General features: G+C 33.1%; 12 protein-coding genes, 7 long non-coding RNA genes and 2 pseudogenes across 24 annotated transcripts; 13 read left to right on the top strand and 8 right to left on the bottom strand.

Moving 5' to 3' along the window:
* Positions 1–8,873: 8,873 nt before the first annotated feature.
* LOC146920482 (pectin acetylesterase 8-like) lies at positions 8,874–13,014 on the top strand. 4 transcript variants are annotated; one of them, XM_085713892.1, is made up of 14 exons: positions 8,874–9,203; positions 9,784–9,911; positions 10,287–10,369; positions 10,480–10,609; positions 10,688–10,767; positions 10,861–10,947; positions 11,027–11,151; positions 11,250–11,310; positions 11,461–11,514; positions 11,608–11,685; positions 11,819–11,924; positions 12,023–12,168; positions 12,384–12,506; positions 12,828–13,014. In XM_085713892.1, exons 2-14 carry the CDS (start codon positions 9,785–9,787, stop codon positions 12,936–12,938), a joined length of 1,311 nt encoding a protein of 436 aa, XP_085570018.1. In that variant the 5' UTR covers positions 8,874–9,203; position 9,784; the 3' UTR covers positions 12,939–13,014. The 4 variants fall into 4 exon arrangements, with proteins under 4 accessions (XP_085570018.1, XP_085570020.1, XP_085570019.1 ...); XM_085713894.1 differs by lacking the exon at positions 12,384–12,506; XM_085713893.1 differs by lacking the exon at positions 12,828–13,014 and having other exon boundaries at positions 12,384–12,771.
* A 10,321-nt stretch (positions 13,015–23,335) lies between these two features.
* On the top strand, positions 23,336–27,831 carry LOC146920481 (RING/U-box superfamily protein). Its single transcript, XM_085713891.1, has 6 exons — positions 23,336–23,692; positions 24,814–25,857; positions 26,111–26,311; positions 26,398–26,549; positions 26,904–27,014; positions 27,637–27,831. The coding sequence occupies exons 1-6, from the start codon at positions 23,540–23,542 to the stop codon at positions 27,695–27,697; spliced, it is 1,722 nt and encodes a 573-aa protein (XP_085570017.1). The 5' UTR covers positions 23,336–23,539; the 3' UTR covers positions 27,698–27,831.
* Positions 27,832–31,106: 3,275 nt separating this feature from the next.
* Positions 31,107–37,238, top strand: BMY2 (beta-amylase 2). The gene is made up of 10 exons (XM_085713890.1): positions 31,107–31,588; positions 32,252–32,476; positions 32,866–32,946; positions 33,123–33,326; positions 33,881–34,075; positions 34,354–34,518; positions 34,645–34,905; positions 36,349–36,561; positions 36,730–36,946; positions 37,050–37,238. Exons 1-10 carry the CDS (start codon positions 31,220–31,222, stop codon positions 37,070–37,072), a joined length of 1,953 nt encoding a protein of 650 aa, XP_085570016.1. The 5' UTR covers positions 31,107–31,219; the 3' UTR covers positions 37,073–37,238.
* Positions 37,239–39,608: 2,370 nt separating this feature from the next.
* On the top strand, positions 39,609–41,657 carry LOC146920479 (uncharacterized; annotated as a pseudogene).
* Positions 39,609–43,396, top strand: LOC146920478 (putative LRR receptor-like serine/threonine-protein kinase At3g47570). Its single transcript, XM_085713887.1, has 3 exons — positions 39,609–42,288; positions 42,686–43,054; positions 43,138–43,396. Exons 1-3 carry the CDS (start codon positions 41,976–41,978, stop codon positions 43,158–43,160), a joined length of 705 nt encoding a protein of 234 aa, XP_085570013.1. The 5' UTR covers positions 39,609–41,975; the 3' UTR covers positions 43,161–43,396.
* Positions 43,397–47,963: 4,567 nt separating this feature from the next.
* Positions 47,964–48,650, bottom strand: LOC146920477 (uncharacterized). The gene is made up of 3 exons (XR_015010722.1): positions 48,561–48,650; positions 48,404–48,462; positions 47,964–48,269 (listed from the first exon to the last, which is right to left on the bottom strand). It is a non-coding gene; the product is annotated as an uncharacterized LOC146920477 (long non-coding RNA).
* A 3,864-nt stretch (positions 48,651–52,514) lies between these two features.
* On the top strand, positions 52,515–56,340 carry LOC146920476 (uncharacterized). Of its 2 annotated transcripts, XM_085713886.1 has the most exons (3): positions 52,515–55,245; positions 55,648–55,995; positions 56,078–56,340. In XM_085713886.1, the coding sequence occupies exons 1-3, from the start codon at positions 52,560–52,562 to the stop codon at positions 56,095–56,097; spliced, it is 3,054 nt and encodes a 1,017-aa protein (XP_085570012.1). In that variant the 5' UTR covers positions 52,515–52,559; the 3' UTR covers positions 56,098–56,340. The 2 variants fall into 2 exon arrangements, with proteins under 2 accessions (XP_085570012.1, XP_085570011.1); XM_085713885.1 differs by lacking the exon at positions 56,078–56,340 and having other exon boundaries at positions 55,648–56,054.
* A 2,421-nt stretch (positions 56,341–58,761) lies between these two features.
* LOC146920475 (uncharacterized) lies at positions 58,762–61,100 on the bottom strand. Its single transcript, XR_015011799.1, has 3 exons — positions 61,027–61,100; positions 60,571–60,600; positions 58,762–59,185 (listed from the first exon to the last, which is right to left on the bottom strand). It is a non-coding gene; the product is annotated as an uncharacterized LOC146920475 (long non-coding RNA).
* A 3,682-nt stretch (positions 61,101–64,782) lies between these two features.
* Positions 64,783–65,862, bottom strand: LOC146920474 (uncharacterized). The gene is made up of 2 exons (XM_085711146.1): positions 65,859–65,862; positions 64,783–65,243 (listed from the first exon to the last, which is right to left on the bottom strand). The coding sequence occupies exons 1-2, from the start codon at positions 65,860–65,862 to the stop codon at positions 64,783–64,785; spliced, it is 465 nt and encodes a 154-aa protein (XP_085567272.1).
* A 4,161-nt stretch (positions 65,863–70,023) lies between these two features.
* Positions 70,024–70,872, top strand: LOC146920473 (uncharacterized; annotated as a pseudogene).
* Positions 70,866–73,300, top strand: LOC146920472 (receptor kinase-like protein Xa21). Its single transcript, XM_085713882.1, has 2 exons — positions 70,866–72,852; positions 72,930–73,300. Exons 1-2 carry the CDS (start codon positions 70,965–70,967, stop codon positions 73,298–73,300), a joined length of 2,259 nt encoding a protein of 752 aa, XP_085570008.1. The 5' UTR covers positions 70,866–70,964.
* Positions 73,301–75,752: 2,452 nt separating this feature from the next.
* On the top strand, positions 75,753–82,807 carry LOC146920471 (uncharacterized). The gene is made up of 13 exons (XM_085713880.1): positions 75,753–75,919; positions 76,039–76,094; positions 76,707–76,772; positions 76,878–76,959; positions 77,054–77,124; positions 77,358–77,459; positions 78,305–78,394; positions 79,256–79,330; positions 79,793–79,825; positions 79,998–80,069; positions 80,559–80,654; positions 80,836–80,924; positions 82,543–82,807. Exons 1-13 carry the CDS (start codon positions 75,859–75,861, stop codon positions 82,592–82,594), a joined length of 945 nt encoding a protein of 314 aa, XP_085570006.1. The 5' UTR covers positions 75,753–75,858; the 3' UTR covers positions 82,595–82,807.
* A 6,423-nt stretch (positions 82,808–89,230) lies between these two features.
* On the top strand, positions 89,231–90,286 carry LOC146920470 (uncharacterized). The gene has a single exon (XM_085710725.1). The coding sequence runs from the start codon at positions 89,231–89,233 to the stop codon at positions 90,233–90,235; it is 1,005 nt and encodes a 334-aa protein (XP_085566851.1). The 3' UTR covers positions 90,236–90,286.
* A 2,894-nt stretch (positions 90,287–93,180) lies between these two features.
* Positions 93,181–94,236, top strand: LOC146920469 (uncharacterized). Its single transcript, XM_085710724.1, has one exon. It carries the CDS (start codon positions 93,181–93,183, stop codon positions 94,183–94,185), a length of 1,005 nt encoding a protein of 334 aa, XP_085566850.1. The 3' UTR covers positions 94,186–94,236.
* A 2,733-nt stretch (positions 94,237–96,969) lies between these two features.
* LOC146920468 (putative mitochondrial protein AtMg00310) lies at positions 96,970–106,763 on the bottom strand. The gene is made up of 2 exons (XM_085711145.1): positions 106,529–106,763; positions 96,970–97,688 (listed from the first exon to the last, which is right to left on the bottom strand). Exon 2 carries the CDS (start codon positions 97,636–97,638, stop codon positions 96,970–96,972), a length of 669 nt encoding a protein of 222 aa, XP_085567271.1. The 5' UTR covers positions 97,639–97,688; positions 106,529–106,763.
* A 1,329-nt stretch (positions 106,764–108,092) lies between these two features.
* LOC146920467 (zinc ion binding protein) lies at positions 108,093–118,551 on the top strand. Of its 2 annotated transcripts, none has more exons than XM_085713883.1 (24): positions 108,093–108,147; positions 108,246–108,408; positions 109,217–109,429; positions 109,544–109,683; positions 109,840–109,935; positions 111,175–111,242; positions 111,350–111,451; positions 111,683–111,818; positions 111,918–112,061; positions 112,156–112,275; positions 112,395–112,451; positions 112,622–112,681; positions 113,010–113,117; positions 113,541–113,683; positions 114,113–114,191; positions 114,330–114,392; positions 114,556–114,686; positions 114,790–114,895; positions 115,201–115,389; positions 116,105–116,332; positions 116,524–116,679; positions 116,859–117,020; positions 117,823–117,942; positions 118,129–118,551. In XM_085713883.1, exons 2-24 carry the CDS (start codon positions 108,246–108,248, stop codon positions 118,297–118,299), a joined length of 2,955 nt encoding a protein of 984 aa, XP_085570009.1. In that variant the 5' UTR covers positions 108,093–108,147; the 3' UTR covers positions 118,300–118,551. The 2 variants fall into 2 exon arrangements, with proteins under 2 accessions (XP_085570009.1, XP_085570010.1); XM_085713884.1 differs by having other exon boundaries at positions 109,787–109,935.
* Positions 118,552–122,601: 4,050 nt separating this feature from the next.
* LOC146920466 (uncharacterized) lies at positions 122,602–123,218 on the bottom strand. Its single transcript, XR_015011797.1, has 2 exons — positions 123,079–123,218; positions 122,602–122,973 (listed from the first exon to the last, which is right to left on the bottom strand). It is a non-coding gene; the product is annotated as an uncharacterized LOC146920466 (long non-coding RNA).
* Positions 123,219–123,614: 396 nt separating this feature from the next.
* LOC146920465 (uncharacterized) lies at positions 123,615–124,538 on the top strand. The gene is made up of 2 exons (XR_015011798.1): positions 123,615–124,277; positions 124,316–124,538. It is a non-coding gene; the product is annotated as an uncharacterized LOC146920465 (long non-coding RNA).
* Positions 124,539–131,012: 6,474 nt separating this feature from the next.
* LOC146920464 (uncharacterized) lies at positions 131,013–132,083 on the bottom strand. The gene is made up of 2 exons (XR_015011796.1): positions 131,444–132,083; positions 131,013–131,339 (listed from the first exon to the last, which is right to left on the bottom strand). It is a non-coding gene; the product is annotated as an uncharacterized LOC146920464 (long non-coding RNA).
* Positions 132,084–134,877: 2,794 nt separating this feature from the next.
* On the bottom strand, positions 134,878–135,366 carry LOC146920463 (uncharacterized). The gene is made up of 2 exons (XR_015011795.1): positions 135,188–135,366; positions 134,878–135,080 (listed from the first exon to the last, which is right to left on the bottom strand). It is a non-coding gene; the product is annotated as an uncharacterized LOC146920463 (long non-coding RNA).
* Positions 135,367–137,365: 1,999 nt separating this feature from the next.
* LOC146920462 (uncharacterized) lies at positions 137,366–139,437 on the bottom strand. Its single transcript, XR_015011794.1, has 4 exons — positions 139,316–139,437; positions 139,012–139,201; positions 138,333–138,399; positions 137,366–137,953 (listed from the first exon to the last, which is right to left on the bottom strand). It is a non-coding gene; the product is annotated as an uncharacterized LOC146920462 (long non-coding RNA).
* Positions 139,438–144,179: the final 4,742 nt, after the last annotated feature.

The raw sequence follows: 144,179 nt of genomic DNA, 5'->3' as shown, positions 1-144,179 counted from the left end.
ACTAAAAATTTCATATTTCTTTTATCGAATTATTGATAGGATTACCGAATCTATTTTCTAATTATAAAACTTAATGTCTACCAAAAATACAATCTTACCCCTTTTTAATTTATTGACACGTCATCAAAATTATATCATTTTGTGTCTTTTGCTTCAACCTCCCTCTATTTTTTCTCTTTTAAAAACAAATTAAAACAAACTCATTCGATAAAAAACACTAATTTAATCTTTTTTTTAAATAACAAACAAACTTAATCTTTTATTTTTTAATTATCTATTCTCTAATTATGAAACTTAACGTGTACCAAAAATACAATCTTACCCCTTCTTAATTTTTTTAGTCGTCATCAAAATTATATCCTTTTGAGTCATTTGCTTCAACCTCCTCCTATATTTTCTCTCTTAAAAACAAATTAAAACAAACACACTTGATAAAATACTCTAACTTAATCTTTTTTAAAAGAACAAACAAACTTAATTTTAATCTCAATCAAAATAAATTTTTCTATAATTCAACTTCTAAATATCTAAAGAGTTAAAAACAATTTACAATCTATTATCTTTACAATTTACAATCTATTATCTTTCTCTAATTATTAAAGATGTAATTTTGTAACAAAAAAACTATTTTTTATAGTTGTATCCAAACAAATTAAATTATTTAAAACATGTGATTTTAATTACAATAACCAAACAAAATAAATCATGATTTGTTTTTATAAATTCTCTTACTTAATAGATATCAAAATCACTTTTATTTATTAGTAACAAAACGGGTCCCGACTCTCATGGGACCTTGGGTATTGATTTATCATCATAGAATCTGACTCTCGGACAGCTTTGGATCTTATTGCGAATACTGATCAGAATGACTTTCATCCTCATGCAAACTTGCTTTCTCTCATTAGGAAGCTTTCTTCTCTTCCTTGGTCGGTCTCCTTTAATCATACTTTGAGAGAAGGCAATGAATGTGCTGACTGGTTGGCCAAGTTTGGTGCTAAAAATATTGATTCCTTGAAGATATGGATGTCTCCTCCACCTCAGCTAAATATCTCTTCGCTTGCGAATGCCTCTGGTATATTTAGACAGCGATTTGCTTAGTTTTTTTTTTAAAATTTTGCCCTTGATAAAAAAAAACGGGTCCTGAATTGTTTTTTACAAAGAGGTGGTTTTTATCTTGATAAAAAAATTCATAAATTATTGAATATCGTTTTTTTAATTCGTAACAAATTTGTCAAAATAGATTAACATCATTTGTCATAAACTTTAATCTATTAGAAACTACACTTTAATTCATATTTTTATGATATATAATAATTTTGAACCATCATTTTAAAAAAAATTAATTCATTTTTTTATAATTTAAATGTCAATGATAATTAAATTTAAATATTTTGCTATTGATTTGATAATTTAGAGTATAAAATTAACTTTTAAATAATCATGCTTTATTGTCTTTAGTAATTTTCCACATATTTTAATTTTATTTTTGGTTGTTTCATATTTTATAATAGGGTTTAAAACTACATGTTAATGAAATTGTGAATAAAAAATAGCGAAAAATATGTATTTAATTTTTTATTCTATTAAAATAGACCCGTAATACTATTTTTTTGAAGTGTGTTAGATTATTATTATTTTTCTAGATTATTTGAAATAAAAATTAAATATCGAGGGAGTAAAGTGTAGATTTTAACATAAGGGGGAGGGGAATGTAATTCAAGCTTCTCTTAGGGGAGGGGAGTGAAAAAATTTCTAATATGTTTTGAATAAGAGGGGAGGGGAGTGTATATTTTAACATAAGAGGGGAGGAGAGTGTAATTCAAGCATCTTTTAGGGGAGGGGAGTGTAATTTACTCTATATTTAATTTACATTTACTAAAAATAAAATTTATGACGTACATGTGATTTTATCTCATCGTGTGTTTCTAATAAAAAAAATTAATAAATACATTTTATACTGATACTTACAAAAACAAGTGAAGAAAAAGAGTAAATAAAAAAGAAAAAAGCATAGGACTATTTCTCACTCATTTTTACATATAAATTTATTCAATTATATCCAATTGAATGATCACAAATAACATAATTTGGGAGAGTTACAAAATCTTTCTCATTTATAAATTATACACGTTTTTTCTTTTTTAGGAAAAATTATACACGGGGTTAGTGTTTATTATGAGAAATACAACTACTTTACATAAAATTACACATCTTCAAGATTAATTCTTTTGTATAAATGATTTCGTATATTTTTTTTTGTTTATCTTAATGTCATATTATAAAATTATTATTTTTAATCGTTATTCATTATTAATCATTATATCCTTTTAAAGAACGACTATAAAAAATAACAAGATAAACATTACTCTCTAATTAATTAGACACTAACTAATATTGTTGTACAAATCATACATGAGACAACAATCTGTCAAATATTAATTAGTTAAATTGATTTTTTTTTTTATGTATTGTATTTAGGCATGACAACAAAACCCATACCCATGAGTATCCATCCGAACCAGAATCAATTTGACGGGTTTTTCCCCGCTTTGACTCGGTTTGAGTTTTCTCCGATTTCAAAATACCGGTACGGGATGAGTAAAGGGGATATAGGTATACCCACCCCAAACTCATACCCAAACTCGTCCCGAATGTAGAAAATCATTTTATTGCCCCTTTTATATAAAAAGAAACTCAAACCATAAATCATTTCAGTCACATAATCAGAGTCTCAGTCTATCAGATGACACCCACTTCTCAGAGTTCTCTTTATTCTCCATCACAATAGCCATGATCTATCGTCGTCATTTCTTTGCAGGATAATGCATTGCAACATTGCACATGAGAAAGAAAAATACTTCTATTTTATAAAAAAAATATCCATTGCAGGGATGAGGCGAGGATACCCGAACGCGTCAGAGACGGGGATGAGATTCGATTTCTTATCTTCGTGAGATATGGGTAGGGTAGCGGATATGTATATGGTAGTAGGGTATGAGGACGGGGAAGGTAAAATCTGTCCCCATCCGCCCCATTACCATGCCTAATTGTATCTTCTAAATAATAGTGGGAGTAATTATAATATACTAATTATAATTTGATATAAGAATCTTGCACGATACACATATTTATTGTTTATAAATTCATATAAAAATAAAAAAATGCTAAAAAAATTATAAATATTTTTCAATGATATATAAAAATCACGGGGCTTATTAACGCTCCCGTTATCATTCTTGTGATTTTATTATTTATAATATTTTCACATATTTTTGGTCTACCACTTTATAATATTTAATAACAACTATTTCAATATTTTTATTATTATCTTCATTTTTATAATTAATTTTTTTCTTATTATTCAATGTAAATAATATTGTAAATGTGTTTTGACGCCTAAATAACAATTTAAGGATCAACCCGTGCGGAGCACAGGCCCCATGCTTAGCACGGGTCTGTTGCTAGTTTTCTTTTATAATATTTTCAGATTTCATACATTTTATCACGTGTTATTTTTTTCACCATTACCAATTATATATTGCATTTTATTATTCGTATGTTAATTTCTTTACAATAAACCCGAGCGGAGCACGGGTCAAAAATCTAGTTTGACATTATGTCAGATCTACAAGATTGACTCTCGGACTCTACTTATTGGGCTACTTCAATTGGACCGGCCCAAACTATACCCAACTTTAACATCAATTTATTTAGCTTGGAAATTACTCTTAAGACACCTAGTGATTCCTCACATACACCTTAAACTGACAAAAATACCTCTAATGAAAATTAATTATCATTCGCTTTGAAACGATAGTTAATAGTAGTTTTCAAGAATGGAAATTAATTGTTGTTGGCAGAAACGGTAGTTAGCAATGAGATATAGAGAAAAGACACACAACTGAAACTCAAGTTTATGTGTAAATTTTGGGCACTACTTACACACCGCATAGGATACTCTGATAGACTGATACTCCAACTGTATGAGTGAAAATTTGAGATGGTTTATAGTTTGAGTTTCTATTTATCTAAAAGGATAATACATTAATTTTTTACATTTGGGACGAGTTTGGGTATGAGTTTGTGGTGAGTAATATATCATTATAACCGTCCCGTACCCATGTTTTGAAACCCATACCCAAACACAGTTAAATCGGGAAAAATCCGTCAAATCATGTTTTGTTTAGGCGGATACCCGCATGTATGAGTTTTGCTGTCATGCCTAGCCTGAAAAACAAACACAAACATAAACACTAAATGCAAACACATGGACACTGGTCAGTAACCGGAAAATTTCAAACCAAAAACAAAATTACATATGATGTCAATGATGGAACGGTGATGCCAATTTTTTTATCGAAACGATGATTATATATTTAAGGGTCATGGTAAGTAATGTTTCAGAGTCAGAGACACTACTTACGAAAACAAAAAAGAAAAATTTTATATTGAGAAAACAACATTTTTTATACTTATAATTTATCAAAGTTTCAAAAAATACTTGCTACTCCATGCTTGTTTCCTTAACTAGTGCCCCTACACACATGGACACTAGTTAGTATATTTCCAACATTTAAATCATGAATTCCCGCAATTTAGATTGATGTGAGGGGCAGATGCAATTACACCACATTCTCTGTTAACCAATAGCTCTTGCGGGGCCAATGAGGCCGTAATATGTTATTAGGCCATTTTCAACCAACGACTTAAAACCAATAAAGCACCTCAATTCTTAAAATTTATTGGTTCCAATCAACTTGCGTATCAAACAAGAGACGAAAAATAAGTTTATTTTTTTTTTTTTTTTTTTTATGAGTGGAAATTTGCTACAACAACTAATCATTGTGGTATGATCATTTTCAAACATCAAAGTTCATGCAATTAAGGAGTCTTATTTCTATACGATATGTTGATTGGTTGACGTATATCTGCCATTATTTTTTTGCATTAAAATAAATGGGTCAATTCCAGAATCATTTGATGTTTCTAGACGGCTTCTAAATGTAATCAAGTTGTAACCACCATGTATATATCCATATTCCATACCCACTTACTAGCACATCAATATTATCCATTCAGATAAGATTGCGTTAATTAATTTAACAATGACTAGTGTTTTTTTAGGTACCGATCAATATTGATCCTTATAATTTTATAGATCAATAAAGTTAAAATAAGATTGTTTTAAAATTATTTGGTATGATTAGATAAATGAAAGGAAATAAAGTTCAAAAAATTTCTCAAGGAAAAATGTATCAAGGAAAAAATAATTGTCATTTACCAATTTTTTCCTAGAAGAGAAAGAATATTTGTGAATTCCACCAAATATTTTTCATTACCTTGAACTAGAGGACACAATATTTTTTTTGGGTGGCATGCTTCCCTTATTTTCTTGGCTTTCTTCATTGATATATTTAGTTCCTAAGTAAGATATTATGGGAACTAAAACGAAACTATATACTAGTAGATTGGTATCATCTAATACATGAGAAAAATTAGTTAGAAGTGTGATATGGGCACCACACCAATTAATTTCCCTAATTAGCTAGCTCTTTTGATGTTAACATATGTTAAGATAGTTAGATGCAAAAGCAAGCAATTAAGTGTGCAACAACATGACAGGTGCAGTTGTTGGCTTAATTTCTTCTTCAGTTAGTTAAACCAAACTGATCCTAACAAATGAAGTTGTGACATTTTAACTCCTCAAACACAGCTAGCTATAGGTTCTTATTGGTCAATATGGTACTGCGAATTTGGTTTCTAGCTAACTTTATTTCTGTAAGTTAGAGGCCTAACATTTTATCCAAATAATACTAACGTCCTTTTCACATTATGAAATTCCAGTTGTTCTTTATATTAATTTCACTTCCACATCACATGCTTCGTGCAATGCATTTAATTTTTTCAGCTGCTACTGTATATGAGGTCATTTGCTGCCTTATGTTTAATTTATCATTTTTCTGTTAGGTATAGGCAAATAATCATCATTAAAATTTAAAATTATTGTAAATGGTCTCTTAAATATATTTTAGATGGTATAAAGTTGCATATAAAGTTGCAGGGAAATACTTCCATGACATAGTTTTGGTGCCATTGGTGTCATTGGGGAAATTCTGACCATTGATGTGTGTGGATGTGTGTGGGGATATGTGTGTGATGTGTATGTGTGTGGTGGAGATGCAAGCTATGACACCAATGGCACCAAAGCTATAGCACCAAAGTGCTACTATAGACATTTGATGCTAAGAGTTACATATTTGATAGGGAAATGATAAATCTCGCGATGCTATATTCGTCAAAAACTAACAAATAATATTTTAACCTAGAAAAAGGAACTTTGTTAATCTCTTCTCCTCAACTAACAAATCATATTTTATGTGGTAATAGCTAGTAGAATTATATTGTTTTTTTTTTTGAAGGAAGGTAGATTTTTTTTTTGAAGGAGAAGGAAGGTAGAATTATATTGTTGCTTCATGCTTATACTACTAGATTAATCTTGGGTTAAATTATATTTTTGGTCCTTTAAATTATATTTGAGTTTCGCTTTAGTTCTTTAAATTACAAACATTAGATGCTTTGACCCTTTATTTTTTTTTCTTACGTTCAATTTTGATCCCTTAAATTTTATTACGTTCATATGTTGATCAATTAAGTTTCAAGCATATAAGATATTTCAATCCCTTAAGTTACAAGTGATAAATAAGTTAATTTTCTCTATCAATCTCTTGGCATTTGAAACTTAATTGATCAAAAGTGTTTAAAGTTTATAATTTAATGGACCAAGACATATAACTTAACGACCAAAATGAATAAAAGAAGTACAAAGAGAAAAAATGCGTAACATTTGTAACTTAATAGACCAAAATAAAACAAAAATAAAAAATAAAAAACAAAGGATCAAAAAATTTGCTGCTCAATTTTCAATCGGAACAAAATAGAGGTAGTATTTTATTTTTTATTTTTTATGAGAACATATATAACATGCTATGATATATTTTTTTTTTATTATAACATGCTCGTGATATACTCACTATATATAGAAAATGTTGTAATGACGTCCCCTTCCTTCCCCATTATGTTGAAGCAAGGAAAAATGTATACTTTGAACGACATATTAATATATCTGTTCATAGGAATAACATGTTACTAACATAGTATAATGTAACATGATTTGCAAAACATTCAATATCTTGTTGGTGCGGATTACAAGTTCATTTTGTTTAAAGCAAACCCAAACACATGCCTTGTGTTATCTGTCTTGTTTGGTGACTTCACCAATTGTTCACATTTGTCATAAAAGGAGAATTCTTGGCTTATTTTCAAGTCAATAATTTAGATTCATCCACTAATAGTGTACTATTAATTTTTTTGAAGGGTAGTGTACTATTAAATTCATGATCTTCAAATATTTATTGGACTATTAGGGACGTGTTAGCATATGGGGTTTAAGTTTAAAAAAGTACTTTTGAGTTTGGCAGTTGGCACAAAGGATGTAAGGGGAAAACAACAAAAGGAAATTGAATGACAGCTTAATTTTCATTTTGACATACATATGAATAGGATATATGATGTGCATAACTAACCAACTATATATAGGTAAAGAGTATAGTGAAATAGTGACATAAAAATGTGACATTTTAAAAAAGCACCGCACACCGTCAATTGCGTATGCCAGTTGTATATAGATTCACTATATATAAACAACTTTCAAAACATTACTATTATTAAACATTTCTCAAAAGAAATACACAATTCTCCAGCCACCACAACTTTCCAACCCAATCATGAGATTCACATTCCATAAACCAAGTCTTGTTCATACATGGTTGAAAAGCTAACTAGCTAATGTACTCCTAGTATGTAGCATGTTTGTTTAATATCATGAGCTGTGTCTACTGCTCTTTTTACAATGTCATTTTTATGCTTAGAGAAAGCTGAGATAAACGTGAAGACTGAGTATTCACACATACAAATTTTAGCATTGCAACTAGGCGATCAATTAGGGTCCATGACCTAGTATAAGGAGATCAAATTTTTTTGTTAACTCTAGTTGTCGGTAAACGAAATCATAGTAATCTGAAAGTTTGGTTGTGAAGTATATTTAGGGTCATATTAAGGGTACAAGTTAAAAATTGTTTCACATAGTAATCGAATTTGAATTATCTCAAACAATTCGTCGTTTGTGAAACTCATTAAGTCCAATCGCTTGGTCAGATCAGATTTATATTTAGGGTCATACGGCACAAGTTAAAAAAATAAAAATGAAATTAATAAATAAATTTGTATTGAAAAGATAATTTCCAACGTTTCTGTTTTTTTATTCATAATAACTTTTGTTTGACACAAGTTAACATTTCCCTTATTTGACCCAAAAATTTCATTGTAAGAGATTACAAATTTAGAAAGTGAGTCTTATAATTAATGACATTTTATTTCTTTAACAAATTGTATGTTTGGTTCTATGATATGATTTTCAGTGAATTGAATTATGAGCAAAAACGAATTAAAGATAAATTGATTTGTGTTTGCACACATTTCTCCCGCCGCCCGCCCTTCGATTGAAGGGGCTATTCTACCCGTTGCAAATACAATCATTTTTTTTGTCAAATATCTTAGTGGCTAAAATTCATCTTTTTCAAAGTAAATAAATAAGATGTCTGGAGTTCGAACTTCAATCTCTGCATGTAACAATGTATGTCCCTGTCAACTAACTGAGCTATGCTCACGGGAACAATCAATTTTAAAAGTAAAATCTATTATACTCAAAAACAATTTTGTCCCATAAAAATGGAATCAAGCATACAAAAAAAAAAAAAAACAATGGTCCAACCTTACTTTATAAAGAGTAGTAAAAAAACTCAAAGAAAGCTGCGTAGTGTATTCTCTCTGTCACTAACTATTGTGTGCTCTAAAAAAAACATATTTATATATATTTCGTATGGTTTCTGTGACTGTCGGTTCTTGGGTTCTCTGCACAAACTGAACAACAATACCAATTCTTTAACATATAGTATTGGAATATCAACAGCCACTTCTCATTCCACCACTCACTTTCTTCATCAACCATTCTTTATTCATTTACTCCATTTGTTAGTTACATACATATATACACATACATTCTGTTTCTTATAGTAGTTTCTTTCTCCATTTTACAAGTTATCACATCACAACCACACTCACCTCAACAAACTTCATTTCAGGTACACTTTCTTTGTGGGGTTTCAATAAAGTTTCGATTTTTAGCTTTAAAATCTTCACATTGTTATTGGGTCTTAATTAGATCAATGGTTCATTTTGGTGATTTTTGTGTTGTATTCTGATATTCATAATATGAAAATGCAAGCTTTTTGATTTGATTAATCACTGGGAATTGGAAATCAATGATGCATTTGGGTTAGCTTGATTGGTTTAAACCATTAGAGTTTTTTTTTTTAGAGAGAATAGTTGTTTGTGTATTTATTGAATTTGGATTGAATTTTGAGTTACCCTTTTGATGAAGCAATTCATTGGTCCTAAGATCATGATATAAGGTTTAAATATTCCATATTACTTTTGAAAAAAAAAAGTTTTCATGAATATTGGTTGATTGATAAGGACATTTAATTCTATATATATTTTTTCATATTCTCTTTTCACTTTTTATCTGCTTATCTTTCAATGCAAGAATTCAGAATGGATAGTTTTTTTCCCTCCCTATTAAGGCTATTCACTAGCCTTATTCCTTGAATTACAAAGGGAAACTCATAGGTTTATTGTTTCATATTTGTTTGATTTGTGCAGAATGAAGAACACAAGATTAAGCCAATGGTTAAAGTTAAATATTCTGGTGTTTGTACTGGTATTGCTGAAGGTAGAAGCTGGTTATGTACCAATCACTTTACTCAAGAGTGCGGTATCAAAAGGAGCCGGTTAGGAGTTTTTTTTCCCTTACTTTTCTGTTTGTCTGTTCATAGTTAGCTTTAGTAGATTCTGTTTGGCTAAACAATTTAATTAAGAGTGCATATGTATAAGTTATTTCTATAACAAAAGATCAAATAAAGTTAAACTGTTTTTTGCATAACCTGTTTTCATAAGCTTTCCCGAAGGGCTAATGGAAATACTCTGAAAACAGCCTATGAACTTGTCATAAACTGTTTCCATAAACTTTCACAAGTGCTTATACTAGTAGATATGCTAAAATAAATCAATCCAAACATGACTTTGATTGTGCTATTCAACTCATGTCTACTATTTTTATTGATGTTTATGATAGTTGAGAAATTGAAAATTTAAATTTTGTGCAGTTTGTTTGGATGGTAGTCCACCAGCTTACCATTTAGATAGGGGATTTGGAACAGGAATTAACAGTTGGTTAGTTCAATTTGAGGTTTGTCCTTTTCAACAGATTGCCATCAATAAATTAGTGTTTTGATTTTTATGACAATTCTTGGAAGATTCTATATTTTTGGTGATGAATTTCAATTTCAATTTTGTTAGGGAGGGGGATGGTGCAATAATGTCACTACTTGCCTTTCTCGCAAGACGTATCGGTTAGGTTCATCTAAGCATATGGCTAATCAAATTGCCTTTTCAGGAATTTTAAATAACAGGAGACAGTTTAATCCAGGTATTTTGTGCTAGTAAATGGATCTTGTTTCTCTTCATGAATCCCAATTTTTGTTCTAATAATTGTTGTGAATTGTAGATTTCTACAATTGGAACAGAATCAAGGTTAGATATTGTGACGGTTCGTCTTTTACCGGTGATGTGGAAGCAGTCAATCCAGTAAGTTTTAACAAAATTCAAAGGAATTTACTTCTTTTTTTCCCCCTCTTCTTTTCAGATGAAATTTTAATAATAATATGACGTGTAAATCAGGTAACTAAGTTGCACTTCAGAGGAGCAAGAATTTTTAATGCAGTTATGGAAGATTTGCTGGCAAAGGGAATGAAAAATGCTAAAAATGTATGACAACATTAATGATTTGAAACTTTTTTTCTTCATTATTTTGTTATTCACTCACCAGAACTTGTAACTACAACAGGCTATTATCTCAGGATGTTCAGCTGGTGGGTTAGCTTCAATACTGCACTGTGATCGCTTCCGAGCTCTTTTTCCAAGAGGAGCTAAAGTGAAATGCCTCTCAGATGCCGGTTACTTTATCAACGCGTAAGCAGTGCATATAATATGCTTCTGAATTTACATTTTCCTAATCTTTTGAAGTTCCTTAAATAATTGTATTTGATTCAATATGTTTCTGTTAACAGAAGGGATGTATCTGGAGCACATCACGTTGAACAGTACTTCACTCAAGTTGTTACAACACATGTAATCTTCCTAACTCTGATCATTTCCCAAATTAATGAAACCTGGATATGTTTTCGACCTTTTCATTTGAATGATACTTTCTGAAGCTTTATTTCGAGTGCGAACCAAAATATTCTAGTCTGATTTTTTTCCGTCTTTTCTTTCTAATAGGGCTCTGCAAAGAATTTGCCTAGATCATGCACTTCAAGACTCAGTCCAAAGCTGGTAAGTTTGTGAGCTATAGTTCTATCTTCCTACATTTGCAATTCCTTTTTTGGTGCTGTTATTTATACTTGTGTATTCTGAACTATTTTGCAGTGCTTTTTCCCTCAATATGTTATATCACAAATCGCTACACCAATCTTCCTTGTGAATGCGGCATACGACTCATGGCAGGTTAAATCTGTTGCTCAATATAAATGAGTTTATTTGACTAGTTATTGATGTTTTTGCTATAACCTTTAAATAACATGAGATATCCAACAAGGCTTTTCCCTGATCCTCAAGAAATTGCACTGCTTTGATTCAGATTAAGAACATTTTAGCACCGGGAGCTGCTGATCCTCGTGGACACTGGCACAGCTGCAAGTTAGACATAAACAACTGCTCTTCTAATCAACTAGATCTAATGCAAGGTCAATATTCTACTCTTAATTTTTTTTTTCTTCATAACTGCAAGATATTACATTACAGAATTTATCTAACTTCACTTTTACCATGACTTGATTTTCAGGCTTTAGAACACAATTTTTAAGGGCATTGACTGCTGTAGGAAACTCTACATCCAAAGGAATGTTCATAGACTCTTGCTATGCTCACTGCCAAACTGAAATGCAAGGAACATGGTTTAGTAGTGACTCTCCATCATTGGCCAAGACGGTAAGAAGCCACACTATTCTTTTTTCCGTAATCTTTTTCCACGGCTGCAGAGTCGTTAGATTCAAGGCCAAATTATCCAAATGTACCTAGATCCGACGGCTCTGCAGCCGCGGCAAAGAATCCAAGCATATAACTATTTTGTGTTGCTTTTGATTTCCTTCATATATCTCATGTAGCCGAATAACTGACTTTATGCATTGCATAACATCTTGCAGAGCATTGCAAAAGCTGTAGCAGACTGGTTTTATGAAAGAAAGCTATTCCATAAGATAGATTGTCCTTACCCTTGCAATCCGAGTTGTAAAAACCGCGTTTTTGAACCACAAGAAAACCCAGGAGTATAGATTCATTTCATCAAAATCAATCCATATATACATAGCATTTATATATTTCATTATTCTTATAAAACCACAATTATTGGTTTTAACTAGTGATTGAATAAGAAAAAGTATATGATTTTTTTTACAAATTTATCAAGCTATGAATATAAGGAAAATTTCGCCACTGCACTAAACTTGTGTGCTGGGCGCTTCCATCATTCATTGTTTAATGCCAGAGCTACTATATTCTTAATAAAAGTATATAGTATATTTTTTTACCCTATGTTTTTGCTACTTGATTTGTAATTGTAAGAGATTTACATGTTGTGTGAATGATAGAAAAATGACACCACCAAAGGAACTTCATCAGCTGCATCAACTATAAAGCCCAGTTTTCCAAAACTATCAAACAAGGTGAGTTTAACTGCAGTATTATTCTTCATAGAATAATAAAACCATTCATTTCCAATATACAAATGTAACACAGCAAATCAATGCTTTTAAGTTGAAGTAAAATTTCATGCTATTTTCTATGTTTGACATTATACAACAATAGTAAAACAGAAACCAGTTTGATTCCAAATATGGCCAAATAGCATTATATCCAATCCAAGTTCTTCCCGGAATTTATGAATTGATAGTATAAATCATTGAGCAAAGAGAACCAGCAAGTAGATATGAACAAATAAATTATAAAGAGATGATGCTATGATATTATATTTCTTTTTTATCTCCATTTTTAGTTGAGAGACGAACATTAACGTGTCTGCCTATCCATTTTAGTTTTGACTTAAACACTTGAGTTGAGCTGAAGTTAATAGTCAATCTAAAGGATTGAAACGAGATGGGATACAGAGAGTCGGTGGCGGTACCAAAAGCCCTATAAATAAAAATAAATGATCCATATAAATATTCATAATTTTGTTTCAAAAAAAAATAATTCATAATTTCATTTTTAATCCACACATTTTGTTTCAAAAAAAAATAATTCATAATTTCATTTTTAATCCACACAAAAAAAAAACGAACTTTTTAGTCATTATAAAATTTTTGTTCAGCATTTTTTAATTTCTATAAAAAATTTCATCAGCATTTTTAATCGATATAAAATTTTCATCAACATTTTTTATCCCTCAAAATGGCCAAGGAAAAGTTTTTTATTAGTGGTTAAAAAGGAAATTCCAGATATTTATAAGGATAATTTATTAAACTTAAAAATTCACCATTAAAACAAATTAGAGTTTTATTTAAACTTTGAGCGGGAACATTTCTTCTACTTCTTTCTGACTAGCGATTTTCCGATCTCCTCCGTCACTCGCCGCCGCCGCCGCCGCCGCGGCATTCAATGTAAACCGAAGTCACCTTCATCAGAATGTCGCCGCTTACCTCCATCACCAAACTCGGTTTCTGTGCAAAGCAAGATAGCTATTGGCAGAAAACCAGAGCAAAATGGCTTCATGAAGAAGAAGCTAACCCTAACCACTTCCACGAGTACATTAACAAAACCAGAAAAGAATATGAAACATTATTCCCAGAGATTCACAGAAACAGAGTAGCAGGAGTAGATGCAATATTCAAAAACCTCAAAACCCAATTTCTCGCTAGAGGAGAAGATAGACCTGTAGCTGTACCTGAGCACTTCAATTTCAAAAGAATTGAAGCAGAAGATAATGAGTTGTTGATACGTTGTTTCTCCGAAGAGGAGGTAAGAAAGGCGGTCTGGGATTGTGATAGTTCAGACGCAGAAAATCCGGGTCCTGATGGAGTTAATTTCGCGTTTGTTAAGGAGTTTTGGGAGCTTATTAAAGTGGATTTCTTGAGGGTAGTGATGGAATTTCATACTAATGGAAAACTTGTTAAAGGTAATGATTGTTCGTTTGTAATGCTTGTTCCGAAGAAATATAATCCAATCAATGTGTCTGATTTTAGACGTGTTTCGTTAAATGGGTGTATTTATAGGGTGATATCAAAAGTTTTGGCGAATAGGTTGAAGCATGTTATTAGCAAAGTTATATCGGAACCTCAGTCTGTCATTGTAGGTGGGAGACGGGTTTTGGATGGGGTTTGTATTGCAAATGAGATAGTGAATGAGGCGAAAAGGATGAAAAAAGAGTTGATGATGTTTAAAGTGAATTTCGGAGGAAAGGCTTATGAATCTATTGATTGAAGTTATCTGGATTATGTCATGGAGAAAATGAGATTTCATGCTAGATGGAGGCAATGGATCTTAGAATGTTTGAAGGCTGCCTCGGTCTCAGCCCTAAGGAACGGTAGTCCTATAGAGGAATTTGAGATCGGTTGTGGGTTAAGACGAAAGGATCCGTTGTCACCATTTCTTTTCCTCATAGCAATAGAATCTTTTAATTTGATGACGAGGAAGATGGTGGAGTTGGAATCGTTCTCAGGTTTCAGATTCGAAGGGAGTGATGAGCAAATTTCTCACTTACAATATGAAGATAACATTTTGATTATTGGTGATAACAACTGTGAGAATATTATTGGCATAAAAGCAATCCTTTATGGAATGACATTCTTGATGGGTCTGAGATGCCATTTTTACAAAAGTCCGCTGGTTGGGATAAATATATCTCCTACCTGGCTTGAAGATGCAGCTTCGAGGCTGCATTGTGAAATTGGTAGTCTTCCTTTTACATATCTTGGATTGCCAATAGGGGAAAATCCAAGAAAAAGTTCAACGTGGCAAACCGTGTTAGATGCCTTGAGAAATAGGTTGTCACATTGGAAGAATAAACTCCTTTCCGTTGGAGGCAGTGTTGTAATCATCAAATCACTCTTGTCAGCGCTGCTAGTCTACTTCGTCTCATCAAGGCTCCGTCAGGTATCATCTCTAATCTTAAATATGTCTTTAAACAGTTTTTATGGGGGGAGTGAGGAAGTTAGGAAAATATATTGGGTCAAATGAGATAAGGTTTGTCTGACAAAATAAGAGGGAGGACTTGGAGTTAAAACTTGAGGGCGTTCAATCTAGCACTACTAGGAAAATGTAAATGGAGAAAAATATCAGGGACCAAGGGGCTTTGGTACAGTGTTAGATAATAAATATGGTGTAAGTGAAGGTATAATCAATGAAGACATTAGAGGAAGTTCATCATGGGGGAAAGATGTCAGTCGGGTGGACAAAGGGGTGCGGGATTTCCAAAATCAATGGTTTTCATCTAAATTTAGAAAGAAGATTGGAAATGGTTTGGAGACTAGTGTTTGGAACAATTATTGGAGTGATGGGGGATTCTGAATTTAGTCAACATTTTAGTGTCACTTGATAAATCGAGCTAGTTGGGGGAAGTAAATATAGTGGTGGAGGGTGTGAGGTGTTGGGAATGGAGGTGGAGTAGAGAGTTGACTCAACAGAAATTAGTTTCATTGAATGAGTTGATGGAGATAACAGAAAAGGTGGAGTTAAAGGTGAATGGAGAAGGTAAGTGGTCTTGGGTGGATGGAATGTCAAAAACTTATTGAGTATGAAATGCTTGTAAGGTGCTTATGTCAGGAATAACATATGACCAAACTATGCATGAGCTTTGCATAAGTACATACCTTCCAAAGTTTCATTGCTTGCTTGGAGGATACTTCAAAACAAAGTTGCTACAGAGGACAATTTAAGTAAGAGAGGAGTACTTAGTCAAAACATTGTATTCTGCTGGTGTGCACTATTTGATGGAATAGTGGAGGAATGAGGAAGAACATTAATTGTGGGGATAGTAGAGGAACTAGTGAAACATTTTTTTCTGTCAAATGTAATGCTGAATTTTTCTTTAAGTGTTAGGCAATGGTGGAGGCTAGGGGGATTAAGGCGCTGTTTTAATTGTCTCTGAGAAAACTATTGTTTTACTGTCATTATTTGTTTGCGTTGGAAGTGGGAAAATTGTTAAGGGGAGATGCATTGTTCTTGCTCTTATTTTGGGTGTTATATTTGTTCACTTAACATGTCCTGTGCTAGTGGGTATTAACCTTAGTACAAACGCGTATGATGCGTCTGAAATTTAAAGTTAAAGCCATGCAACAAGTCTTCATGAACTTTGAATCAGAAGTATCAGATATATATGATGTGGCTTTCAATTGTGATTCATAATGAAACAAAATTTTCATAATTAAACCACACCTAAAAAGATCTTGGTGACTGAATTTATTTATTTTTCAACTACATTATATTACTCAACAGCATCATGAATTATGATCTTGATCTATCTTGAACCATTTCTCATTTTTAATTCCTTATCAGGCACAATGGATTGAGCTTTTGTGCATTAGAACCGGTTGGCTTCTACAAACATTGGTTATTCTGGTGAGCATATCAATGTTAAAGCTGTTAACTTTTATGTTTAATTTGTAAATGCTGCAAATGATTGACTTTCATATGGTTCTTGCTTCTTGTAGGTCATCCTATAAAAGCTATATTTGCTGATTTTGACCCAACCGGACCATTTCGCCATACAAGTATGATTTGTGAGTTATGATTAATATGAACTTTGTTTTTATTGTTTGTTATCGTTGAACAATTTTTTCCTCACTTTTCAAGGCTAATAGTATCTCACTTAGGGTCTGTTTGAATTGACTTATTTGAGTTTATCTATTGACACAAGTACTTGTGAGACTGTTTAGGAGAGCCTAGCAAGTTTGTTATAAGTATGTTTTCATTTGAAGTAAATTGGGTTATAAAAGTTTTGCGATTCTAGCGAACATGGTTGCTCATACTTTAGCTAGGGCGGCCTGTTCTTGGGCTAGTCACCGTATTTTTAATTCTTATCCTTCTTGTATTGAACATTGGTTGATTAATGATAATAGTTAACTTTGTTTTGTCAAAAAAAAAAAAGTTTTGCGATTCTGTGATATCTTTGAAAACTTGTTTCTTAATGATAGAAGAAGTTGACTTATTTCTTCTTGAAACTTTTCAAATGCTGTCTGCTAAACCTTAGGTTGACTTATTTGATGAACTAATATTGTTCTTTTGGTTTTTTCTCTTATTTTAGAAATGATGGATTTCTCAAATGAATGCTGAGCAGAAAGAAAGAAAGAAAGAAAAAGTCAATCCCATTAAATTGAATCACTTTATACTTCATATAGACTTGCATAGTTGCATGTGCTCCAGAAAGAGAGCTTCATTGTTAGGTCCAATCAGTGTAAGCTTCTTAGCTGCAATTTCTTAATTCACATGTCAAAACCTGAAACGGTGTATAACTTGAAACGGATGGTGGTGACTGGCTTAGAGCAAAGTGCGCAAAGCCTACTGGTATAGGTGCAATATAATGCTAACAGCACAATGGCATACATCATGTTGCTATGTAACAACATTATTCAAAATTTATAAATTGAGCTTTTTGAAGTTTTCTTCCTTTGTTGTAATTTTAAACAGGTTTTTAGTGCAAAGAAAAAGTATTAGCAAGGATACTAGAACTTAAAGACTGCTTATGTAACTCTACTCTTTCCTTTTCAATATTCATCTCTCAGTTCAACATTATAAATTTCCATTGGTCCGCCGGTATCTAGTGTTATTGTCGCTGCTGATCAGTTCATTTGGCAGTTACCAATGTCAGCAGAAAAATCTTTAGAATGCTGCATCTGAAGATCTTTCTTTAGTTATATTGGTGGCTACTTCCATTTACTCTTTCTGTCTTTATCTTTTAAGACAGATCAATTTAAAAGTTACACTTAAAATTGTACCAATATACCTATTGTTTTGACCCTTAGGAGTACTGAAAGGCATAAATAAATTTGAATAAAGAAAATACAGCAATAAAATCATGTATATTTTGTGTCTCTTTCTGCATAGTTTTGGAATTTGATTTCGAGTTATTTCTTCAAATTTAAATTCTGTATATAGGAAAAAATCATGCAATTTATACTATGGTGGTGTATACCAGAAAGGGAGTTGGCGTGTTTAGAAATATAAGACTCAGGTCCAGTGCCTACTGCTAATGAATTATACAACACAACTATATGGCTTAGGTCCATTGCCTACTGCTAATGAATTACTACTACCCAACGTATTCAAATCTAGTTTCACTTTAATCATTCATTTGTTGACTGTGATGTAAGACTATATTATCAAATTCTTTGACCAAAGAAGATTTAGGTAGCTGAAGCCGGAAAATGTTAGACTCTTATAAGTTACAACATGGTGAATCAATGTCCGACTACCGAATGGAAGAGGTACTTATGATAACCACGTTCAATATGATTACCTTTCAAATTTTGTATCCGACACGCATCAAATATGATTAACCAAAATAAAATAAAATCGAATTGATAAAAAAGAATAGTAACATTATCAAACACTGATTTAGCTTCTTACAATAGTATTACTACCTCCGTCCCGCAATAGATGACCCATTTGAAAATGTGTAATTTTGACATAACTTACTTTGACCATATTTTTCTACTAATATACAAAGATAAATGATATCATATAAGATGTCGTTAGATTTGTCTCGATGAGTATTTTAAAAATATCAAATTTTTATAATTTTTTTAATATATTATTCAAGATATTTAAGCTCAAAATTATACATTGGCATGCGTAATAAGGTCAATTGTGTCAAGTATTATGGGACGGAGGGAGTATTGTTTAGACAAACTTGGGTTAAGTGGCTCTAGTCAATTACTCCCTCCGGTCACTATTATAAGCAAAAATTTACTTTTGAAGTTCATTCAATAAATGATGGAGTATATGGTCTATATATAGGTCACATACATCATTTATTGAATGAACTTAAAAAGTCAATTTTTGCTTATAATAGTGACCAGAGAGAGTACTATGTTACTTAAACCTCGTTACACGAGCAATTAAACAAGATCCAACAAAATATTCAAATTTTATAATATCTGCACATTTTGAGTTCCTAGAGTGATTTCCTTCACAACTACTCCCATCCCCATACAAGAAGTCTAATAATCTAGTCTATCTAGACGTTACCAATGTTTCACAGTACTCAATAAAGCATAGTACTAACTCATATAGACACATCATGAATTTTGACGCAATGCTGGGGGTGGCAAATGGTTTGAAAACCAAAGAAAATTCATGCTGTCTATAAGCGTGCAATGACTATGCCAAATATGTATCCTAGCTTTGGTGCCCTTTTATTCTTTTTTGCACTAGTATTGTTTAACTGTTCTTGTTAGGTCTTTTTGCAACAACATAAAATATTGGTATCATTTCAAATTGGGTTTATAATAATTTTATAAATGTTTCCTTTCATGTACTCCCTCCGTCCCAATTTATTTGACCCCTTGGCTCATTTCACACAGATTAAGAAAAATGTATAAATAAAAGGGAAAGTGGAATATATTGTATTGGAAATGATAAAAGTAGTATTATTTAGTGTTATATTGTATTGGAAATGATGAAAGTTGTATTGAAAATTGAAATGACTCAGTTATTTTGGGACACTTTTTTTTAGAAAATGGGTCAGATATTCCGGGACGGAGGGAGTATTATCATCATAACTATACATCTTTTACATATCTTTTTAAGTATTTAAAATATCATGTACATATTTTCAATACTAATTACTCTAAACATATTGAGAGCAGGTAGGAGGGAAATTAACTTTTGAGAGATTATCCGGGGCCTACGGATCACGGATTAGTTGGCATCTCAAAAGATTCTGTAACCCTTCCTTGTGATAATCTTCTAATAAACCTTTTGGTGTAAAGCTTCTTGTTGAACTCATAAGTAATTTGGACTAATGTGTACAATCGTTGTCCAACTAACCAACAACTTAAAATCTGTTATAATAGCCATACACAAATTTCATATTTTAAATCAAATGATGTAAAAACATGTAGACTTGATACGGATGGTGCCTTAAAGGAGGTGCAAATGCGAGTCCGGAGTAGTGATTAGAGCTGTCAAAATGGGCCGGGCCGTACGGGCCGGCCCGAAAGCCCGAATAAAATGTAGGGCCTGGGCCGAATAATTGCAGCCCGAATTTTTTCAGGGCTTTTTAGCCCGGCCCGAAAAAGCCCGTGGCCCGTTAGGGCTGGCCCGTTCTAGCTACGGGCGGCCCGCCAGCCCGCCAAAAAATTCAAGTTTTTTTTTTTTTTGGTATCAAAGTAGTTCTTTTACTAACAATGAAAATGTTTGTACAATATTTATATCCATCATTTTGGTATCTTAAAGGATACTAACAAGTCTTTTTAAATCAATATCAATACCTCAACATTCTCAATGTGAAACTTAGGAGTGGACATATATTGATGATTATGTGTTCTTAACAGGCATGGCAACTTCATGAAGACGAGAAATATGATTATGTGTTCTTATATATTTAGTCTCCATTGACGCTGGTGTAAAAATATGATTATGTGTTCTTATCACACTAGTTCTACTCAGCCTAGTATTACCGAGGGTTACAGCTAGGTGATAATACTTATATTATTCTTTGTGTGAATTGCAGAGTTGTAACTTTTGGGTATCAAAGTAGTTCATTTTAGGTATCAAAGTAGTCACTTTTCCTCCAATTAAAAAAAAGAAGTCAATTTAAAAACCTTAAAAAATGAAGAAAGAAAAAAAAAAGATACGTGCGGGCCGGGCTGGCCCGTTAGCCCGGGAGCCCGTATAGGGCCGGGCTCGGGCTCAAATATTCCAGCCCATATTTAAATCGGGCTTTTTAGCCCGGCCCTAAAAAGCCCGTTGCCCGATCGGGCCGGGCCTAAATGGGTCGGGCCGCCCGTTTTGACAGCTCTGGTAGTGATGGCAATGAGTACCCAATGGTTAGGGTACTATAGTACCCTTCCTCATACCCGCGTATGTAAAAAATGCCCGTATTCGAACCCGTACCTTGGTGGGTAACAACTATAGTGTCCTTTCCCATACACTGTGGGCACCTAAGTGCTCATACTCGTACCAATGACTAGCACTTTAATTATAAAAAGGCAATAAAAAACATCACAATTGAAATAAAACTATGATTCAATTTTTTTTAAGGCAACTCATAAAATAGTAGAAATTGTAGTATTTAACCAAATAAAAAAACATCCAAAATATTCCTCGAAAATTAAAATAAAAACATTCAAAATACATATAAAAAAGTGCATGCTAAAATAAACATCAAATTGATTTAAATCATAAATTTGCAGCTCGTGAGCTTATGAAGGTAAGGATGAAACAATTACCGTATTAGTTTTTAGGTTTAGGCTAAGTTTGGAATGGAACATTCTGTTCCATTCCTCTTCACTTCGTTATGTTCCATCAATCCAAACAGAGCCTTAAGTTTATCCTTATATAGCTAAATAAATTGTACACTAAAAACTATTTATAAAAATTATTTATTATATTATATAAATATGTATATGCGGGTTGCGGGGTTGAGTGGTATAGTGCCCTTACCCGCACTCATATCCATCTAAAATTGCGAGTAATTACTCGGACCCAAGTCTATATCCATAAAAGCGGGGTTTTACCTACCCATTGTAGATATTTTTTTGCAGGTGTCCATCGGCCCTGAGTTCAATTGTCATCCCTAGTTCGGAGGAGTGTTTAGAGGTGAAGATGGTGAGTGGATTTGTGGATATCCCAAAGGTTTGGGAGTGTGTAGTCGTATGTGGCATAACCTTGGGGAGTGTTTGAAGGTTTGATATTGGTGTGTGTCCATGGTTTCATGTTGACTCATCAGGAGTGGTCTCAAACCTCATATCTAAACAAGGAGGTTCAACAACTAGATAGAATTTACTGCAAAACATTTGCGACTTACTTATTTTGAAATTGAAGATTCAAATTGGTCATTCATATTGAGAGGTCAACTATTGTGCATATGTATTGGCGAATAATTTGGGAATGAGGTTTTACTTTGATACTGGCGATTTTATATGCAGATTAGTTCGTTATATTTAACTGATATTATTGGTATTATCAACTATACGAGTTGTGATGCTATAGTTTTTTTTTTTTTTAGAAATCTCTTAAGTAAAGTCTCAAATTCGAGTCTTGTGGATGAAAGAAAACGTGGTTGAGAAGAGAGACTTTATTAAGAGTAATTATCTATATATTTCAACAAATTGATCATTAACAGAAAGAAAAAAAATTAATCGATACTTCACACTAATAACATTTTTAAAAATAAGACCCCAAAGAATTGATACTATGACTCTTCTTTAGGAAAAAAAGTTAAAATGACTAATTTGAGATGTCAAAACTCTAGTTGTAGAAAATTTGCATGTTCTTAGGATTAATCGAATAGAATGTCCAAAAAAATCTAAATTTGTAGAGATTTCTTCAAACGTCTAAAAATTCTAATTATAGTCAAAAAAAATTAAAAGGACGTTTAGAGGTGGCAATGACACCAGCAGGTCAACTCAACCCCACCACCTCTTGAAATAAAATCCAAGAAACCTAAGAGGCAAATATATATTTTTAGATACATAATTGAAAATTTTCTAAAAAAAGAAGAAGATATATAATTGAAATTGAAAGTCAAAAGATATATAATTGAAATACCAATTATTATATTACAATTTTAAAAACTAAAGTAACTAGCACTCCTATTTGATTCCAATTCAAGTTATCCAACTACAATTTTCTTTTTAAACCAAAAAAATCTAATTTTCTTGATATTATCTTCACCAATAAACACTAGTATTCTTTAACTTTAATTTTCATAAACATTTTCAAACTCTTTTACCCCTCTTTTTCCTATTTTTCTCTCTTCCTTCCATATTCTCCACCACATCTTTAATTTTCTTTCCTTTTTTCTTTTTCATTCCTCATCCTCACACATCTTTTTTTATTGTCCCATTTACCTAAGACTTGCTTTGTCTTTACCCTCTCACACGCTCCTATAATCTTTTACTACAATCTCTTTATATTCTTTTACTTACACTCTTCATTTAACACAAACAACACACACTTCACTTTAAAGTCTTCAAAAAATGCACCAAAACACCACACAAAAATGCTACTTTACTTTACCACCATTACAGATCTGAAACTCCATGAATCTTCAAAACAACAGATTTTGATTTCTGGGTTTTGTTCTTTGGCCTATTGGGTCATAGAAAAACCATTATTTTTTTAAAATTTCCAAAAAAAAAAAATGGGGTCTAGTAGCAGCAAAACCAGCTCCTCTTGTAGCTCTTCATCTTCTTCTTGTAGTTTAAGAAAAGGTCGATCCAAACGGTATAAAGGTTTTCCTTCTTATTGTCTTGGAACAACTTCTGGATCTCGTGACAGTGATAATGATGACCAGGTAAATTTTGTTTTCTTGTTTTAAAATCCAATGTATCTTCTTTTTGTTCTTTTCCTTGTTTTTGGAAAAAATAATGTTTTTTTTTAGTTCATCTTTGAAAAGTATTATGTTTGTGATTGGATTTTGGATTATAAGATGAAGATTGTTACTACTAGGTTCATATTGATAAGGATTGAAACATATTGTTTTATTGTTTCTTTTTGCTGTTAGTTGAATTAGATTTTTAAGAACAGGCATTGTCAAGAATTTTATGCTATTTATCTTGTATTGTAAAAAAATTATATGATTTTATTTAATTTTTTATTCCATGATTGAATTTTTAGTTGTTCATGAATGTATTTGATTTGATTTAAAACGTAATAATGAATGTCACTACTTCCACTACATTAGAGCTGCTTATTATGAGCATAGCTCAAATGGCAATGCCGATATTGTTAGGTTGGACACCACCCGAGTTTGAATCTAAGAGCTCGCTGTTGTGTGTGAGTTTCAGGTGGTACTTGCCACTTCGACCACAAACCAAAAAAGTTATTTATTATGAATTTATTGCATTAACTACTGTTTTGTTCTAACAAAAAACTACTGTTTTGTGCGTCTATTCATTCATGATAAAAAACTATGATGTGGAAATGAAATTTGTTGGTTGGTTTTGTTTGGTTATCCTTTTACATCTTCCATTTTTGTGGTTGTTTCTTTCCTTGCAATTTACGTCTGAAAGATTACCAATAAATCATTTCTTAATAGAGTAAATAAGTAATTTTATAAGCATCTAGAAAAATGGAATATTTGCATTAAAAGTAAAATAAAATAAACCTATGTTAACTATAGTATGTTGATTTCTTCTTATGATTCACAAGTTTTTGATATTTTGTTGTATCATGACATTTTTAGCACCATGTCTCTTATCAGTCTTTCCAATTGTCAGCCTCATTGTCCCATCTAGTTTTTTTTTTTTTTTTTTTTTAAATTATTTTTATTCTTATTATTTGTTTGATATACTTTTTCAAGTTATGAAATGTCTTTCTCTTTTTGTTTTGTTCATAATGTATTAGTAGCATATTTGGTTATTGGTCAAAGTTTTGTGGTAATTGCCTAACTCTAGTTTGCAACACATGCTTTAGGTTTGTAATCAGAATAAAGTAAATGGAAGTGATGTTACATACACCAGCAGCAATGAAATTGACTCGGATGAAGTGAAATCAGAGTCTTTTAGAAAAGTTAAACCTGAAGAAATACCTTGTATGCCTTCTAACATTGATCTTGATGAGTGGAGTCGGACCGAATCCAGAACCGCTAGCAGCTCTGCACATGGTTCTTCAACTCAGTCCACAAACCCTGCAAGTCGGTTCCTTTCTCGTTTTAGCATCATTCCAGGAAATATAAGCTTCAGACTTAGCAGAACCACCAGTTTAGGGTCATCTCGACCTTGTCCTGTTTCATCGGCAAGTCTTTCGATATTTAACAATGAAGACGAGCTTAGTCTGCATCCACGGCCTCATGGAAGTTTGACTAATAGAAATGAAACTCAACAATGTAATGGCTTGCTTAATGCATCTTTTGTTAATCGAGTCCCTATAGAGAATCGTGAAAATGCTTCTAATAATTTAAGTTCAAATGTCCCGACATTCGGTTTGGATCGCAACTTGTCGAGTCCAATGCTGTCTCCTATCCAAGATATGGTTAGAGATGGATATGCTACGCGAGACATGCCCGGTGTGAACATGTTTTCTACAAGAATTCATACTGAGACAGGAAATGCTGAGACTAGACAAATAGATAGACGAAATGGTGCCCGAGAACCTGTTGATCGCAATGTTCGTTTCAGCCGAACTTTAAGTGTCGGAAGGCTTCGTGATAGAGTTCACCGCCGATCAGGATTGGCTGACTTCAACTTTTGCCCTCTGCAACAAGAGAGAGAACTGAGAGATGCTAGTGAGGATAATGGAAGACAAATAGGGGAGAGGGGTACAAGAGTATCACCATCTGATCGTAATGCTTTAAATTCTCATACTACATCTGGATATCCTCTACCAAACATGTCTAGCTCTCCATTTACCACCCAAGACTATGAGGTCGAGGCTTCAAGGTCAAGAGAAACTAGATATCAGGATCTACTGGAACATAGGTCCAATTTCCTCGAACGGAGAAGAAGAATACGATCTCAGGTTTGTGTATTTTCTGAACTTTTGGTAACAGCTAACGATTAAATAATTTGTCTAGTATAACCTTATAATTGAAAAACAAAAGTTTTGGCCAAGATAGGTTTGATAATGGCATAAATAATTGAATTATGAGATTTTGATTATAAAAAATGAACCACTACGATCTGGAGTAACTTTGATGGAAACATCTGTAATGACTCTTTCTCAATGTCCTGGATTTATTCAAAGTTAATGATCGTCATTTCGAATGGCTTAGGTTCGTGCTCTTCAGCGGTTGGGTAGCCGGTTCGAAAATCTTTCTGGACATGACAGATCGTGTATCTTGTCTGGTCAACATAGAAACGGTCGTTGTACATGCAGATTAACTAGTCGCGATAACAATTCAAATTCAAATGATGATACAAATGCTAGAGCTAGCATATCAAGAATTGTTATGCTAGCTGAAGCCTTATTTGAGGTAAATTTAATACACTCTTATTAGCTATTTTTGAGGCTATTCATTATATTTATATAACTTGAATATTTGGTGCATACTTTTATTAGGTTCTGGATGAAATTCACCAGCAATCAGTGGTTTTATCTTCCCGCCCTTCTGTATCTTCTATCGGATCTGTTCCTGCACCTGCCGAAGTTGTCGAATCCTTACCTGTCAAATTATACACTAAGTTGCAAAAACATCAAGAAGAGCCTGTACAGTAAGTGTTCTGGCTTACCCATCACCTGCTGTCATTCTTTCAAACGACTTCTTAGGATTTTTTTTCCCGCTTTCTTGCACACTTCCAATTTCTTTTATTTAGTACAAATTGTTTCTCTTTCATTTGATGTGATTTGAGTTACATGTAAGATAAAATTTAAACCGCGCACAACGGTTCCAAAGCAATATTAAAAGGGAGAATGCAAACAATGAAAAATAGTTTCTAGTCTTGTCTTAGGAGACCACTACCGTGATCATAATGTGCATTTTTGTGTGTCATCACATTCTAATAGTTTGTGCATTTTACTAATATTGGTTTATGCTAATTGGTTTTGGTAATTCTTTAATTTCACAGATGCTATATATGCCTTGTGGAGTATGAAGATGGAGACAGCATGCGAGTACTGCCTTGCCATCATGAATTTCATACAACATGTATAGACAAGTGGCTGAAAGAGGTTCACAGGTATGTCATATTAGGAATTATGGATCTTCTTCTGGTTAACATTAACAATACAAACTTCAAATGCATATTAAAAAGTTGTTGCTGCTTGTTGCATATAGCCCTGCCAAGTTAGTGTAGTATATGCATGTGATGGAGATAAATAAACAAATGATACCAAACCAACAAAAAATTGTATTTAACAGTCCATAGACCACTATAAAATGACCAATATTGTTACTTCAATAAATAACAATTTCCCTTAGCTCCAACTTTCTTTCAAAAAATTACAGAATTTTACAGAAACTATAGCAAGCATGCTGTTCAGGCTCCATCATAAATCTTATATAGGAGCTTTTTAGCAATAACTCATGCCAATTCATTTCATATGAACACCTTTATGTGGTCCCTCCTATAATAAATGTTGAAATTCTTCTCCATCTTCAAATTCATCTTTACATGCTTTCTTTAAAAAAAAAATCATCTAAACATGCTCTGATTTTTTCATGCCACTATCCTTTAATTTGTGCAATAAAAATAATTATGTTAGTAACTTTACCTTATATGGGACTGACTCCACATGTGATAGAGATTTGTATTGGAAATGTGCATCTTTAACTTTTTGTATATTATTATTATTCCACAGGGTATGTCCACTATGTCGAGGGGACATTTGTATATCAGATTCACTACCAACAGAGAACTAAAGTTGCAAATTGTTAATCACAATATACGCTTTATGTAACTATGTGTATCAGAATCAGCTCAACCTTGTATTCTCATTGTTGTCAATGATTATTTGTTCCAATTTCTCAATAATAAACATCATACATTGATAGCATACAGTGAAGAAAAATCTTCCTCTAATTGACACAGTGAAGATGGCTCTTGATTCACTGATGTAACTGCGTGATACTGATACAGTTACATGTAGTTAATAATATCAACTATTAATTTGATATCAGACGGCTCAAATTTCACGTCAACCAAATCAATTTTCAATAATCTTTGTGCATGTTTGGCATGAATATCACAGTAGGTTTGTAAGAATCGCAGCGAGTCACTTTGATTTTACAAAAGCTACTCAGTGCATGTTTGGTATCGGGTGAGTCTGTCGAAATCATGGTGAGCCACCATGATTTGGCAAAAGTTGCAAAGAGCCCACCATTATACTAAACAACACAATGTAGTTTTTACAAGATCACAATGGCTTACTTTGATCATGACAATGTGATATCAAACATACACTTTGCACGCAACTGTTGAGGAATTCGGTTCTCGAAAAAGATGGGATGGATTGCAGGCTATTGTCCGTTCCTTATTGAGTAATTCTGCCTACATGTTGCACTAAAAAAAGGTCCTTATTGAGTACATCCTCCGGTCACTATTATAAGCAAAAATCTACATTTTAGATTCATTCATTTAATGATGCACATGGTCTTTATTATAGACCACATACATCATTAAATAAATGAACCTAAAATGTAGTTTTTTTGCTTATATTAGTGACCGGAGGGTGTATACGACATACTTTTGTTTTCTCCACATCTGTGAAACTTACATGATTACACAAAAGGAGGGAGAAAAGCCAGTCAAATCATTTCTCTTTTTCTCTTCATCATAAAAACTAAGGAAATTATTGATTTTAACAAAGCATCTTTGACCAAGTGCTTGAAATTGTTGATTTTAACCAAGTGCACGCGTGTAACATACTTTAACTTTTCAGAGGAAAAAAGGGAAAAAGGTAAAGAAACATTTGAAGTGTAGTGTGAGAGCCTGAGAGGAGATAAGGAAGTTGTCTAGTAGATTGTGGGAGTGGTAATTTCCTATTGTCTCCAAACTAAAAAAAGAACAAATAACTGTGGTTTGTACAACCTGGTCTGCCTAGTTTTGTTTTTTGTTGTCTGGTTAAAGTTGATCTCATGTAGAATCTCCATTCAGTGCTGCTGCCACACCTTTGTAGTATATGTTTGGTGGTACACCAAAAAAATGTGATTTGAAAAATAAAACTAGAAGTAGTTAAACAACACTCATAGGTGTATGTTACAAAGAGCAAAATTTGGAGAGCTCACATAAGGTTCAAAGTAGACATCACCTAGAAAACATTAGAAGTTATCGGTTTTTTTTGTTGTAATGTCTAAGATGGTCCTTGTCAATTTGGACAAAACAAGAGAAAATAAATGGGTTTACTCGTTTGTCAAATAGTCATCACTCATCAATTAAGTTATAACCTCAATCATGAGGATTAACAATGACTTCTACTTCTAAAAGGCAGTCGTTGGTGTATTGGTTAAAATTTATATTGGCCTATATGGTCCATGGAACCTACATAATTTGGTGGAATCTATATGAATTTAAATAGAAGTGTCAAATTATGTGTGGTATTTTGAGGGAAGATTGAGTGTGTTAGAGAGTGTGTTTCTACTTTGAGTAGTGATATTTGAACAACCATTTCCAACAACTTTTGTAACAACTCCTTTTCTCTCTATTTTCATTGGTCAAAAACAATGGAGAGAAAAAGGAAGAGAGAGAATAAAAGCATAATGTGAGTATGAGAGAGAAAGTTGTCAAAAAGTTGTCACAAATTGGTTGTACAAATATCATTTCTCTTCTATTCCCTCCGTTTTTTAATATAAGCAAAAGTCACTTTTTAGATTCATTCATTTAATGATGTATGTGGTCCATATTATGAATCACATACATCATTAAATGAATGAACTTAAAAAGTGACTTTTGCTTATATTTAAAAACGGATGGAGTACTTTCTAGCATTATTTTGACTCTTAAAGACACATTTTGCGCATGTCCAAAATTTGATAACCTCATGTAGCGCATTAAATCGTGGATAGACTAATTGTTAAAATCAATCAGATATGTGAAAGATATATATATATACATACATACATACATACATACATAAATAAAAATGGTTAATTGCACTTTTTTCTTTTAATATCGAATGCTTGGTCTTCTATTTTCATACTTGTTTTTTGAACCAAACTATTTTCATACTTGTTGTAATTTTGGTTCTAACCATACTTTTTTCTTTCTTCACTGAATTGATGATTTTTGACATAAAATAATAATAATTTTAAGCTAAAATGGTTAATGAGCTACGTCAAAGGATGGATCCTTTGAAAGAACCTAAATTTGACTGTTGAATGAACAATTCTTGATCGCTAAACTTGCTTTGCTTGTGTTTGGTTATGCGGTGAGAATTGATTTTTGTTAGATTCTCACTAAAAGTGATTTGTGATTTTGTAAAAAGAAAAAAAGAGATTTGTGTTTGTATACATTTATATAAAAGTGAGTTGAACTATAAATTTGTGCGTGAAACAAATCTAAAATCAAAAGCTACATACCTTAACTTCAAATAGAATTAATTTTGGAGGCAATCAATTATACTAGACAATAACCAAACATATCAAAATCAATTCTACATGTCTAGAATCAATTTTGATTAGTGGAATCAAACATACATCCAGTGGAATTCCGGCTTCCAAGGCTCTTTTCCTCTGCCCAAAGGTAAACACCAAACAAAAAAAAAACTAAATTTTGATTTTAGGGTTAATTAAGTTTTTAGTCCCTATAAATATTCACAGTTTTCTTTGTTAGTCCATACAAAATAAAATCACACTTTTTAGTCCCTGTGACATTTTCCTTAAGCATTTTAGGGACCAAAAATGTTGATGAAATTTTTTTACAGGGACTAAAAATGTTGATGGAAAATTTTAGAGGGACTAAAAAGTGTGATTTTATTTTGTAGGGACTAAAAACAAAACTGTGAATATTTATAGGGACTAAAAACTTAATTAACTTGTGCCCTAAGGGCACAAGTTAAGAAACTAAAAATGAAATTAAAAAGTAACTTTTCTATTGAAAAGACAAAATTTTAAATTTTTAATATATTGAATGGACATTTTCCAAGAAAAAATTTCTATGTTTAGTTTCTAAACTTGTTCTTTTGAGCACAAGTTAACATTTCCCTTTTTTTTATATGCTAAAAATCACAACTTTGAAATCAAAATTACAACAAATAAAAAAATTCAATTAAAAAAGAAAACGACCATTTTCATGAGTTTGACAAAATAGGGGACAAAAATTCAGTTACCTCAGAATAAACTAAGACAGAGAGAACAACACTGAGTTAAATTGAGTTGAGTTGCTGAACGAGTTTGAATGAGTTTGAGTAAAAAGGTGGTAGAACGGTAACAAAATTGTGAACGAAAATGAAGAACACAACCGAAGATGCTACTTCCACACAAGATCTCGACCCACAAAGCGACCACAGCTCCGATTACTTACCCCAACCACAACCCCGCCGTTTACGTGGCTTCGCCGCCACGGCAGCGGGGACAAATTCCACCGGAAAAGGAAAAAAAGAGCGAGAGAAAGAAAAGGAACGAACGAAGCTCCGGGAACGACACCGTCGAGCTATCACGAGTAGAATGTTAGCTGGACTCCGTCAGTATGGTAATTTCCCTCTCCCGGCGCGTGCTGATATGAATGATGTACTTGCTGCTCTCGCGCGTGAAGCTGGTTGGATTGTTGATGCTGATGGAACTACCTATCGCCAGTGTCTCCCTCCTTCCAACATGGTTGCTTTCCTTCTTTTTATATTTCAATTTTGATGATTACTTCTGATTGAAGGCGTGTCCGGTGTCTGTGTTCGTGCTTTCAATTTAGAACCTACCTAGCACCGCATTTTTAACAACTTAATTTGCAGATTATAGCATAATCGCTTATTGTAATAAGCGTTTATGTATAAGTTATTTCCATAACAAAAGATATAAAGTGAAATTGTTGTCATATAAGTTGCTTTCATAAGCCATTCGAGAGTTTATGAAAATAAGCTGAACACGGCTTATCAACATGTTTGAAGCTGTTTTTATAAGTCCTCTCAAACAGTCTCACAAGTGCTCATGCTTGTACATAAGCTCAAATAAGCCAATCCAAATAGGCCCTTAGTTAGTTATTGCTTAGAGTTTTTTATTTTGGTCTTAATCGGGGAAATCCAGTGATTGATTCGGAAGTAAGTAAACTCTGATAGAGTATTATTTCAGCAAGAAGTACTAGCCAAGCTATCCGACCTTAACTAAAATGCTTTAATCACTTGAGCTGAACTACATGATTTAGTTGGTGCTTAGATTGATCATAAGAAAATAAATAAATCAATATGTTGAAATGTTGGGTTGGGAAATATTTTGTTAACAATTTTTTATTCTTTAGTGTTTATGTTTGATTAAGGTTTTATTATCCAGGGATCATTTGCCGCAAGGTCAGTTGAAAGTCAACCATCTGGTGGTACTTTGAGAACTTGTTCGGTTAAGGAAACACTAGAGAATCAGTCACCGGGACTTAGAGTTGATGAATGTGTGTCACCTGCATCTATTGATTCTGTTTTAATTGCAGAAAGGGACTCAAAGAATGGAAACTATGCAAGTGTAAGCCCAATCAATTCAACTGACTGCTTGGAGGCTGATCAGGTGATTTTGGTGACTAATTCAATCATTTTGTTGCTTTTGTATCATTTTGATTTGATGCATATTTATTCGTAAAAATTTGCATGTTTGACTGTTATCCTCACTGTTTTTCTAGTTTCTGTTGATATGATATCGGAAATCTGATCAATTAATTCACTCAGCATAATCAAATTCTCTGGTCTGGTGTTTATTGATATACTATTGGTTGAAGATTGTAAATTAGACATTCTTAAACTATACTTTTCTAACGAGCCAAAGTTGCGAACCAATTGCATAAAGCTTATTTCATTGTATGTTAGTGTTTTTAACCCAAGTGGTGTGTTTAAATTTATAATGTGGATGTCGAGAAGTGATTGAACAGGACCATCTAAATTTGTAATTTATTGATGCAGCTTATGCAAGATATTCATTCAGGGGTGCATGAAAATGACTTCAATTGCACACCGTATGTTCCTGTTTACATAAAACTCCCAGTAAGTGTCTCGTATTTGTTGTTTGCTTAATGTTTAGCTAGCTTCCAACCTATGTAATAAGTTCTAGACAAAAAAATGTGTACTTACAGGTTTCACTTAGCGTGACCTTTTGAGGCTTTAACTCTGTTTGCCTTGTATTTGATCACAGGGTTTCTAAAATTAGCTTTTTATTGCAGGCTGGTATTATTAACAAATTTTGCCAGTTGATGGATCCTGAAGGCATTAGGCAGGAGCTAATCCATATTAAGTCCTTAAATATTGATGGTGTTGTTGTGGATTGTTGGTGGGGCATTGTTGAAGGCTGGAACTCCCAGAAATATGTGTGGTCTGGGTATAGGGAGCTTTTTAGTATAATTAGAGAATTCAAGCTGAATATACAGGTATATATTTTAATTGTTCATATCCTATCATGTTATACACGCATCCATCCTTCAAAATGGAAAATTTATCTAAAATGATTATGACTTTGACTTGTCAATATATATATATATATATATATATATATATATATATATGTGTGTATATCATGATGATTAATAGGGCCAACCAAATCATTTATTTTCTATTACAAGCGTGTCATTTCTGGTTAGGAATTTTGTTAAAATTAGAGTCCTCCCTATAAAGTTCTTATACTATTACACTACATGAAGGACTGAATAGGGAACACAGAGAATGTGGCGAAGTACAGAGGGCAAATGTAGTGGTTGGATGATGTCAATTGTATTATTTCTTAATTCTTAAATATTTGTTTTCTTTCAGCGTGATAAATAAGATTGTTTCCCTAGCTTGGATAGTATGTGAAAATCAAACATTACATTGTTTTAAAACATGTCAGAAGTTCCTCTAATTGGAAAGCATCTTTAAAATATGTTTTGAAGAGGCATCTTTAACGTTGTTTGATAACCTATCTTGACTCTTACTTCAAATTCTGAAGGTTGTTATGGCATTTCATGAATGTGGAGGGAATGATTCTAGTGATGCATTGATTTCCCTCCCACAATGGGTTTTGGATATTGGAAAAGACAACCAGGACATATTTTTCACAGATCGTGAAGGACGACGAAATACTGAATGCCTATCTTGGGGAATTGACAAAGAGCGAGTTCTCAAAGGAAGAACTGGAATTGAGGTATAAAATATCCAATAGATTTATTTCTCTCATTGATTCAACTATTAAGTGCTAACTACAGTCAAATGCCTGTTATTTATGTTTACATACCAATTTCCAGTGTATCTGCATTTCACCCGAAAGGGAAAAAACATTTGTTTCTTGTTTGTATATGGTTATAGAAGATTTCTGTATTTCATAGATTATATACTCTGTAAGTTAACGTCAATCATCAGTTACATGTTATGTTTTCTTTAATTTTTTTTTTCTTTCTGATTAGCCTTCTGCATTATATACAGGTCTATTTTGATATGATGAGAAGCTTTCGGACAGAGTTTGATGACCTGTTTGCAGAAGGTATGATTGATGCTGTAGAAATTGGTCTGGGAGCATCTGGGGAGCTGAAATACCCTTCCTTTTCAGAAAGGATGGGGTGGAGGTATCCTGGTATTGGTGAGTTTCAGGTACCTCGTTCTTTTGGCCTCATTTCAAAACCGTTGCATTATTCTGAATCATAAATAACAGATGTGCTATTATATTCTATACGTTTGTAAGGAAGTCTGATTTTCTATATAATCATATATGAGCAGTGCTATGATAAATACTTGCAACATAGTCTGCGCAGAGCTGCCAAACTACGCGGTCACTCTTTTTGGGCTAGAGGACCTGATAATGCTGGGCATTACAACTCTATGCCACATGAGACTGGATTCTTTTGTGAGCGAGGTGATTATGACAACTATTATGGACGCTTCTTCTTACATTGGTACTCCCAGACTTTAGTAGACCATGCAGATAATGTTTTGTCTCTTGCAAACCTTGCTTTTGAGGGAACAAAAATTATTGTCAAGGTAGTTTTTCTGGTATATCAGTTTTTCATGTTGTGGTTTTATCTTATAATTGTGGCTAAATTTGGATGATGTTAGTTGCTGCTGGTATTGATTGCATTCATAATTGATAGATGGTACCTAGTGTCAGTTTGGTATGCCCTTTAATATGAGGCATTTACTATACTGTTAAAATTTAAGAGAGACCATTCATAGAATAAATGCTAATGGTGTATAATTTCCTATCCCTTGAATATTAGAGATGTGTAGGACATAAATAAAAATTTGATTTCAAAAAAAGGATAGTAAACAGAAAAAGAGGTCTGGAGTTATCTTGTGAGCTGTGAGAATGTCAGCAAGGAAGTCAGATTCTATCACATCTCAAAGAAAACACTCTCAGAATCAATCGCAGTTTCAAAAATCAATAACAGCTATGGAATAAATGTCCAAGTTGTATGATGGCATTTTCATGCAACAAAAGCCAAAAGAGTCGTAATTATAGTTGAGAGATGCAAGATATTCAAATCTTGTTGGTGAAGGGTTGCAAGAGACTGGAAACCAGGAAGAAAACAAAGGAGGTGAACAAACAATAAGAATGAATAATAAACTTGAAAAGGGAATTACAACCTTAGTTTCACATATGGGGTAAAATTCAATCTCCGGAAGAAGAGGAACGCTACTCTGTAAAACTTAATATCTTATTTACTTTTGTGGCTAGCATTCTAATTTTAGAATTTCAATCTCCCATAAAAGTTTCTCTTTAAGTTTTTACCCCTAAATCAAACATAGACTTGGCGTGCAAGTTTTAACGATACAATTTGGTATTAAGTTTATCCTTGATTTTTCATCCCATTTTAAGGGGATATTGAACTAATAATTGCCTAATAATACAAAATAATTCTTGCTTGTGGTGTTTGCAAAAGCATGACTAATTCAGTCTGTCAAAGTTATTCTATTCTGCAGTGTGGTTTAGTTGAGAAAAGGGTAAATTTGGGCTACAAAGCTCCTACCATATTGGATCCATTTAGGTTTATCGTAGATAGTCTTACCTTTGATTCACGACTCAAACTTGTGACTGAGGTTCCCCTTGGTTGTTACATTAAACTAAGTTTTGTTAATTCCTTTTAATATATTAACGTGGTAATCCTTTATCTGGAATCATAGTTAGTAATAATTTATTTCGGGTACTTGTCTTTATGCACTGCAAATTTTCTGTTAGAATTTCTTTTTGGGGTTGTGTACAGGTAGGAGATCAGAAATCAGGATTTAACTATTCAATGCAAAAAGGACAAATTAAGTTTAATCATAAACTCTTTTATGTTTAGCTGTTTAGTATTAACATTTTAACGTTAGGAAGCATGGTTCTCGCACCACTTAAAAAATACATATCCTGCTATTGAAAGTAAAAGCATGCCAAATGAAGTTGTATCCGACCTTCTCGCTAAACTTAATGAATAAACACTGCAGGTTCCTGCCGTATACTGGTGGTACAAGACTCCTAGTCATGCAGCAGAATTGACAGCAGGATATCACAATCCCACAAATCAGGATGGATACTCTCCTGTGTTTGAGATTCTGAAAAAACACGCTGTCACCATGAAATTTGTCTGCTTAGGATTTAATCCTTCCAACCAGGAAGCTAATGAGTCATTGGTTGATCCAGATGGCCTGAGTTGGCAGGTAATTTTCGTTTTACCACCTTAATCCAGCTTTGAAATAACTTGTATGATGGGTGAAGTGGTATCTTTTTAGATAGTTTGCAACTTTACATTGATTTGCATTACTTATTTTGATCAACTTGGTGCCATGCATGTTTTCATCCATTTGTTACGAATGGTGATTGTACAGGTATTAAACTCAGCTTGGGAACGAGGGTTGATCACTTCTGGAGAGAATGCAATCTTTTGCTATGATAGAGAAAGGTACGAGAGATTGATTGAGATGGCAAAGCCCAGAAATGATCCTGATCACCGGCACTTTTCATTCTTTGTTTATCAGCAACCATCTTTGCTTCAGGGAAATGTTTGCCTGTCAGAATTGGATTTCTTCATCAAATGCATGCATGGTAAGAATCCTTAGAATTCACTTTGATCTATTCAAGTTTTGTATTGTTTCTCTCTAGCAAATATTTTCCATTTTATTTTTATTAAAGCTTTTTATCCTTGCAGGTGAGATGACAGGGAATCTTTAATGGCTGCAAATCTTACTTTTTAACAAGGTCATTTTGTGGGGTGTAATTTACCCTGTTGTTGTGGCTACATAGGGACATGCTTGAAAATTAATAGTTGTCTTCTCTTATTGTAGTGCAATGTCTTCTGTAACAACGGTAGCTATTTATATATAAAATATTTTAAAGATCTGCAGAAGAGCCATAACAACCTCGACATAATTTTACAACTTTTTTTGTTTTTTTTCTTCGATCCTTTTTTTGATAATAAGGTTCAATCCTTTAATTATTAAGATAGAGGAAATATGTATCGAAGATTTTCTGCATAATTTTATTTTTTGATGAACTTCTGCACAAGTCTATTGAGTTGGATTTAGACCGTCATCATCATTCATCACTGGTGTGTTTCTATTCATATATTTGTACCGTAAACGTCAGGCTATATGAGCACATTCCAATAAAATTGAAATTATTAACTTAGGTGAGAATAACAGATTGTAGAAGGTCATTTGCATAGGTCCACCAATAGACCCTTGTTTTTTTGGTTCCATATTTAGACCATCTCCAATGGCCCTATTGAAAGCATATTGAGACTTGTTGAACCATTGGAAGCAAGCCTATTGAAAATGACATGGAGGAGAGAGTAGATGAATACATTCAACATGTTGAATGTTTGTCCCGCATGCCACGTGTTGCAACATGATTGGTTGCTTAGATTTTTCATTTTCTTAATGTTTTGGGATCAATTATTTCATTGCAAATAATTATTTTATTATTTTATTTTTTTTACCAAAATTCGTGATTTTTTTTTCTCTACAGATAGAGACTTGGATCATTTCATTTGGACACAGAAAAAAACCAAATTTTTCACTCTCTTAATCTTATTATTAGCTTTTCTTTTGAAGTTTTAGTCTTTACTTAGTGAAATGGATCCCAATAATAATCAATTCAACAATCAAAATTTTGTTTTTCAAAAAAAACTAAAAAATAAATTGTTAACTGTATTATTTAAATTTAATTATAATCGAATTATGTAATTATAGAAACAAAAATTAAATAAGAATAAAAATAAGAAATAAAAAGTGGTGGGGTAGGGTGTTGAATGAAAACCATTGGAGAGGTAAAAATTGAATTAGTGTTGAATTAAGAGAGAAAAAATGATGTGGAGTGTTGGGGAATTGAAAAAGTGGGTGTTGAAAGTTGTTGAAAGTGTTTTACCATTGTAGATACCATGTATAATGGGCAAAATACATTCAACAACCTTCAACATCCACTTTTTCAATTCCCAACACTCCACATCATTTTCTACTTAATTCAACACCCATTCAATTTTTACCACTCCAATGGTTTTCATTTAACACCCTACCCCACCACTTTTTATTTCTTATTCTTATTTAATTTTTGTTTTTATAATTACATAAAATTATAATTATCGATTATAATTAAATTAAAATAATACAATTAACAATTTATTTTTTAGTTTTTTATGGAAAAACAAAATTTTGTAAAATAATTTATTTTTATTTTCTTAACTTAAAATGTAAAACCAAAATTTGACATGTTTTGAGGATGTTGGTTGGGAAATTGATTTGGATTTTGAGGATGTTGGTTGGAAAATTGATTTGGGTGTTGATAATTGTTCGGATTTTGGTAGTTAAATGGGTAATCAGAAGAATTTTGGGTGTTGAATTGATTATTATTGTGATTCATTTCAAGAGAGTGAAAAACTAATATAAGATTAAGAGAGTGGAAAACTTGGTTTTTGTTTCTGTGTCCAAATCAAATGATCCAAGTCTCTATTTGTAGAGAATTTTTTTTTTACGAATTTTAGTAAAAAAATAAAAAAAATTATTTGCAACGAAATAATTGAGTCCAAAGCATTAAGAAAATATAAATCGAAACTGCCAATTACGTTGCAACACGTGTCCCTCCTATCCCCACAACTTTTTCTCTCTCCGCGTCCTCTGACGCATCACGCGCCCTGTCGGCGCGTGTAATGCACGCGCTAATTTTCAAACAATCAAAACGCGACGCGTGGCTCGGCGTGGCAGGATTCAACATGTTGAAGTCATTCATGTACTCTCTCCTCCACCTCATCTTCAATACTCTCTCCTCCAATGGTTCAACAAGCTTAAACACCCTTTCAATAGGGTCATTGGAGATGGTCTTAGGGGGCTCCCATTGTTAATATGAAACTATGGATTTATGTTTCTCTATATAGTATTTCAATGCATGCATGCTTCTTCTCAATTTCCAGTTTGGTCCACATAGTTTGTTGACGGCATTATCTTCCAGTTTAAATAATATTATCTTCCTCAAGTTGCCTCCTTTGAGAGGTCCATATGTAGTATTACATGAGATAGCAGCCAAAAAGAAAATGGAGAATCGTGTAGTTAAAATGTAGCACTGTCACAGTTTGGCTCCCATGCCATGCATGTGACGTGCTTCGTCTCTGTCTGTTCATTCAATATTGACTTGAATTTTGAATATAATATCTTATTTTTGTATGTGTGGAGTTACTATACTAGTATTTAAACGCATGCTTCCTCTCTATTCCCACATAACTATCGAACACAAACAAAACTGAATAGCATAAACCACACACACTTTCTTCTATACCAAATGAAATCTTTTTCTTTGTTGTCACCTACATTTTTATACCTTCATCTTCTTTTTCTTTTTACCTTAAATTTAATGTGGTTTGACACAAACAAAGTTGTGGCAGTGGCTGCATTAGGAAACCAATCAGATCATTTGGCATTGCTCAAATTCAAAGAATCAATATCAAGTGATCCATATAAAGCTTTTGAATCTTGGAATTCTTGCAGCCCAATGCATCAAATGGTTACAGGCAGGATATCAGTTACATGGATCTTTATCTCCCTATGTTGGTAATCTCACTTTTCTGATAAATCTCAACCTTCAAAACAATAGTTTCTCTGGAGAAATTCCACAGGAGTTGGGTCAGTTGCTACAACTGCAACAACTTTATCTCCTTAATAACTCGTTTACAGGAGAAATTCCTAGAAACTTGACATATTGCTCCAATCTCATAGACTTTATTTTGGGAGGGAACAATTTGATTGGGAAAATACCAATTGAAATTGGCTCTTTGAAAAAGCTTCATTCATTCGCCCTTTTTGGTAACAATTTAACTGGAGGGATCCCTTCATCCATAGGGAATCTTTCATCCTTAATGCGTTTTACGTGTGCTTCTAACAAATTAGGAGGAGATATTCCACAAGAAATATGTCGCCTCAAAAACTTGACATTTTTATCTTTTGGTGAGAACAATTTGTCTGGTAAGATTCCATCTTGTCTTTATAATATCTCATCACTTGTTGTCTTTTCAGTAACAAACAATAACTTTCATGGCTCTCTTCCACCCAACATGTTCAATACCCTCCTTGATCTTAAAATATTAAATTTTGGAGGAAATCAATTCTCAGGTACAATCCCTGTTTCGATTGCAAATGCTTCTGCCATACAATTACTAGACATAGGAACAAACAAATTAGTTGGACAAGTTCCAAGTCTAGGGAATTTACAACATCTTAGCTTGCTAGATTTACAAGAAAACAATTTAGGTGACAATTCAACTATGGATTTAGAGTTTTTAAAATATTTGACAAATTGCAGCAAACTACACACACTTTCCATATCTGTTAATAATTTTGGAGGTCATTTGCCAAATTCCATAGGAAATTTCTCCACTAAACTTGAAAAACTATATCTTGGGATTAATCAGATATCCGGAAAAATTCCTGTAGAATTAGGACGTCTAGTCGGCTTAACTGTTTTGTCCATGCCACTTAACCAATTTGATGGAATTGTTCCATCTACTTTAGGGAACTTCAAAAATATGCAAATTTTGGATCTAAGCGAAAACAAGTTGTCAGGATATATACCACCCTTCATAGGCAATCTCAGTCAATTGTTTACTTTGGCTTTACCTGGTAATATGTTTCAAGGAAATATTCCTCCAAGCATTGGAAACTGTCAAAAGTTACAATATCTAGATCTTTCTGATAATAAGCTTAGCGGAACCATACCTGTAGAGGTTTTTCATATTTTTTATTTATCAATTGTATTGAACCTGTCACATAACTCTTTGAGTGGTAGCTTACCAAGAGAAGTGGGTATGTTAAAAAATATTGACATGCTAGATCTATCTGAGAATCATCATCTATCTGGTGATATTCCTAGAACTATTGGTGAATGCACAACCTTAGAATACCTTCAATTGCAAGGGAACTCCTTCAGCGGAACAATACCATCCTCTATGGCTTCTCTCAAAGGTCTTCGAAGTTTAGACCTTTCAAGAAATCAATTGTCTGGATCAATTCCTGATGTTATGCAAAATATCTCTGTTTTGGAATATTTGAATGTTTCTTTTAACATGTTGGAAGGAAAAGTACCAACAAATGGTGTATTTGGAAATGTATCCCAAATAGAAGTGACCGGAAACAAAAAGCTTTGTGGAGGTATTAAACATGCAAAACGACACAAGTTCAGGTTGATAGCAGTGATAGTTAGCGTGGTTTCTTTTCTTCTCATACTTTCATTTATCATAACTATCTACTGCATGAGGAAAAGAAATCCAAAGTGATCTTTTGATTCACCAGCAATTGATCAACTAGATAAGGTTTCATACCAAGAATTACTCCAAGGAACAGATGGGTTCTCGGATAAAAACCTGATTGGATCAGGAAGTTGAGGTGATGTGTTCAGAGGAAATCTTGTGTCAGAAGACAATGTTGTTGCTGTAAAGGTCTTCAACCTCCAAAAAAATGGAGCTCACAAGAGTTTCATTGTTGAATGTAATGCACTCAAAAATATTAGACACCGAAATTTAGTTAAGATTTTAACATGTTGTTCTAGTACAGATTACAAAGGTCAAGAATTTAAAGCTCTGGTTTTTGATTACATGAAAAATGGAAGCTTAGAACGATGGCTACATCCTAGGAATTTAAATGCAGAGACTCCAACAACATGGGACCTTGGTCGTAGATTAAACATCATTATCGATGTTGCTTCTGCATTACATTATCTTCATCGAGAATATGAGCAATTGGTCCTTCATTGTGATCTAAAGCCAAGCAATGTCCTTCTTGATTATGACATGGTTGCTCATGTGAGTGATTTTGGAATAGCAAGACTCGTTCAAGCCATTGATGGTACCTCTCATAAGGAAACTAGTACAACTGGAATAAAAAGAACTGTTGGCTATGCTCCTCCAGGTATATATGTTCTAAATTCTTGAGTCTCCCATTATTTCTTTGAATCCTCGTTTGTTTTAGTATAAAGTTGATATTACACTAGGGACATATTATTTGTTAAGAAGTAATCTCAAACTCCATGAAAGTAGACAATGAGCCTTATATAGAGTGACAAGAAGGAATTATATTATTCACAAAATTTGAGTATTACAATGAATTACTATAGCCTTATAGAGTGTGAACAACTCTAACTCAACTACAGTTACTAACTAACTATACCTAACCAATACAACTTACTAATTCTGTTACAACAGTTAAACTAGTTATATTTCACACAAGTACTTGCTACACAAGTAACACCTATATCTCAAGTTAATTATCCTTTAACGGTATTAACAACTTTTGTTTCATGTTTTAGATTATGGAATGGGTTCTGAAGTGTCAACATCTGGTGACATGTATAGCTTTGGAATCCTTATGTTGGAAATACTTACCGGTAGAAGACCCACCAATGAAGTCTTTCAAGATGGTCAAAATCTGCATAACTTTGTAGAAACTTCATTTCCTCGTAACATTATAGAGATTTTGGACCCACAGCTTGTAGCAAGAGATGTAGAAGTAGCAATAGAAGATGGAAAACGTGTGAATCTTATTCCATGGGTAGAGGAATCCTTAGTTTCACATTTTAGAATTGGACTTACTTGTTCAATGGAATCACCGAAAGAAAGAATGAATATTATGGATGTTACTCAAGAGCTTAACACAATCCGAAAGGCCTTTCTCGCTGGTGAGATAAACTCATTTATTTATATGCTTAATTGAATCATACAAACTCGTTAGTTGCTTATGGAATTAAAATTTGAATTTCAGGTTTTCGTACTCCTAGTAATTAAGTTGAACAGCATTTACAAGTCATTATGGAAAGGGAGGTTTTGCATCATGATGTACTTTTTTGAAGAAACTGCATGGTCCAACTGGAACATGAGGCAATGCTTAGTTTACTGGTTTGTTATTCACTTAATTCTGGTAGAAACATTTGATTCTGTGCAATAGTTTTTGTATAAGTAAACAATATTGTTTGTATTGCTTTCTAATTTAATGAAGTGAGAATTTATATACTTCTCCCATAGTTATGTGCCATTGTGTTCAACGTAGATTTGTATGCAAGCTATTATGCTATCAAAGCCTAAAACAACCCAAAATTTATAAGAAAGCAGACATTTCAAATTGCTTCCATATATTCCTAGCGAGCATATAATAATTACAGCTGCATTTATAAATCTGATATACAGAAAAAACCTATAGGGAATTTGTTTCATAAACTTCTGTTATTCCTGATCAACATTGTGGAAATTGTATTCATAGTTGCATAGTGAATATGGAATTGAAGCAAATGCTTATGTTGCTAGAGTCATTGATACTAGGAATCGGGTCCATCAGCGTGTCCACAAGGTTGTTGATAATCCTTTTATGATCACATCTAATAGTAATGCCATTCTTGCAACTTTCATTCTTGATATGTATTCAAAATGCGGTAGCTTGAATATTGCAAGAGACGTGTTAAATAAAATGCCGAAGTGAAACATTTTTGCTTGGAAATGTTACCATGGTGAATATCGATTAATGCTTATAGTCAATATGAGAGGGATAGGAAGCCGCTTGATATATTTTTCGACATGTTTGCTGACAGCCATGGTCCTGATAAGGCTGCTTTTCTGAGTGTGTCGAGTGTTTGTGTCCATTAGTCCTGATAAGACTGAAAGAGAGCATTGTATGGATGAAGACCCACTGATGAAGATTTTGGACCCACATCTTGTATCAAGAGATGCAAAAGTAGAAATACAAGATGGAAACAATGAGAATCTTATTCCAAGTGTAGAGAAGTGCTTAGTTTCACTGTTTAGGATTGATATTTCCTCTAATAACGGATGAGTTGTTAAAACAACCACAATTTATCACCTTAATTGAGTGTGCATATTACAGCTTAAGTTCAGTTAGTCTGTTGACCTTGTTAATTTTCAATTTATAATCAGTTAGCTTGTTAGAGCTTAACTTTGGTTTTTGATTAAACAGTAATTAGATAGCTATAGATACGGATTTCTAATATTACCTTTAGCCAGTTCAATGTAATGAGAATAGTCTACTCTCTATTTCCGATTTCACATTCAATTTTTCCGATATTTCCTCTTCAATGTCAATAAAGAACTCTACATCTAATTTGTTATCAGTGCCTTAAATAACTCAAAAATTATGAGAAGGAAAACATATCAATTTGCTTCTGTATATTCATACTAAGCATATCATAATAACAATAGCATTTACAAATCCAGACAAAAAATTAATCGCTATGGCAAATTTTGAGTAGACACACTTGTACAAGCCTCTCTACTAATGCACCAGACACTACTCCTGCTTGGTGTAGCTATTATCACATCTTGGGATTTAGCATCAAATGATTTGAGCTCTAAATCTGAAGTACTGTCACAACATTGTCCATCTGCTTTGTTCATCTTTTGAAGTAAGGATTGCTTAATATGTGAATCCACCATCCAAGTTTCAGAGATATTATTTATTCCAGGGGAGCAACTTAGTGAGTTAGAACTGCTTAGACAATCCTCTTGTAATATATCTCCTATTCTAGACAATATGCTGAATCCTAAATTTCCAAGAACTCTTGAATAAGCTTCCAAAATAGAATGTCCAATATCCTACAAAGATAACAGCATACATTAAATCACATTACCACTGTACAACAAATTGGCTTGATTAACCATTGGTTTCTTTAGTTTAGAAAGGCTGGAATGTAGATGGAACAGATAAAAGAAACGAATAAGAAACTGACCATGCACTCTTGCAAATGAAATCCTATGATTCTATTTGTTTAGAGATTTTTATGTTTTTGGCATTTGATGGACTTTATATTTTAGGCAAAACTGCACTAAATCCTTTATTTATTTATTTATTTTCGTGCCAAATTATTCGTTTATATTTAAAAACGTTTATACCATTCAACTTTCATTTTTAGTTCACTTCTGTTATAAATTTGTGTACATGATCATTGAATTATACTATGAAGGATGTTTCAACAGTCGGCACCAAATTAGACACTTGTAGTCAACAACAACGTCACAATCTTAGATAAACCTAATTGAGTTTGAAGATGTCCACTATAACATTTCTAACAACTAATTACCAACATTTGGCTCTCAAAATAAAGTTTCAAGTAATTATGAAAGGATTTATGTGAGTTTGAAGAATGGATTATCTTAGCTCAACTCCAACACTTTTGCAATAGGTATTTGGTGGTGAAAGTAACATTTTCTCATTTGGAAAGTGATATTAATCTGTTGCAGTCATACAATATTTCTTCAACCATTATTTGTAAGATTTTCATTAGTGTTTGGTAGGAATTCTTGTTAAAGATAATGGGGTGCTATTTTGTATTTGTGTAGGGAAGACTGTTAGACAAGTCTCGGAGTGATACGCTTGTAACAAAATTTCTCAACATTTATAGATATGTAAAAGAGCCTTGACAACCTCAACATAATTTTACAACTTTCTCCTTTTTTTGCTTTGATCCTTATTTCTATAATAAGGTTCGATCCTTTAATTATTAAGATAGAGGAAATATGTGTCGAAGATTTTCTACATGATTTTATTTTTTGATGAATTTCTGCATAAGTCAAGTCTATTGAAGTTGGACTTAGACCCTCATCATCATTCATCAGTATCACTCGTGTGTTTCTATTCATATTTAATTTGTACCGTAAACGTCAGGGATATAAGGACATTCTAATAAAATTAAAATTATTAACTTAGGTGAGAGTAACATGCTGTAGAAGGTCATTTGCATAGGTCCACCAAAGGACCTTTATTTTTTGGGTCTATATGAGGGGCTCCATTGTTAATATGAAACTATGGATTTATATTTCTCCATATAATACTTAGTCTAGTCAATTATAAGAATCAAGTGGCTAATATCATATCATAATATGTCCAATATGCTTTAATTAAGGCCATTATCTTGAAGTCATCAAGTCTTCCATCGATTGGTAATGATTTTTAGCAAAGGCACATAGTTAGGAAACTTATTAGGACGGACAATAGCTTTCACCAAAGCTCGTGTTAATTTCGACGAGTGAGTTTGCATTCTTACAAAATCTTTTACCAAAGCTCAAAAAGCAATAAATTAACATTCTCGTATCGATTGGTTTATTCAGCTAAGCATATATAGTTTCCTTTTCACATCCAATGGGTACAATGTGGTAATAGGAGGAATTCCAAAAAGGTTTTGGCCCACTTTTTGACATAATGTTACTTTCCAATACTCCACACTGAAAGAAACTTTTGTCAATGACATACTGCATCGACTTTCAAGTAGGGTCCATTTAAGGTGAGAAAGTATAACATTTTTGCACTGCAGAAAAGTAGATCTTTTGACCATTAAATCAAGTAGCACAACCATTGTCATTGTTTTGTAGTCTACCTATATTAATTATTTTTATTTTTTATTCATCTATACTTCTTTCTATTAGGTTTTCTTTTGCTATTACTTCTTTAGATTTGGAACCAAAAGATTCAAATTCTAAATCTTAAGTACTATCACAACATTTGTGCATACTTCTTTCTCTATTAGGTTTTCTTCTCTGCCATATTCTTTTTTATTCAAAACAGAAAACTACAGTTTTCTATCGAAAAGAGACATTATCCACTACAAGAAAACAGCGTTTTAGCGTCGGCCAGAAACCCACTCTAACAGGGTAAAAACCGACGCTAGCACTGATTTAGAGTCGGACTAGCGTCGGGGTCGAGGGCATGCTAAAAAACTCGAAGCAACTGGGTAGCGTCGGATTTCTGGACACCGAGGCTAATATAGCGTCGGTTACACCGAGTATAATAGCGACTCTACAGTGAGCCGAGGCTAATAATTCCAACATTAGAAAAGTCAACCAAATCAAGTAGAGTCAGCTGAACCAACGCTAATTAAATTTTTTAGAGTCGGATTGGAAAACTCTAAAGTCAATATTTCAATAGTCAACGAAAATTTTATAGAGTCGGCCACACTGATGCTAAAGTCAATATTCAAAAGTCAGCAAAAAGTTTTAGAGTCGGTCAGGCCGACGCTAAATGTTTATTTAATAAGTAAATTATTTGAGACTTCAAATCAGCTGTTTCATTAATTTGGACTTGAAAAGTTCGAAAATAAAAGTATAAGCATCTAAAAAGTGCAGTAATTAAACAATTGTAACCAATAACCTTGGTTATTCCAGCTGAATTCAGACACATCCTAACTATAACCTTGGTTATTTGTGATGTAATTCATACACAACCATAAGCTATAAATGAACCAGCCCATAATAGTTCATCCTTTCCTAACACAATTCAAAATCATAACCGTAAATTAATGATCTATGAACAAGCCCACAATGTAAATAAATAAGTATCTATGCTTTTCCTATGGAAAGACAAAATTTGGAATCAAGAGCTTCAGCAGCAACAGGGAATGAGGAACCTTACCTAAAGAATTGCCTACATATTAATTTAAAAACAATGATGGCCAATCATGAATGAATTTCTAGGAAGTTGTCGAAAAATCTCGTGAAACTCATACTCCAATTTAAACTTTAAAAAAAATTATAAATTAACTAGATATCAATAATCATTTATAACTTAGAACTATCCAAATCAACTTTGACTGCATACCAGTATCTAGAGGACTCTAGATCATTATTTCTATCTGTTTTCACAAACAAGTGAAAGTAGCTAATACGTAGATGTGAGACTGAACACAACACATAGCATCACACCCTAAGCCAAAAAAACTTGTCACATTTGTCTCTACATGATAGATACACAAAAAAAAAAGAGGAAAACAAAAACGTATTTATAATACATCATGCCATAACTTGTATAGATCAAAGTACCTATATGGTGAAGTAATTATAGAACACGCCTTCGTAACTTGTAACTCTCTCAGGTAGCTCTCCACTAACTTATCTGCCCTGTGTACACCAGACACAAAAAGTTCGTATATATTACAAGCTTACAACACAAAAAAAGAGAAAAAAAATGAAAGAAAAAATTGTTAAAAGCTAACTGTAAAAGTTGCATGCTGCAGACTCAAATGCTTTCACACCTGTTCCAAACTGAACACTGCATTTTAGGAAGTTAAGTGTACTGGAAACAAGAAATGAACTGCATAGCTAGCAAGTGTGATAAGTGTGATTATAATTCTATTCCATAGTCAATATGTGTTGCATAGTAATTTATTAGTTTTTTAAGTTAGCACTTACATTTAAAATGACATATATACCGAAGAAAGACAATGATGAGTTCTCCCACAATGGATCAATACATGACTTGAACTGAAACTTCAGGTTCAAATGTCTTAAAATACATTTGCAGCAGTCCAACATCGTTGTGTTTAGAGCCAGTCCTCTTCAGAATCCTCTTCAGAATCACCCCCTGAATTTCTACTAACATAACTTATTCTTAGGATTCCTCTTCAGAATCACCCCCTGAATTTCTACTAACATCCAGAGCTTACTCACTATTGCTAAATCCGAAAACTTTTTCAACAAAATTTACTTGGTTCGAGTCCTGATCACACTGATCCTTCTTATTTTCCAATTTATGAATAAGGTAGTCTATCCAACCGTGTCTTATTTCATAAACTACAACTTCACCTTACCTTACCAAAATACTTTCTGACCATTGGTAAATCACTTAACTATCATACCATTCTAAAGGATCTAAAAGTTAATGAAGTATATCCTTAATTAATTTTTCCTTTCCTATCCATTAGGCTTACTCTTTCTCAACTACTACTTCACAAGAGAGGAAACCATCAATGACCCTTTAACAAACTATTCTTAATTCCAGTAGAATCACAAGATTCACCAACTATCCATGAACTTAATTTTTTTTCAACACACCCATCCCTAAATTAAAGTTTCAAACTTCATTATCAAATCTCAAAACCTAAATATATTAGCTATTATTAAAATATAAAAAAAATCGCTGCTAGAAGCTGTCAATACACTGTCACGTGCATCTGTCAATATTAAAAAAAAAATATAAAAGTTGATATACCTTTGCTTTGTTGTTGTAAGATGAAAAATCACGAGATTGTTGATTAACCCAGCCCCTCTTCTACATCAATGCTGCAAAAACGAACATCAATTTGAAATGTTGAGTTGAATTTGTAAACAATGCAAAAGGAATTGAAAAACTAGGGTTGAAATTGAGAAAGAGGGATTGGGAAGAGATTTACGTTACAAAGTGAGTGAAAGGGTTCGTGAGAGAGCTTGTGATTGAAACGGTTCATGTGTGACGGATCCGAGGGGGTTTCGGTGGTTGGTGTCGGTGGTGAGTAAGTGAAGGATGGTGTTGCTGGTGGTGGTGAGTGAGAAAACAACAAACGATGAAACGAGAGATGGAGACCGTGGGTTCTGAAAGGGGGTGAATAAGGGTTTACGGGTGAATGGGAGATTTTGTTGGTGAGTAATTTAATTTTTTGGTAAGTGAGTGGAAGAGAAAAAAAAGGGGGAAAAAGTATGACTGAATTTTTTGTGAGTGAGTGGGAGGGAAAAGATGATTTTTTTTTTTTTATGTGAATTACCAATAAAAGGTATAGAGTCGGATAGGAAGACTCTAAATATTCAATCAATGTTCCAAAAACTTGAACGTCTGACATAATATGGATTAGAGTTGGCTAGTCCGACTCTAAAATTATTAAATAAAAAAGAAAAAGAAAATAGTCAAATAGCGTGGGTTAAGCCGACTCTAAGAGGACGCTATTAGCGTCGGTGTCGGGGGCCGACTCTAAAATCTGAAGCTAAAAAGCTGTTTTCTTGTAGTGATCATCACGCTGGAATTTAGACATTTCTATGTAGTAACGGTTCGACATTCATATCTCTTCTGCTGCAGGGTATCCACTGAAGTTTTAGTCGGGTTCTTTTTTCTTTTTTTAAATGAATAAAATAAAAGCACTCATATCATAAGAAAATTATATAGCAGATCATCATAAAATAAAAAGCAAATTACTACTTAACATACTTCAAACTTTACGTCGCATTCATCACTAGCTCTTTCCAGATCAGTATCTCAATGCATTCATGCTTCCTCTCAATTTCCACACCAGTTTGGTCCACATGGTTTCTTCTTGGCATTATCTTCCAGTTTAAATAATATCTTCCTCAAGTTGGAAGTCAAAAAATAATATTATTTAAAACTAATTTGCCCTTATTTTTTTGAAGAAGCGAAACTAAAATTGATTGAAATTGACTTCAGAGAGAATCGAAACTAACACTTTAAAGAGAAGTACAATGTAAGGTCACAGTTTGACTCCCATGTGCTGTGCTTCATTTGGTCTCTGTCTGTTCTTCAATATTGACTTGACTTTTGAATATGGACAATGATTTTTAGTGAGAATAATGTAAAAGCATTTACACCATACATATAGCACATCACCCTTTGAATATAATCGTGTAAAAATTTAAATTCGCATTCACCAATATTATTTAAATATAATGCATATGCTTCCTCTCAATTTCCACAAAACTAAATAGCATAAAACTACACACACTTTCTTCTAAACCAAATGAAGTCTTTTTCTTTGTTGTCACCTAAACTTTTATACCTTCATCTTCTTTTTCTTTTTACCTTAAATGAAAGAGGAGAGAACAAAAAAGTGGAAAAGTGTCCTGCATGTTTGTAGAATATAAAATAAGTGATAATTTACTATAAGAGTGAGGCAATAAAAATTTTAAGCCTCCATTTACAGAAAAGTCTTCCATTGGGATAATATCTAATTTAATGATTATGTGAGGTCACAACACATCCTTGAAGCTAAGCCAAATTGGCGATAAGTTTCCCTATCATCAGTTGGTCCACATAGTTTGGCGTTGGCAGTATCTTCCAGTTTTCTACCCTAAAAGAAACGATTGCCAAGCTGAAATGTTAGTATTTGTTTTTATTATGATATGATGAAAGCACTCATACGATAATGAATGAATGGTAGTAGTACTCCCATCCATGTAGGACTATCATATACGTTTGTCCACATTGATATTAGCATTGGCTTATCTTTCAGTTTTCTACCCCAAAATAAACGATTGGCAAGCTGAAATGTTAGTATTTTGGTTTTATTATGATTATGTTGAAACCAACAATCAAGGTCGTATTCTAGGTAGGATGAAGATTCTAGCCCAGAAAATAAGTCTAAAATTGGTGACCCCAAAATATAAATAATATAATAATAATTAGGGGTCTATTTTTTTTTTTTTTTGTGAAGTAAAAAACATAGAAGCGTATAACAAAATAGCATGGCACACGAAATGAGATATTTCATATTCTTATTTTTATTTTCTTCAGAAAGTTGAGTAATGGAGAGACTTTTGAAAGAAAATGATTGCTTTAATCTAAACATGTGGATAAATTATATTTTTTTTGTTGTAAATTTTTCAATTCTCAAAATAGCAGCCACACGAGTTTTTTCACAAGTTATACATTGCAAAATCTATTGTGAGAAAGTTTTACCACCGATTACGATCCTATCTAGTTCTAGGAATTAGTCTTTGGGCTGTACACAGAAGATATCTTGTTAACACATGTAAAGAAAAACATATTGGTCTCAACTCAACGCATCCCGCAAGCTTAGCCGGATTGGAGATAAGTTGCCCCATCAGTTGGTCTACATAGTTTGGCGTTGGCATTATCTTCGAGTTTTCTACCCCAAAAGAAACGATTGTCATGTTGAAATGGTAGTATTTGTTTTTATCTTAAAAGCATGGATCATCTCATAAAAAAACGTATTACGATTTTTTGGTATTAACCCTAGGGAAAGGGCTCTAGTAGATTTCGGTTGGAAGGTAAGTAAAATCTGACAAAAAATTATTCGCATCAAGAATTGAACTCAGGTTCTTCCGAATGATTCGTTATTGAAATTTTCCCTTATTAATTGAATTGAAAGACTAATTTGCTACCTTTGAACCAGAGAGGTCCATATAGTATTACAAATGAGATGGTAGCAAATTAACGAAAGGTGATTAATCATCTTAGTATCTAACCTCAAATTAACGAAAGGTGACTAAGTTGCACTGTCACTTTGTTTTGGCTCCCATGTGTTGTGCTTCTCTGTCTGTTTGTTTGATCAATTGACTTGACTTTTAATAGTAAAAATTTAAATTCGCATTCACACTAGCTCTTGCCACCAGTATTTAAATGCATGCTTCCTCTCTATTCTCACACAAACAAAACTAAATAGCATAAACCACTTTCTTCTAAACCAAATGAAGTCTTTTTCTTTGTTGTTACCTACACTTTTATACCTTCATCTTCCTTTTCTTTTTACCTTAAATTTAATGTGGTTTGCCACAAACAAAATTGTGGCAGTGGCTGCATTAGGAAACCAAACAGATCATTTAGCATTGCTCAAATTCAAAGAATCAATATCCAATGATCCATATAAAGCTCTTGAATCTTGGAATTCTTCCATCCACTTCTGCAAGTGGTATGGAATCACATGCAACCCCAAGCATCAACGAGTTATAGGGTTGGATCTAAGAAGTTATCAGTTACATGGACCTTTATCCCCCCATATTGGCAATCTCACTTTTCTGAAAAATCTCGACCTTAGAAACAACAGCTTCTTTGGAGAAATCCCACAAGAGTTGGGTCGGTTGCTACAATTGCAACGACTTGATCTCGTCAATAACTCGTTTGCAGGAGAAATTCCTTCAAACTTGACATATTGCTCCAATCTCAAATTCATAAATTTGGAAGGGAACAAGTTGATTGGCAAAATACCAATTGAAATTGGCTCTTGGAAAAAGCTTCAAGTAATAATTGTTTGGGGAAACAATTTAACTGGTGGAATACCTTCATTTATAGGGAATCTTTCAAGCTTAACAGTTATTGCGATTACTTATAACAACTTAGAGGGAGATATTCCACCTGAAGTATGCCGCCTCAAAAACTTGACAGTTTTATTGTTGGGTGAGAACAAATTGTCTGGTATGATTCCTTCTTGTCTTTACAATATGTCATCACTAATTGAGCTTTCACTAGGCTTGAATAACTTTACTGGCTATCTTCCATCCAACATGTTCAACAGCCTCCCTAGTCTAAATGGTTTTGAAATTGGAGGAAATGAATTCTCAGGTCCAATCCCTATTTCCATTGCAAATGCTTCTGCCCTACTATTAGTTGAATTAAGTCAAAACAATTTTGTAGGACAAGTTCCAAGTCTAGGGAAGTTACATGATCTTCAACGGCTAAATATGGGAGATAACAAGTTAGGTAACAATTCAACTATGGATTTAAAGTTTTTAAAATATTTGACAAATTGTAGTAAACTAGAAATGCTTTCAATAGCTGGTAATAATTTTGGAGGTCATTTGCCAAATTCGATAGGCAATTTTTCCATTGAACTTGGTGAACTATATCTTGGGGGAAATCAGATATCAGGAAAAATTCCAGCAGAATTAGGGCATCTAGTTAACTTAACACTCTTGACCATGGAATCAAACAACTTTGAAGGAATCATTCCAAATTCTTTTGGGAAGTTCCAAAAGATGCAATATTTAGCTTTGACTGCAAACAAGTTGTCAGGAGATATACCACCCTTTATAGGCAATCTCAGTCAACTGTTTAAACTGGATTTACACAGTAATATGTTTCAAGGAAATATTCCTCCAAGCATAGAAAATTGTCAAAAGTTACAATATCTAGATCTTTCTCAGAATAAGCTTAGCGGAACCATACCTTTAGAGATTTTTCATATTTCTTTCTTATCAAACTTATTGAACTTATCACGTAACTTTTTGAGTGGTAGCTTACCAAGAGAAGTGGGTATGTTAAAAAATATTGACATGCTAGATCTATCCGAGAATCATCTATCTGGTGATATTCCTACAACAATTGGTGAATGCACAACCTTAGAATACCTTCAACTGCAAGGGAACTCCTTCAGTGGAACAATACCATCCTCTTTGGCTTCTCTCAAAGGTCTTCAAAGTTTAGACCTTTCAAGAAATCAATTGTCTGGATCAATTCCTGATGTTATGCAAACTATCTCTGTTTTAGAATATTTGAATGTTTCTTTTAACATGTTGGAAGGAGAGGTTCCAACAAATGGTGTATTTGGAAATGTATCCCAAATAGAAGTGATTGGAAACAAAAAGCTTTGTGGTGGTATTTCCCAGCTGCATCTACCACCATGCCCTATCAAGGGTAGGAAACATGCAAAACAACAAAGGATCAGGTTGATAGCAGTGATAGTTAGTGTGGTTTCTTTTCTTCTCATACTTTTATTTAGCATAACTATCTACTGGATGAGGAAAAGAAATCAAAAGCGATCTTTTGATTCACCATCAATTGACCAACTAGATAAGGTTTCATACCAAGAATTACTCCAAGGAACAGATGGGTTCTCGGATAGAAACCTGATCGGATCAGGAAGTTTTGGTTCTGTGTTCAAAGGAAATCTTGTGTCAGGAGATAATGTTGTTGCAGTAAAGGTCTTGAACCTCCAAAAGAAGGGAGCTCACAAGAGTTTCATTGTTGAATGTAATGCACTCAAAAACATTAGACACCGAAACTTAGTTAAGGTTTTAACATGTTGTTCTAGTACAGATTACAAAGGTCAAGAATTTAAAGCTCTGGTTTTTGAGTACATGAAAAATGGAAGCTTAGAAAAATGGTTGCATCCTGAGATTTTAAATGCCGAGCCTCCAACAATGTTGGACCTTGGTCATAGATTAAACATCATTATCAATGTTGCTTCTGCAATACATTATCTTCATCGAGAGTGTGAGCAATTGGTTCTTCATTGTGATCTAAAGCCAAGTAATGTCCTTCTTGACGATGACATGGTTGCTCATGTGAGTGATTTTGGCATTGCAAAACTTGTCTCAGCCACCGGTGGCAATACTAGTACAATTGGAATAAAAGGAACTGTTGGCTATGCTCCTCCAGGTATATATGTTCTAAATTCTTGAATATCCCATTGTTTCTTTAAATCCTCGTATGTTTTAGCATAGATTTAATGTTATACTAGGGACATATAATTGGTTAAGAGTTAATCTTGAACTCCATGAAAGTAGAAAATAAGCCTTATATAGAGTGATAAGAAGGAATTTTATTATTCACAAAATCTGAGTATTACAATGAATTACCATATCCTTATATGGAGTGTAACCAATAACACTAACTCAACTACAGTTACTAACTAACCATACCTAACCAATGTAACTAATCAATTTTTTTAAAACAGTTAAGCTAGTTATATTTCACACAGTTACTTGCTACACAAGTAACAACTATATCTCAAGTTATTTATCCTTTAACAGTATTAACAACTTTTGCTGCATGTTTTAGAGTATGGAATGGGTTCTGAAGTGTCAACATCTGGTGACATGTATAGCTTTGGAATCCTTATGTTGGAAATACTTACCGGTAGAAGACCCACTGATGAATTTTTTCAAGATGGTCAAAATCTGCATAACTTTGTAGCAACTTCGTTTCCTGGTAACATTATAGAGATTTTGGACCCACATCTTGAAGCAAGAGATGTAGAAGTAACAATACAAGATGGAAACCGAGCGAAATCCTTAGTTTCACTTTTTAGAATTGGACTTATTTGTTCAATGGAATCACCGAAAGAAAGAATGAATATTATGGATGTTACTCAAGAGCTTAACACAATCCGGAAGGCTTTTCTCGCTGGTGAGATAAACTCATTTTTCTATATGCTTATTTGAATCATTCAAAGTTTTAATTGCTTATGGAATTAAAATTTGAATTTCAGATTTTCGTACGTACTCCTAGTAATTAAGTTGAACAGCATTTACAAGTCATTATGGAAAGGGAGGTTTTGCATCATGATGTACTTTTTTGAAGAAACTGCTTGGTCCAACTGGAACATGAGGCAATGCTTAGTTTACTGGTTTGTTATTCACTTAATTCTGGTAGAAATATTTGATTATGTGCAATAGTTTTTGTATAAGTAAACAATATTGTTTGTATTGCTTTCTAATTCAATGAAGCGAGAATCTATATACTTCTCCCATAGTTATGTGCAATTGTGTTCAACGTAGATTTGTATGCAACTTATTATGTTATCAAAGCCTAAAACAACCCAAAATTTAACAGAAAGAAAACATTTCAAATTGCTTCTATATATTTATAGTGCATATAATAATCACAATTTAATTTATAAAATCTAATATACAGAAAAACCATATGGGGAATTTGTTTCAAAAACTTCTGTTATTCCTGATCAACAATGTGGAAATTGTATTCATAGTTGCATAGTGAAATATGGAATTGAAGCAAATGCTTATGTTGCTAGAGACATTGATACTAGGAATCGGGTCCATCAGCGCGTCCGCAAGGCTGGTGATAATCCTTTTATGATCACATCTAATAGTAATGTCATTCTTGCAACTTTCATTCTTGAAATGTATGCTAAATGCGGTAGCTTGAATATTGCAAGAAGTGAAACATTTTTGCTTGGAAATGTTACCATGGTGAATATTGATTAATGCTTATACTCAATATGAGAGGGATAGCAAGCCGCTTGATCTTTTTTCGACATGTTCGCTGACGGCCATAGTCCTGGTAAGGCTACTTTTCTGAGTGTGTCGAGTGTTTGTGTCCATTAGTGCGCTTTGAAATTGGGAGAAACTGTTCATGCTTATCTATGAAAAAAACCATTTCAAGTTACAACAGATATTACCCTGGCAGTTGCTTTTATGGAAATGTATGCTAAGAATGGTGAATTAGGAAATGCACTAAAGGTTTTTAATAATAGTTTAGAAAAGAAAGATGTAGTGATGTGGACTAGAATGATAATGGTTTAGCCATACACGGACATGAAAATTATGAAGTTAAGGTCCGTATGAGTATGTTTTAAATAATGCAAGAGGATAGTTCTCTAGTCTCTGATAACATTACTTTCATTGGAGTTTTATTTGGTATCAGAAAACCAGTTTTTGGTACTTAAGGTGATGGAAGCCACCATCACTATGCCGCATACTCATGTTTCTCCCTTCAGTCCGGCTTCCTCCCTCTTCATACCGAAACTCTGTTTTAACCATTGAATCAAGTTCCTCCAGTCAACAAATAATCCAAATAAGATTTAGCAGCCGAGTATGTTTCTTGAAAAAAAAAATCCGCGCAAAATTTCTTAAAGAAAATGACAGAAGACATTTCTTAGAAAATTGATTTGATATATCGCTCAAGATCATTGTTGATTGGAACAAAGAGACGACATACGATAAGCATAGAGTCCAACTTCTGGAGTCCAAGAACAAAACTCTCTTATTTTTCTACAAAGTGATCTATAAAATAGTTTGCCTTTTCATATCTAGCTGAAATGAAAGATACCTCAAAGATGCTACAATTGGCATTGTTTTGCTTAGCAGGAACTAGCTCAACCATATAGTTAGTAGGAGACAGTAACCAATCCATTTTTCGTCGCCATTTACTCTTCCTTTCTTCAGATAATGGTTCCAAGTTCCACAGCTCACCAAGAATAATAACAGCTTATGATCATAAGTACATAGATTGGCTTTAAAATAAACCAGAAGAAATAAAGAAATGAATAAGAAACTGACCATGCACTCTTGCATATGAAATACTATGATTCTATTAGTTTAGAGATTTTTATGTTTTTGGCATTTGATGGAATTTGAATATAAAAAATTATAAGCTTCAACTGTGTGTACATAATATATGCTCCTGCAGGTATGTTCTAAAACTCATGAACCTAACTTATATTGTTTCTTTGAATTGTTCTATGTTTTGGTGCAGACTCAATAATTTACTAGTGTCATAGTATAAGAATTCAAAGAAACAATATAAGAATATGCTACATGTTTTAGTACTAGTTTCTAACCCGTGCAACGCACGGGCGAAAAAAGTTTTATTGTGGTGTTGACAAAGATTACTTTAAACATATCATAAAATTAAAAACATATAATACAATTCGTAGACAAATCAAATGTTATTGTCTTCATGAAAATAAAGAAAAAATAGACAATAATTTAAATATAAATATCATGTTACAAATCAAAAGGACTACAATTAAATCTACTTTATCTTCATTACACATTACACAATATTGTTGAATAATCATCAGATCACCGCATGAGTTATAACTCAAAAAAACAAATGGTAAACTATAAAATTTATGATAAAGAGACAAATTATTGAAATACCTCTATAGCCGTATAGGTGTTTGAGAAATACAAAGCTTTCCACTTAAATCAAATACCTTTAACCTCCCGTGTTTGAAAAATATAAAACTTTGAACTAAAATCAGATACTTGTGGCCTCCTTTGTTTGTTTGAAATATAAAACTTTGAACTTAAATCAAATACATATTAAAATTCCATGATTATGTTAGGTGTGAATAGTAAACACGTAAGTATTAATATTTTTTTTGAAGGAACGTAAGTATTAATATTATGTTTGGAAATAACACGGACCTAGTGAAAGAATTTAATACACAAAGACCATAAAATAAAGTAGTTAATAGGTCATACACATGATCCTTGTTAAACAGTTAAACATGATGATAAAATACCTAGATAAAGCACGAATTCTGAAAACTACATAAATAAGTTCCGAAGTATCAACCAAAAAGGCCAGGCCAAGTAACATTAGTCTAACATTGGTTGCCAATACAGTACATGCTACAAATTACTTAGATATATAACCAAATTCTTAGCTAAAACTGCATAATGGTTTCGAATATAGTGAGACATATGTTGATGTCTTCAGATTCCTTCTCATCATGAGAGCCACTTTTTGATGATGAACCAACATCATCAAGTCCAACTCCATTTCCAATAGCAACATCATCAAATTAAGTTCCCTTTTCAATAGTAACATCACCCTCATTGGTCAACTCCTACATAGTATTTTGTCGAAACTGGTTAGTCATGTTACAACAAACTCATCAATTTGAATAGATAGGTCACCAACAAAGAACCAAACAACAAACTATCGAATAGATTTGTCCAATTCAAACCTGTTGGGTATTTCGATAGTGAATTTAGTGAATACTTCAATAGTCCAAACTACATTCTTGGATATTTCAAATATGCAACCTTAGTTGAATTTTAAGAGATTGAAGCAACAAAGCTTCTAAAATGAAATATTAAGCCTCAATTGAATCTTAATATGTCCAAAGAAAAGGCTAAATAAATTCAAAAAGTAAGCCTCAGTTGAACCTTAATAGTTCTACTTTCTAAAAAAATTGAAATATTAAGCCTTTGTTGAATCAATGACAGTGTTACCTACAACTACATGTAAAAAAGAATGAAAAGAATAAAATAACATGTTATCAATCTAACAGATTTGAAGAGTTAAATATACATAAATCTGCATCTTAGTCAAAATGGTTAAAAGAATAAAGATACTAAATAACTAAAACAGAACATGTTTCTCAACAATGATAGAAAAAAAATAATCTTATAACTAATTTTTGTAAGAATCACTTCTAAGATCTACCTATCTTGCTATATGCATTGAAAAATTATACAACGTCTCTTTTAAGTTGGACTTTTGTTATTTAAAAGAGCAGCGTGCACAATGTGCATGTGTGTAACAAAGATGTTTCTTTTCAGATGTGTGTACAATATTCAATCAAAGACTACCCTTTTGTAGCAAAATATCCAGACACAAAGATTATCAAAGAAAAAACCAAAAGAAAGAGTCATATTTAGATCAAATTTTGAACTTCAACATTATGCAAATATTTAATTTTTTGGCTAAATCCCAATCTCAAGAAAATAGTAAAAGATTCTAAACTCAGTGTATCAACTTAATGCAAATCACAAACATTCAAATTAAAACCTTTTAAATAAAGACATGGGATGTGAGATAGTTAACTTTTCTAGGCTTATACCTACTCATCAGTTTCAAATAGGTTTTAATAAGACACTTTCACAATTGCTAGTAGTCCCGAGAGTTTGATAAGTCATTTTCAAATTCATAAGAAATTAAACTTTGATCGATATAAAAAACATTAGACATGACATTGATAGATATAGGAAACATTAGACATGACAATCAACTTTAGTTAACAATTTATTAATACAAAGTATATTTCAATCCCTTTTAGAAAAGATTTGTTTACTAATTAAACTTCATAATAACTTTCAAGGGTATATGACATAAGCTTTAAGAAAAGATTCTATGAATTATTTTTAAATCATATACAAAGGAAAACTAATCACTATTGTTGATTACATATTAAGAATCTCATTGAATCAAAAAAGGTAAACAAATTACCTTGTGAAAATGATTGTTTTGTAGTCAATCCTGAAAGGTAAGACAAAATTGTTTTGTAGTCAATAAAAGTCTAGCTAACTTCAATGGTTAATGCAGCAAAAATAGCAACGTCAATTTGCACTGTTTGATCCTTTATTTTTCAAGAAAAACTATGTTAACAAATAGAGTTTTGCATTATTCATGCAGTAAGATAAACATGTTTAGGTCAAATTTAAAAACACAATACGAAATAGAGGTAACAATATCGATTATATACCTTTGAACATTTATAATGCATATTTAGCAAAAAAAAAAACATTTTTAGAAAACTATACACATAGATTTTTTTTTTTTTGAATCTGAAATAACAAAACTACTCATAGGCAAGAAGTAGCCACACATATATGTAAACTATATAAAATATAGAGTCCAAAAAGTTGTTTAACAATAAATTTCAAGCCCTGATTAAAAACCAACCTTATAACTTAATTAACTTGATTGCCTCTCCAATGTCATTTATTTGAACTCTTTCAAACTTGTTGAATAAAATCTGTCACCAAACAAAACCAGAGATTAACAATTGAATAAAATCTGTCATCATATATTTTATTCAAAATAGCATGCCTTGCATATCCAGACAGAGAGAAATTGGAACAAAATAATAAAACATCTTTAGAAAATAAGAAAGTTGATTTAAAAAGTACAGAGAGAAATTTGATATATTAATTTGTTTTATAGCCTATAGTGTGGGCCAACGGGCCTTAATGCCTTAGTCTATCTTCATCACTCTTTTAACGGTTGCTCTTTATGCACCTAAAAAGTACCGAACGTTAGTTAATTACCGTTTAAATAGTTTTTTAGATTGGTTTAACCAATTTAAATAGTATCAAGTGAAAGTTAGCTATCGTTTGAGAGATGACTGTGAGAAATCACTAGGTACCTAAAGAGCATTTGTCTTACTCTTCCTTCTATTAGTTCTATAGTGTATATTATAGATAGGTACTATTAATAAGTTGTGACACATTATTAGAGATGTAAAAGTATATATACTCAATGTAGCCAAGATCGAGTCCTAGGTCGTAGGATCGCACGATCTTACATGCCACGTTACCTCGTCCGTGCTTCGACTTTACTCTGATTCGTTTTTGCTCCGTTTCCTCTGTTTTTTTGCCATTTTCTCTGTTTTCTCTATTTTGTTACTTGGTTCCTCTATTTTTCCTCTATTGTCTCTGTTTTGATGCTTAGTTCATCTGTTTTCCCTCTATTTTCTATATCTATTTCTCTCCAAAACCTACCAATTCTACTTACGAACCGTGTTACGTTCCTTGTGTTTACGTTCTTCCACCAACCGACCAATCCTACGTAGGATCTCGATCCTGACTACACTGTATATACTTGTTCAGTGTCGAAAATGATAGGTGTCTAAACTGATTATATATCACTGTCTTGATGTTTTATTGTTAATTTGAAAGTATGGATTTATATTTTTCTAAATTATAAGAAGCAAGTGGATCTCTCAACAAAAAAAAAAAAGAAGCAAGTGGCTAATATCATATCATGTGGTGGTAATGTGTCCGATATTCTTTAATTAAGCCCACTATCTTTTAGTCATCAAGTCTTCCATCACCAGAATTATATATTGTCAAGTAGAAATATAGGTAATAATTTTTGGGTCATGCTAACCGGTGTCTTCGGGACACTGGTTAAGGATACCAAAAAACAAGTTATTAACAAAAAAGGAAATTTTTGACTTTCTATAGATTAATTACTCCCTCCGTTTCAAAATACATGTCCATTTTTTGCAATGTGCACTATTCACTTGACTTACTTTGACCATATTTTTTAACTAATCTATAAATATAAATATTAGCATGTAAGATGTTGTTTGATTTGTCTCGACAAATATTTTCAAAATATTAAATTTTTATTATTTTTTATTTTAGATAATTAAAGATATTAACAGTCAAAATTATGCATTGGCATGTGTAAAGTGGTTGACTTGGACATGTATTTTGAAACGGAGGGAGTATATAATTTTCAATGCAATAACTACTATATAACTTTTTTTAGTATTCGTAATTAGTGCTTCAAGGTACCGATTAACATTTCCCATGATTTTTAGCAAAAGCATGTTCACGGAGTTAGGAAACTTGTCATGATGGACATTAACGTTTACCAAAGCAAAGCCGATGTTAATTTCAATAGATTAGTTTGATTTTTTAAAAAACCATTTACCAAAGCTCAAGAAGCAATAAATCAACATTTTCGTATTGATTGGGGTTTATTCAGCTAAGCATAGTTTCCTTTTCACACCCTTTGTTGTATTTTAAACAAATAAAGCATGTGACGGATTTAATGTGGTAATAGGAATTCCAAAAAAGGTTTTGGTTCACTTTTTGACCTAATGGATACCCTTACATTCCAATCTTCCACACCGAAAGAAACTTTTGTCAATCAAGCTAATAGAAAACAAAAATATAATTTATTTAAATGACAAACTGCACCGATTTTCAAGGAGAGAGTGCATTTAGGGTTAGAAAGTATAAAAAAATTTCAGCACAGAAAAGTAAATCTTTTGACCATTAAATTAAGTAGCACCACCATTGTTATGGTAGTCTTCCTGCATTGAATATTTTTTATTCATCTACTTCTTTCTATTAGGTTTTATATTGCTTTTATATCTTTGGATTTGGAATCAAAAGATTCAAATTCTAAATCTTAAGTACTATCACAACATTTGTCCATCTACTTCTTTCTCTATTAGGTTTTCTTCAGTTTTCTACCTCAAAATAAATATCATCATCACGCTGGAATTTGGATTCTATAGTTGAAACATTGGTTCTAAAAAAATGAAGATTTTAAATTTATATTTAATAATATAACAAATTTGAATTTTCACTACTCAATCTTAATTGAACGCCATGATATTATAACCGCGTGATTATAGGAAATATCTTCCACTGCAAGGTACTTGGATCCACTGAAGTGTTAGCATAGTGGCTTTTCTAAAATAATAAAAGCACTCATATCATAAGGAAAGTATATAGCAGACCATCATGACTAGATGAGTAATGACCGGTACTAAAACAAAGAGAAGTTATTGTTTTGAAAGTTGGAAAAAAGTAATATAAAAAATTATTTTGATGGATAACATGTTTTGTTTTTTTTTTTTGAGTTATGATACATCATACTTAAATTTTCATTGTCTGAGTAATAGATAACCGGCACTAGGCATGGCAATGGGGCGGAGTGAGGACAAGTTTTACCTTCCCCATCTCCATACCTTACTCTCATATACTTACCCGTTACCCTACCCATATCCAGTGGGGATGAAAAATCGTATCTCATCCCCGTCTCCGACGGGTTCGGGTATCCCCGCCTCATCCCCATCCCCGTAGTGGATAACTTTTTTAATAAAAATAAAAGTATTTTTCAGCCTTAAGCGCAATGTTGTAATGCATAATCCAGCAAAGAGATGATGGTGATCGATGACTATGGTCATGGAGAAGAGAGAGACCGAGAGTGCAGGATATGAAAGGAGTAAATAGAGAACTATATGATAAGTGATTGTCATGTGAAAGTCTGAGATTCTGACTATGTGAGTGCAATGATTTAGGGTTTGGATTTTTATTTATTTAAAAGGGATAATAAATTGATTTTCTACATTTGGGACGGGTTTGCGTATGGGGTCCGGGTGGGTACCTACATCCCCGTTACCCATCCCGTACCCGTGTTTTGAAAGTGGGAAAAACTCAAACTCATACCAAAACCCAATCAAAGTGGGGAAAACCCATCAAATTGGATTTGGTTCGGATGGATACCCGCGGGTATGAGTTTTGTTGTCATGCCTAACCGACACCACTTCTCATTAAATATATTTATTTAATGCATATTTATTCCTTACAAAGACAACCATCTTATCAGTAATGATACAGCATACTTAAATCTTCATTGCTTTGAAGAATTATTGATTGATCCAATTTAGCTTGATTCGATAGCAATCTTAACAATTAACTGTATGCACTATAGATTTATGGGCAAGGAATTAAAAAGAAAACAAGAAATTAATTAACATTCAATTAATTTGTAATATATTTTTGTTAATTAAACTATTCTTTGCAATTGAAAGCATACAATCGCCTTGTCGTCCTCCATTAATCCTCCTGCAAGAAGGTGCCCTATTAAATATGGGAACATCTCATGGTTGTGAACACCATTAAGAATAGGCAACTTCTAAGCATTGTCTTCCTTGACGACACATCCACGCAACTTGAACAAACACCCACATTTTCTTGATCTCGTTGCTTCAAGCTTCAATTTTTTCTTCGGTACTTTGTGCTCGCCACTCCTTTCACAAACCAACTCCAACATTGGATTTCTTATTGCACAAGATCTTTTAACGATAACCGTAAATCCAGCAATATTTATTTGTCGACGTACCCAACCTAGCAATTCGTCTTTATCTTTCCATGTCTCTCGGCTGGAAAAGAAATGAGTTATGTCCACTTCGCTGTCACGAAGTTTGGACACACGAGAATTGACGCTTGAAGCCTCCACTTTAACGGAAGCTTCAACCTTAATGGGAGTTTCAACTTTCATTGAAGCTTCAAGCTTCGGCGGTTTGATCTCGACGAAAGAATCGACAACACTGAGTTTTCGATCAACCGGATCATCATCCGCATTCTCAACAATAGCTATAAATAAACAACATATAATTTCTAAAATAATTAATTAACGTGTATCTAATACTCCCTCCGGTCACATTTATAAGCAAAAAAAAAACTTTTTAGGCACATTGAATAACTAATGTATCTAACATTTAAATGTGACCGGATACATTGCTTATTCAATGAACCTAAAAAAATGTTTTTTGCTTATAAATGTGACCGGAGGGAGTAATATTTAAAAACATAAATAAATAAATAAATAAAAACAAATTTTTTTTAGGCAGTAGCACTGCCATTTAAAATTTTTAAAATTTTTTCTAAGTCCCCAGCGGTAGTTAATTGCAACTGGTTCTTCATCCGCAGTGGTAGTTAACTACCGCTGAGCTGCATGTCAGAAGAAAAAAAAATTGCAGAAAAATTACTCAAATGGAAACGAGTTTAACATTGCAATACCTGTTTTTTGACGTTAAATGTATGTAGAAACCTTCTAGCAATCCATCTACAATGATTTGGAACCAAGATTTCAAGATAGTTTTTTGAAAGGGGGAATTTTTTGAGGTAAGGTGATGAGTGAATAGGGAGGTGGGGCTGTACTGGTTTTGGGGGGAAATCGCGAAGTGAGTTAACTACCGTTGGGCTCACCCATAGTTAACTGCTGCCGGTTGATCAGCGGTAGTTAACTACCGCTGGGGGCATTTTAGAATTTTCCATGTGTTATTAGGAACTTCTTCATGTTAGAAAAACAATTTTCCTCATCCTTTGAGCTAGCTCTTAGAATGAGATTAAAGACCATTTAACGAAATTAAAGTGTCTGGACTACTCATACCTTCAGACATGTAACATTAACGATGCCAAACAATCATTTATTGAATATGCACAACGAATGTGACAATCTGAACCAAATAACTCTGCATTAAGATGATAAACAAAACAAACGTCGCACCATGACAACGAACAAAACAACATTGCACACGATGAAATAAAAGTGACAATCTGAACCAAATAACTCTGCATTAAGATGATAAACAAAACAAACGTCGCACCACAACAACGAACAAAACAACATTGCACACGATGAAATAAAAAAAAACTAAAAAGAAGTGGTGTTTTTTAACGGAGAAAAGGTGATCTGTAACACCCTGTTTTCCCAACGTAAAAATTTCATAAATAAATCATAGTTTTTTCAACTTTAAACGGAATGCTACACTTCTTAAAAATTCATAAACTGAATAAATAACAATTTATTCTTCATAATTATTTAACATAAGTAATTCAAAACTTCGCAACGGAAATTAGTTCAACAATAAAAATAATCTTTGGCACGCAGGCCTCAACATAAAAATCTCATAAGTCTTGTTCAACATTTATTCATAAAAATCCATAAGTAATACGTAAGGAATATAAATAGAAGACATAATCCCATCCCGTTACGTATCAGAGCACCTAAGACACACTTGTGAGGAGTCCACTCACGACCGCAACTAATCCTGGTTACCTGCAAGTTACCCATACGAAGAGCAACATTTCCAAGCAGAGGGGTGAGATTTCTCAAACAATAATATTAAACATATAAATCATATAAAGTACATTCAACAACTTAAACATCTTATAATTCATTAATCATATCTAACAACTTAAACTTCCTTAACTAGTATCATTATTCTTCCTACATTAGTCATATACTTCATCAAGTAATCTCAATTATTATTCATAAAACATCTTATCTTAAATCATGATCATAAGCATCAATATCTAACACCAAATATAATCGTAAACATCATCATATAATTCACATAAGTATCATTATCAAAACATAGCATTTATCGAAAACAACTTCATAATCAAGTTCATAATCAACTTCATAAACAAACATCATCATTAAATCATAATCATCAAATCACAATCAAACTTCATAATCAAACCTCACTTAACTCGACAATGCGACTCAACTCGACTATGTAACTCTTAACATCTCAAATCATCTTAGCATCTTGACAACTTAACAACTTCAACAACAACTTAGACAACTTCAATATGCATGTGGTACCACCAGGGCATTAAGCCCCCTTCGCTAAGGTCATATTTGGACCTGTCGGGCATTAAGCCCCCATCGCTAAGGTCATAAAGAACCTGTCGGGCATTAAGCCCCCATCGCTAAGGTCATAAAGAACCTGTCGGACATTAAGCCCCCATCACTGACTATGCAATGACACAATCTTCCTACAACTTGGACAACAACGTGAACATCTTATACAATTCCATTAAAATGGACAACTTCTTAAATCTTTACAACTTAGACCGACTTATACATCTTCACTAAAACTCAACAGCAACATAGACAGCGTATGGACAATTCACAACATATTATCATCATTGAATGCATTACACTAACTTTAAACATCACAGGTATTTACTTAATGTATTTATAACACGTCATTTTACTTATAACATTAAATCAAGGTTCAACAGCAACAAACAACGGCAAATACAGCATATAACAGTGCTTGAATATCATATTATCATTAAAGAAATGTATCATATCAACTTAATCATCAAAAAGAATCATATTCATCAATCATAAACAACTTCATATAACATCGTATTTAAACATAAACAATAATTCACTATGTATCTTTGTAAAAACATAATAAATTATCCGCAACATATTTTCATGTCAAACCAAAGGTACTGGAAAGATATCACAAATATCAACAACTTTCATGTTTACAACAAGGATCAATTCAAAACAGAAACATATGAACAAAACGCAAAAACATGAAACAGAGAATGCTGTCACCGTACAATTTCGCTAAGACCTCCCTGTAGTATTTTCATCATAACTCAAAGACCAAACATCATTTTCACGTCAAACCAAATCCACTGGAAAGCTAACAAAATTATCTAAAACTTTCATGTTTATGCCTAAGACCAATTCTGTACCGATCAATACCAGTTTTCATTTTAAATTCGGAAAAGTTGTGCTGAAAGTCCATAAAAATTCACTGTGACCTACGTGCAGTAATTTGACCATAACTCAAGTTCTATAAATCCTATTGACGTGAGACCAACGACATTAGAAAGCTAACATCCATACCTACAACTTCCGTGTTTACACCTAAGACCAATTCGGCACCGATCAATTTCAGTTTTAATATCAAAATTCGGGCTGAATGCAGATTTTCTCCAAGTTTCACCTAATCTCATGGTTCTAACCTCAAAACTACTTCCAATAATCATCCTATGAATTATCTAAGGTCTGTACATAATTTCTACATCAATTCAACAAGTTTTCATCATCTAATCATCAAATCTCTCTCAAAACCCTAATTCTCAAATTCTCACAAACTCTCCCCAACTTGTTAGATGCAATCTAATGATTTAACAACTTAATATTAATGCAAGATAGTCTCACCCTCACCTTAGATTAATTCCTGAATCAGCAGCAGCGTTCTTCTTTCCTAAGGTCTTCTCCTCTTCTCTTGACTTTTCTCTTCTCTTCTCTTCTTTCTTGTTCTCCTCTTTTCCAAAAAGCGGTTTCCGGTAAACTCTTTCTAACCTAAGCTTCTCTATTTATAATACTAAACGCTCTTCCTAAATCTATTTTGGCCCAACAACTTATTCTTCTTTCTATTCTAACCCCCTTCTTATTTCTCTTACACCTCAAAACTACTCTATTCCTCATAATCTTATTTATTTCTAAATTAAATATATCTATCCCCCACTTAATAATAATAATACACCAATAACAAATATATCTCTAACAAATAACAAATATATTTCTACACCAAATAACAAATATATCTATAACAAATAACAAATATATTTCTACACCAAATAACAATTATATTATGCTAGTAAATACCAACATATAACATAACAAAATATCACATAAATCATGTAAATCATACCAATCATATAAATATATTCTAAAACTAATTAAAATAATTAAATAAAAAGGAGGGCGTTACATGATCCCTTGATTTTTTTATTGAAAGATATTATAATTTTTTTAAACACGTAATATTAACGATCCCAAACAATCATATATTGAATCTGCACAACTAATGTGACAATCTGAACCAAATAACTCTGCATTAAGACGATAAACAAAACAAACGTCGCACCATGACAACGAACAAAACAACATTGCACACGATGAAATAAAAAAAAAACTAAAAATAAGTGGTGTTTTTTAATGGAGAAAGATATTATAATTTTTTTAGGATATATATATCAATATAATATGTTCTTATTTTTGATTGAATAAATTCATCTCTTTGACCCAAGCTCGGACGGACAACGGCGGCGCGCGTGTGAAATATATATATTTTATGGCAAATGTTAACTTGTGCCCTCAAAGGCACATGTTAAGAAACTTATTATAGAAATATACGTATCAAAAGTCGTGCAGTCAACTTCTTAAAAGTTAACTTGTGCCCTTAAGGGCACATGTTAAGAAACTTATTATAGAAATATACGTATCAAAAGTCGTGCAGTCAACTTCTTAAAAGTTAAAATACTATGTTTTCCGATGCAAAGATGCTCTTTTTGGGTTTCTTAACATGTGCCCTTACCCATTCGCAAAAGTGGGTACCCCAATGGCACACCCTTGGAGGTCACCCCCCACTTATATAAATACTTACTAGCTAGTATGTCTCTCCAATGTGGGACATTTTTAAGTCATACCAACACCAGCTCTTACCAAGGTGTTTATTCTTTCCAACTTTCCACTATATAGTATTCCAACATAAATAAAAATCAAATTACATTTTTTTTGGTTGAAAAAATAAAAAGCAAATTACTACTAAATACTTCAAAGTTTATTTCGTATTCAGCACTAGCTCTCTCCACACCAGTATTTAAATGCATGCTTCCTCTCTATTCCCACACAAACAAAACAAAATAGCATAAACCACTTTCTTCTAAACCAAATGAAGTCTTTTTCTTTGTTGTTACCTTCACTTCTATACCTTCATCTTCTTTTTCTTTTTACCTTAAATTTAATAATGTGGTTTGGCACAAACAAAATCGTGGCAGTGGCTGCATTAACTAACCAAACAGATCATTTGGCATTGCTCAAATTCAAGGAATCAATAGCCAGTGATCCCTATAAAGTTCTTGAATCTTGGAATTCTTCCATCCACTTCTGCAAGTGGCAGGGAATCACATGCAGCCCCATGCATAAAAGGGTTACTGAGTTGAAACTAAGAGGATATCTGTTACATGGATCCTTATCTCCCCATGTTGGCAATCTCACCTTTTTGATAAAACTCAACCTTAGAAACAACAGCTTCTTTGGAGAGATTCCACAGGAGTTGGGCAAATTGCTACACTTGCAACAACTTTCTGTTACCAATAACTCGTTTGTAGGTGAAATTCCTACAAACTTGACATATTGCTCCAATCTCAAAGGTTTGTATTTCGCTTGGAACCGTCTAACTGGCAAAATACCAATTGAAATCCGCTCTTTGAAAAACCTTGAAGTTTTGGTCCTGTCCGTAAACAACTTAACCGGAGAATTCCCTTCATTCATAGGGAATTTTTCAGGCTTAATAGAGATTTCACTTGCTTATAACAACTTACAAGGAGATATTCCACAAGAAATATGTCTCCTTAAAAACTTGACATATTTTATTTGTGGGTATCAACAATTTTTCTGGTATAGTTCCTTCTTGTCTTTACAATAGGTCATCACTTATTGATTTCTCAATACCGGAGAATAACTTGCACGGTTCTCTTCCAACCAACATGTTCCACACCCTCCCCAGTCTCCAAATTTTTGAAATTGGCAGGAATCAAATCTTTGGTCCAATTCCAATTTCCATTATAAATGCATCTTCTTCCTTTGTATTAATTGATATCAGTGAAAATTATTTTGTCGGCCAAGTTCCGACTCTAGGAAGGCTAAACGATCTACAGTTGCTAAATTTGGAATACAACTATTTAGGTGAAAATTCAACTAATGATTTGGAGTTTTTAAAATCTTTAACAAACTGTAGTAAGCTGCAAGTGTTTTCTATATACCATAATAATTTTGGAGGCATTCTGCCAAGTTCTATAGGCAATTTATCCACTGAACTTAAGAAACTATATCTTGGGGCTAATATGATATCAGGAAAAATACCTGTGGAATTAGGACATCTAGTTGGTTTAATTATCTTGGCCATTAACGTTAACCATTTTGAAGGAATTATTCCAACTACTTTTGGGAAGTTCCAAAAGATGCAGGTGTTAATTTTGAGTGGAAACAAGTTGTCAGGAGATATACCACCCTTTATAGGAAATCTCAGTCAATTGTTTGATTTGGAATTAAATTTTAATATGTTTCAAGGAAATATTCCTCCAAGCATAGCAAACTGTCAAAAGTTGCAATATCTAGATCTTTCTCAGAATAAGCTTAGAGGAACCATACCTTTAGAGATTTTTAATCTTTCATCCTTATCAAAATTATTGGACTTGTCTCATAACTTATTGAGTGGTAGCTTACCAAGAGAAGTGGGTATGCTAAAAAATATTGATATGCTAAATGTCTCTGAGAATCATCTATCTAGTGATATTCCTAGAACAATTGGTGATTGCACAACCTTAGAATACCTTCACCTGCAAGGGAACTCCTTCAATGGAACAATACCATCTTCTTTGGCTTATCTCAAAGGTCTTCGATATTTAGACCTTTCAAGAAATAAATTGCATGGACCAATTCCTGATGTTATGCAGAATATCTCAGATTTAGAACACTTTAATGTTTCTTTTAACATGTTGGAAGGTGAGGTACCAACATATGGTGTTTTTGCAAATGCATCCCATGTGGACATGATTGAAAACTATAAGCTTTGTGGAGGTATTTCAGAGTTGCATCTACCATCATGCCCTATCAAGGGTGGTAAACACGCAAAAAAACATAATTTGAAGTTGATAGCGGTGATAGTTAGTGTGGTTTCTTTTCTGCTCATACTTTCATTTGTTATTTCTATCTGTTGGATGAGGAAAAGAAACCAAAAACCATCTTTTGATTCACCAACTATTGATCAACTAGCTAAGGTTTCATATCAAGAATTACACCGAGGAACCGATGGGTTCTCGGAAAGAAACTTGATCGGATCAGGAAGTTTTGGTTCTGTGTACAAAGGAAATCTTGTGTCAGAAGACAATGTTGTTGCCATAAAGGTCTTGAACCTCAAAAAGAAGGGAGCTCACAAGAGTTTCATTGTTGAATGCAATGCACTCAAAAATATTAGACACAGAAATTTAGTTAAGATTTTAACATGTTGTTCTAGTACAGATTACAAAGGTCAAGCTTTTAAAGCTCTTGTTTTTGATTACATGAAAAATGGAAGCTTAGAACAATGGTTGCATCTTGAGATTTTAAATGCAGATCATCCAAGAACATTGGACCTTGGTCATAGATTAAACATCATGAGCGATGTCGCAACTGCATTACATTATCTTCACCAAGAATGTGAGCAATTAGTCATTCATTGTGATCTTAAGCCAAGCAATGTCCTTCTTGATGATGACATGGTTGCTCATGTGACTGATTTTGGCATAGCAAAACTTGTCTCAGATATTGGCATTACCTCTGATAAGGATACCAGTACAGTTGGAATAAAAGGGACCATTGGCTATGCTCCTCCAGGTATTTTTTAAACTCGTGAACCTGACTGAATAATTTACTAGTGGCATTCTATGAATAGCTTTTGCTACATGTTTCAGAGTATGGAATGGGTTCTGAAGTGTCCACATGTGGTGACATGTATAGCTTTGGAATACTTATGTTGGAAATGCTTACCGGTAGAAGACCCACCGATGAAGTTTTCCAAGATGGTCAAAATCTGCATAACTTTGTTGCAATTTCATTTCCTGGCACTCTTATAAAGATTTTGGATCCACATCTTGTATCAAGAGATGCAGAAGATGGAAGCATAGAGAATCTTATTCCAGCGGTAAAGGAGTGCTTAGTTTCTCTTTTCAGGATTGGACTTGTTTGTACAATGGAATCACCGATAGAAAGAATGAATATTGTGGATGTTACTCGAGAGCTCAACATAATAAGAAAGACATTTCTCTCTGGTGAGCTAAACTAAAATTTATATATGCTTATTTGAATCATAACTAACTCTATAATATCTTATGGAACTATAATTTGATCTTTATCATCTTATTGTGCATGCATTTCAGGTGTTCACACTCATTAGTTATTAAAGCAGAACTAAATTTCTATGGTCATTTATGGAAAGATAATTATATTCAGCATGGAAGCACATGTGATTATGTGTAATTGTGCTGAGTGTAGATTTGCATGTTTTCTACAAGTTGAAGTTGATATAAATAATTTTATACTGTTTTTCAATAAGTGAGAATCGATGCTTCTCCCATGTTAATTTTCATTCCCTTTTTTTTTCTTTTCGAAAAGGATTTATTTTATTTTAATTTCTTTGTCGTGTATTTCTATTTTTATAAGAATTGTCATTGTATAATTAAAATTGCAGGTGCAAACTTGTTCCATGTATATATGAATTTTGATCAAAATAGAAATGAAGTTCTTACAACTGAACTCAAATAGTTTGAATTATGTGTTAGAGATATGTAATATTCAAAACTGTTTGCTTGGCTCCATCACTTCAAAATTATAACATTCTACCCACCGGCTAATTTAGGCAAATAAATATGTTCCCAAGCAATGAGAACTCTTTTTGAAATACAAGATTTACCAGTTGAGAGAAATACTCTGCAAGCAATTTAAATTAATTTTAAAACTTTACGAGGAAGAGCAAAGACTTGGCTTTAATAGGTTTGCACACCAAAAAACACAAACTTAATAAGTTGTAATCTACCAGCATAAAATAACATCTTAGAGGACCAACTTTCAATTCTGGTAATAATTTTCTTCACCAAAGTTGATTCAGCCTTTTACATCTAGGGTGATATCGAAAGTCCATTCCTTTTATGATTTTTGAATGATTTATTTAAAAACTCGACCAAAATACACATAAACTAATTACTTTATCTCTAAAATGACTATAAAAGTGGACTAAAAACCCTATATATATGCATGACTTCTTGTCATAAGGTGGCTTATAGGGTATGTAGCAACAACGAAACGACGCTATATAGGATGGAATTCGCCTCTTTGGCTCAACAAAGAATTGGTTGCTATGTAATACAAGTCATGGGACATGCCCAATGTCTTTAATTTTTTTATACCTTTTTGTAATTTCCATGCAAGTTGTCCTTTTCCTTATCCATTAAGGATCAACATATCCCTTATATCCTTGCAATCTACTTTTAAATATTTGAGACTCCTTAAACTTCAGATCCGAGCCATAAGCTTCGTTGGACCCACTTATGCACTTTGACACTCGACCAACTTTGTAGTTCTCAAAGCTTCAACATTCGTTCAAATGTTGCTATAACCTGTTCATTTACAACCAAACATTAGCAATCATAAACTGTTCCTAATCAAAAAATAACATAAAAAACTAAACAAATTCATAAACACCTAAATAGACACAAAATGCAGGACATTTTCCATGCAATCATGCAAAGAATACTTATATAAAGGGGTTAAAACAAATGTAACCTCAAACTTGAACATTGCTCATCCTCGAGTGATTCAAAGAAAAACATCAATCAACATTTCATAATTCCTTGCTGAATATCAAGAAAACATCTCGATCACCCTCATCAACGAGTTGTTCTTATTTCTTGTGGGACTAGTCAATTCTTTAGGCAAGAATGGTCATGGGTGAATCCCCCCACTTATTGCAATTGAAAATTGCTCAATTTTGGTAAGATCAACCAATTCTTTAAGATCCTTAAAAAAAAAAAAAAACAATTCTTTGGGACTGAATGGTCATGGGTGAATAACCCCAGTAATTAGTTATGTGATCTGAGTTGTCAAAAGTTGCTATTATTTTTTTTGTTGTCCACACAATCTTATGCTACTTGAAGTTCACACTAATTTAGCTTACATAGTTTTATACTCAAAGATAGATAGATTGTACTTTAGAAATTACAAATTAAACTATTCAATAAAAAATCTTTATAATCCCTTACGATATTTGATAAATAAATTAGTTCTACTATTATAATGAGTCATTGATAAAAAAAAAAACTATTATAATGAGTCAAAATTAAAAATGAACTAAATTATTCTTCCTTTGTAAAATGTTAAACATTCTTTGTTTTGTTAAATATGTATTTAGTCCCTACAAAATCACAAGTTTTCATGTTTAGTCCCTATAAAATTTTAATGGCAATTTTAGTTTTCTGTAATATTGTAGTTTGTAAGAATAGTCCCTATTTTGAAAACTTATTAGAAAAAGTGAATATTTTTAGTCCTCCGAAATAGTCCCTATAGAATGGAAATAGGGACTAAAAGTGAATAAAATTTTTTAGGGACTAACCTTAAAAGCTAGTAATTTTGTAAGGACTAAAAATATATTTAACCTTTAAATATATTAATATTTTTGTCGGAGATTAAATTGGACCGGACTCAGATGGATATGGTCCAAACCCAAACCCAAACCCGTTCCCTCCTAAACCTTTCTCTCCAAGAAACCTAAACTCCTAGCTCTTTGTTCTCGACGATCTCCATCATTACTGTAGATTCTCCACGCTCTTCCGTTCTCATTCTCTCGCCATGGCCATGGTTGTGCAAAGCGGAATTGGAATCTCCAGAGTCCTGTTCCTTCTTGCAACTGGTACTCCTCTCTCTCTCTCTCTCTCTCTCTCTCTCTCTCTCTCTCTCTCTCTCTCTCTCTCTCTCTCTCTCTTCCACACACACTCGCTGCTTTTTCTGATTTCATTTTGCTCCTTTCAGGTCACATTGGTGGCAGCATTCTCTTGAAAGACAGAAAACTCTCCGATTTGATCGGTGTATGCATGTTACATTATTTTTTAAATTTGAGTCATGGATTTTATAGGACTGGTCAAATTGATAATTTCTGCAATGTGGTGATCATTAGGGTTTTAGAATATCTGTTTCTAATTTTTACCTAATTATTAATAGTTCTATTGAAGCACCGACACAAACACATGATACGCCGACATTGATAATTATTTGAAAAAAATGACATAATTGAATGTAATCACATGTGTGCATGTCGGACACAACCGACACGTCTTTGATTAAAAGTGTTGGTGTTACATAAATTGTTTGTGACCTATGAATCATTGACTCAAACACGACATGGACAGGTCGACATCGATGATTATTTCATAAAATGACATCATTGAATGTAATTACACGCGTCTGTGGTCCAATACTGGATACACCTTCGACTCCCACAAGTTTGGTGTCTCAAACAAGAGAAAAATAAGCTGCTTTTAGGGTCAGGTCACTTGGTTTTTTTGGATTCTTGGTAAATTAAGATATCCTTACTAGTTGCTATAAATGGTTATAGTTTCAGAAGCTGGATTGTTGCAATTTATAGTCTTTCGGTATTAGAATCTGTTTATGTTTTAATAGTGTTATATTTTGTTTTATAGTATATTTTTTTTGAAAAGCCTAAGGATCAGCCTAAAGGGGAAACTAATGAAGCTCTGGCCGCTGAGGTAACAAACTGGTTGATTATGTCTCTATTTTTTTGTTCTACAATGCACTTGAAAGAAACTTTGAAATTTGTTTTCACAAAATTGTATCGTTTGACATTGCCATAGGTGCGCCATTTGATCGATGTTGTTCGGAACTTATCATTAACTCCAAGTGCGCCAATCATATGGAATGGGGGTTCAGAACAAAGTATGTTTTATTTTTCCAGCTAATGTGGCTTCTGCTTAAGATGCTATGTTTCTTTATTCATTGTTTTTTATATACCTTTTTCCTTTTTCTGCAGGTAATTTATCATCTCTTGTCGTTCCAGCAGCTGCCATAGGTGTTGTGGGTTATGGTTACATGTGGTTGAAGGTATGGAACTGCTTGGATTCTTACTGTTTTTGTAATAGTTTCATTAGTCTGTGGTTGATAGTTAACACGGTTTATTTCTCTGTTACCAGTAATTGTTGTTTCATAAAGGGTTGTAAACTGTTTATTCGCTTATTTGATTACCCTGAATTTTTATGAGTGATTTTATCCATTTGATATTCTGTAATAATTGTTATTCCTTGATACTGATATCCATGTTTTTCTCTCAATATCAGGGCCTTTCATTCTCAAGTCTTATGTATGTGACTAGACGTAGTATGGAAAACGCTGTTGCAGATTTGACAAAAAAGCTACAGCATGCCTCAGATGTCATAGATGTAGGTGTCCATTTACTGCATTGGATATTCTTTCAATATTTTAAGTTTTTAGTTAGGCACACACATTCATATGAGCAACAGGGTTTTGAACATGATTGCATCATCAACTCTTACATTTGAAGGGTATCAAGCCCTCTGGACATAATGTTTGATACTCCTTCAACTGATTAGTTGAAATCATGGTTGTCAAAAACACGCTAGATCATGAGATTCGTACAATATAGCACGTTATTCACCGTCAACCATGGCGGAGAGGTGAAAACATCACTGGATGGGCCAGCACAAGCGACACGACGTAGAAGATCGCAATATCGTAGGAATGGCGCTCTTCCCCCGTGCTGGTAGCGAATGTTTCTTGACCCATTTGAAGATGGCTTGTTGAAGAAAAAGAATCTCAAAGGAGACTTGGTAGAGAAGATGGGACCTTGGTACAGAAGATAAGATTGAGAGAGACAGAGTGAGCAGCTAAGGAATTTAATTAATTCAGAGGAAATGGTCTTTGCCATCACAAAATATTTTGCCGACGGACTATAATAAGCCTCCTACCAAGCTGCAACCGTTTACACTGAGTCAACCTTAAGTTTGAGGAGATTTAACTGCCCCCAATCCTCTACCCCTAGAGTAAGGTAAACCCCACATTAAAGAGACTGCAAGCCATTTGTTGTCCTTAACATAGGGGATGTAGCAGTTTTACTCACATTTGCCACAATGACCCACAGTTTGTCCCATCATCATTATGCACTCAATTCAAATATTTAACATAGAAATTGATGCTTAAATGTATTAATAGTTATAGTTAATGTCTCTTTTAAGTTTTAATTACTTCTCAATAATTTTGATTGCAGGATGCCAAGAAGCACTTGACCGAGAGAATTCAAAAGTTGGTTGACAAAATGCAAAAACAAATTAAGATTACAAGACAAATTGAGGATGATGTATGTCTTTTATACATACTGATTTGATACTTGCACTTGTAGCTATATAAATATACATGCAACCAAACAGATTTTTAGATACATACATGACAAAATGCACTTACGTACATGCATTTTTTGTTATCTATGTGGACTTATGGACTCACACTTACTATTTCTTTGCAGACAACTGGATCAGGTTTCCTTTAGAAGTTATTGATTTTGAAAATTCTAGTCTTGATATATTAGTGAATATATGTACAGTAAGGCAGATAAACTCTCATTGAATTGTAATTATTTCACCCTGTTCGGTTACAGAGTGGCTTAATAGCCTAATTGTTAGTAAATACTTGATAGTTGTTGCATCTTGATTAATAATAAAATATCAGGTTATCTAATTGTAAGTCAGGTTCCATCCTTCTCTTCCATCTTTCTCTCTATTTGCTTTAGGTTTTAGTTTTACCTACATTCTATCTTTACAATTTCTCACCATTTACTATTTCTGCCATATCACTTATTCCTTGGTTTTTTTTGTATACCTTTAACCTTAGAATCCTTAACATCGCAGCATTCATTTTTTAACTCTATATCCTAGAATTTTAAACCGTCACTTGGAAGGCTTTGACTTAGTGACTTTTATCAAATTGCATTAGTCACTGAGGATGGTACAGTTTAGAAATTTTGAAGTTTAGAATTTTTATTGATGCCTATAGTTTTACAAGTTAGTTATGTATGCTGTTGAGGTCTTTCAAATGAGCTGTGTTCCAGTCTTGGATAATGGAATTGAAAGTCTAACTTTGCAATGTCGTATTACAATTTATAAACATGATGATACGTAAGGAAGAAAATTTGTGGATTACATGGTAATACTCTTGTACACAGGTTTCTAATGTTCAAGATACTGTTGAAAATATACATGCTGACTTGAGCGTCGTGCAACGTGCAATGGCAATATTGGTATGTTTGAATTCATGATCTGGCTTATCAATTTTAACGTGGACATCTTGTTTTGAGCTATTAAGAAGGATATTTTGAAGTTTGGCATGATTTTTTAATTATCATTTGAAGTGGTCTGAGCATACCTATTATTTGAATGAAGATATGTGTCGTTCTTACAAAATAAATATTTAAGTATTATAGAATGTAAACAGCAAAGAGATACTTTAAAATAAAGAAAAACAGAAGGAAAAAACTAAGGTTTTCTGTAAATCTGAATCGATATCCGTTAACAACAGTAGTGCAGATACATTTATTTAGAGTACATGGAAACTTCTAGAAACAATAACTGTATCTGTGATCAGATACTGCTCAGAGTATATTAAGTGTATACTCCTAACAAGTAGGATACATAGAAATATGAATATACAATATGCTACCTATCTAATTTGAATCATTCTTATGTTGTACATACCTTCGCAGACTGAAAGGGTGAATACAGTGATTGAGAATCAGGTAAACTTTTTCGTGTTCCCTTTAAATTTGTAAAGTAATTTGTAATTTTCTAATTAATTATACCATTTCCTTTAGCTGGAAGATTTTTACATAGTTCATTTTAAAGATTTGTAAAAAAATGGTTAATTCTGTGCTGCCCAACGATAATACTGATTTAATGGTGTGTTTGCAGGTTCGTACAAATAAGGCATTGGATTATATTATTAACTATATTTGGGCAAATAGCGTGCCAGACTCTTTACAGGTAGGTATTTGTTTCTCATATTCACCAGTTGTAATTAATTATGCTTATGTTGTTCGCCACCCTATACTAATCTGTTATTGCTGAATGTGCCAATTATTATGCCTGCTTTGGATTGGCCTATAATGTTGTTATCGATTGTATTGTACATGTTGCTGGCGGCAAGAAACCTAGATGAAACTGAAGAACTTGTTCCTTTTTTATTTCAAAAAAACATTCTCTACAAAAAAACATTTTGTTGTTACTTTGAACTCATTTTTCAAATGTGTTTAGAAAACTGTAAAATTTGAAAATAACACAGTTTCAGGAAACAAAGGGAAAATAAAGCGACATTTTTGTTATTGAAACTAAAAACAAGAAATGCAAACAAAAAACAAAAGTGGAAACCAAAACAACTTTATATCTAGACCTGACATTTTAAATTACATTGTGTAACACATCTCCTGATTCGTCTAGTAGCTTAATTATTAATGTTATCTCTTAAATTTTCAGGGAACTATTCCGCAGGAGCGGCCACAACTTCCATGTAGGTCTCCTGGTATGATCACATATCCAGGCATCACATATCCAGAGACTCCAAATCTGAAGGTGTTCTTCTACCTTGTACTTTGTTCTCTATTTTAATTCTCCTCGTGGGTGATAAGTTGGCCTATGATATGATAATACAGGGTTTAATATGCTATTTACATCCATGTGCGTTAGTATCATGCTTTCGTAACTTGGAGTTTACTACTTATAGTATGCCTAATGATCCCGTTTTCACTTGCAGAGTCTTCCAGATACTGCAGAATCAGCTTCAGATACTATTGTGCCTGGGGATTTGGATAAGCTAGAGCAGAAGAGAAGGATGTATTGGAGGTTTGAATTAACTCAATTTTGGTTCTTAGAATATTTTCTTTCATGTCAAAGGATACATAACATGCTTGCATTCTAACTTGCACCCATATAAATTCCAGGGTTCCTTATTTCTTATACCCTAGGAGGGTTCTTGATAGGAATAGATTTTATCTTATCATGTCCATCTTGTACAAGTTATATCACATGTTAAAGGCTGGGTTAGAATAAAAATAATTAATAAAACATAATATTATAAAAATAATTTAAAATCTAATTAAATATTAACATACTTTTTAAAAAGTATAAACTTAAACATAATATTTAAGTTTTGAAAATATACAAAGTAAATAAATATAAATTTAAAAATATTGAAAATTTATTTTTTTAAAATGTTATATTTTTGGAAGTTTAGCTTTGTCATTCTATATGCTTTATATCTTATCATACAATCATACTAGTATTTGGTCAGTTTCAAAATCTATACCACATAAAGGGGACTTACCACACAAATTTTGATCATTCATTTTCCTTTACAAATTTGTCTCCTTAATACAGTAGAAACTCTTTAATTTAATACTCGGTAAATTAATAAACTCTCTAAAATAATAAATTTGTTCGGTCCCGACTTGGGCCAATGTAAAAAATTGAAAAACTCGATAAAATAATAAGATAATAATTTTTTGGGAGATCCCTTTATAATTTTTGGTCCCAAGAAAATCATAAATTAATAATTCATAGAAACTGAAAAAAATATATTAAGAATACATTGAACACATTTGTTCCTCTTGTTTACATTTACTATACTTCAAAAGTCATTATTGATTTCCAATGCATATGAACACAGTAGTTACTAATTTACGTTGAGTCTCAAGGTTCGCTGCAACGTAATTCTAAGAGGCATAGAATGATTTACCTTTTTGTTTGGTATGTACAGTATAATTACTTAAAAACTCTTTAAATTAATAATTATTAATTTATCGATAAATTAATAACTCTCTAAATTAATAAATTTCTCCGGTCCTGACATTATTAATTTATAGAGTTTTAACTGTAACACAATTCCTTTCCAAATTAAAATTAAAATTTAAAAGTAACAACAATAACTGCAATCTGCAAATTTTGGTCAGACCATTTTCTTTACAAATTTGTCCTTCATAACACCATTTTTTCCAATTTAAAATTTAAATCTATACCAATTAAATGGAACTCCAAAATTAACTACCAATTTTGGCTAAACTTTTTTTGGATAACTCTTCCCTAACAGTAACAACCCAATTCTTTTATAAAATTATTATTATATTTAAAAACAAAGCATGAATGTTGAAACTGAAGTCTAGATAAATTCAGATAACATAAATATTATTAAAAAAATTTAATTAAATTAGGTAAAATATTATAAAATAAAACATAATACACACACAATGAATAACTGCGAGATTGGATTTAGAACGGTTGATCTCAGTCAGGAATTTTTGTTAACTCATCCCAAAAGAGATCGTGATATTTGTTGCTGTTTCCTTCATGCTATAGTAATGATGATAATAATAACAAATTTGTATTATTATTACTTTTTTACTATATAAATTAATAGTAAAAGTAAACTGCATTATTTTGATTCGATCATACTTTGATTTTGCAGGGGTAAGTATTTATGGGAAGGTGTTAATATGGCAACTACCATCATGAATTGACGATGAATTATGAACACAACATATCAGCTTTAGCACAAGTTAACTTTTGTAAAGCTTAGTGAGGCTTGGAAGTTGGAACCTAGTTTGAGCATCTATTCTGTTTTGTTACGTGGGTATGAAAACTACGATTTGTTTTAAATCTTGAGACAAATTCATGATTTAGTTCGAATAAAACTATATACCAATTAAATGCTCGAAAAATGCATTTGAATACGAATAGTTTTTTGGTCATGGATTTTTTAAGTTTATCTACCACAACACTTCAATTAAATTCGGGATTTTCTTAAGTTTTTTTGGAGCACTCCTTATTTGCATCCCTGTTTACATGATAGAGTAATGTTATCAACATTCTCTTTTGAAAACGTTCTTTATTGATTTAAATTATTCTGGGTCTACACTTTAAAAATTGAACTAATACAAAGTGGTGGAACATGCATTGATTTCATCCAATAAAAGAGAGCTAGAGTAAGTGTTAAGCTTTCAGCAATGAGAGATACTAGTGTAGTGTAGGTACTCTAATATTATTATCTAGTACCTTTTTTTGTAAGCTATCACACAATTTTGTCCAATCCAAATGGCCATTATTAAAGGATGAACTTTCAGCTATGAGAGATACTAATGTAGTGTAGGAATCCTTTTATAATTATAATTTTCAATTTTTTTTTGGTCCGTAGTATAGTATTATAATTATTAAATATATCAATTGTTCTGTACCAAAAATAAATAAAAATATATCAATTGTTAAAATTCCTTTTATATTTTTTTTCTCTTTAACGTAATTTTCTTCATGCATAAATAAAAATATATCAATTGTTAAAATTCCTTTTATATCTCTTTTTTTTCTCTATAACGTAATTTTCTTCATGCAAGTTGAGCTATTAATGAATGATAATAATATGTTCTGAAGATAAACTAATATTAATCTTTTTTTTTACTATCAACTAATATTAATCTTTTTTTTTTGAAAGAACTAATATTAATCTTTTGATAGTAGCTCATTAGTTTATGTGTTTTAATTATATATTATTATGTGTTTTTTTTTATATATTAATCTTTTTTTTTGAAAGAACTAATATTAATCTTTTGATAGTAGCTCATTAGTTTATGTGTTTTAATTATATATTATTATGTGTTTTTTTTTATAAAAAGGATCATGATTGATATTTAAAAGATTGTGCAATGAAATTAGTGTTAGGAAATATGTATTTGAGTGTTTTTTTTTTATTAAAGAAAATATGTATTTGAGTGTAGTAAACTATTTTTTTTTGAGAGATTGAGTGTAGTAAACTATTGTTGAGCATTCTAATATTATTGGGTTTAGCGCAAATGATTAATGTGTAAATATTGTAAACTGAGGTAGCGAGTATTTTTTTTTTTTTTTGGTTACTGAGGTAGCGAGTTTGATTCTTAGTGATAAAAATGTTCAACATTGTAATATTGTTTATAAGCAATTCCAGTAAATGTATTATGAATTATTTCATAAAAAATATAAAAAATAGTATTTTTTTTGAGTAATTAATAAATGGAGAAATACTTGATTAGGGACAAACCTAAATCTAAAAGGTTTAGATACACTCACACAATTGATGTTTTTTTAAAGATAAAATGGTTTAATGATGTGACTAATTTAATTATCATATAAACTTCTTTATTGTTGTATGTGTGTCCAAATAATTTTATTTGTATTTGTGTATATACAAGACTATCTCAAATCAATGAATCTCTTACACGAATTGTAGAAATCAATCCTTTAATATAATTGAGGTCAAGTTGAACCACATATAACAATTTGATGTCGATCAAAAGTGCTTGCATTTCCACAAGAAGAATATTAGACTTACTAACACTGCCATAAAAACTAAAATATGGAATATACCACCAAAACTACGCACCAATCCACCAAAACCAGCCTTCCTTGGATTAGTTAGAGCACTACCGTCCATATTCAAGACTATGGTATCTCGATCCCCTTTCTCTCAAACAACCTCGCGAACTAGACGATGGGAGTGGAAGGAGGGGCTTCCAAACGCCCTGAAGAGCAACCAGGAATTGAACAAAAATTATGGGTATGGTTCTCTCAAAGATAAATTTGTTATGATAGGTCCAAATATTCCACATAATCAACCGAGCTAAGATGTCTTTTTCAACCACTAATGCCATAATGTCTAAACATCAAGAAAACCACATCCAATCCAAAAATCAACAACTCAAGGGTATAACATAAGACAACGAGGAATGGTTTCTTCTTCATTGTAGAAAGGCTAAGTTGATGTTACCTAAACTTCACGATCACACAAGATACCTACAGTAGGAAGAGATTTTCCACAAGTTTGCAATACAAAAAGTTGCACACTAGCTGAGAGGCGTAGCTTCCAAATCCGCGGCCAAGATTGTTGAGGATTTTCACTATGATGTTAAGATAAGAGTCAACCGTAACCACTCTTCACTAGAAATCGACCATTTTTTACTAGCATTCTAAAGTCAAGTATCTTATGGTTTTCTCCTAGTTAAAGTCACTATTCAATTACTTCCATCTAAAATGTTATTTCTTTTTCTTATGATTTATTGATTTTGTACCGATAGTAACATGTAAAAATACTCTAATTTATTGTACCAAAAAAAAAACTAACTAAGTTTTTTTTTTTTTTTGGGTACAAAAGAGGGCCAAAGCCCAAAGAGAAAGAAAACTTAAGAAATTAAACGAACGTTCCTAGGCATGCAAGCCCTGGAAATATCATCAAACAAAAGACTCTGAAGCTCACTAGGTGGATTTTCCAGGACATGAAAATCTAGAGAATCCATCGAAATGCTGAAATTAGCAAGCCAATCCGCACTTATGTTGCCTTCACGCCAAGTATGGGTAATTTTGACATTCCAACTCAAACTCAAAAGTTGTCGAATACGCTTGACCAAGGTAGGAGTCGTTCCACCAAAATTGCAATTTTCAGTAATCATATCGACCAAAATCTTTGAGTCACTCTCCACTATAAGATGAGTGGTATTCTCCCTCCACGCCAAGTCCAAACCTAGGTACATGCCCCACATTTCAGCATGAAAAGCATCACACATTCCAATCTTCTTGAAGTAGCCTTTGATCCATCTGCCATCAGAGTCTCGAAGAAGCCCTCCACACCCTGCAAGAGTACCAGATCCCTTCCAAGCACCGTCACAATTAAGCTTAACCCAACCAATCTGAGGTCGCACCCAACCGATATATATAGTTTCCTTTTGATGCGGACTTTTTTGCACCAGCTTCGTACTGTCTTCTATATCTCTAGTAAACTTTTGAATTACCAGTGTAGGATTGCTTGGTCTTTGAAATCCTATTTCAAAAATAGATTTGTTTCGCCAACTCCATAAATACCAACATGCTGTCATGAAAGTAGTCTGCCAAGTAGTAGGATTATCTCCAATCCCTTTTTTATTAAGGTTGTTAAAGATCCACTCCCTACAATCAAAAGAGAAGAAATTAGTTATGTAATTAGACGGAACAAGTCTGAGCCATACCTGAGTGGCGTGCACACAATCACGAAGGACATGAATGACTGTTTCATCCTCTCTCGCACAACAAGGACAAGTAGGGGAGATACCAACCCCCCCCCCCCCCCCCACTTGCTACGATGATAATTGGTAATGATTCTTCCATGAGCGGCCAACCAAATAAAAGTTTGGATACGATGGGGACCCTTCCAGTTCCATAAGGTCTTCCAATCACCTCCCACAGCCAAAGAGGTCTCTTGTAACACCCTCCTTTCATTTAATTATTTTTATTAAGTTAGAGTCTATTTAAGTGATTTATTTATGTATATGAGGTGTTAGTATTTTATTATGTGGCATTATTATATTATTTATTAGAATATGAGAATTATTAGTGTAAGTAGAATTGGAGGTTATAATAGAAAGAAGAATAAGTTATTGGGCCTAAATAGATTTAGGAATAGTGATTAGTATTATAAATAAGGAAGCTCAGGTTAGAAAGAGTTTTTACCTTAAACCGCTTTTTGGAGAAAGAGGAGAAAGAGGAGAACTCAGAGAGAGAATCCTAGGAACGAAGAACGCTGCTTTTGATTTTTCAGAATAACAATCTAAGGTAAGGGTGAGACTATCTTTCACTAATATTAGGTCTGTGAATCATTAGATTGCATCTAACATGCTTTAGGGTGAGTTTGTAAGGGGGGAGTTTACATTCATCTAAGGGTTGCACGAGTGAAGGGTTTGGGTTTTTCTTTCTTGTTTTCATGATCCTTTGATAAATTTATGTCAAATTCATACTCTAATTGGTTTGTTGTGATTATATGTTTAATTATTGAGATTTATAATATTTCGGTGGCTTTATTATACCTATTCTTCGATTCCCAGTTAACAGCTAGGTATAATATGTATAATCACAGTCTGTTCATATATGATAGTGTCATCGATGGCTTTATTACTTACTATAGATATATACATATGTTTATCTATGCCTATATGATTTCATTCTTTTTATGCGTATTTATAAATCGGTGTAATGAATAGCACAGTACTGCAATGATTTTCTTTGCTACATGTAAATTTATGGAGTCATATGTGGTCAACAATTAACCTTAATGATTGGGCAAATATAGTTGCTTTTAGATTTATATTGTTCTGATCACCTGTAGGTATATTTAAAAGGGGAACAATCATATCTACTTATGTGAAAAGTTTGTGTTCGGATATTCTTTTATTCAAAACTACTTGTTAATCTCATAAATTTCGAAACAATATCTGATGCATGACTTGCCGTTCAATTTGTTATTTAAAATTCAATTGAGAATAGTTTAGTGTAATTGTATTTCAATTGTTGCTCTTTTGTATCCACTGTGATATTAGCCACTAGTTTTGAAATAGAAAAGAGAAAGAGGGGAACATGAATTTTTCTAAATTAATTATAGGTACGTGCTACTTTTGTAGATCTAAAATAATAATAAATTATTTTATTTGAAACATGTTTGTAGGCCACACATCTTAATTTAATTGGCCGGGGATGACTAGTTTAGTTAGTTATTTTAATTGGCCTAAATAATTATGTGTTATTATGATATGTATTATTTAATAATGTGTATTGATGTGTTATTGGATGATGTGATATTTAACGATGTGCAAAAGATAAAATATCTGACGATGTGTTTTAATGATGAGTTATTTGAACATGTGTTTACATAAAGATGTGCTATTTAAAGATGTTTGATTTAAAGATGTGCTATTTGAAGATGTGTGATTTAAAGATAGGTTATATAAAGATGTGATCTTGTTATTTATGCACTATATGTGTTAATTATGATGCTTATGATGATGCGATGTTTAAGATGTTCTTGATTATCATTTGATGTTGTTGTACTATGATGCTGATATGAGATGAATTATTTATATGCTGCATATACTGTTGAGTCTTATTTAAGATGTAAATGTCGGTCTAAGTCAAAGAGTTTGTTAAGTCGTCGAGTCGTTATGAAGTCATCAAGTTGTTAAGATGTTATGTTGTCAAGATGTTAAGATGTCATAGATGTTCATGAAATTTCTAAGACGTCAGATGTTGAGTCCATGCATACTCATTTAAAGATGAGGGCTCATGCCCTGGAGCTTTTGCTCAACCACGACGATGGAGCTTTTGCTCAACCAGTGACGAGGGCTCATGCCCTAGGAGCTTTTGCTCAATAGCGACGAGGGCTTATGCCCTAGGAGTATATTTATGCTCATAAGCGACGAGGGCTTATGCCCTAGATTGGTACCACATGCATTTGAATTTTCATGATGATTCAAGATGGTTTAAGACGTTAAGAGTTGCATAGTCGAGTCTAGATGCATTGTCAAGTCAAGTTAAGTTGTGATGTTTTAACGAATTACTTTGTGATGCCTTTTAGTAGGATGATATGTGACGATGATTGTGACTGCTATATGATAATATATTGCTAAGATGAAATGATGATGTCTATGTATTTGATTGTAATTGTTAAATTATAAGATGTTTATATTGTTAAATGTAATTTATGATTTATGAGCTTAATATTATTGTTTGAGAAATCTCACCCCTTCTGCTTGAAAATGTTGCTCTTCGTATGGGTAACTTGCAGGTAATCAAGATTAGCTGCGGTCGTGGGTGACAATCTCTCACTGTGTCCTTAGGTGCTCTGATACGTAACGGGATGGGAGTTTTGACATTGTTTCTATTCCTTACGTATTGTTTTATGAGATTTTATAATAAAGATGTTGGACTGAACTAGTTATTATATTTTAGACTATTTATAAGACTTTTATGATGAGGCTTTAGTGCCAAAAACTATTTTTAGATGTTGAATAATTCCGCTGTAAGATATTAAGTACTTTGTTGATTGAATTTTGAAGGATAAATTATTATTTATTCTTTTATGATTTTTTTTAAGAAGTGTGACATTCCGTTTTGTGATGAAAATCTCTGATAATTGTTATGAAATTTTTACGTTGGGAAAACGGGGTGTTACAATTGGTATCAGAGCAGGTCGGTCCGTCTGGCCAAGTAGATGAGTCGTAGTGTCGTTTAACAGCCGGAATACCATTATTATGTTATTCTAAATGTTGTGTGTTGTGCAGAGAAGAGACCTGGAGGCTGCAAATTTTATCTGCTATAAGAGAACTAGAATGGCTGGAAGGAATGATGCTGCGATTGCTGCTGCGTTGGAAGCTGTGGCCCAAGCTGTGGGACAACATCCAAATGCTGGTGTTAATGCTGAAGGGAGAATGTTGGAGACCTTTCTGAGGAATCATCCTCCCATTTTCAAAGGAAGGTACGACCCTGATGGAGCACAGACATGGCTCAAAGAGATTGAAAGGGTTTTCAGAGTTTTGCAATGTACTGATGATCAGAAGGTGCGTTTTGGTACGCACATGCTGGCGGAGGAAGCTGATGACTGGTGGATGAGCATCCAACCTACCCTAGAGCAAGATGATGCGGTTATTACTTGGGCTGTGTTTAAGAGAGAGTTCCTAAACAAATATTTTCCTGAGGATGTTCGCGGAAGAAAAGAGATCGAGTTCCTTGAGCTGAAGCAAGGAGACATGTCGGTGACAGAGTATGCAGCGAAGTTTGCGGAGTTGGCTCAGTTCTACCCACACTATACTGGTGACAATGCTGAGTTTTCTAAGTGTATCAAGTTTGAGAATGGTTTGCGTGCTGACATCAAGCGAGCCATTGGTTACCAACAGATCCGTGTTTTTTCTGATTTGGTGAGCAGATGCAGAATCTATGAAGATGATACTAAGGCTCATTACAAGATTGTTAATGAGAGGAAAGGTAAAGGTCAGCAGAGTCGTCCTAAGCCTTATAGTGCCCCAGCTGATAAGGGCAAGCAAAGAGTTAATGATGAGAGGAGACCTGAGAAGAAAGAAGTTCCTGTTGAGGTTGTCTGCTATAATTGTGGTGAGAAAGGCCACAAGAGTAATGCTTGTACTGGAGATGTGAAACGGTGTTTCCGTTGTGGTAAGAAGGGGCATACTAGTACTGAATGCAAGTTTGATGATGTTGTGTGTTTTAACTGCAATGAGGAAGGACATATTGGTTCGCAATGCAAGAAGCCTAAGAAGGCTCAGACTACTGGGAGAGTGTTTGCTTTATCTGGTACTCAGACGGAGAGTGAGGATCGTTGATCTGAGGTAAATTTTCGAGGACGAAAATTCTATAAGTTGGGGAGAGTTGTAACACCCTCCTTTCATTTAATTATTTTTATTAAGTTAGAGTCTATTTAAGTGATTTATTTATGTATATGAGGTGTTAGTATTTTATTATGTGGCATTATTATATTATTTATTAGAATATGAGAATTATTAGTGTAAGTAGAATTGGAGGTTATAATAGAAAGAAGAATAAGTTATTGGGCCTAAATAGATTTAGGAATAGTGATTAGTATTATAAATAAGGAAGCTCAGGTTAGAAAGAGTTTTTACCTTAAACCGCTTTTTGGAGAAAGAGGAGAAAGAGGAGAACTCAGAGAGAGAATCCTAGGAACGAAGAACGCTGCTTTTGATTTTTCAGAATAACAATCTAAGGTAAGGGTGAGACTATCTTTCACTAATATTAGGTCTGTGAATCATTAGATTGCATCTAACATGCTTTAGGGTGAGTTTGTAAGGGGGGAGTTTACATTCATCTAAGGGTTGCACGAGTGAAGGGTTTGGGTTTTTCTTTCTTGTTTTCATGATCCTTTGATAAATTTATGTCAAATTCATACTCTAATTGGTTTGTTGTGATTATATGTTTAATTATTGAGATTTATAATATTTCGGTGGCTTTATTATACCTATTCTTCGATTCCCAGTTAACAGCTAGGTATAATATGTATAATCACAGTCTGTTCATATATGATAGTGTCATCGATGGCTTTATTACTTACTATAGATATATACATATGTTTATCTATGCCTATATGATTTCATTCTTTTTATGCGTATTTATAAATCGGTGTAATGAATAGCACAGTACTGCAATGATTTTCTTTGCTACATGTAAATTTATGGAGTCATATGTGGTCAACAATTAACCTTAATGATTGGGCAAATATAGTTGCTTTTAGATTTATATTGTTCTGATCACCTGTAGGTATATTTAAAAGGGGAACAATCATATCTACTTATGTGAAAAGTTTGTGTTCGGATATTCTTTTATTCAAAACTACTTGTTAATCTCATAAATTTCGAAACAATATCTGATGCATGACTTGCCGTTCAATTTGTTATTTAAAATTCAATTGAGAATAGTTTAGTGTAATTGTATTTCAATTGTTGCTCTTTTGTATCCACTGTGATATTAGCCACTAGTTTTGAAATAGAAAAGAGAAAGAGGGGAACATGAATTTTTCTAAATTAATTATAGGTACGTGCTACTTTTGTAGATCTAAAATAATAATAAATTATTTTATTTGAAACATGTTTGTAGGCCACACATCTTAATTTAATTGGCCGGGGATGACTAGTTTAGTTAGTTATTTTAATTGGCCTAAATAATTATGTGTTATTATGATATGTATTATTTAATAATGTGTATTGATGTGTTATTGGATGATGTGATATTTAACGATGTGCAAAAGATAAAATATCTGACGATGTGTTTTAATGATGAGTTATTTGAACATGTGTTTACATAAAGATGTGCTATTTAAAGATGTTTGATTTAAAGATGTGCTATTTGAAGATGTGTGATTTAAAGATAGGTTATATAAAGATGTGATCTTGTTATTTATGCACTATATGTGTTAATTATGATGCTTATGATGATGCGATGTTTAAGATGTTCTTGATTATCATTTGATGTTGTTGTACTATGATGCTGATATGAGATGAATTATTTATATGCTGCATATACTGTTGAGTCTTATTTAAGATGTAAATGTCGGTCTAAGTCAAAGAGTTTGTTAAGTCGTCGAGTCGTTATGAAGTCATCAAGTTGTTAAGATGTTATGTTGTCAAGATGTTAAGATGTCATAGATGTTCATGAAATTTCTAAGACGTCAGATGTTGAGTCCATGCATACTCATTTAAAGATGAGGGCTCATGCCCTGGAGCTTTTGCTCAACCACGACGATGGAGCTTTTGCTCAACCAGTGACGAGGGCTCATGCCCTAGGAGCTTTTGCTCAATAGCGACGAGGGCTTATGCCCTAGGAGTATATTTATGCTCATAAGCGACGAGGGCTTATGCCCTAGATTGGTACCACATGCATTTGAATTTTCATGATGATTCAAGATGGTTTAAGACGTTAAGAGTTGCATAGTCGAGTCTAGATGCATTGTCAAGTCAAGTTAAGTTGTGATGTTTTAACGAATTACTTTGTGATGCCTTTTAGTAGGATGATATGTGACGATGATTGTGACTGCTATATGATAATATATTGCTAAGATGAAATGATGATGTCTATGTATTTGATTGTAATTGTTAAATTATAAGATGTTTATATTGTTAAATGTAATTTATGATTTATGAGCTTAATATTATTGTTTGAGAAATCTCACCCCTTCTGCTTGAAAATGTTGCTCTTCGTATGGGTAACTTGCAGGTAATCAAGATTAGCTGCGGTCGTGGGTGACAATCTCTCACTGTGTCCTTAGGTGCTCTGATACGTAACGGGATGGGAGTTTTGACATTGTTTCTATTCCTTACGTATTGTTTTATGAGATTTTATAATAAAGATGTTGGACTGAACTAGTTATTATATTTTAGACTATTTATAAGACTTTTATGATGAGGCTTTAGTGCCAAAAACTATTTTTAGATGTTGAATAATTCCGCTGTAAGATATTAAGTACTTTGTTGATTGAATTTTGAAGGATAAATTATTATTTATTCTTTTATGATTTTTTTTAAGAAGTGTGACATTCCGTTTTGTGATGAAAATCTCTGATAATTGTTATGAAATTTTTACGTTGGGAAAACGGGGTGTTACAATTGGTATCAGAGCAGGTCGGTCCGTCTGGCCAAGTAGATGAGTCGTAGTGTCGTTTAACAGCCGGAATACCATTATTATGTTATTCTAAATGTTGTGTGTTGTGCAGAGAAGAGACCTGGAGGCTGCAAATTTTATCTGCTATAAGAGAACTAGAATGGCTGGAAGGAATGATGCTGCGATTGCTGCTGCGTTGGAAGCTGTGGCCCAAGCTGTGGGACAACATCCAAATGCTGGTGTTAATGCTGAAGGGAGAATGTTGGAGACCTTTCTGAGGAATCATCCTCCCATTTTCAAAGGAAGGTACGACCCTGATGGAGCACAGACATGGCTCAAAGAGATTGAAAGGGTTTTCAGAGTTTTGCAATGTACTGATGATCAGAAGGTGCGTTTTGGTACGCACATGCTGGCGGAGGAAGCTGATGACTGGTGGATGAGCATCCAACCTACCCTAGAGCAAGATGATGCGGTTATTACTTGGGCTGTGTTTAAGAGAGAGTTCCTAAACAAATATTTTCCTGAGGATGTTCGCGGAAGAAAAGAGATCGAGTTCCTTGAGCTGAAGCAAGGAGACATGTCGGTGACAGAGTATGCAGCGAAGTTTGCGGAGTTGGCTCAGTTCTACCCACACTATACTGGTGACAATGCTGAGTTTTCTAAGTGTATCAAGTTTGAGAATGGTTTGCGTGCTGACATCAAGCGAGCCATTGGTTACCAACAGATCCGTGTTTTTTCTGATTTGGTGAGCAGATGCAGAATCTATGAAGATGATACTAAGGCTCATTACAAGATTGTTAATGAGAGGAAAGGTAAAGGTCAGCAGAGTCGTCCTAAGCCTTATAGTGCCCCAGCTGATAAGGGCAAGCAAAGAGTTAATGATGAGAGGAGACCTGAGAAGAAAGAAGTTCCTGTTGAGGTTGTCTGCTATAATTGTGGTGAGAAAGGCCACAAGAGTAATGCTTGTACTGGAGATGTGAAACGGTGTTTCCGTTGTGGTAAGAAGGGGCATACTAGTACTGAATGCAAGTTTGATGATGTTGTGTGTTTTAACTGCAATGAGGAAGGACATATTGGTTCGCAATGCAAGAAGCCTAAGAAGGCTCAGACTACTGGGAGAGTGTTTGCTTTATCTGGTACTCAGACGGAGAGTGAGGATCGTTGATCTGAGGTAAATTTTCGAGGACGAAAATTCTATAAGTTGGGGAGAGTTGTAACACCCTCCTTTCATTTAATTATTTTTATTAAGTTAGAGTCTATTTAAGTGATTTATTTATGTATATGAGGTGTTAGTATTTTATTATGTGGCATTATTATATTATTTATTAGAATATGAGAATTATTAGTGTAAGTAGAATTGGAGGTTATAATAGAAAGAAGAATAAGTTATTGGGCCTAAATAGATTTAGGAATAGTGATTAGTATTATAAATAAGGAAGCTCAGGTTAGAAAGAGTTTTTACCTTAAACCGCTTTTTGGAGAAAGAGGAGAAAGAGGAGAACTCAGAGAGAGAATCCTAGGAACGAAGAACGCTGCTTTTGATTTTTCAGAATAACAATCTAAGGTAAGGGTGAGACTATCTTTCACTAATATTAGGTCTGTGAATCATTAGATTGCATCTAACATGCTTTAGGGTGAGTTTGTAAGGGGGGAGTTTACATTCATCTAAGGGTTGCACGAGTGAAGGGTTTGGGTTTTTCTTTCTTGTTTTCATGATCCTTTGATAAATTTATGTCAAATTCATACTCTAATTGGTTTGTTGTGATTATATGTTTAATTATTGAGATTTATAATATTTCGGTGGCTTTATTATACCTATTCTTCGATTCCCAGTTAACAGCTAGGTATAATATGTATAATCACAGTCTGTTCATATATGATAGTGTCATCGATGGCTTTATTACTTACTATAGATATATACATATGTTTATCTATGCCTATATGATTTCATTCTTTTTATGCGTATTTATAAATCGGTGTAATGAATAGCACAGTACTGCAATGATTTTCTTTGCTACATGTAAATTTATGGAGTCATATGTGGTCAACAATTAACCTTAATGATTGGGCAAATATAGTTGCTTTTAGATTTATATTGTTCTGATCACCTGTAGGTATATTTAAAAGGGGAACAATCATATCTACTTATGTGAAAAGTTTGTGTTCGGATATTCTTTTATTCAAAACTACTTGTTAATCTCATAAATTTCGAAACAATATCTGATGCATGACTTGCCGTTCAATTTGTTATTTAAAATTCAATTGAGAATAGTTTAGTGTAATTGTATTTCAATTGTTGCTCTTTTGTATCCACTGTGATATTAGCCACTAGTTTTGAAATAGAAAAGAGAAAGAGGGGAACATGAATTTTTCTAAATTAATTATAGGTACGTGCTACTTTTGTAGATCTAAAATAATAATAAATTATTTTATTTGAAACATGTTTGTAGGCCACACATCTTAATTTAATTGGCCGGGGATGACTAGTTTAGTTAGTTATTTTAATTGGCCTAAATAATTATGTGTTATTATGATATGTATTATTTAATAATGTGTATTGATGTGTTATTGGATGATGTGATATTTAACGATGTGCAAAAGATAAAATATCTGACGATGTGTTTTAATGATGAGTTATTTGAACATGTGTTTACATAAAGATGTGCTATTTAAAGATGTTTGATTTAAAGATGTGCTATTTGAAGATGTGTGATTTAAAGATAGGTTATATAAAGATGTGATCTTGTTATTTATGCACTATATGTGTTAATTATGATGCTTATGATGATGCGATGTTTAAGATGTTCTTGATTATCATTTGATGTTGTTGTACTATGATGCTGATATGAGATGAATTATTTATATGCTGCATATACTGTTGAGTCTTATTTAAGATGTAAATGTCGGTCTAAGTCAAAGAGTTTGTTAAGTCGTCGAGTCGTTATGAAGTCATCAAGTTGTTAAGATGTTATGTTGTCAAGATGTTAAGATGTCATAGATGTTCATGAAATTTCTAAGACGTCAGATGTTGAGTCCATGCATACTCATTTAAAGATGAGGGCTCATGCCCTGGAGCTTTTGCTCAACCACGACGATGGAGCTTTTGCTCAACCAGTGACGAGGGCTCATGCCCTAGGAGCTTTTGCTCAATAGCGACGAGGGCTTATGCCCTAGGAGTATATTTATGCTCATAAGCGACGAGGGCTTATGCCCTAGATTGGTACCACATGCATTTGAATTTTCATGATGATTCAAGATGGTTTAAGACGTTAAGAGTTGCATAGTCGAGTCTAGATGCATTGTCAAGTCAAGTTAAGTTGTGATGTTTTAACGAATTACTTTGTGATGCCTTTTAGTAGGATGATATGTGACGATGATTGTGACTGCTATATGATAATATATTGCTAAGATGAAATGATGATGTCTATGTATTTGATTGTAATTGTTAAATTATAAGATGTTTATATTGTTAAATGTAATTTATGATTTATGAGCTTAATATTATTGTTTGAGAAATCTCACCCCTTCTGCTTGAAAATGTTGCTCTTCGTATGGGTAACTTGCAGGTAATCAAGATTAGCTGCGGTCGTGGGTGACAATCTCTCACTGTGTCCTTAGGTGCTCTGATACGTAACGGGATGGGAGTTTTGACATTGTTTCTATTCCTTACGTATTGTTTTATGAGATTTTATAATAAAGATGTTGGACTGAACTAGTTATTATATTTTAGACTATTTATAAGACTTTTATGATGAGGCTTTAGTGCCAAAAACTATTTTTAGATGTTGAATAATTCCGCTGTAAGATATTAAGTACTTTGTTGATTGAATTTTGAAGGATAAATTATTATTTATTCTTTTATGATTTTTTTTAAGAAGTGTGACATTCCGTTTTGTGATGAAAATCTCTGATAATTGTTATGAAATTTTTACGTTGGGAAAACGGGGTGTTACATCTCTTGCTGCAAATTGTAAGCACTTTGAACAGTAAACTGGAGAGTGCTAGTTCCTCCCCATCCTACAGTGTCTGGACCATCAAAATCAGAAGGAGTTGGAAGGGCTAAAATCCGGTTAACAATGTCCACAGACAAGTTATCCATCAAAAAATTTAGATCCCAGTCACCAGAAGTATTAAGAGCATCCCTAACTGAAATAGTAGTATCCACATAAGATTGATTAGCAGAAGAGAAGAGAGAAGTATTACTCGAGACCCACTTATCGAGCCAAAAGTTAGTACTTATTCCATCCCCAATTTGCCAAATAACATGACGCTTAAAATCATCCCATATTCCTACAATCGCTTTCCACAGGGGAGACTCATAAGGTTGGGAGCTAATACTGTTATTAAGATCATTATTTCTACCGTACTTACTGTAAAGAACTCTACACCAGAGCTTATCTGGTTGCTTGATAAGATTCCATATCATCTTCATAAGAAATGCCTCGTTCATATGATGAGGCTGCTTGAAACCAAGACCACCATACATCTTCGGAAGACAACATACATCCCAACTTACCAAATGAGCTTTACGCCTCTGATCCGAGTCTCCCCACACAAAACCTCTTTGAATTTTTTCAATCTCATCACATATGGTTTTAGGGATCTTAGCATACTGCATGTGATAGTAAGGAATGGAGCTGATGACAGATTTTGAAAGAGTGATTCTACCTGTAACACCCCGTTTTCCCAACTTTAAAATTTCATTTAAAATCAGAGTATTTTAATCACAAACGAAATGTCACATACTTCATTTAAATCATAAAATGGATAATAATAATTATCCTTCAAATTCAACATCATGAAAATCTTAAAATTGTTGCAGTGGAAAATAGTTCAACATTTAAAAGTCTTGGCACACAGGCCTTATTGGAAAATCTCATAAATTAGTTCATAAAAGAGACACGTAAGGAATAGAAGTAAAAGCAAGCCCCCATCCCGTTACGTATCAGAGCACCTAGACACCAAGTGAGGAGTCCACTCACGAACGCCTCTAATCTTTATTACCTGCACATTACCCACGGTCGAGGCAACATATACGCAGAAGGGGTGAGATTTCATAATCAATACATTAAGCATATAATCCAATAAAATGCATTTAACAAGTTAAACATTAATAACATCACAACAATTAACACTTAGCATATTTTTCATTTCATAACAAATACAATCATCAAATACTGTTACTAATTTTCATCTCAAATCATAATCAACTTAACACTCAACTTGACGACACAACTCATCTTTGACCATGCAACTCTATCAACTCAACAACAGCTTAACAACTTAGACCATCATGAAACTTCTTGATATGCAAATGCATGTGGTACCAATCAACTACAAAAATGAGCATAATAGGCTCTTCAACGTGTGAGCACAAAGGCTGCCGGGCCTAAAGCCCCCAACTTTAATGAGCACAAAGGCTGCCGGGCCTAAAGCCCCCAACTTTAATGAGCACAAAGGCTGCCGGGCCTAAAGCCCCCAACTTTAATGAGTATGCAATGAAATCAAACTTCCAACAACTTAGACAACAACATGAACAACTCATACGACTCATAATCATGGACAACTCCTTAGATCTTTACAACTTAGACCGACTCTTGCAACTTTTATGACATTCAGGTCAGTCAACAGGAAATAGCAACGTAGGCAGCACATAAACAGTTCTAAAATATCACATCAACATTAAAGAGTGGATCGCATCAATATAAACATCATAAATAATCCAAATAGTACATATATAACAATGTCACATTAATATTAATCTCAGTCATCTTAATTAAGCTTCTTGGACAGTTTACAACTTCTTAACAACTTACATTTCGAACTCAAGGGTCATCTCAAGACTTTAAGTGCGAAAAATCGCAAGAAACAATTTTGGGCAGAATGGGGTAACTGCTCGCCGTGGCGAGTAGGCTTGCTTGCAGTGGCGAGTTGCCTTGCTCGCGAGGCGAGCTCACTTGCTCGCAACGGCGAGCAAAACATAGCTCCGGGACCTCCTTTTCTCTCTCTGCTCGCGGTGGCGAGTGAGTCAGCTCGCGAGGCGAGCGACGGTTCTACAGTAATCGGGCAGATTTTAGAAATTCTCAATTTTTAATCTAATCTCTTGATTCTAACCACTAAACAGCCTCTAATAACCATCTTATGAATCATCTAAGGTCTATACATCATTTCTACATCAATCTAACATCTGTTCATGATTCAATCATCAAAATTAATCTTAAACCTAATTCCCGATTCTCACCAAAACTTAACCTAATCATGCTAAATTCATTCTAAAGAATTATACCCTTAATAATATTGAAAATTAGTCTCACCCTTACCTGGTAATAGCAGAATCGCAGCCCTCCCTTGGTTCTTCTCTCTTTCTGACTTTTCTCCCTTTTTATCCAAAAACGTTTCACGTACGTTGTAAACTAATTCTCACAACCTAAACCTTCTATTTATAATACTTGTATTACTCTTCTCACCACTTAACTTACTCTCCTCACAACACAGCCCAAATTCTAATATTTTTATTTTCTTTCTCATATCTTATTTTATTTAATAATAAAATAAGTCATAACAACATAACAACTTCACAACATCATATACCCACATAATTAATTTATAAATCATATAAACCACTCAACTTTATGAATCATAAAATTCACACATATCAATCATGAAAATCACTTAAATCATATATATAAATATATTTTTTTAAATAATCAAATAATTAAGACGGGCGTTACAACTCTCCCCAACTTATAAAATTTTCGTCCTCGAAAATTTACCTCAAGCAAACAACTCTGGGTAAGACTCCTTCATCTTACTCTCTAGTTCCCACGTCAAGCTTTCACCAGTAGTGCCACTCCAAACAACTCTCACTAGAGGTATTTCTTTGCCTCTCAACGTCTTCATTTTGCGGTCATCAATCCTCAAAGGTAAAGTCTCTACCGTAAGGTTGTCCCTAACTTGCACATCATCACTCTGAATCACATGGGACGGGTCTGGGACATACTTCCTCAGCTGCGACACATGAAACATATGGTGCAAATTCGATAAATGCGGTGGTAAGCCAACTCTATAAGCCACCGTGCCAATTCTCTCAGATATCTGATAAGGACCAATAAACTTCGGAGTCAACTTCTTGAACTTCAATGCACGACCAACGCCGGTCGTCGGAGTAACTCTCAAGAACACATGGTCTCCCTCTTGGAACTCAAGGTCTTTCTTACGCTTATCATGGTAACTCTTCTGTCGACTCTGCGACGCTTTCATCTTCTCTTGAATCATTTTCACCTTCTCAGTAGTCTGTTGAACAATTTCTGGTCCTAGAACCACACTTTCGCCTGTCTCAAACCAACACATCGGAGTCCTACACCTCCGACCATACAAAGCCTCGAAAGGTGCCATCCCAATACTTGAATGATAGCTGTTATTATAAGTGAACTCTATCAATGGAAGATGACTATCCCAAGTTCCACCTTGCTCAAGTACACATACTCTCAACAAATCTTCGAGTGACTGAATCGTCCTTTCCGACTGACCATCTGTTTGGGGATGATAAGCCGAACTCAATCTCAACTTAGAGCCTAAAGCTTCTTGCAAACTCTTCCAAAATCTCGAAGTAAATCTTGGATCTCTATCTGACACAATGCTTGAAGGAACACCATGCAACTTCACAATATCTCGAATATAAATTTCCGCCAACTGAGCTATAGGAAAACTAATATTGATCGGAATGAAGTGTGCCGACTTCGTCAATCTATCGACAATCACCCAAATAGCGTCATTCCCTTTAGGAGTATTCGGCAAACTCGTCACAAAATCCATGGATATGCTATCCCATTTCCATTCTGGTACATCTAACGGTGTCATCAACCCAGCAGGTTTCTGATGCTCTACCTTCGACTTCTGACAAATCAGACAAGAGTACACAAATTATGCTACATCACGTTTCAATCCAGACCTCCAAAACAACTTCTTCAAGTCATGATACATCTTTGTAGCTCCCGGATGAATACTTAAGCTACTCCTATGACTCTCTTCAAGAATCATCTTCTTTATCTCATCATTATCTGGAATACATATCCTACCTCGAAACCTCAACACACCTTGATCATCTACCTTAAAGTCACTATCTTCAGTTTGATTAGTAGCATCCAACAAGTCCACAAACTTAACATCGGCTTTCTGCGCATCTCTAATACTTTTCAAGAAATCATTATCAATTTTCAGCATTCCTAGCTTAACACTCTGAGACGACATTTCACAAACTAAGCTCAAATCTCTAAACTGTTCAAGCAATTCAAACTCTTTAACCATCATAGCGGACTTATGTAAAGTCTTCCTACTTAAGGCATCTGCAACAACATTAGCTTTACCCGGATGATAATTCAAACTAAAGTCATAATCTTTCAACAATTCGAGCCACCTTCGCTGTCTCATATTCAATTCTTTCTGATCAAACAAATACTTCAAGCTCTTATGATCACTAAACACCTCAAGTCTCGAACCAAGGAATATCTCCAAATCTTAACACAAATACAACTGCAGCTAATTTAAGATCATGAGTAGGGTAATTTCGTTCATGGATTCTCAACTGTCTTGATGCATAAACAACCACTTTACCATCTTGCATAAGCACACCGCCTAAGCACAACTTGGACGCATCACAATACACCACAAAAAGGTTCATCAGGTTTTCGGCAAAATCAAAACTGGGGTCGTCGTCGACCGTTTCTTCAATTCATTAAAACTGTTCTCACAATGAACATCCCACACAAAAGTTTTACCCTTACACGTCAACTGCGTTAACGGAAGTGCTAACTTAGAAAATCCTTCTACAAATCTTCGGTAGTAACCTGCCAAACCCAAAAAGCTTCTAATCTCTGTAACTGACTTAGGAGTCTCTCATCGTGATACTGCTTCAACTTTAGATGGATCGACTGCAATACCACTACCAGAAATAACATGGCCAAGAAAACTTACTTCATTCAACCAGAATTCACACTTAGACAATTTAACATACAACTTCTTCTCTCCGGTGGTACATCAGGAATTTCATCAGGAAAAACTTCAGGAAAATCACACACCACTTGCAGCTTATCAATCACTGCTTGATTCTCCATAGATAAGGATGCCATCCATCAAGGAAAACATCAATATCCCATCACGTTCTAATTGTTTCAGCTGCTTAGTAGACCAACTCTCTCCACTTTCTTCTTCGGCAGAAGAAAAATACACCGACTTACTAAAACAATTTAATATGGACATGGTTGTACTCCAACCAGTCCATACAAAGGGTTAAACAACAAACAACAAACAAGACAACTCAAATACAGTATAAAACTGTAAAATGACACATCGACTCATCTACTTGGCCGGACGGACCGACATGCTCTGATACCAATTGTAACACCCCGTTTCCCCAACTTTAAAATTTCATTTAAAATCAGAGTATTTTAATCACAAACGGAATGTCACATACTTCATTTAAATCATAAAATGGATAATAATAATTATCCTTCAAATTCAACATCATGAAAATCTTAAAACTGTTGCAGCGGAAAATAGTTCAACATTTAAAAGTCTTGGCACGCAGGCCTTATTCTAAAATCTCATAAATTAGTTCATAAAAGAGACACGTAAGGAATAGAAGTAAAAGCAAGCCCCCATCCCGTTACGTATCAGAGCACCTAGACACCAAGTGAGGAGTCCACTCACGAACGCCTCTAATCTTTATTACCTGCACATTACCCACGGTCTAGGAAACATATACGCAGAAGGTGTAACACCCCGTTTTCCCAACATAAAAATTTCATTTAAAATCAGAGTATTTTGATCATAACGGAATGTCACATACTTCATTTAAATCATAAAATGGATAATAATAATTATCCTTCAAATTCAACATCATGAAAAATCTTAAACTGTTGCAGCGGAAAATAGTTCAACATTTTAAAGTCTTGGCACGCAGGCCTTATTGAAAATCTCATAAATTAGTTCATAAAAGAGACACGTAAGGAATAGAAGTAAAAGCAAGCCCCCATCCCGTTACGTATCAGAGCACCTAGACACCAACTGAGAGTTCACTCAAAACGCCTCTAATCTTTTTTTACCTGCACATTACCCACGGTCGAGGCAACATATACGCAGAAGGGGTGAGATTTCATAATCAATACATTAAGCATATAATCCAATAAAATGCATTTAACAACTTAAACAGTAATATCATATCAACAATTAACAATTAGCATATTTTTCATTTCATAACAAATACAATCATCAAATATCATTACTAATTTTCATCACAAATCATAATCAACTTGACGACACAACTCATCTTTGATCATGCAACTCTATCAACCCAACAACAACTTGACAACACAACTCATCTTAGACCATGCAACTCTATCAACTCAACAACAACTTGACAACTTAAACATTATGAAACTTCTTGATATGCAAATGCATGTGGTACCAATCAACAACAAATGAGCATAATAGGCTCTTCAACGTGTGAGCACAAAGGCTGCCGGGCCTAAAGCCCCCAACTTTAATGAGCACAAAGGCTGCCGGGCCTAAAGCCCCCAACTTTAATGAGCACAAAGGCTGCCGGGCCTAAAGCCCCCAACTTTAATGAGTATGCAATGAACTCAAACTTCCAACAACTTAGACAACATCATGAACGACTCATACGACTCATAATCATGGACAACTTCTTAAATTCTTGCAACATAGACCGACTCATGCAATTTCAAGACTTTAAAGGTCAACAGCAATGAACAGCAACAGATTTACAACATATATCAGTGTTGGAATATCTCAACATCATTTAAGGAATGGATTACATCAACATAAATATCATAAAACATCATAACATTATTCATGCAACATTACTAATCATTTCAGTCATATAAACAGACTTCTGTAACATCTGGAAACATTCTAAACCACCCTCATTCTTACTTCTAAGGTCAGCTCAAGACTATCCGTGCGAAAGGATCGCATCGGGACCATTTTGGGCAACTAACAGCCTAACTCGCAGTTGCGAGTAACTTTGCTCGCAATGGCGAGCAAAGCGTGCATTCTGGGTTCCTAAGTCTTTACTCGCAGTGGCGAGTTATTCTGCTCGCAATGGCGAGCTTACAGGTCACTCGCAGTTGCGAGTTGCATTGCTCGTAGTTACGAGCTCTGGGTTCTAGCTCGCAGTTGCGAGTGTTCTTGCTCGCAGATGCGAGCGATGAATGTCAGTACGGCCAGAAACCTAAAAATCACAACTTTTCACCTATATTCATGATTCCTTCATCCATATAGCATCTAATTATCATCTTAAGTAATATCTAAGGTCTGTACACTAATTTTGCATCAATCTAACATCTGTTCATGATTCAATCATCAAAATTGTTCTTAAACCTAATTCTCAATTCTCACCAAAACTTAACCTAATCATGCTAAATTCATCCTATAGAATCATACTCTTAATAATATTGAAAATTAGTCTCACCCTTACCTGATAATCGCAGAATCGCAGCCCTCCTTTGGTTCTTCTCTCTTTCTGACTTTTCTCCCTTTTTCTCCAAAAACGTACGTACTGCTTTTCCTAACTTATGTCTGTCTATTTATCTCTCCTTTTTACTCTTCTCACGACTAATTGCTCATCTCACCACGCAGCCCAATCTTTAATATTTTTATTTTATTTCTCATATCTTATTTTATTTAGTAATAAAATAAGTCACACCAACATAACAACTTCACAACATCAATATATTTCACGTCATTCTAGAAAATCACATAATTTATCTATAAATCATGCAAACTATTTAAATTCTTAAATCATATAAATATATATATAAATAAATATATAAATCCTCATTAAATTAAGTAAATAATTAAGACGGGCGTTACAGAAGGGGTGAGATTTCATAATCAATACATTAAGCATATAATCCAATAAAATGCATTTAACAAGTTAAACATTAATAACATCACAACAATTAACACTTAGCATATTTTTCATTTCATAACAAATACAATCATCAAATACTGTTACTAATTTTCATCTCAAATCATAATCAACTTAACACTCAACTTGACGACACAACTCATCTTTGACCATGCAACTCTATCAACTCAACAACAGCTTAACAACTTAGACCATCATGAAACTTCTTGATATGCAAATGCATGTGGTACCAATCAACTACAAAAATGAGCATAATAGGCTCTTCAACGTGTAAGCACAAAGGCTGCCGGGCCTAAAGCCCCCAACTTTAATGAGTATGCAATGAGCTCAAACTTCCAACAACTTAGACAACAACATGAACAACTCATATGACTCATAATCATGGACAACTCCTTAGATCTTTACAACTTAGACCGACTCTTGCAACTTTTATGACATTCAGGTCAGTCAACAGGAAATAGCAACGTAGGCAGCACATAAACAGTTCTAAAATATCACATCAACATTAAAGAGTGGATCGCATCAATATAAACATCATAAATAATCCAAATAGTACATATATAACAATGTCACATTAATATTAATCTCAGTCATCTTAATTAAGCTTCTTGGACAGTTTACAACTTCTTAACAACTTACATTTCGAACTCAAGGGTCATCTCAAGACTTTAAGTGCGAAAAATCGCAAGAAACAATTTTGGGCAGAATGGGGTAACTGCTCGCCGTGGCGAGTAGGCTTGCTTGCAGTGGCGAGTTGCCTTGCTCGCGAGGCGAGCTCACTTGCTCGCAACGGCGAGCAAAACATAGCTCCGGGACCTCCTTTTCTCTCTCTGCTCGCGGTGGCGAGTGATTCAGCTCGCGAGGCGAGCGACGGTTCTACAGTAATCGGGCAGATTTTAGAAATTCTCAATTTTTCATCTAATCTCTTGATTCTAACCACTAAACAGCCTCTAATAACCATCTTATGAATCATCTAAGGTCTATACATCATTTCTACATCAATCTAACATCTGTTCATGATTCAATCATCAAAATTAATCTTAAACCTAATTCCCAATTCTCACCAAAACTTAACCTAATCATGCTAAATTCATTCTAAAGAATTATACCCTTAATAATATTGAAAATTAGTCTCATCCTTACCTGGTAATAGCAGAATCGCAGCCCTCCCTTGGTTCTTATCTCTTTCTGACTTTTCTCCCTTTTTCTCCAAAAACGTTTCACGTACGTTGTAAACTAATTCTCACAACCTAAACCTTCTATTTATAATACTTGTATTACTCTTCTCACCACTTAACTTACTCTCCTCACAACACAGCCCAAATTCTAATATTTTTATTTTCTTTCTCATATCTTATTTTATTTAATAATAAAATAAGTCATAACAACATAACAACTTCACAACATCATATACCCACATAATTAATTTATAAATCATATAAACCACTCAACTTTATGAATCATAAAATTCACACATATCAATCATGAAAATCACTTAAATCATATATATAAATGTATTTTTTAAATAATCAAATAATTAAGACGGACGTTACACTACCTGCCAAGCTTAAACATTGTTGCTTCCAACCACTTAACTTGTTTTGAATTTTGTTGATAATATGATTGAAATGACCTCTTGAAGTTCTACCTGGTTCTATGTTCGCCCCAAGATATTTACCCAAACTGTTAACCTGGTTAAACCCTGTATGTTGAATAATATCTTCCCGAAGTTGGTTGTCAACATTCTTGGAAAAATACACCTGAGTTTTTTGTTTATTAATTTTTTGCCCCGAAGATTGACAAAACATATCAATGCAATGTAAAACACAATGAGCCTGCTCAATGGATTCTTCTGCAAAAAGAAGAAGATCATCAACAAAAAGTAAATGAGAAATCGGGGGACCATACCTGCCAGCACGCATAGGTTTCCAGTAATCAGCTTCCACCTGATCAACTATAATATGGGAGAGCCTTTCCATGCAAATGACAAATAAATAAGGGGAAAGAGGATCCCCTTGTCTAATACCTCTAGATGGGTAAAAAGATTCAGTTTTGTCACCATTCCACATTATTTTATAAGATGGAGTAGATATACAATGATGTATGATCTTGATTAGCTTAGGGGGAAACTTACACTCCTTAAGACACTCCTCCACAAAGTTCCAATTAAGACGATCATAAGCTTTTTCTAAGTCAATTTTGATAGCCATGAACGCCTTATTACCTTTCATTTTGGACATAGAATGCACCATCTCTTGAGCTACAATAATATTATGATGGATGCTACGACCCGGAATAAAACTAGATTGAAAAGGTGAGATAATATTATCAAGGAAAGGCTTAATCCTGTTAACAATAACTTTAGAAATAATTTTATAAATAACATTGCACAAAGAAATATTTTTATAAAACTAACTAAGTTAGATAAATATTCAATAATTAAGGTAAATTAAAAAGATTTGGACATACATACATATATATATATATATATATATATATATATATATATATATATATATATATATATATATATATATATATATATATATATATAGGGGTTTGCTAGGATACACCCACTAGTTTTTATTAAGGTGTGTTTTAGCAAAGATATAACTAAAAAGTTGTTAAATACATCTTAAGATTAATGTTGCTAAAACACACCTTCTAAAAATAAGTGGGTGTATGTTAGCAACTCCTATAGACATTTGCTAGAATACACCCACTTATTTTTTAGAAGGTGTGTTTTAGCAAGTTATAATTAAAAAGTAGTTAAATGCACCTTAAGGTGTAGCTTGCTAAAACACTCCCACGTAAAAACTAGTGGGTGTGTTCTAGCAAACCCCTATATCTTTTTAGTGTGAATAAGATATCGTTTATGCACGTGATTGAGAGATTAATCTTACAACTTGGATCATAAAACACTTAAAAAACAAATCGTCGGATCACAAAGGATAACAAATCTATCTCGAATATTGATTTAACACTATATTCCCAAATGAATTCCTAACAAACCATATAAATTTTTTTTAATATTTAAAAAATTGACAAATAAACATTTTTAAGGGTAAATGTGTCATTTTCGTATATGCCAAAAACAACGAAACTCCTCCTGTGTGTTCTTCGTTCGTTCGTGCATCAGAACAGAAAGCCCTCTGATCGAAACTACCGAATTCACCAGTAAGCTTTTTCATCAATTTTATACATCTTCTCAATTTCAATTTCAATTTCAATTTCAATGATTTTAACTGTTGATAAAAAAAAACTCAATTTGTTAGATGGATCATGGGAGGCAAGTGTTCACGGTGGACCTTCTTGAACGATATGCTGCTAAGGGTCATGGAGTTATCACGTGTATGGCTGCTGGAAATGATGTCATTGTTATTGGAACTAGTAGAGGATGGGTCATTCGCCATGATTTTGGGGCTGGTGATTCACATGGTAAACTTTCAATTTTTCTGGTTTTTTCCAATCTTGCTGTGTGTGAGACATAGTGTAAATTAATTGATATTTGACCACCCTTTTGATATGTGACCTCAAATTTAGTAAATTTGAGATTTTGGGTAGCACCTATTAGTAGGAAAGATGTTGGAAACTCGGCTTAGGTGGTTTGGGCATGTAGATAGTAGATTAGAACGAAGGATAGTCAAATCACTAGAGGCAGAGTAAGATCTAGAAAATTATAAGGGGAACTATTAAGAAAGATCTAGAAATCAATGAGTTGGGTAGAAACATGGTATATTGTCGGAAACTCCACCTTCATTGCGGTCTGCCCCAAGCCACCTATTTCTGGCATTTGAGTTGCCTTCGTTGCAGTCTTCAACACCTTCATTGTGTTGAGTGTGAGGGGGTGGATTTAGTCCCACATTGCCTTGAGATATGACATGTGTAGTGTTTATAAATTTTGAGAAGCCTTCACCATACAAACCAAATCCAAATTCTAAGAATATGATAGATCATTATGGCGTCGTTTGATCCATTTTATTTGACCCAACTTAGTGGGATACGACTTAGTTGTTTATGTTGTTGTAATATTTTGAGTGTCTAATTTGGTGATTTATTTGTCATTGAGCTGAGATATAGAGTAGGGGTTCGCCGTTTCAAATTTCAACGATTCTGTTTTATTGGTTGATAATGCTGTGCTTGAGCTTAAGCTTATGTTGAAAGTTTGAGTTTTTCTTGTGCTTTGGTATCATCCTTGTTCAATTGTGTTGACGAGAGTCTGATATATTGTTCTCTGTTGGAGTAGAGTTTGATCTATCTGCGGGTCGTCCTGGGGACCAGTCAATCCACAGAGTTTTTGTGGATCCAGGAGGGTGTCATTGTATTGCCACTGTTGTTGGTCCGGGGGGAGCTGAAACTTTCTATACCCATGCAAAATGGACCAAGCCACGAGTTTTGAGCAAGCTTAAAGGTCTTGTTGTGAATGTTGTTGCATGGAACAGGCAACAGATAACCGAAGGTAGTTAGTTAATTGCTTATCTGGCTATTGAACTATGATTAATGTACAACAAAGACCTCTGCTCTACATGTATCATTTCCTGCTTGAGGTTCTGATTTAACTTTCAAAATGTAGTTTCCACAAAGGAAGTCATTCTCGGTACAGATAACGGTCAACTTCATGAACTGGCTGTGGATGAGAAGGACAAAAAGGAAAAATATATCAAGTTTCTCTATGAATTGACAGAACTTCCAGAAGCTTTAATGGGTTTACAGGTATATCGTCTTTCTGTTTAGTATTTTAGGTTCTATTTTTGAAGATTTTGTCTTTGGTTTCATCCTATTTTTTGTGAAATTAAAGTCAAAGACTTTTGTCTAGGTTCCAAATGTGATTAAGGCATTCAATTTCTGGTTCTTGTCATTTCTGTTCAGATGGAAACGGCCAGCGTAATTAATGAGACTAGATATTATGTGATGGCAGTTACTCCTACCCGGCTTTACTCTTTCACTGGCTTTGGGTCACTCGAAGTAAGTCAAATGCTATAAATTTGCATATTTCTGGTTTTCATTTTTTCCCCATTGTGTGTATAAAAGCCAACTGAGGCAAAATACAAACATGATAACATAGAATGAACACTTGAATCAGAACACAATTTTCAGTTTTGCATAATGTTGAATTTGGCTTGAACTCTCTAGTCTTATGTGTGTGCCTGCTTTGTATCTGCTACATTTGGGTTTCTTTTTACTACCGGCTCATTTGCTTGGTCTTATGGTGCAATGTACTGGTTGAGGCCTCATCTGGTGTGTATCATCTTATAGTTCAATTACTAATAAGGCAAATACTCGCGTCAAATAAAGCAGAAGAAAACATAATAAGGTTGTTTGTTGTTAGTTATTCTAAGTGTAACACCTTTTGCATGTGCTCTATTAGTGTTTTGGTGCTCCTTCAGTAACATGTTAACATGAGAAGTTTTCTGCAAACACTAGACAATGAGTTCTGAGGTTCCAATCTTGAGCATAGCGAACGTTCTTTACTAAACTTCATTTGCAATGCACAAAATCATAGTGAAATTTGTTTACTCCTCTTCCGCGGGACTTAACCCATGATTATGGGGAAAACCATCTTAATATGGCGTTGTTCATTGTGGGCTCTGTTTACTCATTTTTATCTATCTCACCAATTTTTGCTTTTCTTGCTTTTTCTGGTTTCATTTCCATCATGCATTTCATCCACTTTTTCTCAATTATCGGCAGCGTATAATATGATCGATATACAGCTAAAAATAACAATGTGAAATTTTCTATAATACCCTTTCTAGTGTATTTTTCGTACACGTAATATATTATTATGTATTTTAATAAGTACATTTAAGTATGTGTGTGTGTGTCGATATTATTATAATTTAATGTAATATACACGGACATTCACATCTTTTTAGAGCGAATTGGGGAGAGGGAGGGGAAGAGTATTTTTGTCTTTTAAGTAATTGTTTTTGGGACAAAATGTTGTCACATGGTTTGTTGAGTAACAAAATTTAAAGTTCTTTTGATGTACCTTCTTGATATATTTTCCTATTTTAAGAATTTAAAGAATATTGCATAATATTTGTGATCAGCGGTGATTAATTTTATATTGTGCATTTGTGCTAAAACATACTATCTTATTCTATCACACAATACACTATTAATCTTCGGTTTTATCTTTTTATCATACCTTTCGTTATATTTCACAAGTTTAAACTTTGCTAATTGTTATACAAATTGTAGACTGTGTTTGCAGGTTATTTAGACCGTGCAGTGCATTTCATGGAACTTCCTGGTGACATACCAAACAGGCAAGTAAATGCAAGAAATCTGGAGGCAAAATTCCCTTGTTATTTACTTTTTTCCAAATTTTTTGTGTATTCCATTTTAAGACTTCATTATATTGGCTCTCTTTCAGTGAGTTGCATTTTTACATTAAGCAACGAAGAGCTGTACATTTTGCATGGCTCTCTGGAGCTGGCATTTATCATGGTGGCTTAAATTTTGGAGGGCAACATAGGTAATTTTGGCCATGCCTGGATTTTTTTATCTGTTAAATCTACATCGGATTTAGTTTAGAATATGCTCATTATGTGGGTTGTGGTTCTGCGAATCTCATTTGAGAGCATGCTACTTGTGCTTCATGAGTGGTTCTAAATGTTGTTTTTTGTTAAATCCTTCCGTATTGTTTGTTCTTAGGAACTTATTTACCTTTATTTCTAATATTTTAACTGCTTGCTGGCACTTCAAGTGGAAATGGAAATTTTATTGAAAACAAGGCTCTTTTGAACTACTCCAAGTTGTCTGAAGGAGTTGAAGCAGTTAAACCAAGTTCAATCGCATTGTCTGAATTCCATTTCCTGCTGCTTTTAGAGAATAAGGTCAAGGTGTGTATGCACTCATCTATCATTGTTTTGTTTGCATCATGGTGCTGTGCACAATATCTTTCTGAGTTAACATTTGCTTCCTAAATTGTTTGAATATAGGTCGTAAATAGAATTAGTGAGAACATCATTGAAGAACTTCAGTTTGACCAAACTTCTGATTCAGCATCAAAGGGTATTATTGGATTGTGTAGTGATGCCACAGCTGGTTTATTCTATGCATATGATCAAAACTCCATCTTTCAGGTTTGTGTTCTCCAACTACTCCAACTACTACATCCTTCTGTATTTTGGATCTAACTGTCTTGGTTGTGATCAATGCTTCTGAATTTGTTAATAGGTGTCAATCAATGATGAGGGTCGAGATATGTGGAAAGTGTATCTTGACATGAACGAATATGCTGCTGCTTTAGCAAATTGTCGTGACCCTTTTCAAAGGGACCAAGTATATTTAGTGCAGGTAACATTCATTTGAATTTATTGTGAGTTGATATGGTTTGTTTGGCAACATAAATTCAAGTTTTATTTTTTACCATAATGCTGTGGTTTAGTTTTTGACTAGCATAGTTTATGGTGCAGGCTGAAGCTGCGTTTTCCTCTAAAGATTATTTTAGAGCCTCATCTTTCTATGCCAAAGTAAATTCTCTTTTTAAGTTCACTATTTTGGTGTATTTAGTAAATGCTTTTTGCACTGAAGACATATGCCTATCATGCTCTCAACTCTCAAGTCGTAATACTTGGGAATTTGTTATTATATAATCTAAAAGATAAAAACAACTGACAGAAATATCAAATATGCTTTGCAGATCAATTATATTTTATCATTTGAGGAGGTAACTTTGAAGTTCATCAGTGCTGGCGAACAGGTATTTTTCATGTTTCTGGCCTTTTAAGCTTTATGAAATTGAAGAGAGAGTTATTTTTCATTCCAGAAATCATTGGTGTTCATTTCCAGAAAAAGTTTGGTTAATTTTGTTTGTTACAGACTTCTTTTATATCTGAAGCATTTGTGTGTATGATAAGTGGAAACTCAAATGATTTTCATATGTGCGTTTAATCTGAAGCATCCTTCTTTTAAATCTAATGCTTCCTTATGCAAATTGATTTGAGTTGGCGAACCTTGTTTTCAAATTTCCGGAGTTAACATTTGGCTCATGCATATGCAAATTCATTACTTGCTCGTCTTATTTGCAGGATGCTTTGAGGACTTTCTTATTGCGGAAGCTTGATAATTTAGAAAAGGATGATAAATGCCAAATAACAATGATATCTACATGGGCAACTGAGTTATACCTGGACAAGGTTACTGTGAGCTTGACACTTGATAGGAAAATTGTTTACCACTTTTATTCATTTATCTTTCATTCTGTGAATAAATGCATGAATAATGATAAAATCTTATGTACACTTCAAAGTTGGAATAGAAAAGTGCTTATTTCTGTACTTGTATGACCTGAAATTCCTTATATTTTGTGAAGCATTTTTAACTTTATTATTTCCTTTATTTGGAATTGTTGCATGGAGTGTAAAGTTTAGCGTACACAAGAACCATTTTGAACAACTCCTCCAAGTACAGTAGAAGATAAACTTGTTGTTTCTAAGGAAGGAATAAATTACCTCTTTGACTTTGGGAAATTAAAGTACTACATCAGTTGTATTTTGTATCCCTTTAGTTGTGAGATATTTTATGCATGCTCATTAATTTTAGTTTATATTGATCTGTAGATAAATCGACTGCTTTTAGAAGACGATTCTTCTTTGGAGAATAGCGATTCAGAGTACCAATCAATTATTAAAGAGTTTCGTGCTTTTCTCAGTGACAGCAAGGATGTATTGGATGAAGCAACTACAATGAAACTTTTAGAAAGGTAGTAGCTGCCACTTGCTATGCCTGACTTCAATTTTTGGTGCATTGTTTTCTTCAATTATATTTATACAGTTCTGGTTGCTTGTATATGAAATGATCTCAACCACGAATTATTTCATTCACTACTCAATTTGACAAATAGATGTAGGAAAGATAAAGGGTATGCTTCTAAGGTAGATTAGGGGCCCACGGTCTTTGGTACATCATCGATATATGTATATGCTGACAAATGTTATTTAGCTGTTGATCAAACCTATAAACCTTGTCATTCTTAACATTGTATTTTATTGCTTTTTATATTAATAAAAAAAAGAAGGGATATTCCAGTGTACTTTATGGTTTATTTCCGCGATGTTTAAAAGTTTAGTTTAAGTTAATTGTATACAGTCATTTAATATGTATAAAATTCTGCTTTTGCAATTTTGGACAGTTATGGAAGGGTTGAAGAAATGGTATATTTTGCTAGCTTGAAAGGGCAGTATGAGATTGTAGTTCACCATTACATCCAGGTGCTCTGATTCCGCTTATGCCTTATATGCTTACTAGAGACTTTCATTTCCAGATCTATGTTACTTTATTGGAATATACTATCTGACTAGGCCGTTTCTCTTTTGTTGTTCTTTCTGTTTTGTTCATTCTTGATTTAGCAAGGAGAAGCAAAAAGAGCACTGGAAGTGCTTCAGAAACCTTCGGTGTCTGTAGACCTTCAGGTGAGGTTCAGCCACAGGGATTTAGGATATGATAATATTTTGGGTTCTATTCTATCTGGTTCTTCCTGAGTTTTTATGCTATGATTTTGTTTGGGACGAACCTTCTCACAATCTCTTTGGACAAATATAATATACAATTATCAATATTGATTGTCCTCTGCAGTATAAATTTGCGCCAGACCTTATTGCCCTCGATGCATATGAAACTGTGGAGTCATGGATGGCTACAAAGAATTTGAACCCAAGGAAACTGATTCCTGCAATGATGCGTTATTCAAGTGAACCTCATGCAAAGTACTGTATATTCAGAATTGCATTTTCAATCTTTCAAATGTTTAATTCAGAAATGATGAGTTCATGAATTCTTTTTTATTATATCAACTGTTTTAAAATGCAGGAATGAGACGCACGAAGTCATTAAATATCTTGAATTTTGTGTTCATAAATTGCATAATGAAGATCCTGGTGTTCATAACCTGCTGCTTTCTTTATATGCAAAGCAGGTTGAGTGGTTTTCTTTCATATTCCTATTGTATTGTACTGTTGTGCATAAAATATATATGCTCCTTCCATCCCTTTATAAGACTCCTTTAATTCATTCACACTATCTTCGTTGCTAAATACAGGACACCCTATTGGAAAATTTATTTGTCCATTTTTATGGGATTCTCTTCAAATTGTCAATTGCATTAATTCTTTCTTTACCAAATTACCCATAATTATTTTACCTCTTTTTCTGTAAACAATAAATATCTTGATTTATGTATTTTGGTCTGTGTTTAAGTTGTTTCCATTTTTATCTACTCAGGAGGATGATAGTTCACTTCTACGATTCCTAGAATGTAAATTTGGAAAAGGACCAGAAAATGGTCCCGAATTCTTCTATGATCCCAAGTATGCTTTACGTCTTTGCCTCAAGGAAAAACGAATGCGTGCATGTGTTCATATATACAGCATGATGTCTATGCATGAAGAAGCTGTTGCTCTTGCCCTACAGGTGAGACTAATACAGTGATTATGTTCCTGCTTACCACTGCATTAATACTGTAAAAGAGGTAATACTGTAGAAATACCTTCTTTACATCATTTGTAATTGTTAGATTTAGATATTTCCTAGGCTAATTAATCCTAGACTACACAAGTCTCTAGACTGATTGTTGTTTACTCTAGACTATACAACTTACTAAGTTAGCGCTAAGTAAATAAAGCATTCAATGTATTGATTGTAAATACTATTATAAATATATGAGGTGTGATCTACACAAGACACACGATTTACGCAGAGTTAACATATTTTTACATTAATGTTTCATCACTTGTACCTTAGCGGGTTGCTGCAAGAACAACGAATTTTATTCATCGGTTTTTAATTTTTTACGCATTAAAACTCGTAAGTTATGGAATTATTCATTGATGAGGCCCAACAGTACACCTTTTTGTGGTTTTTTTATATCCCTAATCCGGCCTCTACTCTACTATGTCTGGCATACATTAATGGTTGCTGAATCTTAAAGGTTGGAATCATCATGCAATTTTGTAGAATATAAACTTCTCCTAGAGCCAGGGTTTGAAAAGTAGTAGGAGACATCCAGTTAGAAGTGCCTTAAGTTGTTTCTCTATCCAGTTAGAAGGGCCTTAAGTTGGTTATCTATACTTGGTAATTGTGGCTTTATGTTTTTGAAAATGACTTTTAAGTTGTTTCTCTATACTAGGTTGATCCAGAGTTAGCTATGGCTGAAGCCGATAAGGTTGAAGATGATGAAGATTTAAGAAAGAAGCTCTGGCTCATGATTGCCAAACATGTTGTTGAACAAGAAAAAGGAACCAAGAGGGAAAACATAAGGATGGCAATTGCATTTCTTAAAGAAACAGATGGCTTACTGAAGATTGAGGATATATTACCATTCTTTCCAGATTTCGCCCTGATTGATGACTTCAAGGTACATTTATTTTTTCTATTAGTTTGCCGTCTCGATTAATTAAATTCAACTCTGGTCAGTTTTCAAGGTATATCAATGATACTTACTAGTTCATTTTTTATTGGTTGTTATCTGTTTCCATGTAAATAAAATAGCATGGCTTCCTTTCATAATATTATCTGTTCATTTGTTGTTTATCTGAATTTACACAGGAAGCTATCTGCTCATCACTGGAAGATTACAACAAGCAAATTGAACAGTTGAAGGAAGAGATGAACGACACAACCCATGGGGCTGACAACATCAGAAATGATATCAGTGCACTTGCTCAAAGATGCACTGTTATTGATCGTGATGAGGAATGTGGGGTATTGATCTTCCTGATATACATTTGACAAAGTTGCACCATCATTGTTCAGTTTTTTATTTGTGGTTGTGTACCACAACTATGTTAAGATCAACCTGCTTTGCTTTCAATCATTAGATACACTGTTTTACTTGTTTTTATGAATCTTTGTTTGAGATGATTGTTAATCTGACTCCCTAGGTATGTCGGCGAAAGATTCTAAATGCTGGTAGGGAGTTCGGCATAGGTCGTGGTTATACATCAGTAGGACAAATGGCTCCATTTTATGTCTTTCCATGCGGACATGCCTTCCACGCACAATGCCTTATTGCCCATGTGACTCGTTGTACAGTTGAGACCCATGTGAGTATACAAATTGTTTCTCCTACTTTCATCACATCTCTTTATGAATATCTCTCGTGTATGCTACCTGAAAGTTCATTGTTCCCAGTAGCACCTTCATACTTTTTTGATCAAAATCAACAAGTTTAAATGTAAGTGCCAATGTAACTAAGTTGAAAGGGCACACTGATCCTATGTCTAGCTGTTAATATAAAAGATTTAGATGGTTTGAGAGGGTTTCTTTGTTGCATAAAGTTTATTAACATGACACAAACATACAATAGTCGAGCACGAGCACAAAAATGCTGTTTGGATTTTTGGATTTGACTTCAGCATGCTGTTTACGTATATAGAATATGAATCATCATCTGAGCTATATACCAACTTTGGGTTGCAAGTAGCAATATACTAGAGGGCCACCTATAGTATTTGGCCACCTCAATGGCTTCTAAGAATGTAAGGTTTATATCTAGAAATGTAATTGGTAGTTTTAAGTACTTACCTATGTATGGTCATTTATTAACAATATAGTTAGTGGGGGTTGGATAACTCAACTGGTTTAAGCTAAGGGATAAGGAGTTGGAGGTTCTGAGTTTAAACCAGAGCGAAGGAGAAAAATTAATCTAACATGTAACAACTAATTACTAACATTTGTCATTTTTTTTTTCAATTAACAATATAGTTAGCTTTTTGTATCTTAAAGTTGTATTCAAATATAATGATTTTGACAGAATCCTGTTTGCATGTCCCTGTCACCATCTTAAACTATTCTTATTATCTCCAACATCCTCATTTAAATAAATTCTTTTCGGAAATGTTGCAGGCTGAGTATATTCTGGATCTACAGAAGCAACTTACTTTGATAAGCAGTGAAACAAGGAGAGAATCCAATGGTAATCTTGCTTCAGAGGGGTCCATTCCTAGCATGACCTCTGTAGATAAGGTTTGTTCAGAACTTAATTTCATGCATCAGTGGCTTTTATCACTTTGTACTACATTTTACCAGCATTGAAGTTTTAGCTTCAATTTTATTTTACTTACTCAGTATTACAAGTTAGTTAAGAATGAAATGTGGTGTTAAATGCTGATGTTTTATGAATTTGTAACTCACGTCACAAATTGATGGCAGCTCCGATCGCAACTAGATGATGCTATAGCTAGTGAATGCCCATTTTGTGGTGACTTGATGATCCGAGAGATTTCTTTGCCATTTATCCTTCCTGACGAAGAGCAGCATGTGCTATCATGGGAGACAAAACCAAACGTTGGAAGCCAGAGAAATATCCCATTATCTGTCTGATCTGCTGTGTGAAAAATCTTTGTTCATCTTGTACCATAAAAACAGTTCTTTGCAGTGTGCATTGTTGTGATATTTCAATTCATTTTATTTTTGAAGTCACAATTTTCCTTTTTATTTTGCGTTGGCTTTCTGATTGCCATAGAAAGTATTTGTACCCTAATCCCTACTGTAAATCCTGTATTTAAATGTAATTTATAGTTGCGTCAAATTTTGACCCTACAAAGCAATCTTCACTGTTGATTCAGCTTCTTAGCTATGTTAGTGTTCTGACTGTATTTGAGTTCTTTTTTATTTGTATTAGTTTCCACTTTTCAACAAATTGCATTATAAAATTTTCAATATTAATTGCATTATAATTTTTTTTATAAATTTAAACTCAGGATGAGGCCTTAATGGTGTAACATGATGACTATATTAGTTGCTTATTCCACAACATAACAAGAATACCTTGACAATTTTTGCTTATATCAACTTTGATTTTAAAACTAATCCATGGTTCCTATTGATATTGATGATAACAAAGAAAGATACCAACTTTGTCTACTGACTTTTTGTTTAAGTGTGAAATTAATGATTTATAGGTAGAAGCTTTGTTGTTCTTTGCATTTGGTCTCAATGTCAAGCATCAGCGAAGCATTCTCCGTAACTCTGGTCCCAACAAGAAGCATCAGCAAAGTGTCACTTTGTGCCTCTGGTCTTCAAAAACGAGCAGAGTCACTCATGTCTCTGATGTCAATCAGTCAACAAGGTGTCACAGTCACTTCTTGCTTCAGGTGTCCAAGAATCGGCTGTGTTATTTCGTGCCTATGGCGTTAGAATCAACAAGGTGTATTATGTGCCTTGAATGCACAAGAGAACAACGTTGAACATGCGACTCTAACATTTGAGATAGTCTGTCTCTCTCAACGTTTGATCGATCAATCTCTTTGGTGGAACAAACACCTCAAAAGATCAATCAATCCCTCTAACATTTGACAGGTTATCAATGTTGCAAATATCAAAGGCATGTGTGCAAGCACACACAATCTTGACAAGTAATAAAAAGAAAGTAGAGTCTCGATCCCACAAGGATAGATATGACTAAGTTCTAAATATTTCTAAATCTATACGTTTAATTAATCAAGATCCTAGTGACAAGTAACGAAGATAACATTCTGGTTTTTACCAGTTTAAAGTAAAGTTTAAAAGTAATCGGTCCAAGTAAGATTTGGCCTTTGAGGTTTTTGCACACAACTATCATGATTCTCAGAGGATCATTATTCTTTTGAGGGCATTCATCAAATCAAACCATGCAACAAGAATATATCGAAGCTTCCATATGGACTTGAATTCTATTTCTAGATATTTAAACATCATTATCTCTTTCGAGCATAATGACTTAAACAAAGCATTTTCCATATTTATCCTCTTACGAGCTCATAAGACTAGCAATAAACCTTAAGTGGCCAAAACGAGTTTTGGAGATTATAGTTAGAACACATTGTTTAAGTGGAGCTAAATACACTGCAACATACTAAAATGCAAACTTAAATTATAACATCATTAACCTTTAACTACATAAAAATTGAGCTCATAAAGAGCTTAGGAAACAAAATGGAAATGTGGATGAATCATGAAGGAGTTCATTAAATCAATATTAAATAGAGAAACAAGAGTTATAAGAGAGGAAAATACAAGCCAAAATGACAGTAGTCAGTAGCAAGCATATTTGGATCAACTCATTATAGTACACTCTTTTATTGCTCCAAATCCTCAAGAATTGGCTCCAATGGCTCCAAAGTTGATATGGATGAAGATGAACCCTAAATTACAACTCCAACATTTCCAATAACTTCAGAGCCAAATCTTGGAACCCATCCAAAATTAGATCTAACGTCAAAACCCTCTTCAACAAGGCTTCATAAGTTGGATAATAGAGTTCCATCTACAAAATCTTCCAAATAATCCTTTTGTAATCATGAGAATCAATAATTTTTCTTAAGAGAAAGAAATTAACAGTTGGATTCTCCATTAAAAAAAAATATAAATAGAATTGTTTGAAAAGTAATAAGTGTTGCAATACTATGACATAAAACTATGAGTCAACCCTAACTTGTACCCTTAATTGTTAAAAAAAGAATAAATCAATAAATGGACAAGTTAAAAAGATAAAAATTTCAAGCTTTTAAAATTTAAAATACACAATTTTTAAGATTTTATTTTTATTTTTAGTTTCTTAACTTGTGTCTTTGGGACACAAGTTAACATTTTTCTAAAACTATTATCAATAAATGCACAAGTTAAAAAGATAAAAATTTCAAGCTTTTAAAATTTAAAATACACAATTTTTAAGATTTTATTTTTATTTTTAGTTTCTTAACTTGTGTCTTTGGGACACAAGTTAACATAATGCACAATTTTTAAGATTTTATTTTTATTTTTAGTTTCTTAACTTGTGTCTTTGGGACACAAGTTAACATTTTTCTAAAACTATTATTATAGGTATATAGGTATTGAAGTTTTTTTTTTTTGTGGTGCCAAGGTTTAAACCCCGGACCTTGCATATATTTATGCATTGTCCCTAACAGCTGAGCTACGCTCACGAGGACGAGGACATATAGGATTATAGGTATTAAAGTTAAATAATACGGAAATGCTCTTTATAACGAAATCATGCTTTACGAAACCTTCACGACATGTGTAAAAGCTAATTCCTTATTTTTTGTAACTGCAATATGTATGGTTGGTGGGGCTTTTTTTTTTGTTACCATTGCAGTTGGCTTTCGTGATGCATTCTCGAGGAATTTTCTCGTGATATATAGTATCACTATGAACTTCATACCTTGTTTTTTAACTGTTGTTTTTTTTTTTAGGGAAGTTTTTTGACTGTGGTTTTGGAACGGTAACATCAAATTAAGGAAATATATTTTTTGACATATTTTTTCCTATTATACTATCGTTTTAATAAATTTAATTTGTTAAAAGATACCAACTAATTTTTATGAAGGTGTCTTTTAGCAAAGTTATAACTAAAAAGTGAAAATCACACCTCGATGTGTGGCTTGCTAAAAGACACCTTCATGGATGGCTTCTAGCAAAACCCTAAATATATATAGGGGGTTGTTAACTTGCACCCACCTAAAAACACTAAGGTGCAAGTTAACAAGCTGCATCTACTAGTTATTTACCAAAACACCCTTGTTTTTCTATTATAAACAAATATTATTTATGTTATTTACAAAAATGTCCTTTTAATTAAAATAAAGTTTAATAGAGACAAAAGGGTGTTTTAGTAAAGTACTAGTAGGTGCAACTTGTTAACTTGCACCTTAGTGTTTTTAGGTGGGTGCAAGTTAACAACCCCCACTGTTAACTTGCACCCACCTAAAAACACTAAGGTGCAAGTTAACAAGCTGCACCTACTAGTTATTTACCAAAACACCCATGTTTTTCTATTATAAACAAATATTATTTGTGCTATTTACAAAAATGTCCTTTTAATTAAAATAAAGTTTAATAGAGACAAAAGGGTGTTTTAGTAAAGTACAAGTAGGTGCAGCTTGTTAACTTGCACCTTAGTGTTTTTAGGTGGGTGCAAGTTAACAGCCCCCATATATATATATATATATATATATATATACACACACACACACACATACATCTACTTGTAAACTGTTTGGATGTAGCATAGTGGTAAAGTAGCGTGTGCATGAAGTTGATGTTGGTGTGTTAAATGAGAGTTTCGAACCACAGTTAAGGGACTAAAATTAAAACAAACAAACCACTTGACCTATAACCTCAAATACAAATTTACTACGTAAATATATATATAATTTCAACTTATATATTAAACATTTTCTTTCAAAAAAACTTATATATTAAACATATGGCCCCGCCGTAAAATAATTGCTGGCTCCGTTACTGATGTTACTCATCTTATTTGTAGAATTTTAACTTTTGATGAAACCATTATTATATGTAACAAAATTTTGATTAAATTTGAAGATTACAAAGAAAAAAAAATTGAGTTCTTCAAATAGACAACATTAATTAGTCTTATTAAAGAAAAAATTATTGAGAAAGGATATAACTGACAAATCATACCCTTAAATTTCCCTAAAAAAAATATATACCATTAAATTACCAAAACGACGGTTAAATAGAAACGAAAAATCTGTAATCAAACGCCACTTAAAAAAGAACAGAAATAATATTTTTTCTTTCAACTTAACTATTAAGGATATCTCAATATGTGATGTAGTTGAAAAGAAACTATGAAATGCAGGCCATGGCTATACATACAAAATTAAGGGAGAAGAAATAAAAAAATCTAATCATAGTAATATTTAGTGCCTTTTCTTTCAAAAGAAATTTAGTGTCTTATTCAATGTCTTATTTCATTTCATTATCCACGTCTAAGAGTACAAAGCATAATTGCAATGTCCATAAAATTCCAAAAATAAAAAGAAATAAAAAATTACAATATATTGGCAGAGAGAACGATATCTAAATGGCATCTATGGAATATTCAAGTATCAGTTTTTTTTTGAAAGAACACAAAGTATCAGTTATATTTCATATGTTTTCGCTGGTATATGAACTCAATTTTACATCGGTCTTCAATGCACTTAAACTTAAATATATTTGAATTAATTTGTGGACAATCAAAACTGAACATGCATTCAATACTAATATCTGTAATGAACAAAGATAATAAGATAATATCAATAAAATATATAAAATATTTTGTACGAACAGCAAAGCAAAGAAGGAAATTTTAAAAATATAAAAATAGCTTACCTTCAAAGTTCCCTGCAACATGACACAGGGAAATAAATAATATCATAACATACACAAGCTTAAAAGTGCCAGCCATATTTTTTCTATTTTTGCAAGTCATAAATAAAATATGATTTGAGCACTTTATAGTGTGTAAAGAGCATGTTGTAATAAAACAATTACATTTTTTTAGTGTTTAAGGAGTTGTAAAAAGCACCCCCTAAAATTTGAATTATTATAATTATAATTAAATGTCTCTTTAGCATAATTACTAACGTAAAAAACCTTATAATCATTATAATACATTCTTTTATAATTAGCTTTTTCAACCTTTGTAACATAGAAAAGTCATCATTGCATTTTTTTTCTTCGTGAAAGTGACTTCTAATTGATGTTTTTTTGCGAGCGATTAAAAATATGTTTACCAATGACTATACGATGACAACACGTTTGATGATATTTTATCTATGTTTTTTAGTTATTTATCTAGTAGTTGATGTCATTTTAGAGGAGTTGTTCATGGTTTAAGAGACATTTTGTATTTTTATTTTTCATTTAAGTCATTGTAATTCTATTCTCTTCCAAACCCGACATCTATATAGGTTTTGTAAGTCTTTTTTATTGATAAATCATGTAATTCGAAAAATCAAGACTTCTCACGAATTTATGGAGGCAAGATAATGACGATCAGTAGAGCCCAAGAAATTTGCATACAATGCAAGTTCGAAATTTTTTGTCCCAAGATCATAGCATGGAAGAAGAACACAAAATGAACGAACAAAAATGGAATGTTCCGCACCGTTGACTGGACCGTGTGCCCCAGGAAATGCCTCATGCACCCCAGGCACATGGCACTACCTGACGGCAGTGTTCTGGCTGGTCCCTGCACCCCAACATGCGCCACAATGCATGGTTCTTGGTAATTTTTGCATTTTGCTTGTTTTTCAAGATGGATCACTGGAAAAAGACCTGAAACCCAAGGAAAACCCTCATGAAAACATGCCTAAAATAGTGAGCCTTGCATACACTATTATTCATTTATGGTTTAAGGGACATTTTGTATTGTTTTCATTTGAGTCATTGTAATTCTATTTACACCCAAAACTGACAACACAATACGTCTTTTGAGTCTTTTATTGATAAATCATATAATTCGGCAAATCAAGACATACCATGAAGTTATGGAGACAAGAGAATAAAGACAAATGGAGTTCAAGAAGGTTTTTTTTTTTTTTTGGTACAAAAGAGGTTCAAGAAGGTTTTTTAAGGCAATAAAAGTTGGGAAAATTATTTTCTAAGATCATAGCATATGGACGAATAACATTTCAATAATGAAGAAAACAACATTTTTCTCAGCTTTGGTTACCATGAGTAACTAAGTACTCAATGATTAGAGTTTAAGATGAACCTATATTTATTTGCTTAATCAAATTAATGTAATTTATTTATTCAGTTATGATTTAATTCTTATTTAATTTCAATTGTTCTGGACACTATAATGCTTTTAGACCTTAGCTCTAACAACCCTAGATATCTATGTATGCCCATTAGGTTAAGTTATAAGAAAGACACCATTGCCTTAATCTGAAGAACAATAATATGAACTTTGCTTAATCATCTTTAATTACTTAGGGATTTTAAGTATGATTGTTAAATTATGATTCGTTCTTGAGAATTTGCTTTGTACCGCCCTCATCCAGACATTATTATCATGAGCAATTCCATATTTTATATATTACTTATGTCATAATCAATAGGAACCTTGCATTAATCCAACAAATTAGAAGATAGAAGAGATTTGAAGAATCTTAATTGCCGCTAAACATCTGAATCAAGCCCTTTTATTTTTTGCAGTCAAACTACTAGTCTCATTGTGTAAACAATTGAAACTAGCGAAAACCATAAACCTTTACTGCTTTTTATCTAAAAGTTTAGTAGATTGCCTAGTTGAAAAACAATCCTTGTAAAAACGATAACTTACTACTTTATTACTTGGAAACGGTTTGGTGCACGTGCCAAATTTGTCTTCAATATATTCTATGAATATTGAACATGGATTTTTCTTCGCTCTTTCTATCTCTCTCTTAGATTTTCTCTTCAAAAGATGCTACTTTTCTATGACCGTATGATCATAACATGTGAACTATAGACACTTCTTATTAGTAGTCATCTTAATAATGTCCGTATTTTCATTTCAAAATTGTTGAGTTTTGACTCAAAATTTGATGTTGAAGTTTCAGAGAAATCATGGTACGTTGTTTGGAGATCTTGACACGATTTGTGTTACAAAGTTTGGAGCGAGTCGCTAGTTTTATTGTGGCATGAGGGCATGTCATCGTGGCTTGATTAACGAATAGAGTGTAGTACTGTACTAATACTTCAACCAAATCGTGGCACGTTGGTTTCAAATTGTAGCACAATTGGACAAAATTTGAAACACTATTTAAGAACTTTTTGACCAATTTGTTGAAAGAGATTGATAATCTCATGAAAACTAAAGGAGGGAACTTTTAGGGAACTTAGAAGCTAAGAGTTGAGGGTCTTTAAGTGAGATTCAAAGGTTCCAAATGTGAATCTTATAGAACCTAAATAGGGGGATCTTGAGAAAGGGTTGATGCCTTTTGAGGCGAGATTTATGTGGTTGGGAAGTGCATAAAGTGGAGAGTCATTTGTGAGCAACTTGGAGAAATCCTGGGAAACCAAACGTGAAGATCCTTAGAAAATAAAAGGCCAAGGGTTAGTGACTTTTGGGGGTTAGATTCTAAAAATGGGAAACAATTAGGAAACATCTTGGGTGTGTGAAAATCATTGAGTGTTTTGTTCATGGGAATAGATTGGGAAAAAGGTAGAAATTAGGTTTGTTCGTTGAAACTAATTTTTTATAACCCTTTTGTATCTCTTTGTAAAGAACTCGTTGATAGTGAAGTGGAGAGAGTATCTCCCCCATAGTAGGTCATTGTTTGACCGAACTGAGTAAATAATTCTTTGGTGTTGTTCTCTCTTCTCTACGCTCTTTATCTTGCTTATTCTTTGATTTGATTGTGATTTTGATTTACACTTGGTTGTTAGATTAAATCTAGATTTATTGTTATTGTATGTGGTTATTTTGATTATTGGTTGTCATTGATACTTATCCCACACAAATAAATTTTATTGACGTAAGATTTGGAGTAATCAAATTCACAACATAAATCTTTCTTTTTCTTAAATGTCCCACCTTTGTGGATGTTCCTTAGAACCCTAAGATCCTTTGGATTTTGCCAACTTCATCATTATGAATGAAGTTGATACTTATAAAGTATCAGGGATGTATCTGCTGAGAAGAGATCTATTGGAACCATGTAAATAATTGGTGAAATGTATAGTCATTTTATAGGATTTAAATTGTAACATCTTCTCTATGAGAGTGAAAATCCTAGCTTGACTTTGTATGACTCAACCTCTTAGTCCCAATAAAGACAAACCCTTTTGTAAAAAAGTACAGTTTGAAGAGACATGTAAACATGTGGGGTCCTCAACAAGGCAGTTTCCTTGTAGTAGTTGGGAAGACTAGAAGGTTTCTAGTGAAGAAGGCCTAGAGAAGCAAACTACGAATATTCACATAATTCCTAACCGTTGTAATATCTTAAGCTCTCGAAGTTTGACTTGTTGTATTTAGCTCATTCATATTTTAAAAAAATTTGAAACCCACCTGGGTTGGTTTGGTAACGTTGCATTGGGATCTTGAAGTGTACTTCTCATCAAAGTATCAGGTTTAATTCTCATCCGTGTGATGTCAATTTAGATGAGTTAATTTCACTTCTTCAGAAAAAAATAAAATTCAAACATGTTTTCTTTTAACGTTTTTATTTTCTTTCTATTTTTTAAAATATTGTATTTTCTGTTGAAAGATAGTAGTTATACTCATTTTAGAGTTAGTTAAGGGTACTAGTGTAGTCACTATAAGAGTCACAAGTTGACTCTTTTGTAACCTCTCTTTCACTTTTATATCTCTTCAACTATTATCAATACAATAACTTTCTAAGCTTTTTCTCTCCACTTTCATGGATGCCATGTTTCTCAACATGGTATCAGAGCAAATATGGTATCCACCTTGAACAATTTTTCCGCTGCATTTTTCAGAGAAAATATAATTTTCTCATCTTCATTTTCTTGATTCTTTTCTTGTATGTTTTTCCCTTTCCGTTCTTGATCTGTTCGATCGCTTTTGGTTTTTCGATCCGTATCTCAATCATATGATTCTTTTACATAACTTTCTTTGTTCGAGCAACATTCCTCAGTTTGTGATTTCTTCGCAATTCCGTTTGCGCCTTTCCCCAATTTCTAGGGTTTTAGACTCATTGCGATTTTGTTCTCTTCATCTTCTTAATCCCAATTTCTAGGGTTCAAATAATGTTTCTGATTTCTTGCTATTCGAATTACAATTCACATTCGATTTGCGATTATGTTTTTATAGTAATTCATGTTTTCCCAAAAATTCTAGGGTTTGTGATTTCAATTCCCATCGCATCTCAGTTTATTGAGTCATTCCAGTTCATGATTCTTTGATTCCTCCTTGTTTTTTTTCTTTGTTCGATTCAGTTTTTCATTCGATTCATTTACCATTTCTACTCAATTCCAGTTTTCGTTTTAGACTTCATTTCATAATCGCAAACTGATTCTCACAAATTGGTATGGTTCTGGTGCTTCTGGTTTTTCTCAAAAAGGGAGTAACCTCCTTTTTGTTCGATTGATCGAAAAAGCTGCAATTTGAGTTCGACGATGTCGACCGTGGCTTGTTGATGAGTTTGTTGCTGCGAGAGTTGTTCTTGCATATATAGTTTTCTTGGTTCACTATGGCGAAGCTTGGATGATAATTTTTGAGTTGTTGCTGCTGCAGAGTCTGAGTTTGGTTCTGATCTGCTTCAACTGTGTGATTACACATTGGTATTTCACTTACTCTTGCTTCAATTGTGCGATAGTTGCCCTATAATGTTACTATTCTCTCATATATTTTGCATGTACGCTGCAATTTTGTTGTTGCTTGCAAAGCTCACGTTGGGAATTACTACTCTTTCAAGATAATAGTGGTTTCTTTTTACAAGTGGTAGCATCCATTGGTTTGTTTCCCTTTCTGGACATATTGGTGATTAAAGGTCAAATGTGACACACTGTGATATTTGTTGAAGCTTCCTCTATGATAAGTGGTGAAGTTTTTCATACTGGTTGTTATTAGCTCATTGGATCCTTTTTGGAGCTGCTTCATTTTTGGAAATGTTGAGTATTGTTGGGGTTGTTCACCTGCTGCATGTTTATAGAAGAGTTCTTGGTTTGTCTGCATATTCTCATATGAAAATATAAGATTTTTAGTTGGATTTTATGTTGGTTGTGTCTGGTTTTGCCGCTGCAAGTGCACATATATGGATACATAACAGTTACAGATTAGTGCCTTCTTCATATTTTGGTGTGATCTTATGTTTCCATTTTGTTAGTTGGCAAATACCATGAATTAATCTTTGATCAACTCATTTGGCACATTCTTCACATGTCATATCAGTTCCTTTCTTGTGCTCATGGCAAAGTTAGAGCCCTCTGTACACTGTGCTTTGGTCACTTGCCTATTTGTTGTTATTCTGCCCTGTCTCTACAGGTTGCATTTGATTTTCTTTTGACTAGCTGTTTTTTTGATGAGCTATCCACCTTGAGTACAGTCTGAGTATTGATGATTCACTTTATAGCCATCAACCAACACTCTCTTGATTTTATGATGTTGAATTGTTGAGTTCTCTGATGTGCTAATTAACCTTTAGCACAACTTGAGTATTGTGCATCACTTTGTAGCCATCAAGACCTTTTAACATTCATTTTTTCTTCTCTTTGCTTACTTTCTGATGTTAATTGTTGAGTCCTCTGATGTGCTAACTACCTTTTAGCACAACTTGAGTATTGTGCATCACTTTGTAGCCATCAAGACCTTTTAACATTTTTCTTCTCCTTAGCTTCTACCTATGGTAGTTAAGCATTTTGCCCTTTGTTGGCCTTATTGATGATTAGCTTCTGTTAAGTGGTTAAGCCTTGAGTTGTGGCTTCTGCTTAATGGTTAAGCATTTCTCTCTATGGTTTTCTTTTTATCAGTTTTCTGCCAGAGTTTGGACATTATTTGGATATGGTTTTGTGGCATATTTCTTACTCCTATACTGTGTTGGAGGAGTTATATGGACATGGTTTTCTACTGATGATTAGCCTTTGTAGTTTGTGATGGACCATTCTTACCTTCCTGTTATGGAATGGCTGATTGTTCATACTTTCTGGAAGTTTTCTACTGATGGCATACTTGCTGGCTGTTCATACTTGGCTGGTGATGATCTTGTTTTTGTTAGTAGTTGGTCTACAGTGTTCCTTGCATGAAGATTGAAGAGCAAATTCTGTTTGGAAGCTTTCTCTTATGGTTTGAAGATTTGTATTGGTCACTTTTTTTGGTGTTAGCTTTGTAATTCAAACTCAAGCTAAGAATTCTCTTACCTTGAGTTTGAGGGAGGCTGTTGAAATATAGTAGTTATACTCATTTTAGAGTTAGTTAAGGGTACTAGTGTAGTCACTATATAAGTCACAAGTTGACTCTTTTGTAACCTCTCTTTCACTTTTGTATCTCTTCAACTATTATCAATACAATAACTTTCTAAGCTTTTTCTCTCCACTTTCATGGATGCCATGTTTCTCAACATTTTCTTATAATGTTACGTTGTGTATTTCGTGTTTTGCCACTCTTCAAAGATATTTTGAATCATGACATGAAAGTCGTTTTGCCAATCAGACACTCAAGGAGAAGAAACTGAATGATAACTAGCAGTTTTTTTCCATCCTTCATATTGAAGTTGATGATGATTAAGACACCCATCAACAGGGACGGATCTACCTACAAAGGTATGTAGGCTTGTGCCTACACTAACTTTGTAGAATTTTATTTTTAGGTAGTAATAATATAGTAATAGATAGTAATAGTTGAAATTTTGATCAAATGGCCCACACAAACCACACAACACTTTTCTCTTGGCCCACACATATACACACATCTTGACACAACAACACAACTTTGTCAAGAATCGGATGCGAAATCGCAAGGAAGATGAATGGTTAAACAATTGTTTAGTTACTTATATATATGTGGTGAATTTATATATATGTGGTGCCCCCACTTTTCAAAATTTCTGGATCCGTCACTGCCCATCAAAGACTAAAACATTTATATCAAACATTATTCTGGATAGACTTTGAACTATTCTACGAAAATGATCCTCTATATATTAAGATAAATTATGGTGGTACATTTTCCTCTTTATGGTTCAACTTCGCCTTGTCTTTCTATCTTATACTGAAGCTAAATGTTTTGATAAAGAAATACTGTGTTCAATTTTTGACGAACAAGCTATCTTAATGGAAATAGTTAATCACGAAATTTTTTAAAATACTTAAATATAATTCAAACTCCATTTTCTTATGTTTTACAACCACCTTCAAACTCAACTTTTAAATATATCTTCATAGGTGATGGAGTTGGAAAGAAAATGAGATACGCCTAAATTGGAGGCCAAGACAATACATAGAAAATTAAGGGAGAAGGAATAAAAACACTAACCATAATAATATCTGGTGCCTTATTATTTAGTGTCTTATTTCATTTTATTATCAACATTTAAGAGTATGTTTGATCTACTAAAGAAAATGAAGGACAAGACATGACAACTCCAATTGTATTGTGTTTGATTTATATAATTGTTTCAGAGTCATTTGGCTTGTTCAAAAAAAAAAAAAATTTGTTTCAGGGTCATGACAAACTAGAAGTAATGGACTCGACAGAAACTAAAACTTTTGTCCTTGACTAAACTACATCACAACTTTTTGTCACAAGTACAAGTTATCCAAAATCCACAATAGCCTTTTGTCCATAAAAATCATTTAAGCAAATCAAACGCAGCTTGAAAATACAAAGTCATAATTACAATATCCGTGAAATGCTGATAATAAAAATAATATCCAAATGGCAAGTATTGAATTTTCTAATATAAGTTATATTTCATAGATTTTTGTTGGTATATATATATTTTTAGGCAAAATAGAAAATTTAATAAATAAAAAGAAACAGATATAATGACTGGGGTGACGTTAGACGTGACCCAGAAGGAAAGGAGTTTGTAGGTATATGAACTCAAGTTTACATAATTTTTCAATGCATTTAAACGCAAAGACTTCTGAATTAAGTTGTGGACAATCAAGATCCCTTTGACATTCAATATAATAATAATCTATAAAAAAGAGTGTAAAATAATGTTAATAAAACAATATAAAATACTGCGTACGAACAACAAAGTAATGAAGGAATAAATTTTAAAAGTGTAAAGTAACTTACCTTCAAATTCAGTGTTCTGTAGAACAAGAAATAGAGAAATAAATAAAATCATAGCATACACAATACTGAGAGTTTTAGTCATATTTTGCTATTTTTGCATATCACAAATAGAATATAATTTGATTAATTTATGGTGTGTAGAGTGTATGTTGTACTAAAATGGTTAAATATTTTTTTAACGTTTAAGGAGTTGTAAAAAGCACTACCTAAAATTTGAATTATTATAATTAAATGTCTCTTAAGCACACTTACTAAAGGGATAACGTAAACATTCTTTTATAATTAACTTTCCAACCTTTGTTACATAGGAAAGTTACTACACATAATGCACATTGAACAATGGCGTGAAAATACATTATGCACAAGTTGAATCCATTGTAGAATTTTTTATTTATAGAATTTTTTTTGTGGTAATTTATAGAATCATTTTTACCATGGGGAATGAGTGTTTCATGTTTTTTTTTTCTTTCCAACATTCTCATTCACATGAATTCATTGATTGATATCGGAATAGAAAATAAATTAGGATTAAAGCGATAGCACTACATTTTTCAGAAATGACTTCTCATTGATGTTTTTTGCGAATTCCTAATTTGATTATTATCTAACTTAAGAATATTGTTTTTTTTTTTTTACAAGAACTTAAGAATATTGATATACAATATAATGTGAAATTGATTACTAACAAAAACAATTTTTAGAAACGATTCATTTTTCTAAACAAAATATATCCAAAGACATCGTGGTGATTAACTAATATACCAAATATGTGAAGGTACTAAATCACAAGAAATGGTGGGGTTGAATTGTGTTGATTAGTAATTACGAGGCACATTTAATACGTTTTTTATAAGTTTCATTGTCAGAGATTTTCTTCATTGTTTATAAAATGATTAATAAAAAATTATTGAAGACAAGGCACAAAGTACAGTTCAAATGTTCTCGTGAGTTTAACTCAGTTGGTATGGACAATGCATAATATATGCAAGGTTCAAGTTTGAACCCCAACCACCACAAAAAAAAGTACAGTTTAAAGTGACCCTGCATTGAAGATGGTCTTAACCTCTCTATAATTAAGCCCAGTAAAGACAAACCATTTTGTGAAAAAGTACGGTTTGAAGAGACATGTAAAGTCCTTAACAAGGCAATTTCAAGAAGTTTTTGAGAAGACTAGAAAGTTTTTAGTGAAGAAGGTATGAAGAAGGTTTTTAGTGAAGAAGTTGCTGGGAAGATGGTTTTTAGTATGAATATTTATAGTGCGTTGAGAGACAGAGAAAATGATACATGGTTTAGTGGATTAAGTCCTCGACTGTATTGATGCAAATCCCTTTATAAGGGGAGGGCTAGATATAGTAACAATTTGTTTTTTTTTTTTGACAAAAATGTAGTAACAATTTGTTATGAACTAGTATTAAAATACTTCGAGTTATTATTTTCTCTTTCTCTTTTTTTTTTTTAAGGAAAATTTTCTCTTTCTCTTTTATTTAGCAAAGTTCTTTATGTCTTTTATTAATTAATATTTTGTTAACTATTTTGTTCAAAAGAAAAAAGTTTTTGACGAAGAACATTTCAAAACAAATGCTTTTAAACGGTCAACATAATTTTAACCCTCATTACTTGTGTTTCATGTATCTTCAATTGACATCAGAGCTCAATCTACCATTGGAGTATCTTGAATTCTCGAAATTTGACTTGTTGTATTTAGCTCATTTCTATTTTTCAAAAAATTATTATTCGTTTTCTTTCTAAATCTAAGAAATGTCTAAAATGTTTTCTTTAAGTAAAAATTTCTTTCTATTTTTCAAAAAAATTGCATTTTCTTTTAATGTTATGTTTTGTATTTGGTATTCTGTCACTCTTCAATGATATTTTGAATCATTACTTGAAAATCTTTTTGCTAAGACACTCAAGGAGAAGAACAAAACTGAAAGAAAACTAAAGTGTTGCAATTACATATTATATTTCAATTTTGTATATTTAAATACTTTTTTTAACAGCAAATTTTTTTAAAAACCGGATCCCTGCTCAAGACAACCGATGATTTAGAGAATACAAACTAAAGACGTCGTATATAGGCGGAACACCCGAAAATAAAGTCCATACAAAACACCCCTAGACACAACACCTAGCCCAACCCTACATTCAACACTCGTGAGGACAAGACCCGCCAAAATAAACATCACCACCTAAAACAGACTCCTTCACAAAACGACCACTAACAAACGATATCCATAACCACATGTTGCCACTACTCATCCCAAAATAACACCCCTTTAAATGAAACACACCGTCCTCATCACCTAAGCTGAACCACTATTCTATAGATTAATCAGCTTCCACCACCTCTCAACTTCTGGTCCACCGAAAGAACACCAAAACAAGCAGTATATAAACATGTTGTTTAGTCTAGTAAAGTTAGAAAGTCAGTCAAGTTTTCAGTTATCTATATTATTGAGTCTTTTTTTTAGGGAATATTATTGAGTCTTTTGTCTCTAATACTTTTAGTTTTCCAAAACATTTCCAATTGTAACTTAAAAAATTCTTTGATGAAAATTGCGAATGATTAAATTCTCTTAAATAAATAAATCATTTAAAGGAGAAGAATTTGAAGAATATTAAAAACAATGTTCATCATATAATGAAAATAAGTTTTAGATTACATCAGAAACCTTAAATGTGTTGTACCAAAGAAAAAAACAAAGTAACCTTAAATGTAATGTGAATTGATCAACATGAGAAACTAATTCAACGTTTTCGTATATTAGAGAAGTTTTTTTTTAAACTTAAATAATGACCTATAAGTTTAATGCTCCTATGATGTCGTACTGGTAGCAGCATGAAATATGGACAAGCCTTACAAGATCATTAGGGGAACTAGGGTTAGTACAAGTGTGATCAACGGTGAAGAAGCTTATTCAGAAATTTTTTTCTCTATGTATTTGAAAATCTGCATCTAGAAAATTATATTTTGCTCTTGGTCATGATCAAGCAAACTGAAGGATGAATCTCAGGCTTTGTTTGGGAGTTTGAAGGGGAGGGGAAGGAAGAGTTTTGGGGTGGACAATATAGGGAAAAACGGAGAAATCTTTTAAAAAATTTAAGAGTGTTTTTAAAAAAAAATGATAAACTAAAATACTTATGATTAATATATTTTTGATTTTAACAATATTATAACAACATAAATTAAATTTGAAGAATTCATGTAAACCTTCAAAAACCTCCCAAAACCCTCATCCAATACAATTTTTTAGTTCCCCAAATGATGAAAGTTTTGTATTATGAAGAAAAATAAATCCCCAAAAACCCTCCCTTTTCAATGTTTCCACTTGCTCCTTTCTTTTTCTGAAACTTTTCCCTCCCTTCCGCTCCGAACTCGCAAACAAAGCTTTAATGATTCATGTTATTATGCTCTGTCAAAATGGAAATAAGGAGAATTAATGTAAATTGTAGTCTCATAATATCTACTTCAATGAAGTAACATTATTTGGCTCTGGGACATTTAAATAAACAGGTATTTCATAGATGTTTTGCTAGTCTAAGATCCCAGTAATACACCAGCTTTTAAAACACTTCATCCCAAACATTTTTGTATAGTATTTTTGACAATCATCATCGGTTTTGCATCCAATATTATATTCTGGAATAAAAAAGAGAATGAAATAGTGTTAATAAAACAAGATTAGATATTGTGTATGAACATTAAAGTAAGAAGGAAATTTGAAAAGAAAAAAAAATATAGCTTACGGGCAATGCTCTTTGAAACAATAGAGAGGAAAATAAATAAAATCAAAACATACATAAACTTGAGAGTTTTATCCATATTTTTCTATGTTTGCATGTCACAGATAGAATCTGATATGTTCAATTTATAGTGTGTAAAAAGCATGTTTTACTATAACAATAAGGTTTTTTTAGGGTTTAAGGAGATGCAAAAAACAACCCTTGAATTTATAACTATTATAAGCAAATGCCCTTTAGCACACTTATTATAATTATAATTAAATGCCCTTTAACACAGAATAGTTCATTTTTTTATAATTAATTTTTCAACCTCTGGAACATAGAAAGGTTATCACTACGAATAATACAAAATTGGTGTGATAACATAGTTATTTTACCAAAGAGAATGTGCATAAAATTTTACAGTTGTATGATTACTTCAAAATTATCATTAACACAAACTCTTCGATTCACATTGATATAGAAAATAGATTAGGACTTATTTATTTTTTCTAAAAGTGGCTTCTCACAGATGTTTATAACTAGAGATGGGTTTTATAACTACTAGTCTACTACCTATTTGATTGATGAATTAGGTAATCGACCATTTCATTGATAAATTTGTAGTTGTTTACTTTGATGATATCTTGATTTGGAGCACCTTCAACAAGTATATTACATATCCTACGTGAGAAAAAATCTTTGTCAATCTAAAGAAATGTTCCTTCTTCAGCAATGAAGTCGTTTTCCTTGGTTAAATTATCACTACTGATGGTGTACGAGTTGACCCAAGCAAAGTCGAATCCATCAAGAGTACTCGGCCTATTCCAAAGTCAATCATTGATGCGAGAAGTTTCCATGTATTAGCCTTATTTTACAGGAGGTTCATCAAGAACTTTTGCTCTGTTGTGACCCTTGTCATAGATTGCACTATGGGAGACCACTTCCAATGGACCGATCTAGCCCGACACAACCTTTTAATACAAAAAAGACATTTACACCTGAAATGATTTGCATCTTTGAGTGATGCCAGTTGCATTAGCCCTTGTGTTGTTCCTATCATTTTAGTACCAAAAAACGACTGAAGCTTGAGAATGTGTATTGATGGATGAGCAGTCAACAAAATTCCCATCAAGTATCAATTTCCAATACCCTTGACTTGATGATTTTTTAGATAATTGCATGGTCCTACGATTTTCTCAAAGATTGACATTCACAGTGGATACCATCAAATTAAACCGAGGACAAAAGATGAATAGACGACAACCTTTATAACTAAGGATGAACATTATAAATGGATAATTATGCCCATAAGATTATTCAATATTGATGAATTAGGTAATCTTCCCTTTCAATGCTAAATTTGTGGTTGTTTACTTTAATGATATCTTGATCTACAATTAAAGAAAAGGCATATCAATTGAAGCACCTTCAACAAGTATTACATATCCTTTATGCAATGAAGTAACTTTCCTTGGTTAAATTATCACTGCTAACGATATACGATTCGACCCAAGCAAAGTCGAATCCATCAAGAGTTGGGCTATTCTAAAGTAAATAAATGATGTTAGAAGTTTCTATGGATTAGCTTTATTTTACAGGAGGTTCATCAAGAACTTTAGCTTTGTTGTGACCCTTGTCATAGACTGCACTAAGGGAAACCACTTCCAATGGACCGATCTAGCCCACAAAAGTTTGACGAATTAAAGAAGAGGTTAACTGAAGCACTAATATTAGCCCTCCCGACCTCCAATCAAATGTTGGAAGTAAGTTGTGATGTTTGCAACACTATTATCAATGTTGTTTTAAATCAAGAAGGAGATCCAATAGACTTGTGCCTTACAATATTGGAGTCATTATTTGATGGACAAAGAGTTTATCCTCTACTCTAACCATGAAAACCTCAATTTCCAATGGAGGACCAACCCTAAACATGAAATATACTAAGTTCTTACAACCTTATGTTCTTGCTCAAGCACAAGGCAGGAGTTCATAATATTGTTATAATGCTCTCAGTAGACGAAAAAACCTTCTTTCTGCTCTACAAATGAAATTTATTGGTTTTTGAGACTATCAAGGAGATATATAAGGATGATCTAGACAATCACAAGCCTTTTACAATTAATACCGACATGACATGACATATATATATTTTCAGAAAAGGTGTTATACATCAATCATTTGGGAAATCTTCTTTAGCGGTTTATTGAAAAGAACTTGAAGCAATGAGATCTCATTCTTGCACAAGCCGAGTTTTCATATACCAATTCAACCAATCAAGATACTAAAAAATTCCCATTTAAAGTGGTATATGGCACATGTCCCATAGCCCGTTTGACTTGACTCCCTCGTCGAACATTCGTCGTTATATAGTGTATACACTAAACAAAGAGCAAAAGAGATACAAAGACTACACGAGAAGTTGATGAGAAAATCCAAACACCATATCCCAAGTATACCGCGCTCAGCAAGGTAGAACTACCGGACATATGGAGTTTCTACAACTTTGAATGTTATTAATCTTTCACCCTATTTTGATGGTGAAGCTGAGTTTGACTCGAGGAAGAGTTCTTTCAAACCTCAGGAGAAAGATATAGGCCAAACTAATGATCCAAATGATAGAATCTCAAGTAATGATCTAAGCTTGAGCCGTTGTAGGATCCACACTTGACACATTGCATTGTTGTATGAGCTACACCTGACCTTGTTGCACGAGAAACACTTGATCTATTGCATGTGTTTATCTTGACACTTGGCTTGTTGCATGTTGATCTCTTAGTTTTCCTTCACCTATAAACAAGGTTCATGCATGTCATGTACTTGATCATTCAAGAGTACGAAATAATATCAAAAGAAAAATTTGTTACACCAAAGGTTGATATTTCCTATTTCTCAATATGCAGAGTGTGGAAGTTTTGACCACCAGACTTTTAGGAAAAAAATCAATTATTTAGTTAAAAAAAATATTGGGAAAAAGGAAAAAATCATTTTCTTACAATCAGGCTTGCACTTCAACCTGAAGTGTCTATCACCTTAATATAGTGGTATAGATTAATTAAGTAAATTCTCATTGGTATCTATTTCAAATTGTCATTGGTATGCATCGCGCAACACAAAAAGAAATAAGAGATGCCTCAGTATGAAACTAAAAGATTAGGTAGCTTCTCACATGATAGTAGTAATGATCTGGACACTCAATTTGAATTGGGATTTCAACCAAGTTTGCATCAGAACATCTGAAAAATTAAATAGTTATTACAAAATGTCCTAAATAACCAAAAAACATTCAAACATTTGCCGAGGCACTATTTGGCAGAAGTCAAGAGTTAACATAACACAGTCATAAGTATTGAATCATCTGAATACACAATCAAAGCATGCAAATAAAAACCTCACGATACACAACGCTGATACTTTTTGAAAAACCTCACGATACACAACATTTGTGGTCTCCTTGCAAATATTATTATCTTCATCCAATATCAGGAGCTTCAAAATCCTTTTCTTCAACACTCATCTTTTATTTAAACTATTTCTATCTTTTATAGTGTATGCGCGTGATGTTTATTTGTCATCAATTTGGGTGTTGGATAGTGTATGATAGAAATAGTTTATTTGAGAATGTAGATAATCAAACGTAAACAATTAAAACAGGAATTCAAATAAGGAAACAAGGAATTCAAATAAGGAAACAAACTTAAACATGTTCCCAACTTCTCAAACGATCAACCGTTCAGAAAAAAGCTAATGCGAAAATAAATCAAAGCAAAGTGTGGACAACCCCTCAAAACCAGAAAACAGTAAGTCTTTAAACACTCAGAAATTATCATCTTCAACGAAAGGTTCACCTTGCATAGCCTGACCAATGTTGAAAAAGACAGCAAACTCCTGAACTAACATGTTATCCGCAATCATCTACTTCACTTCATAAACCTTCTCAGCCACGTTGTCATGAGCGGCATCAACTGCTACCTTGAAAAGAAGAGGATTGTTAGCCATTGCTATCAGCTCGGCAGGTACGTGACCAACATCAGCAACCTGTAAATACAAAAATAAATATGTAATCAAACGACATTATAGTTTAAAAACGATAAAAATTAGATGAAAGCCTTAAAAAATATAAGTTGATACCGTGTCAGTTTAAGTTAATACCATTTTATTGGCACCAACCAACTCAACACAAGATCTTTATAAAAACTTTTCGAGAGCAATGTCCAATACGATGAAATTTGCATTCCCGAATGGTCAAAGACACTAAGCTTCACTTTGTACCTGCATTCATTTACGTTTTAATCTACATAAGTACAACATCAAAACTCACTAATTTTTTTTTTTTTGAAGGAAAAACTCACTAAATTTGATAGCAACTATATACATACACACGACGAAACTGTGACAATAATATACCTCCGGGAGACATTCAAAACATGTATGTTGCATTTGGTGCAGAAAAACATCCCCCCATCTAGAAACACTCTCCTCTTACACACTCAACCCACGTACCACTAGCCATCATCCAACACCAGTTCATTTATATATGTACATCCCTATTCCAAAACAATTATACAAACTGAATTAATAACAATCATCTTATCCAACCAGGATGTGCAAAATATATAAAATTAAGAAGGAAAAAAATATATATACCACTTCACAAAACGACAGTTCGGATACAGTAGCTTTGGGAGGAAAACCCCAATGATCATACTCATGAGCCGATTTGTCCACCTCATCCACCATGCTTATAGACGGTGTAGTCAAGGGTCTCTTATACAACACGCTATATTATACCATAACAATCAAATTAAGAATGTAATGTATACCACCATTTCATATGCATGTATTAAAGAAATTAAATAATGATAAACATCGCACACACCTCCCTTTAAGGTTGACAGCAGCCGTGAATAGAGGATTGAAAATGATCTTAGATCCAGGGACGGTTGACATCACCAATTATCCATCTAAGTCACGGTGAATAAACAAAATAACAATATCATTTCTCATATAAAAAAACATAAACAAACAATGGTAGCTCCATTCCTAATAAAAAAATCAATATTACCTCCCTTGATGTGAGAGGTAATGTTGATTTTTTTTTTTTTTTTATATTAGGAATGGAGCTACCATCATTTGTTTATGTTTTTTTTTATGAGGAATGATATTGTTATTTTGTTTATTGACCGTGACTTAGTTGGAAAATTGGTGATGTCAACCGTCCCTGGATCTAAGATCATTTTCAATCCTCTATTCACGGCTGATGTCAACCTTAAAGGGAGGTGTGTGCGATGTTTATCATTATTAATTTCTTTAATACATGCATATGAAATGGTGGTATACATTACATTCTTAATTTGATTGTTATGTTATCATATAGCGTGTTGTATAAGAGACCCTTGACTACACCATCTATAAGTATGGTGGATGAGGTGGACAAATCTGCTCATGAGTATGATCATTGGGGTCTCTCCCAAAGCTACTATATCCGGAATGTCGTTCTGTGAAGTGATATATATTTTTTTGTCTTCTAAATTTTATATATTTTGCATATCCTAGTTGGATAGTTATATATTTTGCATATCCTAGTTGGATAGGATGATTGTTATTAATTCAGTTTGTAATAATTGTTTTGGAATAGGGACATACATATATCGTGTACAGACATATAAATGAACTGGTGTTGGATGATGGCTGGTGGTACGTGGGTTGTGTGTGTAGGAGGAGAGTGTTTCCAGATTGGGGGATGTTTTTATGCCCAAAATGCAACAAACATGTATTGAATGTCTCCCCGAGGTATATTATTGTCACGGTTTCGTCGTGTATATGTATATAATTGCTATCAAATTTAGTGAGTTTTGATGTTGTACTTTTGTAGATTAAAACATAAATGAATGCATGCACGAAGTGAAGCTTAATGTTTTTGACCATTCGGGAAATAAAAATTTTATCGTATTTGACACTGTTCTCGAAAAGTTTTTACAAAGATCTTGTGCTGAGTTGGTTGGTGCCAACAGAATGGTAATAACTTAAACTGGCATGGTATCAACTTATATGTTTGAAGACTTTCTTTTGATTTTTATCATTTTAAATTATAATGTCGTTTGATTACATATATATTTTTGTATTTACAGGTTGCTAATTTTGGTCACGTGCCTGCCGAGCTGATAGCAATGGCTAACAATCCTCTTCTTTTCAAGGTAGTAGTTGATGCTGCTCATGACAACATGGCTGGGAAGGTTTATATATGAAGTGAAGAAGATGACTACGGGTAGCAAGTTAGTTCAGGAATTTGTGGTCTTTTTGATCATTGGTCAGGCTATGCAAGGTGCACCATTCATTAAAGAGGATCATTTCCGAGCGTTTTAAAAACTTATTTTGAGTGGATGTGGGGTTTTCCACATTTTGCTTTGATTTATTTTCGCATTATCTTTTTTCTGCTAAACATTTTTTGGTTAATCATTTGAGAATTTTTTCTGCTAAACATTTTTCGGTTAATCATTTGAGAAGTTTGAAACATGTTTAAGCTTGTTTCCTTATTTGAATTTCTGTTTTAATTGTTTACATTTGAACATCTCCATTCTCTCTGGATAAAGCCTTTGGATTTGGAAGATTGTAACTTATGTGTAAAACAAAAATGGCTTTGGTATCCTGGTTTTCTCGAGTAACCTGATGTAACATTGTCACGGTCAAGAAACTTAAAACCTTACAAATTATTAAACTTATATATTAATTTTAAACGAAAAGAAACCTGAGACTATATCACTAAATAAAGCTATAGGTACGACAACATTAGTTTCAGGTGTTTTTTTTAGCAAAATATCACCTTTTGTTTAAATCAACAGCAGCCAAGAAAGTTGGATTGAACATTATCTTGGTCGCGTAAATGGTATTCTGAATGGTCGCCTAACTTGAAGTCGTAAAATAAAAAATAATAAAAACGATATATTTATTACCCTTTTGTAAATCTAAAATAATAATAATTTTTAGACGCATAAAATATAATCATACCTTGAAACTTGATTTTGGTCAAGAGGATAGCAACAACAACATTACCGGTTTCACCGGATGCAAGAAAAGCATTCCAATCATCGACATAAGCATCAAACAAAGTAACCTTGAAACGAAACCTATGATAACATTTAGTTCAAATTAGGAATCAAATTTTATCTCAACAATAATCTAAAAAATAAATATCACTAATAAAATAATAGAGATCGATATACCCATCATAATGTAGCTCAACGGGAACCATCTTGGATTGAGTTCCATTGCGAGAATATGACTTTTCAACATTCCCATGACATCTGAAAATTTGTACGTATTAGAAAATAAATGTTCGAAAACACAAAAGAGCACACCGTGAATAAACATTATAAAATAGCTGTCTTATAAGACCCCACATTAGCAACAACATTGAAATTTCCAATAGAGTATACATGATTTTCACTTAGTTCCTTCTCATACTTGTATATGAGAGTACACCTAACAATTACATTAATTCACTAACCCTAAAAATTTTAATAATATTTTTTTATTTTTTTAAATAACAATAAATAAAAAAATTATAATCTAACATGGGACTCACAAAAAAAAAAAAGCATAAGTAAAACGTGATATATTGGAAACTTATAATGTATATCCGGTGTAATTAAAAGAGGAAAAAAAATCACATAATGACATTATTATTGCTTCATTATATATTTATTATTAGTTTTTTTTAAATGATTCGAATTAGATGTAATCCATCAATACCCATGTGAGGAATGAGGGATTAACTATTTTCTCATTAAAAACAAATTTTCTCAATTATTAAGAATGGGGGATTAAATAGTTCATTAAAATAATTCTAAAACATGATTCCTTCATTAACCAAACATGTATTCCATCAATAACTACGGTGATTCGGTCATCAACCAAAAATGATTCGTGGATTAACCAAACATGTATGATTTGGAAAATTATTTAAAACAAATCAACCACATGATTCGACCAATATACTCCATAATTCTTTATGCGAATGGGAGATATCGGGAACGAATTCGGGCGTCATATTTGATTGATGTAAATAAATAAAAAAATAAAAAACAAATAGGGTCAAAGAACCTTATTATCCATTAGAACCATCTCCAAGTTGTTACGAGCAAAGAAGAAAAATAATAGATTTGCTCAAAAAAAAAAATATAGAAAAAACCTAATAAGAGAGAAAGAGAGTTGAGATTGTGATGTGAAAAAAATGTGAAGTCAGAGGTCTAACTTATAGTATTTTTTATAGGATAATTTGGTAAAATAACCAAATTAAATTTGATATCAAATTAATTACACGCGGTCCTGAGATTTGCATTTTTTCTTCCAGTTGCAATCCATTTTTGGTTTTTTGTTGGGCAGGAAGCGTTTTTGTTTCCTAATACTACAATCCATTTTTGCCTTTTTTTTTTTTTGACAGAATATTTTTGCCTTTTTTCTGTTGGGTACGTGTTTTACCGTTTTTGTTTCCGTTTCAGTTACACATTTATCTCCACAAAAAATGTGTGGTTTGTTTTGTTTCCTAATTTTGTGAAAAAATAATAATTTTGTTTCCTAATATTAATAAAATCATATCATATGACCAACACTCCATCATAGGTATTCCTTCCGATTTTTTCTTCTAATTAACAAAGGCATCCCTTCAGTTTTATTTTCCTAAAAAAATGCTTGGTTCATTTCGTTTCCTAATATCAATAAAATCGTATCATATTACGTTTAGTTGGTTTAAAGCCACTTATTAATATATACTAGTATAGTGACCAGTGCCAAGCACGGGAAATAAAAAACTATTTTGATCAAATGTATAGATTTTATATGATGTTATATTAAAGTTATAAGTGTGGTTATAATTTAAATTTGATATGAAAAAAAATATCATCTTAATTTTGTATATATTTTGAAATATCAAACATTGCACATAACGATTAAAATATTTGGATTTATTTATACTTATACTAATTATTTGTAGTATAAGAGGTACTAATTGTTAAAC

The sequence above is a fragment of the Medicago sativa genome, chromosome 5, assembly GCF_051527215.1.
Source record: "Medicago sativa cultivar Bolivia chromosome 5, Bolivia_mono, whole genome shotgun sequence".
Lineage (NCBI taxonomy): Eukaryota > Viridiplantae > Streptophyta > Magnoliopsida > Fabales > Fabaceae > Medicago > Medicago sativa.
Note: the sequence above shows the minus strand (reverse complement) of the source record. Positions and strands in the feature narration are given on the sequence as shown.

Bases quoted from the DNA above. Each gene is read 5' to 3' on its own strand.
- LOC146920467 (XM_085713883.1), top strand. From the start codon at position 108,246: ATGGATCATGGGAGGCAAGTGTTCACGGTGGACCTTCTTGAACGATAT. The intron at 108,409-109,216 runs GTAAACTTTCAA...CTGTTGGAGTAG, and splicing joins TGGGGCTGGTGATTCACATG to AGTTTGATCTATCTGCGGGT. The intron at 114,192-114,329 runs GTGCTCTGATTC...TTCTTGATTTAG, and splicing joins TAGTTCACCATTACATCCAG to CAAGGAGAAGCAAAAAGAGC.
- LOC146920472 (XM_085713882.1), top strand. From the start codon at position 70,965: ATGTTCCACACCCTCCCCAGTCTCCAAATTTTTGAAATTGGCAGGAAT. The intron at 72,853-72,929 runs GTATTTTTTAAA...TACATGTTTCAG, and splicing joins CATTGGCTATGCTCCTCCAG to AGTATGGAATGGGTTCTGAA.
- LOC146920481 (XM_085713891.1), top strand. From the start codon at position 23,540: ATGGGGTCTAGTAGCAGCAAAACCAGCTCCTCTTGTAGCTCTTCATCT. The intron at 25,858-26,110 runs GTTTGTGTATTT...CGAATGGCTTAG, and splicing joins GAAGAAGAATACGATCTCAG to GTTCGTGCTCTTCAGCGGTT. The intron at 27,015-27,636 runs GTATGTCATATT...ATTATTCCACAG, and splicing joins TGGCTGAAAGAGGTTCACAG to GGTATGTCCACTATGTCGAG.
- LOC146920471 (XM_085713880.1), top strand. From the start codon at position 75,859: ATGGCCATGGTTGTGCAAAGCGGAATTGGAATCTCCAGAGTCCTGTTC. The intron at 77,125-77,357 runs GTATGGAACTGC...TCTCAATATCAG, and splicing joins ATGGTTACATGTGGTTGAAG to GGCCTTTCATTCTCAAGTCT. The intron at 78,395-79,255 runs GTATGTCTTTTA...TCTTGTACACAG, and splicing joins CAAGACAAATTGAGGATGAT to GTTTCTAATGTTCAAGATAC.
- LOC146920469 (XM_085710724.1), top strand. From the start codon at position 93,181: ATGGCTGGAAGGAATGATGCTGCGATTGCTGCTGCGTTGGAAGCTGTG.
- LOC146920478 (XM_085713887.1), top strand. From the start codon at position 41,976: ATGAAAAATGGAAGCTTAGAACGATGGCTACATCCTAGGAATTTAAAT. The intron at 42,289-42,685 runs GTATATATGTTC...TTCATGTTTTAG, and splicing joins TGTTGGCTATGCTCCTCCAG to ATTATGGAATGGGTTCTGAA. The intron at 43,055-43,137 runs GTGAGATAAACT...TTTGAATTTCAG, and splicing joins CCGAAAGGCCTTTCTCGCTG to GTTTTCGTACTCCTAGTAAT.
- LOC146920482 (XM_085713892.1), top strand. From the start codon at position 9,785: ATGAAGAACACAAGATTAAGCCAATGGTTAAAGTTAAATATTCTGGTG. The intron at 10,370-10,479 runs GTTTGTCCTTTT...CAATTTTGTTAG, and splicing joins GTTGGTTAGTTCAATTTGAG to GGAGGGGGATGGTGCAATAA. The intron at 10,610-10,687 runs GTATTTTGTGCT...TGTGAATTGTAG, and splicing joins CAGGAGACAGTTTAATCCAG to ATTTCTACAATTGGAACAGA.
- LOC146920470 (XM_085710725.1), top strand. From the start codon at position 89,231: ATGGCTGGAAGGAATGATGCTGCGATTGCTGCTGCGTTGGAAGCTGTG.
- LOC146920476 (XM_085713885.1), top strand. From the start codon at position 52,560: ATGAAGTCTTTTTCTTTGTTGTTACCTACACTTTTATACCTTCATCTT. The intron at 55,246-55,647 runs GTATATATGTTC...TGCATGTTTTAG, and splicing joins TGTTGGCTATGCTCCTCCAG to AGTATGGAATGGGTTCTGAA.
- LOC146920468 (XM_085711145.1), bottom strand. From the start codon at position 97,638: ATGCAGTATGCTAAGATCCCTAAAACCATATGTGATGAGATTGAAAAA.
- BMY2 (XM_085713890.1), top strand. From the start codon at position 31,220: ATGAAGAACACAACCGAAGATGCTACTTCCACACAAGATCTCGACCCA. The intron at 33,327-33,880 runs GTATATATTTTA...CAAATTCTGAAG, and splicing joins AATTCAAGCTGAATATACAG to GTTGTTATGGCATTTCATGA. The intron at 36,562-36,729 runs GTAATTTTCGTT...GTGATTGTACAG, and splicing joins CAGATGGCCTGAGTTGGCAG to GTATTAAACTCAGCTTGGGA.